General features: G+C 42.8%; 2 protein-coding genes and 1 pseudogene across 7 annotated transcripts; 2 read left to right on the top strand and 1 right to left on the bottom strand.

The window, feature by feature from the left end:
- Positions 1–46,959: 46,959 nt before the first annotated feature.
- Positions 46,960–115,869, top strand: RREB1 (ras responsive element binding protein 1). 5 transcript variants are annotated; one of them, XM_069958052.1, is made up of 15 exons: positions 46,960–47,729; positions 54,004–54,081; positions 57,007–57,070; positions 80,621–80,741; positions 85,459–85,572; positions 86,323–86,525; positions 89,200–89,289; positions 89,969–90,132; positions 94,767–94,911; positions 95,422–95,558; positions 99,417–99,606; positions 104,396–107,105; positions 109,754–109,918; positions 111,033–111,740; positions 112,617–115,869. In XM_069958052.1, exons 3-15 carry the CDS (start codon positions 57,059–57,061, stop codon positions 113,060–113,062), a joined length of 5,205 nt encoding a protein of 1,734 aa, XP_069814153.1. In that variant the 5' UTR covers positions 46,960–47,729; positions 54,004–54,081; positions 57,007–57,058; the 3' UTR covers positions 113,063–115,869. The 5 variants fall into 5 exon arrangements, with proteins under 5 accessions (XP_069814153.1, XP_069814152.1, XP_069814151.1 ...); XM_069958051.1 differs by having other exon boundaries at positions 54,001–54,081; XM_069958050.1 differs by lacking the exon at positions 54,004–54,081.
- Positions 115,870–123,947: 8,078 nt separating this feature from the next.
- On the top strand, positions 123,948–124,116 carry LOC138784984 (U2 spliceosomal RNA; annotated as a pseudogene).
- A 7,984-nt stretch (positions 124,117–132,100) lies between these two features.
- SSR1 (signal sequence receptor subunit 1) lies at positions 132,101–140,108 on the bottom strand. 2 transcript variants are annotated; one of them, XM_069958055.1, is made up of 8 exons: positions 139,876–140,106; positions 138,697–138,806; positions 137,516–137,609; positions 135,467–135,729; positions 134,943–135,019; positions 134,422–134,500; positions 134,101–134,194; positions 132,101–132,984 (listed from the first exon to the last, which is right to left on the bottom strand). In XM_069958055.1, the coding sequence occupies exons 1-8, from the start codon at positions 139,940–139,942 to the stop codon at positions 132,917–132,919; spliced, it is 852 nt and encodes a 283-aa protein (XP_069814156.1). In that variant the 5' UTR covers positions 139,943–140,106; the 3' UTR covers positions 132,101–132,916. The 2 variants fall into 2 exon arrangements, with proteins under 2 accessions (XP_069814156.1, XP_069814157.1); XM_069958056.1 differs by lacking the exon at positions 132,101–132,984 and adding an exon at positions 133,740–133,795 and having other exon boundaries at positions 139,876–140,108.
- Positions 140,109–144,179: the final 4,071 nt, after the last annotated feature.

The raw sequence follows: 144,179 nt of genomic DNA, 5'->3' as shown, positions 1-144,179 counted from the left end.
CTAATAACAACATTTTTTTACACATATACTAGAAGCCCCCCTGGGGGACTTCTGGTATATACACTTTGAGCTTTCATTGAGATCTTTGCTGTATAGTTATACAGCAAAGATCAATGAGATCGGCACTCATTTGCTTTTGGCTGCTGCAGCCGAAAACAAAGGAGTGCCGAGCCAGGGTCGGCGCCATCTTGGAACAGACCCTAGCCAGCAGCAGGTACAGAGATCGCTCCTCCGGGACAATGTCGGCACGCGCGGCATCCGGGATCGCGGCGGTTCAAAGCGGGGTCGCCGCGTGGCCCCGCTCTGAACACCTCCTGGGGACCTGGGGTCCTTAAGAGGTTAAAGTGTAACTGTCGTGAAATTTTTTTTTGCAGAAATCAATATTCCAGGCTATTTTAAGAAACTTTGTAATTGGGTTTATTAGCCGAAAAATGCATTTTTATCATGAAAAAGCAGTTTGAAGCTCTCCCCCCTGTCTTCATTATTCTCCTATGGAGAGAGCTAAATAAAAGACCAAAACAGGACAACAAAGAGTTAATCTACAAATACCTCACCCTTTATCTCCTCTGACAGTCAGCACTGACCTCTCTGAGCTCAGATTACAGCTGTCACCCAGCTCTGTGCCTGTAATCCTCTGTTATCTGCTTTCTGCTGCCGGCTAACTCTCTCCTTCCTCCTCCCCGCTCCCCTCTCCCTAGAACAGACTGGGTACATCTGATGCAACAAGTCACAATTTCCTGATTTTTTGCAGTGGATGGAAAAGAGGAGGGGGGGGGACCTGGGAAAAGGCTTTTTAAATGCAGATAATGGCATATTTGGATAATAAACCCAATTAGAAAGTTTCTTAAAATCGCCTGGACTATTGACGACAGTGACTCTTTAAATGTACCTGTCATGATGGCCAATTGCCTGATCATCAGTGAATTCCTCACTACCGGTGCAATTTCGAGTCCCCGTGGTTAGAAACACGTATGAGACCGTAATGCACATGACCTCCGTTCTGAGTCAATGGGGGTCACGTGCATCAAAGGTCTCATGCTTGTTCGTAGCCATAGAGACCCAAACTTCTGCCAGCAGTGTGGAATTCACCTACCCTACTGGAATAGATTGGCAGGTTAGATCCCAGTCATAAACACAGTGATCATGCCATTATGTAGAGTTTATGAGGTTTCACCAAAGACTACCTTCAGTCCATGCTGAGAGGACAATTCTACTTCTGTGCTTTTTCCTAATCCAAGCAGGGAGTTGGCCAGACATGATAGTTACAGCTGTCAAGCACACAAATTCAAGCAGCTTGGCTTTGTTTGATAGCATATGACCATCAATCTTTTAATGGAGTTCAGGTTTGGAGTTTGGGCTGGCCATGGCAGGGTCTTGATATGGTGGTCCTTCATCCACACCATAATTGACCTGGCTGTGTAATATGGGAAATTGCCTGCTGAAAAAACAGAGATGGGGAACCTTGCTAGAGCAGAACAAAGCAAGTTTTCTTCCAGGATTCAATTGGATTCATCAGAGAAGTTAACCTTACTCCAATTCTTTAGGGTATATTCACACGAACGGTCTCGCAGCGAGATTCTCGCTGCGAGACCGGCAGGTCCTGGCAGTTCCCACAAACTATATACTCGCTGCGGTCTGAACGACCGCAGCGAGTATGTAATTCTGCCGCCCTTAACCCCTTCTGCTCCCGGCCGGCTCCCCCGCTGTAAGCCTACATTACCTGTCCTCGCTGCACGGGTATAACCCAGTCCACCGAAGTGAAGGAGGACACTAAGACAGTGACAGCTGCTGCTGATCACTGTCTCCCTCCAGACACTGTGTGCCTTCCCGCCCCTGAGCTCACCTGCTGCCCCCTACACTGTGCCCCCTGATTGTACACCCCCCCCCCCGCACTGTGCGCCACCCCCTGCTCACCTGCAACCCCGCCACACAGTGCAGCTCCCAATGCCCCCCCTGCTCACTAGCTCTTGGGGGAATACCCCTTTAAGAGGTGAACGCTAGCCACTACTAGACACACACACGTTTTATGCCAAATTGGTTTTGTTCAACTCCAGTAATGCTGCACCTCCTTTCTGTGCCTCCTTATCTAGGGCCTATTTGCCTATCATGTTGTTTGGAATGTGTGGTCACTTCTTGATTTGCCAGTTCTGCCGGGCTTGTTCCCTCTACTCCCACCCACCCTTCTCCACTCACCACTCCTTTTTCTCTTCTCCTGATATCCATTAAGCACTGGATTGACAACACATGCATGTTCTCGTTTTTCTTCAGTATTTTCCTTTATTTGCATATATTTGCAATAGTTACAAGATGTTATGCCACATAATATGGATACATGCAATGTTTGCTATGCAATGTATTTGCACATTATCTTCTTATGGGTGCCTTCACACCTACCGGATCCGCAGCGGATCTCACTTCTGCGAATTCGCAGCGAGATCAGCTGCGGATCCAGTATCATTCACCCCTATGATAGCACATACTCTCAGCGGGATTGACATCCCCGCGCCTGCATCCCGCTGCCGAGAGCATACATTACCTGCTTGGCGGCGCAGCTACAGTGAGGCTCCCGGCTCGGATGCCACTGCAGTTCACTGATCGGCTGAGCGGGACCGGTGCCGGATGCAGGCGCAGGGATGGAGGATGCCGGGGACGGGGATGGAGGATGCCGGGGACGGGGATGATGGGACGGGGATGGAGGATGCCGGGAACGGGGATGGAGGATGCGGGGGACAGGGATGATGGGACGGGGATGGAGGATACGGGGGATGGGGCTGATGGGACGGGGATGGAGGATGCCGGGGACGGGGCTGCGGGCACCAGGGAGTTAAAGCACATACTCACAGCGAGTATGTGCTATCATAGGGGTGAATGATACTGGATCCTCAGCTGATCTCGCTGCGAATCCACAGAAGTGAGATCCGCTGCGGATCCGGTAGGTGTGAAAGCACCCTTATAGACAATCAGTCAAGTTAAAAAAAAAACATTGGAATGGAATGGTTGCCATACATGTAGAGATTAGGGATGGTCCGAACCCTCCGAGGTTCGGGTTCGGCATCAGATTCCTGCTGTCTGCCCGCTCCGTGGAGCGGGTGGATACAGCGGGAGGACCACCTGGAAAACTGGGATACAGCCTATGGGTATGGCTGTATCCCAGTTTTCCAGGCGGTCCTCTCGCTGGATCCGCCCGCTGCACAGAGCGGGCAGACAGCGCGAATCATTACTGAGAGTTCGGGTTCATACGAACCCGAACCGAACTCGGTTCGTACCATCCCTAGTAGAGATGCCAACATAGATATAAATGTATATTTTTCCAAAGGATAATACCACAGATCTGTGCTATGTTCCTTCATTCATGTTAGTCTGCAACATTTCCACTATCTCACAGAGCCTATTTCAAGTACCTATTCATGGCTTTCTAAAAGATTCCAGTAAATAAGGTTTTCTAGTAGTACACTGTTATCAGGTTTAAAGGGGTTAAAAAAAACTTTTATATGTTGCTTCCCTATTATAAGACAAACTTATTATCTTTAACCTTCCACGCTCTCCCAGTGTCCTCCTGTCGTGCCTTGGAGTCCTTAATTGATCGCAGCTGCTGCCACTTTCGCAGGCAAACCCATTTTGACAGTGACAGCCTGCTCGACCAATCACTAATTGAGACAAGACAGTGCCATGGCCAGTGATTGGCTGAGCGGCTATACTCAGGCTTGAAAACATACTCACTGCTATACTCAGGCTTCAAAACATATAATGTGGCATGAAAAGAATTGAAAGTAATCCCCCCATGTGTTTCAAGCATATTTATTGGCATTTGTACAGGTGTTTTTGTTGGTGTTATTTATTTTTTACATTTAATACTTGTGCTCTGGCATTAATTTCCCCAACACAGGCCAATAATATATTTCACATCACCAGGGCATATACTATGTTGAGACTGTCGCATGTGGATGAAGTCACATCTGCATGTAATGAACAATGGCCACAAAATGTTGCTGCGGTTGCTGCAAGGAGCCAAAAAAGAGCACCCAGGACAACCCCTCTGAGGTGAGTTAAAATCCAACTTGTCTGCGAGGGTGCACCGGGGGAGCACAGGCTGGTGGGCGTGGTGTCGGGAGCTGGGTGATTGATTTTTGCAGGTCTATGGCACTGTTCATTGTGCGGGAATAGAGTGCCATAGATTATAATGATACCAAGTATAGCAGCAAATTTACTACAAAACTCAGTGTGTTTTTAGTTTAGTTTTTTTATTTTATTTCATATTCTCCTTCCCTTTCCTTCTCCCTTACTCCCTGATCACACAGCAAACGGACCATGCACACTAACTGCTGCAGTCCCGAGCTCCAAATAGCAGCCGGGAACGCGGCAGTTCAGAGCGGGGGCGCCGCGCGGCTGCCCTCTAAACTCCCCTAGCGGCACCAGGACGTAACAGCCTAATATTGTGTAGGCCCCACTAATGCCATCAAAACAGCTCTGAAGCCTTGAAGCAAAGACACCACAAGGCTTCTAAAGGTGTCCTTTGGCATCTGGCAACAAAATATCAGCAGCAGATGCTTTACTTTGTGTAAGTTGTGATGTGGGCCCTTCTTGGGTTGAACATGTTTTTCTAGCACATAACATATGCCCAATCAGATTTAGATCTGGAGAATTTGGAGGCTAAGTTACTATCTTGAACTCTGTGCATGAAATGTTTATAAGAACATGTGGCAGGAGGAATTATCTTACTAAACAAGGTACCGCAATTAGGGAACACTGTTGGCATGAAGGGGTGTACTTGGTCTGCGACAATGTTTAGATAGGTGAGATGAGTCAATGTAATGCAAAAAAACACAAAACACCATCCAAAACAACTAATATGCATGGGCAGGTGCAAGCTGCCATAGTTGCAATGCAGATACGAACACAAGAAAAGATTACAGCACATCGCAAACACTGACATCTGCATAAATACCAAGAGCCAAGGTTTCTCGGCAGAACACTGCGAAGAGCATCACATTGTGGGCCAGACTGATCTTGCACTGCTCCCATACCAGCAAGAAAAGGGGGTTAAGTGACTCACCATAGATGTCTTCTTTCTTCACCAGACCTGGCACACTGTGCTTTGTGTTTGCTGGGCTCTGGTTTTTCAAATGTCTGCTCAGCCAATCATCAGATGAGATGGAACGCCATTACAGCCGCTGATTGGGTGAGCTGAAACTGCAAATATCTCTGCTCAGCCAGTCAGTGGGTGCAGTGGGGTTCAGCCACTGATTAACTGATTCAGTAAAGACCCGCTGGACACTAAGAGAGTAAGTATAAAGCGTCTCTGTACCCACAAGATCTGCCTTGGGGTCCGTTCTGCAGGTGATGCAGTTATTGTCCTAAAAAACAACTTTTGAACTTGCAGCCCGTGCTAAGCGGGAGTATCTGCGCCATAACTTTGCACCACCCCTCCGTCCCTCTTCCCCACCCTCTTCATCATTAGGAATGCCACTGGAACATTTTTTCCATGCTGAACATTGCACAGGTATTTAACGATCCAGCCCATGTTCAGTATTTACACAGCTGACGAATAAGAGACAATCTGCCTGGAGCATTCCTAATGATGAAAAGGGGGGGGGGAGGGACGGAGGGGTGGTGCAAAGTTAGGGCACAGATACTCCCGTTTGGCACGGGCTGCAAGTTTAAAAGTTGTTATTTAGGACAACAACTGCATTACCTGCCGAACGGACCGCAGAACAGATCTTGGATTAAAAGCAGCTATCCGAAGGTAAAAGTGGTTTGAGGGGGCAGATTGAGGGTACAGAGTCGCTTTAACTTCTCACCCCCCCCCAAACGGAGCTCAATCTTGCCCACAGGTGGTTAACTTAATACCCAGAGGCCAGGCTGTCAGTTCTTGCCCACCCCCTGGTGACCCAGCACACAGAAAACTAAGTGTGCTGGGTCTGGCACCCGCCCCAGCAAAGATGCTTTTTTTTTTGTGAGGTAAGAAAAAAAAAACACAAAAAGCTGTTTCTGGTACCCTTAGAAAATAAGAAAAGGATTATTGCCAATTATCAAAGTGACACAACAGTACCCAACCAAAACGCAACAGACCACATACATTAAAATACGGGACCACAATAGCAGATCTATTCAATCAATTAAAGATCACTTCCCATAAACGGCTAAAACACCAATGGGAAGTTAAGAGTTTATAACATTTGTTATCTAGGAATATCATACCAAAGAGTCTTACAATAACCAAAAATCCAGCTGAATGGAATCCTTTAAAAAAAAAGCTGGATAGTGGTATTATCTAATATAATCTAAACTATTAGCATAGTTGGCAACAGTCCCGGTTTTGCTGGGACTGTCCCGATTCTGAGGAGACAGCCCCGGCAAAACCATGTCCCAGGTATGAACTGGGAAGCTCACCCCCGCCAAGGTAAGCACCGCCCCCTTCCAGTGCGAGTGATGTCATTCATGCAGAGCAGGGAGAGGAGTCCCTGGGGGGGAATAGAGGAACCATAGTGGTGAGGCAAGTATAGCTTTTTTTTTTTTTTTTTTTTTAAATACAGTGAAGGGACAAGAGGATGCTGACAAGGGGGTACTGGTATGATGATTAAGGGACAGGAGGAGGATGAAGGGGTACTTCCCCTAATAATCATACCAGTACCCCCTTCAGCATCCTCTTGACCATTCATCTGTATTTAAAACAAGAAAAAGCTATACATACCTCACCAGTGCAGTTACTCTAGTCCCCCCCAGGGACTACCCCTCTCATCCTCCTGCCCCCCCATCATCATACTACTTCCTATGATGATGGGGGGGCAGGAGGATGAGAGGGGTAGTACTATGATGATGGAAGGGCAGGAGGATAAAGGGTGTAGCAGTATGATGATGAAAGGGCAGGAGGATAAAGGGGATAGTAGTATGATGATGGAAGAGCAAGGAGGATGAAGGGGGTAGTAATATGATGATGGAGGGCCTAGAGGATGAAGGGGGTAGTAGTATAAGCATATGGGGTGCAGCTGCATCATATGGGTACAAACTACCAACTATCTCTGAGTCTCAGCCTGCTCTGAGTGGGGTGTGTAATATGCTGAGGACCTGAAACTGGGGTGTGTTATATACTGGGGACCTAATACTGGGGTGTGTAATGCTCCTTTTGTGTTGTTCTGACTGTAAATTCTAACTGGAAAATTTTAAACCCACACCCATGATAGGCCACACCCTACCGAGACCACACTTACAATAAGCCACACCCCTTTTAACGCTAAAGAGTCCCTGGAAAAAATTTCAAATGTTGGCAACTATGTATTAGTCAACGTAGTTATTGAAAGGAGACAAGAAATGTTGCTTGACATAGATAAATAAACTAGATAAGATCAAAAGGCATCTAAAGGAATATAAAAATGAGACTGTTGTCAGCACCTATCAAATAGATCTCTGTAAAAAAATTAGATAGAAGTTTAACATGAATAAACCTAACCTCATCAATACAAATGACTGTAGGTTACCAGTCCACAATAGATTTGTACTGTACACATACTAACAGAAAATAAAATACCAACATCAAATACTTTACTACAGAACCAGCATATGATTTCCACCACACACACCCCTACATGTGAAAGAACATTAGAATACATCAACTGCACCAATCAAACCAATAATACACCAATATTACGTAGATGTACAAGAAGAAGGCATAGGGACTCAATCACGACCAAAGTAGACAAGAAGGAACTATTCTAACAGAAACCAACACACCAGACTTCATAAATAGTCTAAGTTCAACAGCTCTAACATCAGCCCAAACATCACTTATCAATAAAGGACTCAAATTTGCACCCAGTAGAGCATACAATAAATAAGAAGTTTATGTAAGTAGTGAGAAATTTATTAGAAAGTTATGTCTCAAAAGTTCTTTTTAAACAACCAGGAGAGAGAGAGAGAGAGAGAGAGAGAGAGAGCATCAAACTTAAACACAACACCTACCACATCTGATCCCTATATAAATACCGACTGCAAGAACAAATCCAGGTTTTATCCCAAAATTGAAGTAAGCTCTGACCTTAAGGATTTTCAAAAAGCAGTCACAAGCCATCTAAGATGACTAAATATCACCAAATCTATCATCCTATTTGAGTTATGAGGCGAAAAAAGCTAATAAAGAATTAGAAAACCAATGCTGATATTATCAAGTGACCTGCAGACAAGAGAAGAGCAATAGTGATACAAGATACTGTTAATAAGAATTTTGAATGACATAGACAACTATCAGACCAGGACACATATGTGAAACTACAGTGAGACTCAACACACCACTACCAAATAGAACTTAAGAAAAAGTGTGATAAAGCTCTTAAAGATAGGATTCTCAATAGTAATAACTACACCTTTATTTCTGATACACCTGTTATTCTACAGCCTACCCAAAGTTCACAAAAATCCCATACAACCGCCAGGACGCCTAATCATTTCAGGCATAGGCTCTATAACATCTAATTTCTCACAGTATACCAATAAACTCTTACAACCATATGTACAGACAACACCCTACTACCTAGGAGTCATCAGAGACTATACACAATAGAACTGTTTCCTTGGACCAATAGGAACATTAAAGTAACAATAGATGTCAGTTTATTATACATTATAATAGACCATTAATAAGAATACAAGCAGTCAAAAATCATTTTATTCAAGGCAACATAGAACCCAAACAGGTCCATCTGATCTTGAATTTTGATCAGATTCATCCTGAAATTATTTTGAGGGCGAGTACTACTTACAATGGACTGGCACCACCATGGGGACCAGATGCGTGCCCAGTTTTGCTAATTTGTTCATAGCTGCCTGGGAAAACACTGCTCTCACTGAGGCTGGACGTGTGTCTGATCCTCTGGTTAAGATACATAGATGACATCATATTGTTGTGGGATGTTACGTAGAATTAACTGGAAGCATGAATTTCAGAACTTAAAGTGTCGCTGTCATTATAATTTTCAAAATATAAATCAACAGTAGATGTGATGTAAAGAAAGTTTGCAATTTACATTCTTTTATTTCTTTTTTTTTTTTTTAGTTATCATGGAAAACACAACACTTCCTGTCTTCTGACTCTGCGTGCTCTCGGAGAAGGCAGTCATGTGATTGATGGACACATTGAGCCATGACACTGTACTGGCCTCTGGTAAGTTCAGCTTTGTTTTACAGCATGATAGCAAAAAAAAAAATAATGACTGTATATTGCTTTATATCACATCTACTGTTGATTTACATTTTGAAATTTATAACAGTGACACTTTAACAATAACCCGTGTAATATTAAACTAAGAAAACTTAGAAAATGTTAGAAACCTTGTACATTAGTTTTTTTAACCCACCAACTGGAAATTTAGAAGAAGAAAAAATAATGTATTTTCCGGCGTATAAGACAACTGGGTGTATAAGACGACCCCCAACTTTTCCAATTAAAATATAAAGTTTGGGATATACTCGCTGTATAAGACTACCCCCTCTTCCAACACACACCAAATAAAAATAATAAAACATCAGACAGCAGTGAGATCTGAGAGGAAGAGAAGGAGGTACAGTAATATGGTAGGATACAAGGGCGGGCCAGACGGGTGAAAGAGGTGTGTGTTTCTGGGCACAGCGCCACTCTACTGTATCTCTTTATCCATACCCCGGATGCCTGCAGCTTGCTCTGCCCTTCATATGGTCGCTGCATATGACAGGGATGCGGATGTTTTGTAGCTCCCCCCACCTTATGCGGTAACCGCAGATTTCCAGTCTGGTTCCAAAGTTTTTCAGCACCCACCCAGTAAGTCAACATCCGGCGTATAAGACGACCCCTGACCTTTGAAAGATTTTCCTGGATAAAAACGTAGTCTTATACGCAGGAAAATACTGTACTAGTGTAAAATACTATGCTATAGACCAGCGCTTCTCAAACTGTGAGGCGCAACTCACAGTCCGGTGAGGCTCGAGGTCTGGTGCACAGGACGACACTGATACAGCTGTAGCTGCTGCTATGTGCTGCAGTGCTCGGGCTGTAGCTGCTCTCCGAGGAACCCAGTCCCCGAGGAGGCGATGCCGGGTGTACTAGGGGGACATGGGGTGTGCTCTCCCAACAGGACCTGCTAGTGAACCTGTCACCAGCCCCGCTTCCAGATTTGCAGTGAAATCCACCGCAAATACAAAAGTTCGAGTCTCCATGGATACGCATCCATGGAGACGCGAACTTTTGGATTCGCGGTCGATGTCGCCGCTAATCCGGAAGTGCGGCAGGTACCAGGTGCACTGTTAGCTGCAGGCAGACACGTGTCTCCCCAAGACACCAGAGACCGAGACATGGCCACACCGGGACATGGCAGAGCTGCTGGAGGCCGGGGAGCACTGGAAGGTGCTGGGCAGGAGCGACTCCTGTATAGATGCACCTAAAGCATTGACTATGCTGGCAGCATGCCATACCAAGGGGGTGGGGGGGGAAGTGTTAATTGCTGGTGTTGGTGGGTCAGAGAGGTTTAATTGAAGGCATTGGGGGTGGAGGCGGTTAATAACAGGCAGAGGGGTAACGTTATTACTATTGGTGCATAGCAGAGGGCATTATTACTAAATGGGGGGCACAGCAGGGGACATTATTACCAAATGGGCGGATACAGCAGGGGACATTATTACTAAATGGGGGGGGCACAGCAGGGGGCAATATTACTATAAGCAAGAGTCTAACCCTGTCGTGATGCCAGGGTTCTGTTGGCGATTGAATATGCAGGTTATTCTGTAACTATTTGGCACTGGTGGGGGAATTAAGAATGTGTGAGGCTTTATTGTGGCATGTTAAGGGTGGGGCACTAATGTGTTACTATTGAGGAAATTAACTATTTGAGGGGCACTAGTAGGGTTATTAACTATTTGTGGGGCACTAGAGGAATTACTAACTATTTATGGGGCACTCTTACAGTGCCAGGAGCGCTGCATACACCGAAATGGGCAAAGGAGGAGAGAAGGAGCTGCCACAGAAAGAGGAGGTTAAGAATGGAATCATGCTGGTGTGTGTGTGTGTGTGTAAACTGCCAGGCGAGTAGAGGGGTTGGTTACAGAAAAACGGTTTTTGCAGGTGCCACATGTTGTGCACTACATGGCGATATTTGACATTGCATAGTAGTTTGTGTTTGTTGGTAAGGCCCAACCATCAATATGGAGCCCCAGGTGAGGCCTGAGAACAAAAAGTTTGAGAAGCACTGCTATAGACCATAAAAAGGTGGAAAAGAGTTATACACAAAAACTGGCATTTGACAAGAAGAGATAAGCTATTGGGGTCAGAATTACCAGACAAACCAACAATTATATACAGCAAAGCCCCAAATTTGGGCATACAAGTAGCCCCAACTATCAAGACAAAAATCCGTCCGGCCAACAAAACCTGGCTAGAAATTACAGATTTAGTACATTCCCTGGGTGTAAAATCAGAAACCCTCAAAGAAAAATTATGGCAGTTGAATCCACAGTGAATGACTCAAAGTAGAATATTAAAGAACTACTAAACTCAGAGTGGGTTATTTATGTCATACACTGCAGTTGTAACAAACAACCCCTCCATTTTAAAGAATTTCACCACTGTGATCCCTCTCAGTTCCGCCATTAAAAGCATTTCCAGGGATTGGAAAGGCGGTGACTACATGCCAAAAATGTTATTCTATACAGTGTGTGCACTGCTGTCCAATTTCCCATTGACTTCAACAAAGCTCATTATTACAGTATTTTGAAAATATGGCTGTATTTTTACCTCAGAATTACAGCTGTGATTTTTCCCTTAAAGTGATAATGTCACCCCCTTTCTGGATGAGGACTTCTCTGCACAGCTTTAAAGCCTAAATTCTGCAGTTTTCATACCTTACTTTATAATAGATTTCTTGGTGCTTGGTCCACTGAAAATTGCTTTTAATGGTTGGTAGATTGTGCCAGCTGGGTGGGGCTTCATGGCCACTGTGCCACTTGCCTCGCCCACACTGCCACAGTAGACCCTGCCCCTCCGTGATGTCATCCCTGTCTAGGCCTTGCCCCCTTGGCGGCCATTGGAATGGGCCAACCTAGAGGAGGTGGGGCATAGACCTCTAGGCTGGTCGTTCCAATGGCCGCCGAGGGGAGGGGCCTAAATGACAATGAAATCACAAAGGAGCAGGGTTATGTTGCCAATGTGGACGGAGCGGACTGGCGCAGCAGCTGGCATAATCCACCAATGATAAAAAGCATTTTTCACTGGACTAAGCTCCAAAAATTCTATTATAAAGTAAGGTATGAAAATGGCAGAATTTAGGCTTCAGAGAAAGGGGGGTGACAGTATCACTTTAATTTCCAGTGTGTGACCATAGCCTGAAGCAAAAGCCGACACTAGAGAGATTTGATTATCTGATTTAATTTAAAGCAACAATTATAGGTTTTAACCATTGACAGCCAAAGAAAATATAAGAACAAGGTCAGTAATTTAGTTGTAACCAATTAGTTAAGTCCCATGGAAGTCAAAATGCTAAGTACTGATTTTCTGTTACTGTCAGACCGTTAACTTTTATGGTCACATCTCTGGCCAGCTTACTCTAAAGCCTTAGAAGTCATATATCTTCTTTCAAAATGCAATGAGCCATTAACTCAACTTTTCAAGTAATCAGACTCCCCACTGGATCTATTTGTACTACACAAAGCGTGGGGAGTGAAGTAGACTCCAAGAGCTCTTTCACACACATATTGTGAAGACTATTTACAGACTCTCACATGCTCACAACTGGGAAGAAGACTCAGAAAGCTCTTCAAGTATTGAAACCCAGAGTGATGGCTGTCAGATGTCTGCTAGACTTCTTCACAGTAATACATTATGGGAAATAAATGGTATCACACAGCAAAACTCTCTTCAATAAAGAAAAAATGCATGTATGTTTATAGAAACTCCATGAAGTATCACTCCTCAGGCCAGTACATATTTATGGGAAGTTGTCCACTAGAGACACTCTTCTATTTCACTTCCTGCACAGACTTTACTATTACTACTAGAGTAATTATTACTACTAGATTTATAGGCAGCATGTATACGAATAATTGAAGGGCACCACATGCTTTTTCTAAATTCCTATATCTGAAGCTCATGTTATTGAAATTGCATGTTTTGGCAATTACAAAGACTAAACCCCCCAAACTATTCTCTGTTCAATCTTAATTTGAACAATATTCTTTGTGGTGGAAAACTTCTGAAAGGAGAGGTTCATTTTATAAGGTCTTACCTTCATCCATAAATGGGCACGTTAAGCTTCCCCACTTAATTAAGGGTAGTATAGGACCCATTCTAATGTAGGGGCCGATGCACATGACAGTCCATCCATTTGTTTAGACCACAAAAAATTGAACGTGATAATACGGCTCCTGTACTTCTATTATGTACATGGTTTCAAAGATGTAAGATAAAAAAAAGTTAATAATAACAATTATCATCAAAACTTTCATTTATTCATATTCCTTCCACATATTATTGTAACAAAATACACACAATCAGCTGCCCATGATGTGCCAAAGTGTCTGAAGTTACTGCAGGCCTTCTCTCCACTTACAAGCTAGACACAATTTGAGGTGACATTTTGCAGTGATGTAAACCATTAAGAGAGGTGAGGAAATGCGCTGAACGCGTTGTCTGTTTACTACTTAAAAATAATAAAAATGTGTTCTAAACTTATGGACAGAGGCGGAAATGGTTTTACCATTCAAAGTAGAGATCAAGGAGCTGCATCTGGGCGTAATCAAGAGCTGTTCAGAGTGGTTGGGATACTTTGTACATTATGACCCTGTGGTCCTCAAAGGAAAACTAACAGCAAGTTCATACATACAGACCTACTGGTATGTAGCTATAAGCTGATTTAGGCTATAATCTTTGCTGGCTGATCCATTCTGCCGTTCTACCATTACAGAATGCAAAGCTCCAAGTTTGGTGCACAGGGAGCGTTCCCTTCCACTCACCCACCAGCCTCTTCTGTGCTGCCTCCTTATGCATATTATGTATGTGTAATGTAGTGATGTATCATTTTCCCTGGCTGAAGATCCTACGCAGTGTCGGGCTGGGGTATCTGGGGCCCACCAGAGGTAACTATCCTGGCGGCCCACCAATGAAGAATTAGTGAGAAACGACATGTCAGTCAGTGTTTCTTCAGGTTCCAAAGCTGGGGGCCCACGGAGGATTCGCCAGTCCTCCAGTAGGCCAGTCTGACACTTATCCCACGTGTTGGTTGTTACTACGCAAGTGTGGGATCTTCGGCCAGGGAACAGTGACGTCACTATTTTATGCCACAAAAACAAAAGAAGTCCAGCAGCACCTTGGAGATTCTCCGATAATGGCCAGCAATAGAATAAAGGATGCACGCAGGTATGCTCACAATCCTAGGTATGAGCACAACGAACTCCAAAAGAAAAGGTTTCCCACAGCATCCAGGATGAAAATAGTGTGTTTATTCACACATCAGGGTACACAAAAACATGCAACCTTGGCCAGTGTTTCTTTCCCCAATCATGGACAGGTGGCATTTGGAATCAGGGCTCTCCAAACTTTGGCAAAGTTTGCAGATGACTGAAGCATTTTCCTGGGCAGTGACTTTAATCTATGCTTCGATACAGCTCTTGATTCATCCATTAGTAAGCCTCTGTTCCCTCCTCTGCCCTGCATAGACTTAAAAATTTGTAGTTTTAGGGGCCCTTTTACATGGCCTAATATGCGGCAGTACATCTACAAGGCACAAATAACTGCATAAACAATCACTGTAACGTCTGTGCAGCTAATAAATGCATTTTACCAGCCGCACAAAAGATCAAATGAGCCATTGGCTGATTGCTGTTCCTTTTGTATGCTCTTATTATCAGGCGAATGACCAGTCCTAGGAATGCTTAATAATGGTATAAAGAGTCCATTAGGGTATGCCTGCACACGCTGGAGTTTTATTTTGTTAACACAATCAAGGACAGTTGTACGCAATTATATGAAAAGATGCTTTAACGCAATGGAAATGCAAAGTGAATGCATGTGTGAACAGCCATTCATTGGTGAATTTTTTTTTTTAGTATGTTTTTTTATTGAGTGTCAAGATAAAAAAACGACAGCATAGAATGATGAAAAGGGTATGAAAAAGAGAGGAGGAATGGGAATAGGTGGGGGGGGGGGGGGGGTGGCAGAGGTTGCCAAAGAGTGGGTACATCAACCAGTTGCATAGTTACACAGTTATGAAACAGTAACTGTACAATGCGAGAGACATACGTCAGTCTCTGTATATTGTGAAAAATATAAGGAGTTGTAGTAAACACAGCAACTTAAAGGGGTTATCCAGCGCTACAAAAACATGGCCACTTTACCCCTTCTGTTGTCTCCAGTTTGGGTGGGGTTTTGAAACTCAGTTCCATTGAAGTAAATGGAGCTTAACTGCAAACTGCACCTGAACTAGAGACAACAGTAGGGGGAAAAGTGGCCATGTTTTTGTAGCACTGGATAACCCCTTTAACCTCTTAACGACGCATGACGGGTATACCCGTCATGCGGCCGATAAGAGTAAACAGAGAGGGCTCCCGGCGTGAGCCCTCTCTGCAGCGCGCGGTCCCCGGTTGCTAAGTGCGGCAGGGACCGCGTGTAATTAACTATTCAAATGCCGCTGTCAAAGCTGACAGCTGCATTTGAATAGCAGCTGTGCCCCCTCTCCCTGGTGTCCAGTGGGGGATCTCCCCCCCGCGATGCGATCGTGGAGGGGAGATCCGTTCTAATGAGCCGGCCGGGGCTCACGCTGATCCCGCCTCCGCAATCTATTCAGATGGTCTGCAGCAGACCATTATAATAGAGCACCGATCTGATGGATCATTGCTCTATTATATACACAGGATTAATCTCAATGGGAGATCAGTTCTGTGTATATAGAAGTCCCCCAGGGGGCTTTATATTACTGTAAGGGAAAGTAAAAAAAAAGTGTTTTTATTAATAAAAAATCCCCTCCACTAATAAAAGTCTAAATCACCCCCCTTTTCCCATTTTACAAATAAAAATAATAAATAAATAAATAAACATGTTTGCTATCGCCGCGTGCGTAATCGCCCGAACTATTAATTAATCACATTCCTGATCTCGCACGGTAAACGGTGTAAGCGAAAAAAAATCCCAAATTGCGCATTTTTGGTCGCATCAAATCCAGAAAAAATGTAACATAAAGCGATCAAAAAGTCGCATATGCACAATCAAGGTACCGATAGAAAGATCACATCATGGCGCAAAAAATGACACCTGACACAGCCCCATAGACCAAAGGATAAAAGCGCTATAAGCCTGGGAATAGAGCGATTTTAAGGAACGTATATTTGTTAACAAAGGTTTTAATTTTTTACAGGCCATCGAATACAATAAAAGTTATACATGTTACATATCGTTTTAATCGTAATGACTTGAGGAACATATATAACAACTAAGTTTTTCCATAGGACACACGGCGTAAAAATGAAGCCCCCCCCAAAGAAAAATAATTGCGTTTTTTTTCAATTTCACTGTGCATATAATTTTTTTCTGGTTTCGCAGCATATTTTATGGAAACATTCAGCCTGTCATTGCAAAGTACAATTATTGACGCAAAAAATAAGGGCTCATGTGGGTTTGTAGGTGTAAAATGCAAGTGCTATGGCCTTTTAAGCACATGGAGGAAAAAACGAAAACGCAAAAACGAAAGTTAGCACGGTCCTTAAAGGGTTAAGATAGTTTGATGTGGTTTTGTCTCTGCCACCTCTGTGAGGGCAAACATTAACCATTGTGAACTAGCAACTAAACAGAAACAACAACAACAAAAAAAAACTATCAAATGCAGGCAAAGCAGTGAGGGAACAGCAGCCAGGGTGTAAGCCACCCTCCAAAAGAGTGCTAACAAAAGAAGGGGATGATAAATAGGAGCAGTTGGGCACCAATCAGCTCATACAAATAGGGGGATTGGACAAAAGTGACTGTTCCAAGTACCAAGTGGTGTATTGGAACGTAGTCCATATTTCTGTTGTTTTGGTGCATTTCAAGAGGGTGCTTTACTCTGGTGTCAGAGAGTACAGCCATCATTCACACAGCCCTTAATAGCTACAGGCGCATAGAACACAACTTTGGGTCCCATGCTTTATTAGACCTTTGCCCCAAAGCTTCCATGAACATATTTTATATTGTCAGATCATGCTCCAGTCTTGGCATCTATACAACACACCATCAGCACCGTACCTTGTGCTTCTATCACAACCAACTTAATCACCCAGTCTGAATGTTGGAGGTTAAAGCTGCCATGGCAGAATCTGAATGCAAGGGGAAGTACCAAACTGTGTTTTCAGCTCACATGAGGGCGAGGAAAAAGGAGGGATCCAAAAGACTTAAAGGAGAAGTCTGGTCTCATCTCATTTTTAACAGGTGGCAGGGAGAGAGTAACAATGAAGTATAACTTGCCTCTACACGTGCCCACTATGCTCTGCGTCACTGGCCCCGGAACCCCCGCCAGAGGTAATTTCTCCCAAGTTGTGATGATGTCACAACTCGGGGGGAAATGCCTGTCCCGGCTGATGGGCAACCTGCTCAGCATATCAGTAACTGGATTCAGCTTTTCCCAGCACCCAGAGAGGTGCGGCACAGAGCCGCTGTGAGCAGCAGGCTGATGAGCACATTGCACAGATATTTTTTCTACATATCTCCAGTCTATAGACCTTGGCTTAAGTCCTATGGTAGTTGACAATATTTTTGTCTTGTGTCACAAATCCACGACCTAGGTTAGGATAAATGGGTCACTCTCTGCGACATTACAGATCTTCTATCTATCTGAGCAATTTTAAAGTTAGTTTGCAAAAGTCTGAAATTTTTAACATCACTCTTGCTGATGAGGAGGTGGCTGCACTGCAAAGTAGCTTTCCTTTCTGCTGGCAACGTATGTCCTTCAAATATTTTGGTGTTCATATTCCAGCTGACCTGAAATTTCTTTTTGAACTAAACTTTAAATACTTGCAATCCTCTCTGGAATCTGACCTACAAAAATGGAATGCTTTACTGCTATCCTGAGTTTGGAGAATTAAAGATGAACTAATTGCCCATAGCGTTATACCTCTTCCAGACTCTACCACTGGACCACCCAAGCTCCTTTTTCAAGTATTTTCACAGGACAGCAACTAGTTTATTTTTTAGGAGACTCCAAGGCCACATTCTATTACTCCTTAATAATTCACCCAAAATGGGTGGGTGGCACAGGTGTCCCAGATTTTACTCATTGTTATATGGCTTCAACTGCTATGCGTCTTCTTGACCTGTTCCAGTAGAGCACACTCTATACCCCTTCCTCCGCTGCAGGGTGTGTGTTGGCTCCCTCAAGGCTATGAAGTGCACTGTCTGGACTTGTCCCCTTTCATAATAGGACTTTTTCACACTTGGAGGGGTTTTGCCATGCACTTAAACTTGGTGACATATCCTGGACCCTTGACACCCCTGTTGGCCAGACCATACTTCACTTGCCCGACCCCCAGAGTAAAAACCCTATTACACGAAACGTTTATCGACTGTATGCAGCCGACATTGGCCGTCACAGCCAATAATCGTCTCGTGTAATAGAAGTCAACTATCAGCCGACATTAACAATGTCAGCTGAGCGTTGCTGTTGTTTGTCTTTCAACATGTTGAAAGACAAACAACTATGACAGCAGTGATTTGCTGCCGACGCTCCGTGGAATAGGAGCAGCGGTGGCAGATCACCGCTATCTTCTATAGGCTAACTATCACATGGGCAGCCACCATGCAGCTCCCCGCGGCCTCCCCTGCACTTACCGCTCGCTGTCAGTGCGTGTAATAGCAGGAAACGAGGAGCAAGCGAGCGTTGATAGCGATCATTTGCTCCTCTCCATCGCCCTGTGTAATAGTGATGTAGTTTGTGCCATAATGGTTACTTTCGATTGCAAAGTCTCCTGGGGTCTCTAGCACCAGTGGAAGACTTGACCTCCTCTTTTGAGAACCTATTTATGGCCTCAGAGGCTCCTGCACACACTATCTCCCTGGTTTATAGCATGTTGGTATTGGAGTGAGCAAACGGTTTGTAGGCATGGCATAGAGACATAGGTCAGGACATAGGTACAGAATGATGGAACAAGCCTTTTATCCTAACGTTCAAAGATTCTGTAGGCAGCAGAATTATAAAATGCTAACACAATGGTATAGAACTCCTAAATGCCTCCTTAAAATGTATCCCTCTATATCCAACATATGTTGCCATTGCTCAAGGCAGGTAGGTTCATTGTTACACACATGCCAACCCATAGCCCAACTGTGGGAGGATGTTCAGTCTTTTATATAACGCTGTTAGTGCCAGAGATAGCACTTCTATATCTTGGTCCTATACCTACAATTAAGGGACTTTTTGGCTTCTTTTTTATGACAACTTTCCAAATCATGCCCAGACTATGAAAACCCTCTACTTTCCCCTCTAGATCAAGGTGGGCAGATGCTTTCAACTATCTTATAAGTATGGAAGAACTTTGAGCAGGGGATTTCTACGTTGGTGCAGCACACTGATTGGCTGAGCGGGACAAGCACCCGGGAAGCAGGCTGGATCGCGGAGCAGGTAATGCATATGCTTCGGCCGCTCAGGGGTAAACGGGGCAGTCTCACGATGTCCATCCCGCTGCGAGTATGTGTGCCCATAGACTTTACAGGGCAGGGAACTGCAGCGTGATGTTATCCGTCACGTGTGGAGGCACCCTCAAAAGACGCTCCCTTGTTTTAGTGCAGAAATGCAAAGAAAGTTTGGCTGGCTGCATTTGCAGCACAATTTACCCCACCTGGTGCACGGCATTGTGGAGTTAACCACCAGGTATTAGGTAAAAGTAAGCCAACAATCTAAGAAACGGTCCAATAGTTAATTCATTCAAAGCTACATTATAAAACCAGCCTTTATGAACAACAGATCTTATTATACAATAGTATACAATCTGTTGATGGAAACACATCAACTGTATTCTTTCTGCATAAAGTCTAGTTTTATTATGGAGCTCTGAACTAATAAACTATTGAACCTGGATTGCTTGCTTACTTTTACATTACCCCTAATTATTAGGCTATAATCTTACAGTGATATTGTGCAGCTATCCGATGTTGTGCATGGCATGGTTTTGCCCACATGCGATGATTGTGACTTGGTACCAGCTCCTCTAGTCTTTCCCAGAACAAGAGAATCGGACAGACCCAACATGCCCAAACCTTCTTTCCCTGACATCATCTGTCAGGGGGGAACCAAGAGGCTTTCATACACTTGGACAGTAGGCCAAATGTGCTGGAGCTGGCAGGTTCAGCTGACTTCAGCTGACATGTACGCCCACTTTTTAGTCAGTGCAGGACCGGACAGAGGATTGCTGGATTGTTTGTGCAGCCATTCCCTTATATTATTGTCAGCAGCACATCTGTTTACTCAGTAAAATGAGCTGCTGACAAATGATTTATGGGGCTGTATGACTTCAGTGATCTACCAAACAAACTGCACATCACTGGCTCTTTTACATGGGTCAATATCTGGCACATTCAGTGTATAATCGCCCCTTGTAAGGGAATGTAAAGTAAATTTTTTAAAACTTTAAATTAAATCATTTAATTTAAAGTAAATTATTTTAATTTGTTTCTGTTTACTGATTGTATTTTTTTTATTTGTGGCGCTAAGGGGCGTAACTAGGATTCATGGGGCCCCATACAACACACACACATACACACACACACAAAGGCTTGCAGGACGCTGGCAGGTCTTGCTACTCTATTTCTCTTCTGATGTTCAGCCCACTCACTCTGCACTACAGTGAGCGTGCTTAACATCACAGTGGCGGGTCCATCTCCAGGCCCCTTTGGGAGGGGATGCCTTACTGCACGGAACCCATAGCAGACTCCTGGCCTGCCTTCATGGTAGCTACGCCATTGGTGGTACATTATTATGATGGCTGTCATCTTGCCTATGCTGTTTTTAACAGCATAATTTAGTAACATGCTTTATGGCAAGCCTCACACATAGACACAATGAACATTTCCAGACCCTATTCTTTGTATAGAATACATTTGTGAGTATGCTTCATGCACTCATTACACATGAGATGGGGTCTGAGTCATGTTTCACTGTAACCCTGTCTGTTTTGATGAGAAGGAAGCTGCTGGAAAATGATCATTACAGAACAGAAAATCTCAGCATAGTTTTAAGCCTATTGGTTAAAATAAAAACGGCAAAATTAAGATTATTATTTTTTAACATAGATGATAAAATAGAAAATAAACAATCCCCTAAACTCTTAAAAAATAGTTTAACATAAAAAACCTGATTTAGGGTATATTCACACAGGCGAGAATCTCGCTGCGAGCCCGGCAGGTCCTGTCAGTTCCCATACACTACATACTTGCTGCGGTCTAAACGACCGCAGCGAGTATGTAATTATACCGCGCTTAACCCCTTCTACTCCCGCCGGCTCCCCCGCTGTAAGCAGCATACATTACCTGTCCTTGCTGCATGGGTCCGGCGTCCTGCTCTCCTGTCCGGCCAATTAGTGTGTTGCCCAGCTGCAGCCACTGATTGGCCGGGCGGGAGAGCAGGACGCCGGACCCGTGCAGCAAGGAGAGGTAATGTATGCTGCTTACAGCGGGGGAGCCGGCGGGAGTAGAAGGGGTTAAGCGCGGTATAATTACATACTCGCTGCGGTCGTTTAGACCGCAGCAAGTATGTAGTGTATGGGAACTGACAGGACCTGCCGGGCTCGCAGCGAGAATTTCGCTGCGAGCCCGCCCGTGTGAATATACCCTTAAGCAATAGGTCATTTTTTGATGACACATTACCTTTGACATTCATAGGGAGGAAACTTACGCATAGCTAATTCTGTTAACAGTAAAATGGGTACAATAATATTCAGTCTTCAGTCTATGTTCACATGGTGTACAAACAACGGCCATTCACCAGTCATTCATGATCATTAATTTCGGGCATAGGTAGTGTTAATTATTGGCCGTTCATAGCAGAATGGCCGTTGTTTGTACAACGTGTGAACATAGTCTTATAAGTATAGTAGAAAGTTGTAGATCTTTTAATTTATAGAGTGTAAAGAAACACTCCCAGTAAAGTTAAAACGTTACTGTGATTTGCAGCAGCTTTTGTTATTAGATGTGAAAAGTTACTGATTACATCAGGTCTCATTCCTGAGACCCGCTGCAGTCCTGAGATACAGGGAAGTGCAAGGTAGCGCACATCTCCCTTCAGCTGTCAATCAAATATGACTCATTCACTTCATTACAGTCTATAAAGCAAATGAGTCGGCTGGGGAATGTAATGCACTGACGGACACTCTCGCTAACTGTATCTTGCAATCGCAGCAGGTCCTGGGAGTGACACCTGGTGCGATCAGTAACTTCTGATATGTCTAATGACATCAATGCTTTCAGTTTGCTACCCCACCTCTGTTTGTAATTCGCTCAGGATAAATAAAGGAGCACCTTTTTTATCCTTTGAACCTCAGTTCCATTTTCCTGTGAAACCATGTGACTGCCTAAGGGACTTTCTGAATACCACAGTGTCCACTATGGACCAGAAGTCACTTTCTCTCATTCCTACATGTTCAATGTCCCTCCCATAAATGTGTGAAGAAAGTGACTTTTGGTCCATGAAGCAGATGCTTTGGGATTCAGAGAGTCTCTTTTGGGGTCACATGGTCCCAAAGCACTCCTAATACCCTCAGTAATAGGATACTAGTAATCACTGCACAACATACTGCAATACAGACATCAGTTGATTGAAGAGAACTTAAGTGGTAAAAAATATTTTAAAAGACTAAACATTTTCCTAGTTATCATATAAACATGTACAAATAAGATGATGGTAACAGGGCCTTCCTCCCATTCAGCACACTGTCCTGTAAAAAAACACAAATAAACAATGGATCCTGACAGACCAATTTTAAACTGGTGCTAGAATGAGCATCCTGGCATGACTGTGCATCCCATACAAATGTATATAGATGGATCCCTTCATGTACTATTTTTGACAACATACTTAAACTACACAAGAACACCAGTTTATTCAAGGCTTTATTACTCCTGCTTCCTTCCCAGGAATCTCTGCTTACTTCCTGCTTCGGCTTCTGTCTGTCAGCAACCTGATTAACAAGTTCTCACTTCAGATGTGTTAGGCCTCATTCACACATTGTAGATCTGGTCAGTATTTTGCATCAGTATTTGTAAGCCAACTCTAGATCTGGATCCTAAATGCATCCACTGCTGATTTGGACTCTAAAATACTAATAAAAAATGTGACCCAAGATGACAACATATGATATGTCAATACATTTTAACAGGTTTTCAAATGCAGTACAGAGCTGCCACATGTGAGCACACACTTGTGCAGCTGTTCACTACAATAATTGGTCTGTTTAAATTGTTGTTTCAATGACTGCTTTTTGACCTGTAGATGGTCCCCTATTAAGGGACTCTTAGACAGACAGCACTGCAGATCACAGAAACCTCCCTTTAGTTGTTTATGTAGTGAAGGGGAGGTAGCTTGACCCTTTAAGACTAAGGGCCCTATTACACGGAACGATAACTGGCCGAATCGGCCCTATCTGACCGATTATCGCTCCATGTAATAAACACAACGATCAGCTGATGACAACGATCATCGGCTGATTGTTGATATAGGTTTAGACCTATAATTGTCAAGCGCGGACCGCACATCGCTACATATAATAGCAGTGTGCGGCTGACGATTTCCAAACTGTATACATTACCTATCCATTCTGCAGGGCTCCTCTTGCGCTCTGCTTCTCTCCATCAGCGGGGACCGGTCTTTAAACCCTTCCACTCCGAGTCATTACAACCCGGGGGAAAATGCCTTCCGACGGAGGTCCTGCTGCCAGTCCTGCCACTCATTGTGAGCACGGGGAGAGGTAATTTAGTACTTGTAATCAATTTCCCTCTGCCTGCTGACTGCTTTTTTAAAGCACTTCTGCTTTAATGACACAAACATTAACCCCTTAACGACATCGGGCGTAAATTTACGCCCTCGCAGCCTGGTACTTAACGCACCAGGGCGTAAATTTACGCCCGATGTCGTTAAGGGGTTAATGTTTGTGTCATTAAAGCATAATAATGTATAGCAGGCCATCTCTGCTCGTCGGCACGGGGGGTGATTAACCCCCCCGTGCCAACGATCACTGCTATCGGCTGATCAATACAGATCAGCCGATAGCAGCTGAATACAGCTTTCCGGGTCATCAGTGACCCGGTGACCCGGAAAGCTATGGCGATTGGTGCTGTCCCGGACAGCACCAATCGCCATTAGTGTCCCCAACAAAGATGGCGCCGGTGCCACCCCCACGATCGGCGTGATAGGCCAGCCAGTACCGGCCGGCCCATCACGGCGATCTAACAGTTAAAAAGTGTCCGGCCGAGTTCTGCACCCCTTAGCTAGGTAGCTGAGGGGTGCAGAACAGGTGTGTGTGGTGCAGGTGTACCATACTCACCAGATCCTGGCCTCCGGAACGAAGATTTGCGGTCCCGCGCGTCCTCTTCTCCTCGTCGCCGCCACTTCCGGGTTCGTTCGGTCTTCGTCGGGAATCTTCGGCTCTTCGGGCTTTTCCGTCGCCCCCATCTTCGGCCATCTCCGCCAGCTCCATTCTACTGCCCCCTAGCGGCTGATCAGTGTATATTATACACTGATCATTTGCTTTGGGGTAAAAAGTTTTTTGTTTTTTTTTTCCAAATTTTTTTTTTTCTTTTTATTCGCCCTAACGCCGCTGAGTGCTGATCAGCATCGCAAGTAAGTGCGTCGCTGATCAGCAACTCCTCCTTTTTGGCGTAGGGGCGTTTTTCCCCGTGACTCCATTCTATGCACGGGCGGATTCCATCGTCCATCCAAAGAATGAACACATTGGTCGGAGAGCGGAATCCGCCCGTGCATAGAATGAAGTCCATGACACGGACGGAGACGCACGCCTGCATCAGTCTGCCGGTGGGTGCCAGCTGCGGAATGCGTGAAGGGATATCTGTCGCGATTCCGCAGTGTGCACGTACCCTTAGAGTGTATGTAGGAAGGGACACCCGAATCCTGCATACCCCCCCCCCCCCCATCCTGATCTTCCCACTGCTGGATAAAGGTCACCACCTGTACGGGGATAACCTTTATACCAGCACCCCCCTCTTCTGGTCCCTCGCTGCCCGAACTACTGTAGCTTGCGGCACGATCCGAAAATATCAGAGGCAGTAATTAGAGCCCTAATATTTAGCAGCCATGGAGCGGACCCAGCGCTTCTGGATATGAAGGACCCCGTATCACACCAGGAAAACATTTTCCAGGTGACGTCCCGCACACTGGAAAACAGGAGACCCGAGAAGAAGTGCAGAGTATGGCGTAACAGGGGGATCAGGAAGGACACCATTTTCCAGTGTGACACCTGTCCTGATCCCCCCGGCCTCTGCATACTGGATTGCTTCAAGGCGCACCACACGTCATTGGAGTTCTACATTGTCTAAATTCTGTCCCTTATTCCTATTTCAGGGGTCAAGTTGATCCGGGGATTATTCTGATCGCCATTATGGAGTCGGGAAGGAATTTTTTTCTAGTGATGAGGCTACTGTTGTCTACCTCACAAGGGTTTTTTGCCTTCCTCTGGATCAACACAGGTTGAATTTGATGGACACCTGTCATTTTCAAGCTTATAAACTAATAATTGGCCTAATACCCCCAAATAAATTAGAATTGTCCCTTTTCCCCAACTAAATAGGTATGGCCACCATTCCCATTAGAGGATGCCATGATGCAATTACAAAGCCTCTGTGCGGCCAGGACAGTAGAAACCCCCCACAAGTGACCCCATTCTGGAAACTGCACCCCGTAAGGAATCTAACAAGGGGGGCAGCGGGTATATGGCCCCCTGGTGACAGCCACATTTGGGACGTGAAAATGAAAAAAATGGTATTTTTTATTTTCCTGGCACATGTTCGACAAATTTTCCCGTCACCAGTGGGGTCCATATGCTCATTGCACCCCTTGTTAGATTCCTTATGGGGTGTAGTTTCCATAATGGGGTCACTTGTGGGGGGTTTCTACTGTTCTGGCAGCAAAGGAGCTTTGTAATTGCGACATGGCCTCCATCCTCCATTCCAGCCTCTAAATGGCACTCTGTCCCTTTGGTGACTTGCCCTGTGCCCATATGGCACATTATGCCCACATGTGGGGTATTTTCGTACTCAGGGGAAATTACTCTACACGTTTTGTGATCATTTTCTTTTTAACTTCTTGTGGAAATGGGAAAAATCAAGGCTAGACCAACATTTAGAGTAAAAAATGCTTAATTTTTACACTAAATCATTGATCTTGTCTTGATTTTTTCATTTTCACAAGGGGTTAAAAGATGGAAAAAAAACATAAAATGTGTAGAGCAATTTCCCCTGAGTACGAAAATACCCCACATGTGGACATAAAGCGCCATGCGGGCGCAGGGTAAGCCTCCAAAGGGAAGGAGCACCATTTGGTTTTGGGAGGCTGGATTTGGAATGGAATGGATTTCGAGGGCCATGTTGCATTTAAAAGGCCCCTGTGTTGCCAAGACCGTTGAAACCCCCCACAAGTGACCCCATTATGGAAACCGCACCCCTCAGGGAATGTAACAAGGGGTGTAGTGAGCATATGGACCCCACTGGTGACGGGCACAAATGTGGAACAATGTGGCGAAAATGAAATATTAAATTTTTTACACTATAATGTTGGTTTAGCCTTAAATTTTTCATTTTCACAAGGGGTTAAAAGAGAAAAAAACACACAAAATGTGTAGAGCAATTTCCCCCGAGTCCGTAAATACTCCACATGTGGACATAAAGCGCCATGTGGGCGCAGGGCAAGCCTCCGAAGGGAAGGAGCGCCATTTGGATTTTGGAGGCTGGATTCGGCCAGAATGGATGATGAACGCCATGTCGCATTTACAGAGCCCTCGTGCTGCCAAAACACTGGAAACCCCCCACAAGTGACCCCATTCTGGAAACTGCACCCCTCAAGGAATCTAACAAGGGGTGCAGTGAGGATATGGACCCCTTGATGACGGGCACATTTGTGCCGTGAAAGTGAAAAAATTAAAAATTTCCCTTTCACGTCACATTGTTCCACATTTGTGCCCGTCACCAGTGGGGTCCATATGCTCACTGCACCCCTTGTTAGATTCCTTGAGGGGTGCAGTTTCCAGAATGGAGTCACTTGTGGGGGGTTTCAAATGTCTTGGCAGCACAAGGGCTCTGTAATAGATATGGCCCTTGAAATCCATTCCAGTAAAATCCAGCTTGCAAAGGCCAATTGGCGCTCCTTCCCTTTGGACGCTCGTCCTGCGCCCGCTTGGCACTTTATGTCCACATGTGGGGTATTTCTGTACTCGGGAGAAACTGCGCTACACGCTTTGTGTTTTTTTTTCTTTTTATCCCATTGAGAAAATGAAAAATTGAAGGCTAGAACAACGTTATAGTGTAAAAAATACATTTTTCTTTTTTCATGCCACATTGTTCTGAAAATCTGTGAAGCACCTGTGGGGTCCAGATGCTCACCGCACCCCTTGTTACATTCCTTGAGGGGTCTAGTTTTCTAAATGGTGTCCCTTTAGGGGTGCTTTTTAGGTTTTGGCACCCCAGAGCCTCTGCCAACCTGAAGTGGTACAGTCAGAAATGACTAAATATAACGGAGCCATTGAAATTCACTTTGTATCTGAGGCTTGTGGTTGTGTCAAACAGCGCAATAGGGCCACATATGGGGTATTTCTATAAACTGCAGAAACGGGGCAATCAATATTGGGGTGAATTTCTCTGGTAATAAGTTTATAAATATGAAAAATTTTGGATTACAATAAAATTTCTGCCCAGAAAATTAAAATTTTCAAATTTCTTACACACAGGTCCCTAAAAATATCTGATTTTGAAATTTTACTGAAAATGTGGAAATTTGCTGCTAATGTTTTAAGCTTTCTATTGTCTAAAAAAAATGAAAGATTGTTTAATAAATGCCGCCAACATAAAGTAGACATGTTGCTAATGCTATTTAATATATAATTTATGTGGTATAACCACTTTCTGTATACGCAAAAAAGTTTCAAAGTTGGAAAAATGCATTTTTTCACAATTTTTCACGTTATTTGGGTTTTTTTCATAAATATTCGTTATAAATATCGACTCCAATTTACCAGAAATGTAAAGTACAATATGTCACGAGAAAACAGTCTCAGAATCAGCCGGATAGGTAAAGCATCCCGAAGTTATTAATGACTAAAGTGACACAGGTCATTTTCATAAAATTTGTCTCTGTCATTAAGGCCATTTCAGGCTCTGTCCTTAAGGGGTTAATTTGACGTCCGCTGCAAACAGCTGTAGTTATTTGATGCACTGTGTGAATTAACGTCCATTGTTTCTATACACTTCAATGGAAATTGTTAGAGACTCAAAACAAGTCATTTTAAATTAAAATGGTGACTCTTATTTTACTAAATAAAGACAGTTTGTGAACATGGCCTTACATTTGGTTATGCAGTGTACAGCAGGATTCACTAGACCTTCATATACCCAAGAGGCCAAAAGTGTGTCATTTTTGGCCCTTATTTGGGACTTATGCTACAGGGTCTGCTGGATAAAATAGTGCAGATCTCAGCAGCAGCAAAAGGACATATATCTTGGACTTACCCAAAGATATATATCTAGGGACATTACTTAATGCAATGTTAGATAGGGGGAAAACTGCCAAACTGTGGGACAAATGCCCTGGACATATATTTACAAGGAAAAATAGTGGGGCAAATTTGAGACTGTTGGCTACCATGGTTTAAAAGACAGTTTTTAGCATAAAATAGTTTTTTCAAGGTAAAAATAAAAATATAAAAAAATTTTTTTTTATAAATTGCAGTTGCATAAGTATGGTGGATGTTCCTCAACACTGCCTGTCTGCCATACAACTGATGTTATTGCTCTAAGGCTGCATTCACACGTTCCGGCAAGTTGTCCGTGCTCACGGACAATTTTAAAGCTCATCGCTTTCTATTGGGCTATTCAGACGTATTTTACGGATCCGTAATCCGTTCTGCTTAAAAATAGGACATGTCATAACTCAGAACGGAAGCACGGAACGGATACCCCATGGAAATCAATAAGATCCGTGTTTTTCACGGATGTACACTTATGTGACATCCGTGTTCCTTCGTGAAAAACACGGATGTGATGTAATCAATGTAACTTAAAATGCTTTAAGGGTGCCTTCACACCTACTGTATCGCAGGAGAAAATCCGCTGCGGATCCGCAGCAGATCCGCAGCAGATTTAACTAAATGAATGAACACAGCACTCATAACGCAGCAGATTTGTAAGTGCAGATTTGATGCTGTGTTCATTCATTTAGTCAAATCTGCTGCGGATCTGCTGCGGATCCGCAGCGGATTTTCTCCTGCGATACGGTAGGTGTGAAGGCACCCTAAAACAGATCCGTGAAAAAAATGGACATGGATGCAAAACGGATGAAAAACGGACTGTTTTGCACGGATCACGGAGGTAGCTACCGGACCACAATCCCAGACCGTAAAAATTACTGAATGTGTGAATGCAGCCTTACACAGAATCCCTTATATCTCAGCATGAAACGAAATGAATATTCACTACAAGGTGTGGCTTATTAGGCAGACAAAAAGGTAAGGGTCCATTTACACAGAAAGATTTTCTGACAGGTTATCTGTAGAGATGAGCGAACCTCGACCATGCTCGAGTCGATCCGAACCCAAACTTTCGGCATTTGATTAGCGGTGGCTGCTGAAGTTGGATAAAGCCCTAAGGCCAGTGGCGTAGCTATAGGGGTCGCCGGGGTCGCCATGGCGACCGGGCCCCTACGCTAGGGGGGCCCGCACGGCCCCCCTTGCCACTTGTGACAGTGTCACTTTAAGCATCCCGAGAAGCTGCGGCCGCGCAGCTTCTCGGGATGCACAGATCGCTTTGATGTTCCGCCCGCACAGTGAGCACAGTGAGCAGGCGGAACATTAAAGCGATCAGAATACAGGAGAAGGACCTGTCAGCTTCCTCCTCCTGTATTCTCTCCCATAGGCTGCCGGCACTTCATACCAACAGCCTATGGGAGGCCGGGACGTGACCTTTCCGGCAGGCGTGAGGATGTGACGTCATCACGTCTGCCGGAAGTCCCGTCCCTGCGGCTCGCAAGATGGAGCCCGAAGAGGAGGAGGAGAGCTGCTGCCTGCAGCTACACAGCGCCGATTAGGTAAGTAGGATGTTTGTTTTTTTAGGGGCACCTCTGGGGGCATTATTAGTTCTTGGGGGCACCTCTGGGGGCATTATTATTGTATAGGGGGAACCTCTGGGGGCATTATTATTGTATGGGGGCACCTCTGGGGGCATTATTAGTTCTTGGGGGCACCTCTGGGGGAATTATTAGTATATGGGGGCACCTCTGGGGGCATTATTAGTTCTTGGGGGCCCCTCTGGGGGCATTATTATTGTATGGGGGCACCTCTGGGGGCATTATTAGTTCTTGGGGGCACCTCTGGGGGCACTATTAGCTCATGGGGGCACCTCTGGGAGCATCATTATTGTATGGGGGCACCTCTGGGGGCATTATTAGTATATTGGGGCACCTCTGGGGGCATTATTATTGTATGGGGGCACCTCTGGGGGCATTATTAGTTCATGGGGGCAACTCTGTGGGCGTTATTAGTTCATGGGGGCCACCTCTGGGGGCATTATTAGTTCATGGGGGCAACTCTGTGGGCGTTATTAGTTCATGGGGGCCACCTCTGGGGGCATTATTAGCTCATGGGGGCACCTCTGGGGGCATTATTAGTATATGGGGGCACCTCTGGGGGCATTATTAGTATATGGGGGCACCTCTGGGGGCATTATTAGTTGATGGGGGCAACTCTGGGGGCATTATTAGCTCATGGGGGCACCTCTGGGGGCATTATTAGTTGATGGGGGCAACTCTGGGGGCATTATTAGCTCATGGGGGCACCTCTGGGGGCATTATTAGTATATGGGGGCACCTCTGGGGGCATTATTAGTTCATGGGGGCACCTCTGGGGGCACTATTAGCTCATGGGGGCACCTCTGGGGGCATTATTAGTTGATGGGGGCAACTCTGGGGGCATTATTAGCTCATGGGGGCACCTCTGGGGGCATTATTAGTTAATGGGGGCACCTCTGGGGGCATTATTAGTTAATGGGGGCACCTCTGGGGGCATTATTAGTCCATGGGGGCACCTCTGGGGGCATTATTAGTCCATAGGGCACCTCTGGGGGCATTATTAGCTCATGAGGGCACCTCTGGGGGCATTATTAGCTCATGAGGGCACCTCTGGGGCCATTATTTGTTCATGGGGGCACCTCTGGGGGCATAATTAGCTCATGAGGGCACCTCTGGGGGCATTATTATTGTATGGGGGCACCTCTGGGGGCATTATTAGCTCATGGGGGCACAGCAGGGAATCCTACATACAGGGGGCATCCCACATTCCTACTCACTTTACTGCACATTACACCAAACAGCGCAGTTACTATGGGAGCCTACAGGAGGGAGGAAGGGAAGGAAGTTGCTAGAAATGTGCGGAGCCTAAATTGTTTGTCTCGCGGGTTCTAAGGGGATGAAACGTATCTGGAAGGAATCATCTTGGAGGACTGGGCCGGATGGAGAGGAAAAGGGAAAGTGACGCCTCAGATCAAAGAAGACATCACTGGTGAGTCACTGTATGACGGTTTTCTTATTTTGTAGAACATCATTTAGTAGGGGTGCCCCGCGGTGGAAAAGGTTCAGAAGCACTGCACTAATATGTCCCGCTGCGCCCGCTGGCACATGCTGTCATCTGATTGGGCCTCTTACCTAATCAGATGACAGCAAGTACCAGCGCCCCCTCCTCCAGACATCTGCCTTGGCGGCCCAAGCTGTGTCCTATGGCCGTATCTTTACCGCGTTGAGCTCCAGCTTGTGCTGCATCTACATTATCTGTACTCAGAGATATCACTGTGTTATCTGTGGTGTTACATAGGACTGCAGGGGACATCTACTACATGATCTGTACTCAGAGATATCACTGTGTTATCTGTGGTGTTACATAGGACTGCAGGTGACATCTACTACATTATCTGTACTCAGAGATATCACTGTGTTATCTGTGGTGTTACATAGGACTGCAGATGACTACTACATTATCTGTACTCAGAGGGATATCACTGTTATCTGTGGTGTTACATAGGACTGCAGGTGATATCAGGTGACTTCTCCAGGTTGCAGAAGTTCAAACTTCATCATGCCCTGCTGACAGTTTATAATGGGAGTTGTAGTTTTGCAGCATGTGGCTCTTCAGGTTGCAGCACTACAACCCCCATCGTTTCCAACTGGCAGTTCATGATGAGAGTTGTAGTTTTTCAGCTGTAGAGTCAAAGATTGGAATACAATGATTAGACAATGACACAGTACAGTCCATTAATTATAGGGGGCAGTAGTGCAGTACATGAGGTGGAGGCAGTGACAGGGCATTAGAACATGGTGGCACATTAGAGTAATTGGATATAACGTTAGATAGGACTTTGCCTGATCGGGGGGAGATGGGGGGCCCCAAGCTAAAATTTTGCACCAGGGCCCATCAGCCTTTAGCTACGCCCCTGCCTAAGGCTATGTGGAAAACATGGATATAGTCATTGGCTGTATCCATGTTTTCCAGACAACCTTAGAGCTTTATCCAAGTTCAGCAGCCGCAGCTAATCAAATACCGAACGTTCGGGTTCGGATGGACTCGAACCCGATTCGCTCATCTCTAGTTATCTGCCAAAGATTTGAAGCCAAAACCAGGAATGGATTTGAAAACAGGAGAAATCTCAGGCTTTCCATTAGCACCTGATCTCTGTTTATAGTCTGTTTATGGCTTTGGCTTCAAATCTTTGGCAGAAAATCTGTCAGATAATCTTTCTGTGTAAATGGACCCTAAAGCAGTGCACGAAAAAAAATCTCATGTAACTCTTTATAACTTTATAGGCAAAACAACGCAATGCATCAGCAAACTAAAGAGGATCATGACAGCCTGCATTATTAAGGCCCTATTCCACTGAACTTTTTCGAACGATTATCATTCATAAAATCATTCAAACGACCGCTCGTTAACGATATTCGTTCTGTGGAATACCTGTAAATGAGCGAACGACAACAGCGAAATCGTCTTTGAGTCGTTCACTATTTTTTTTCAACGTCGGAAAAAAAATCGTTGGTCTTTCAACAATAATTCGCTAATCTTTTCTTGAAATGTCTACCTACATTTCCCCAAGTTTTAAACGATCATGTAACGATGTAACGACCGCAAAAAAATCATTACACTACAGATATCGTTCACGTTCCCACACGTATTATGTGTTATCGTTCGCTTAAAAAAGCGTTAAGTGCTCGTTAACGAGCGGTCGTTGGAGCGAGTCTATGAACGATTATCGTTCCGTGAAATAGGGCTATTAGCACTATACCAACATAAGAGCAGGTTTACAGTAAACCTGCTGATAATGCAGTGAATAAAACACTACAGAAAGTAAAGCCTATGGGAATTCACCATAAACCACCACCCAATAAGGCCAGTTTGATGACAATTAGGCAATAATACAGATTTAGTTTTTTTTATATGGATTGTTATTGGGTTTTTTACCAGCTCTGGACGTGGGCAGTCTTATGCCTAGTCTTCTGGATGCCACCTTAGAGAATCCAAGCCTGCACAGTTATGGAAAACCTTAGAAAACAAGAATATTTTGTAGTGAAAATGTGTGATCATAAAATGTCTTGTGCGTGAAAGTTTTCATCATCATGCCTCACGTATAGTGCCATTGCGATCTCCGATCACTTTATTTGCTCAAACTCTTTGCCTGCCAAGTCTTGGATGGTATTATATGCTCCTGTGAGTTGATTTGCAGACAAGCATTGTAATGGATTGTACAGTCAAACAGTGGAACTGTGTTTGCAATGGTACACTAATAGGTCACGACCACACACCGTCTTCTCTTGCCTGTTTGACGGACGTTTTTTTTTTTGGACAATTATCATCTAGCACCCAGATAATGCCCATTATTTACAAACGAAATGATGGCCAGCCAAAAAAAGACGGTTGTGTGGTCATTGCCATAAGGTGGTTTTATGCTGCATTTAAACGAAACGATAATTCGCCCGATCGTACGATTAACGATGTCGGAGTAACTTTTTTTTTTCATAACGATCAGCGTTTAGACGGTACGATATATCTATATCATAAGAATCAAAGTCTGTCTGTCTGTCTGTCCTTCTGTCTGTCTGTCTGTCTGTCCTCTATAGACTTCCAAACGCCTGAACCGTTTGACCCCAAATTTGCCACACAGATACATTGGGTGCCCGGGAAGGTTATTGCGAAGGTCCCGACCCCGCCAGATGTACAGGAGGGGAGGGGGAGGGGAAAAAGAGGCGCCCCATAGAGATGAATGGGAAAATCTCCTCACTGCAAACACAGGTGATATAATTAGCTGCAGCAGACACAGCAGTTGGAGCCTTAGCAACCAATAGGATTACTGCTCTCATTTTCACAGGGAGCAATGGTTGCTAGGGAAGCTGCCTCACAACATCCACAGTAATAACTGGTAGACCCCCTACTCCATCTATACAGTACATGTATATACAGGACCCCCTACTCCATCTATACAGTACATGTATATACAGGGCCCCCTACTCCATCTATACAGTACATGTATATACAGGGCCCCCTACTCCATCTATACAGTACATGTATATACAGGGCCCCCTACTCCATCTATACAGTACATGTATATACAGGACCCCCTACTCCATCTATACAGTACATATATATACAGGGCCCCCTACTCCATCTATACAGTACATGTATATACAGGACCCCCTACTCCATCTATACAGTACATATATATACAGGACCCCCTACTCCATCTATACAGTACATGTATATACAGGACCCCCTACTCCATCTATACAGTACATGTATATACAGGGCCCCCTACTCCATCTATACAGTACATGTATATACAGGACCCCCTACTCCATCTATACAGTACATGTATATACAGGACCCCCTACTCCATCTATACAGGACATGTATATACAGGGCACAACAGGTATACCAAACTGTGACTGGGTAACACTGCTACACCAGACCTGACCAATACCGCCATACTGTGCTGGATAACACTGTCATACCAGACCTGACCAATACCGCCATACTGTGACTGGATAACACCTCCATACCAGACCTGACCAATACCGCCATACTGTGACTGGATAACACTGTCATACCAGACCTGACCAATACCGCCATACTGTGACTGGATAACACTGTCATATAAGACCTGACCAATACCGCCATACTGTGAATGGATAACACCGCCACACCAGACCTGACCAATACCGCTATACTGTGCTGGATAACACTGTCATACCAGACCTGACCAATACCGCCATACTGTGACTGGATAACACTGCCATACCAGACCTGACCAATACCGCCATACTGTGCTGGATAACACTGTCATACCACACCTGACCAATACCGCCATACTGTGACTGGATAACCCTGCCATACCAGACCTGACCAATACCGTCAAACTGTGACTGGGTAACACCACCACACCAGTCCTGACCAATACCACCATACTGTGACTGGATAACACCATCATATCAGACCTGACCAATACTGCCATACTGTGACTGGATAACACCGCTATACCAGACCTGACCAATACCACCATACCGTGACTGGATAACACCGCCACACCAGACCTGACCAATACCGCCATACTGTGACTGGATAACACCCCCATACCAGACATGACCAATACCGACACACTGTGACTGAATAACACTGCCATACGGGTAAATACAACCCTGCAGGTATACAGGACACTACAGGTATACAGGACCCCAAAACTATACACTACAAGTGCACGGGACCTCCACAAAACTATATACTACAGGTATACAGGACCCCAAACTTTACACTACAGGTATACAGGACCCCAAAACTATATACTACAGGTATACAGGACCTCCACCAACTATATACTTCAGGTATACAGGACCTCCACCAACTATATACTACAGGTATACAGGACCCCAAACTATACACTACAGGTATACAGGACCCCAAAACTATACACTACAGGTATACAGGACCTCCACCAACTCTATACTATAGTTATACAGGACCCTCAAACTATTTACTACAGGTATACAGGACCCCCGAACTATATACTACAGGTATACAAGACCTCCACCAATTATACACTACAGGTATCCAGGACCCTCAAACTATAAACTACAGGTATACAAGACCTCCACCAACTATACATTACAGGTATACAGCACCAACTATATACTACAGGTATACAGGACCCCCAAACTATACAGTACAGGTATACAGGACCTTCACCAACTGTACACTGCAGGTATACAGGACCTCCCTCAACTATACACTATAGGTATACAGCCCCCCCAACTATGCACTACAGATATGCGAGACCCCTAAAAACTATACATTGTGGGTATACAGAACCCATCCAACTATGCACTACAGGTATACACTAATTCCACTGATTAACTCAGATGAAACAATACCTTTAGCTTGGCCTCCTGGGCACCTTAGAACAAATCTAATTAACACACTGACACTTTATACCCGGGCAGCGCCGGGTACATTTTCTAGTCGTACATAAAATTCGTTTTGCGATCGTTTTGCGATCGATTTAAGCCTATCTCACACATTTGTTAAATCAGCGAACGACTGTTCACACGGAACGATCTGCGAATTTTTTGCGAACGACGATTTTAGAACATCAAAATGAACGATTTCTCGCTCGTCGTTTGATCGTTCGCAGCGTTTACATGTACGATTAACGTTCGAATTCGATCGTTATCGTGCGAATTCGCACGATAATCGTTCTGTGCAAACGCAGCATTATTTATGGTATTTCTCTAAAAAAATTCAGCATTTTCCTGTGTTTTTCAGGCTTTTTTTTTTTTTAAACTGCTGTGGCCAGATGTTATCTGAAAGTCAAAAGAGGAAAAATGCAACAAAAATGCATATGTTAAAACAGGCTATTTTGGAAAAATGTTACAAATGATCAAAAGATAAGGCATGCTAAAATTGTCACAGATGTCACAGATAGAACTATACGTACTAGATTATCAAAGCGTTTGACTTCAAAGCGTTGTTCACATCTACAGGTTACTGATGCACTGGCCTTTGCAGGGATCAATGTAAGCAAAAATGAAAGAAATAGCAGCAGCTATGTTATGACACTAATAGGAGGGGAAGATTACACTGCAGTATAACGTACCCTGCCATTTACACAGAGGTCAGCTGCTCTTATGGGTGGTGAAAGAAGAAGAAAAAAGTCTTGATTTACCTTTTAGGAACAGTGGGATCATCTTAAGCAGGCAGAAAGGCTTAGTTTTTTGCTTCTGGGCCCATGCTTTCTCAGGCTATATCCCTCTCTCCACATGCACAGTAGCACATGCTACTCCCTACCCCCACCCCTACCTTGTGCTCTCTCCTAGGTCTCAGTTAGGCTTCAGTCATAGACAACTTTTACATGCTGTTTTGGGGGAAAAAATCATTTGATTGGATGTGAAGAATTGGAAAAAAAAATAGGTTTTTACCTCCTATAGAAGTTTGTGGAAGGAAAAACTCCACTATTAAAAAAAACACGCCAAATGCTGATATTCTTCCAAAAAACAGAAAAAATGCCAAAATGCCATGAAAAATGGCAATCACAAAAATATCATGTGGATAGAGGTGGAAAAACACCAATAAAGTTTAAATGGCCTGATGTGGGGCATGCAAAGAAGCTGGTGAGCACCAATGAGCAAGACCAGAGCTCGTTTGCAGTGTCATTAGGAGGCACTATTAATTGTGGTCAGGCTGCATGAATGATGCAGAATCACATTTTTTTTTAATCCAAATTCACCCCGTAAATATTTTATTCATTTTATGGCAGATTTAAGGAAGCCATTACAAAATACGTCTGTTCCTGAAAAAAGCAATGCCTCACCTGGCCCTGTAGGTGAAAACATGAAAGAGTTATGGGTCTTAGAAGGAAAAAATGAAAACGCAAAAGTGACAATTGGCCCAGTCGTTAACCCCTTAAGGTCAAAGCCTATTTTCGTTTTTGCGCTTTTGCTTATTCCATTTTAAGTTTAAAAGTCCATAGTGCTTGCATTTTTTCACCTAGAGACGTATATGAGCGCTTATTTTTTGCAAAACCAATTGTACTTTGCAATGACCGGCATTATTTTTCCATAACATATGCTGCGAAACCGGAAAAAAATCATTTGCGCTGTCAAATTGAAAAAAAAAACGAATTTGTTTTGATTTCGGGGAGTTTTGCATTTACGCCGTCCGTCCTATGGTAAAACTGACTTGTTATGCATGTTCCTCAAGTCGTTACGATTACTATGATATATAACATGTATAATTTATATTGTATCTGATGGCCTGTAAAAAATTCAAACCATTGTTAACAAATATACGTTCCTTAAAATCGCTCCATTCCCAGGCTTATAGCGCTTTTATCCTTTGGTCTATGGGGCTGTGTGAGGTGTCAGTTTTTGCGCCATGATGTGTTCTTTCTATCGTTACCTTGATTGCGCATATACGACTTTTTGATCGTTTTTTATTACATTTTTTTCTGGATTTGATGCGACCAAAAATGCGCAATTTTGCACTTTGGAATTTTTTTGCGCTGACGCCGTTTACCGTGCGAGATCAGGAATGTGATTAATTAATAGTTCGGGCGATTACGCGCGCGGCGATACTAAATATGTTTATTTATTTATTAATTTATATTTATAAAATGGGAAAAGGGGGGTGATTTGGACTTTTATTAGGGGAGGGGATTTTTTTATTAATAAAAACACTTTTTTACTATTTTTTTTACATGGACTAGAAGCCCCCCTGGGGGGCTTGTATATACATAGCACTGATCTCTCATAGAGATCAATGCTGTGTATATACACAGCAAAGATCCATCAGATCGGTCATAGATTGCTATGGCCTGCTGCAGGCCATAGCAATCTATTGCCGAGCCGGGATCAGCGTCATTCCGACGCTGAGGCCCGGCACGGGCAGAAGAACGGATCTCCCCCCCCGCGATCGCATCGCGGGGGGGAGATCCGACCCACTAGACACCAGGGATAGTGTGCATAAAGCACTTCAATGCAGCTGTCAAGTTTGACAGCTGCATTGAAGTGCTTAATTAGCCGGCGCGGCAACGGGACCCGCGCCGGCTAACAGAGGCACTGCCCGGCTGCACGTGTCAGCCGGGATCAGCGCCGTTCAGAGACTACTGCAACATAACTAAAAGGAATAATTACTTTACTAATTTATAGAAAAATTACATGACAATACATTAAAAATGTAGGAGAAATCAGCCCCGATAATCATGGTGTACAGGGCATATGAGAGCAGCCAATTTATGTCTCCATGTAGTATTTAGACCCAATTTTAGCCCTCATATACTTCACATGGTCCCTCTATGCTCTCACATAGTAAAAAGGCCACCATCTATACTCTAAAATAGTGGAGTATTCCCCCCCCCTCCTCCCCTTGTTCCTCCATATAGAAGATAGACCCTCCCTGTGCACCCCCATATAGTAGTCAGGCCCCTCTGTACTTTCATGTAAAATTTAGTTTCTCTGTGCATCCATATGGTAGTTAGGCCTTCTGTGCCCCAATATAGTTATTATTTCCCTCTGTTTCCATGTATTAGCAGAAAGGGCTCTCTGTCTTGTGGACAGCATTAACTTGCAAACTCTTTAGTGTGCCCACTGCCTGTGTGGGCCCGGAAGCATCCGCCCCCTCTGCCCCCACCCAATTACACTACTGTTCTGGGAGTTATAAACCGCCTGGCTGCAGCTTACCCTTCCCCATAGACAATATATGACCACTTGGCCAAGAAACAACTGAAGTCAGATGAACAATCATTTCATTGACAGTTTTTTAAGGTGCTTAGGCACCTTCAGTCTGAGCTGACTGTGTATAAATAACGTGAATATGAATGTGTATAAATGAAATACAGTGCCTACTTACATACATACTATAAAGTATGATTCACAAACAATACCTTACCTTGGCCTAAGCAACAAAAGCACCATACAGGCTGAAGTAATGCCAATATACAGTGTCCAAATAGAATTGCATAATACATGAAGCTGTAACATTAATTAATTATTATTACGATTTTTGGTCCTTACAAGCCTCCAACGTCAGGCAATCTGTAATGCTCCCATCAACAGGGCTAGCAAATGCTGTCCGCATGACCGCACGGCAAGCACCTAAGGCCTATCTTCCCTTAGCCCTTATGGCACTATGGTTTCATATAGCATGATTTTATGGAGGGGACATTTTCCCACAAGCAATACTTTGCAAGATGACAAAGTACAACATATTTATTTCCGATTGCTTTTGTTACAATAATATATTTCATTTGCAGATAAATTGTTACCATGTGTTGGTGCCTATCTAGTGAGAAGCTTGCAAGGTGTTATTACATGTGCATTAGCGACCATGAGTAACGATTGCAACCTAGACTTGCAATTGTATTAATTAGCCAGACCAGGTACAGAAGGCATTTAGGGGTAAACTGGGACACAGGTACATGCTAGACATAATACAGACACTGGTACATACTACAGACACGGGTACACACTAGACAGATACTACAGACATGGGTACATACTACAGACACGGGTACATACTACAGACACGAGTACACACTACAGACACGGGTACACACTAGACATACTACAGACACGCGTACACACTAGATATACTACAGACACAGGGACATACTACGAACACGGGTACAGGCTAGACACATACTACAGACACGCGTACACACTAGATATACTACAGACACAGGGACATACTACGAACACGGGTACAGACTAGACACATACTACAGACACGGGTACACACTAGACATACTACAGACACGGGTACATACTACAGACACGGGTACATACTACAGACACGAGTACACACTAGACATACTACAGACACGGGTACACACTAGATATACTACAGACACAGGGACATACTACGAACACGGGTACAGACTAGACACATACTACAGACACGCGTACACACTAGATATACTACAGACACAGGGACATACTACGAACACGGGTACAGACTAGACACATACTACAGACACTGGTACACACTAGACATACTACAGACACGGGTACACACTAGATATACTACAGACACAGGGACATACAACGGACACGGGTACATACTAGACACATACTACAGACACGGGTACACACTAGATATACTACAGACTAGACACATACTACAGACACGGGTACACACTAGACATATACTACAGACACGGTTACACACTAGACATACTACAGACACAGGGACATACTACGGACACAGGTACAGACTAGACGCATACTACAGACACGGGTACACACTAGACACACTACAGACATGGGTACACACTAGACACATATTACAGACACAGGTACATACTACAGAGACGGGTAAACACTAGATATACTAGACACAGGGACATACTATGGACACGGGTACACACTAAACACATACTACAGACACGAGTACATACTACAGACACGAGTACACACTAGACATACTACAGACACGGGTACACACTAGATATACTACAGACTAGACACATACTACAGACACGGGTACACACTAGACATATACTACAGACACAGGTACACACTAGACATACTACAGACACGGGTACACACTAGATATACTACAGACACAGGGACATACTACGGACACAGGTATAGACTAGACACATACTACAGACACGGGTACACACTAGACACACTACAGACATTGGTACACACTAGACACATATTACAGACACAGGTACATACTACAGACACGGGTAAACACTAGATATACTAGACACAGGGACATACTATGGACACGGGTACACACTAAACACATACTACAGACACGAGTACATACTACAGACACAGGTACACACTAGACATACTACAGACACGGGTACACACTAGATATACTACAGACACAGGGACATACTACGGACACGGGTACATACTAGACATACTACAGACACGGGTACATACTACAGACAGGGGTACACACTAGACATACTACAGACACGGGTACACACTAGACATACTACAGACACAGGTACACACTAGATATACTACAGACACAGGGACATACTACGGACACGGGTACACGCTAGACATACTACGGACAAGGGTACACACTACAGACACAGGTACACACTAGACATACTACAGACACAAGTACATACCACGGACACAGGTGACCATAGCCTTATAGTGCATACAAATGAAAAAAACAGCAGCAGTTTGTAAATACATTATACACCACATGCTGATTGCTACACTGTACAGTAACTTATAATATCACATATTCAGCAGGTTTTTTTTTTGTTTGTTTCATCTGTTCTACAAATTATTCAGAATAAAAAATCATTACTTTTGGGTTGTGGAACCAATTTTCTGCGTTTTAAGCGATTTCTTATGGGAAGATTTGCTTTGGTTTAAGAGCGGATGTGGATTACAAGCACAGTCCCGAAACAAATTATACTCGTAATCCAAGGCATGCCCTCCCCTGAGATGCTATAAAAGAAAGATGTGCACCTTTGTTCTGTATAGTGGACCTGCTCCTGTTTTTTGCTAAAAATACTGACCATAATATGTCAACCCTAACTTCTTTAACAACTTTTTGTTTTCTTTTCTTAATGTAAAATCTGTAATGGAATAAAAGAAGCACCTCCTCACTGTGGTTTGTACTTTCTTTTTTCAAAGCATGGTATGACCAGGGTATAGCATCTATTTATGCCATTTTCCCTTTGTCCAGGGGCATAACTAAAAATGGCTGGGCCCCATAGCAAACTTTTGATTGGGCCCTCCTTCCTTCCTGACTGACTACTTAGCTGTCAAATCTAGTCATACTTGCAAGCGCTCATCAGGAATGCTTGCAGTTAAAAGGATATTTGCAGAACCTCGGATGCCCGCTTGGCCACCTAGTGCTTCAAATCATGACAGTTCAGGGGACTCAGCATATTTCAAGAGCAGGCAATGGGGCCCCCTGATGTGGTGGGCCCCATAGCAGCTGCTATGGCTGCTACAGTGGTAGTTACGCACCTGTCTTTGTCCTGTCTATAGCCGTAAATATTGCAGAGAAAAATACATGTACAAAATAGTTATGAAATAAACCAAAAATGGCAGTAAGGATGCATGTTTTATTTTAAAAAACCTGGTATTTCAAATTTCAAATGTGGAAAACATGGATACAGCCAATGACTATATCCATGTTTTCCAGACAACCTTGGAGCTTTATCCAACTTCAGCAGCCACCGCTAATCAAATACCGAGCGTTCGGGTTCGGATGGACTGAGCATGCTCGAGGTTCGCTCATCTCTAGTAAAAACAAATGTGAGCACTACACAACAGGTTTTTGAGCACAAATGTGAGCACTACACGACCACTTGACCACACGACCATGTGGTTTTTGAAAAAAAAAAAATGCCACTGACCCAATAGCACACAAATAAAAGTCAGGCAGATCTGGTTGCAGTGTTTTTCAGCAATTAAAAAAAAGCTATAAAAACTTTGCATTCTTCCTAAAAATGCTGTGGGTGACACCAGCCTAAGGCTGCTTTCACCTGAGCACAAGTAAAATGTATATGTGGCTGGGAATAAAAAAGGAGGACACCAATGTACCTTGTGATTGGCTAATGCCAAGAGTGGGTTGTCACCAGGAACCAGGCCAACATGGAAGCTGCAGGGGATCAGGGCCGAGGAGGTCTTTTTATTTTTACCCTACCCACATATACATTTTTTTCTTTTAGGAATGGAGTTATTCACATGGGCACATAAGGTATGTGCACATTTAAAAAATTCAACATGCAACTTTCATCTGCTTTGCCTATTGAAGTCTATGGGCCCCATTATGATTTCCTCTGCAGATCAGTATGCTATTGCAGCTGATGCCATAAGATCAGGCTGTGATGGAAATGTCCTACAATGGGCAAGTTTTGTGCACAAGCCCTATTAATTAGAATATGACATGACTCACCCAGCCTGGGCTGTATCTAGGGCAACCCAATCTTTCAGCATCAGCATGAAAATCATTGCAACAAGTTCCCCTTTAAAAAGCAGATGCATGCGAACCTGATCCGTATTTACAGTTCAACAGTATTTTCATATATTTTGCAGCTAATTTTATTTTCTGTCAAGAAGACAGACCACCAGGACTTACTGTACAGAAATACAGATAGTTTTGTGCCCAAACCAGAAGTGGATACAGCAGGAGAGAGAAGTCCAGCCTATATATTTCCCATTCCATTTGAATCCACTTCTGGCTTTGGCACAAACTGCAGTGGTAGTTTTCCAAAATACTGCTATGTGTGATACCAGCATAAGGCCTCATTCACACAATCCATGCTGCAATCCCCACTGTGGTGACCAGAGGAGGGTCGCAGCATGGATCCCCAACAGAAGGGCAGCCCCTCACTGGCTGGCAGCAGAGATGACCAGAGTGCAGAAGACAACTACTCGCCTACTCCCCCATGTCGGTTGGCTCACATGTTCACCGCCACCGTGTGAGTAGGTGAGTAGTTGTCTCCTGAGCTCTTGTCATCCCTGCTGCAAGGCGGCAAAGGGGGGGATCTGTGCCACAATCCGCACTAGGACATATTTTTCTTGGTACGGATAGCGTGAATGGCTGCATTTATTTGAATGCTTGCAATAATTGTCCGTGGTTGCGGATCCGTGACCACAGGCAATTTTACAGGATGTGTGAATGCAGCCTCCCGACTGCTGGCATACAAGCACTACATGGCTCTGTGCAATAGCTATATATTTATATCAGAGATGGAAGTGAGGCCAGGAAAGCCTTTTCCAAACTATACATCTGTATAATAAAAGAAACAATATGCAAGCCTGGTATCTATAGCTTTCTATGGGCCATAGGTGGGCTGAAAACAGACTTTCTGAATACTTTTGAACTCTAAATAAGTAGACTGTGTTGTCAGGATTCAGTAGCATAGCCTGCCACACAACAGTGTCCCACGGACTTCTTCCACCATCACAGCCTGGTAATTGCAGCATGATAAACGCTTTAAGGGTACAAACACACACGGCATATACGCTGCATATTTACTGCTGCGATACGCAGCAGATACGCACAGGGCTGTATTAACAGCTGCTGCTGCCCTAGGCACTAAACCTGAAGACGCCCCATCTACACGCACCTATTGGCGATACCAGACTTGACCAATACCACCATACCCCCCACCCCCCTGAAAAAGACACCAGATTTACTGGCAAGTCTGAACGGGAGGAGGGAAACTTCAAAAAATAAAAACCAAAAAATTTGTTTTTTCTGTCCCCCTGCAAGGTGCTGCCCTAGGCACCGGACCACGGGTGCCTAGTGGTAAATACGGCCCTGGATACGCAGCAGATTAGATCTAAATAACTGAACAGTATCAAATCTGCTGCGTATCTGCTGTGTGTGTTTGTACCCTTAGGGTACAAACACACACAGCAGATACGCAGCAGATACGCAGCAGATTTGATACTGTGTTCAGTTATTTAGATCTAATCTGCTGCGTATCTGCTGTGTGTGTTTGTACCCTTAGGGTACAAACCCACACACCGTATATGCAGCAAATACGCAACAAATACGCAGCAGATTTGATGGTTTAGATTTGATGCTGTGTTCAGTTATTTAGATTTAATCTGCTGCGTATTTGCTGCGTATCGCAGCAGTAAATACGCTGCATATACGGTGTGTGGGTTTATACCCTTAGGGTACAAACACACATGGCATATACGCTGTGTATTTACTGCTGCGATACGCAGCAGATACACAGCAGATTAGATCTAAATAACTGAACACAGCATCAAATCTGCTGCGTATCTGTTGCGTATCTGCTGCGTATACGCTGTGTGTGTTTGTACCCTTAGGGTATAAACACACACACCGTATACGCAGCTAAAACGCAGCAAATACGCAGCAGATGTGATGGTGAAGATTTGATGCTGTGTTCAGTTATTTAGATCAAATCTGCTGCGTATTTGCTGCGTATCGCAGTAGTAAATACTCTGCATATACGGTGTGTGGGTTTGTACCCTAAAAGCTGGAAAAAGTTCCACAGCGGTATAGGTTCTGAAGTGTCAGATCATAGGGACATCTTTATAAAGACATCCCTATGATATTTTGTGTTTTAACCTTATTGCTGGAGAGGAGTTTGTCCACCTGAATCCGCATCTGCAGTGTGTGAACATAACCTGAGGTGTGCTGGGATGGGGTAGGACCTCTCTGCCAGACAGGCTTACACTCATGGAGTATTAGGATGTGCTGCCATGTACACTAGGATATACCAAGGGAAATGGCTCAGGCACCTGGGGGCAATTTCTGCTCTTTCAGGTAAGCAGGTGTACTTCATTTCTTGGAAGGATCACTTTAAATCCATGGAGTGTGGAGAGAAGCTTGCGAGCTGGCACCATCAGCAGGGACTGGGAGAGGATGCAACAGGCAGCTGGCTGGAGGAGAGGCAGCAGCCGGGGCAGGCTCACTAACATGTCCCCGGGAGATGCAACACGTGATGGCTTCTCTATCACAGAGGGAGGGGGTGAGGGCTCATGGGGGGGGAGAAACAAGAGGACCTAACCTGCTCTACCTGCCTCCCCAGGTTCCTCCTCCTCCTCCACCATCCCTCATAGAGGTCAGCTGCTGCTCTATTAGCTGCTCTGGAGGAGCAAGTGTGGAGGAAGCAGAGATAACATGAGCCCTGTGAACTTTGCACATGCAGCCAGCTCTCCCCCTCCCGCAGTGCGGCCAGCTCTCCCCCTCCCGCAGTGCGGCCAGCTCTCCGCCCTCCGCACCTCACCTGTCCTAGCACCTCCAGGGGCAGCAGCTGAGTGACAGCCAGCCTGCCATCCCTCAGCCGGGCACACCGGGCACCCTCCTCCTCCGTGCTGGGACAATATGACCTTTGTAGTGGTGACATTTTACACAGAAGGAGCAGAGATCAATGACAGCTGTCCTCACACACTCACACACTAGCCAGCTAGCCCACTATTACCGGAAGCCTACCCAGCATCAGCCCACACTCCACAGGTAGTTGTAACAAGCGCACTGGTCCTGCTGTGTCACCTAGAAAGTGTGATCGGGATCTTATAAAGTGATAAGACAAACTTTTCGAAGTTGTGTGTCCCAATGTTAGAGGAGCTGATGTTGCTCTTTCCCCCCTCCCCTCCCCCATCTCCTCCTCTCTCCCCGCCCTCCTGACTCTCCTTCCCCTTCCTTGTTAAAGTCTTTCTACCAACCAGCTTTGAGCAGCAACAGCAGCAGCACCAAGAGCAGCATTTTGCCTGCAGGACCTGATGCTCATCCATATTAAAGTGGCTGAGCTCAGGAATCCAGCCAGATCATCTCCTCCTAGAGCAAAGTTTATTTTTAACTAGCAAGCCCCACCGGGTCGTGGATGGTGCGGCCTCCCACTCCACGCAGGACTCTGCAACTTTCTCAGCAGCACGGGACACCCACTTGGCTGCTCCTTCTCCTCCTAGCGTGAAGTGTCACTCGTGTGATGTCGTGTCTTTCGAGAGTTCCTTCTGGCATCCGGCGTGTGAGATGAAGACATCCCTGCTAAGGTGAGTTACACGAAGTTTTTTACCAGACTAGGAGGAAGTTTTTCTAGCTGGGAAGGTTAGAGATGGGGAAGTGTCTCTGCCCTCCGTGTCCTCCCTGTTGGCTGCATCCTCCATGGATCTGAGAGCACTTGCTGGCTGGGAGAGGAGGGGGCAGCCTGGGGGCCCTGTTGCTAGCCGGGAGAGGGGGTACTGGGGGCCACTGGGGGCCATATTACACAGCATCTGCTCGCTGTGCTGGGCATGGATCAGGGGAGGAATCACACGTAGCACTGCTCGTCATCATGAGACTACAGGAAGGAGCCTGGCATCAAAGTACAGATGGGGGATGTTGTCAGCCTGTTCCATATAGGAGAGCTCTGCTGCTAACTTTCTCACCTCCATACTCCTCCTCCTCCTCCTCTTCCCAGCAGCCATCATTATGACATAGATGCTGCCCTCATCGCTGCCTGGATCTGGGAAGGGAGTCACAGACAATGGACGCAAAACTTGTAAAAACTTAGTAACTGTGTTAGGGGGACTGCTGCATCATCACTGCTGGGGAGAGCTGGATGGCTGGGGAGAGCTGGATGGCTGGGGGGAGCTGGATGGCTGGGGGGAGCTGGTCTCTTAGGAGACTGCGACTGTAATGGTTGCTAAGAAGCAGGGTATTATGTCGTCTCCAGCAGCTGATGGGCTCTCTATACACCAGACACTGCGGGCTTAGAGGAGAGATAAAGTTTGGTAGAGTTTGGTGTATTTCCTCTTCCTCCTCCTCCTCCTCCTCCTCGCGTGCTGCCTGTAGACGTCCTTGAGCTGGTGTCCCAGACCCCTTGTGTACACATATACTGTGTATATATATATATATATATATATATATACTGATGCTCGTGTGTTGGATCAGCCCCATAAGGCATCCTTGATGAGTTAGGAGGAGGAGGAGGAGATAGGGAGCATTTCTCCTGTCTCAGCAGATCTGTCCTCCCCTGCTCCTTACTGGTTAGGAGATAGAAGGAGCCCAGATCCGGATGAGCAGTTCACATTCCATTACGAAATTCTACACGGCTTAGGAGCCAGCACAGCAGCACCAACATACATAGTCTGCACTAACTGAGGGGAGGGAAGCCTAGCTGATGGAGGGTACTCACTTTAACCCCTCACTGGCTGGCCTCACCCATGCCAGGCTCCTCATCCTCCATCTAGCATTATGGGGTCTTATCTATACTTTTGTTTGTAAATAGTTTTCTGGTTATTTATATATATTTATAGCAGTCTCCCTCCACAATGGGTTTTAGTAATACACTCACACCTGACTTTTATTGTTTTATAAAACATTTTTTTTTTTTTTTCAAACAATGACATAAATGCCTACAATGTCACACATAGTTTATAGCCACAAAAAAGTAGGCCGTTCTTATTGGAATAGTGTATGCCAGGACTAAAAAGTTAGGAGAAGTCGTTTGCTGTCAGTGAAGAGAAGCACATCCATCATGTCTCCAGGACAACTCACCTTTGTTTCATCTTAGGAGAGTTTGCTGGGAGCAGAGCCTCCTCCCCTGCTCTCTTTTCCTGCTGATGTTAAAGAGTTTCACTCCTCTCATCAGTCTGGATTACATTGTAGTTGTGCAACCTACTATCTTTGCTTGTGTGGGACAAGTCACAGTCAGATGGTCTGAGCTTTGCATGCAACCCTTCCTTTGCCGGATCACAAGGCACATTTGTTATGTGTTTAGAGTGTACCTGTAGTCTTTATTATATACATACAGAATAATAAGACGACCCTTGTCTTACTAATAAACCCCATACCATCACTTTCTGCATCTATTTACATGACACTACAGTTCAAGGCTGTCTAGACTGTGCTGAGTATATGTAAAGTAAGTGATGGCCTGTTTCATTGTCTTAGTTGGTGCCTGTTTGGCTCTGGAGTTCTTTTGAGTTTCTGTGCAGTTTTCCTGCAATGAATGAGTTACTGCTCAGTAGATTCTTTTTTTTTTCTGTTTGTTTTACATTAGTTGTAGGCATACTGGGCGTGTAGAGGATGCTTCCATTTTCTTAGATTAACCTGCACGTGTTATACTTTCTATATTGACCTTGCAGATACATTGTTAGACTTTTTCTAAAATAAGTCAGCTAGTAGACACAGTGATACTGTATTTGTGCATATAGCCCTATCCTGATCAGGTCTGTAAACTGCACCTATGATAGTGTTGATGTTTTATCAACGTTCAAGGAAATGAAGAGAAGCTTTACATTATGGAAAAGAAGGGTAACGTGGTTTTCGATGTTGGTATTCGTTATCCCTTTTAAAGGAAGGTGGTGCTCTGAAGGTCATAGGATAAGTGTTGCTAAGCAGCTAAACAGAAGGGAGCTAAAATTAACCATCGTATCTTTGGAAAAGGCAAGAAGCAATTTTTTTTTATAACAAAATTATTTAGTTGGTCAAAAATGATTTGACTTGAGTCCATTGGTAAAGTAGCTCTCTGGTTTTAACTGACCCCATCATGTCCTGTCAAATGGTAGGGATGGTGGAGTAAACACATGGAAGGCCCTGTAGTACCATTTTATATAGTATAGAGTACATTGGTCAGTTTAGTTTAGGATCTTATTTGTGTTGTTTCACAATAGCTGATAAAGTAAAATACTTTAAAGAACAGACTACAATTCATTTTGGTTGGTACTCTATCTTATCTTCATTTAGTGTGCAGTAGAATCTTATCTGCTGTCCCCTGTATGCAGCCATCTGAAGCTGAGGAGAGGCTGGATGTAATGTTCAATGGTATTGCTGATAGTTTTCCCCACAATTGCATTTTATCACCTATCTCTAACAGCAGTTAGAAACCTTTTCATAAATATATATATATTTCAATAAGATTTAGGGTCCTTTTACACGTACAGATAAACCGTTTATGCGCTGGTTTAGCGAACGACAATAGGCATTTAGACAAAAAAATAAATGGCTATAATGTCATTAATTTGATCTTTATTACGATTGTAAATATGATCACAATTGCTTTTGGATCCATATAACAATGACTTCAAGGTCAGATGAATTAATCAACAAATGAATTTTTATTTGTTGCTTAGTCGTTGCTGTGTTTACACCAGAAGATTATTGCTTAAATTCCTGCATAAGTATATGTATATGTATTTGCTTTGTAAATCAGGCTTATTGTTGCTTTAAGACAGGTACTCGGAGTAGGGAGGATGCTGTGATACTGAAGAAGGCCAGTGTTTTAGTTAGTATGCAAGGTTGATGAAACACATCATATAACCCAGTCATGTGATATGTTGGCTCATGTGGGAAATCTCTCATAGCAGAACATTATGTGTAAGCTTGGACCTCAGAACTGATGGATGTGAGATCCTTGTAGTGAAACCTAAACCAGCATTGCGGGAGTTAAGTAGTGAACACCATCACATATTCTTTGCTTGCAGATTGCTGAAAGAAAGACTTTGCCCACCAGGTTTATTACCTGGCAGACTAGAGAGAGACGAAAAAAGTCAAATGAATCATTGTTCTAACATGCTGTAAAGGGTGGGACATTTTCCTTATCCTGTTATCTGCAATCAGGTAAAGGATGTCATTTTCTCACTATAGGTTGGAGGTGTACAGTTTTCTGCTAGAAAGTTAACTTTAGCCACAGCTTAGATCACAGTAGATTATCTCTACCAGACACTTTTTTAGACTTTTTTCATTGTTCATTAGGATTCTTATACTGTTTCTATGGAAAATAAAAAATTCCAGTCATCTGTTGCAAAATGGAATATTTGAGGGCAGATTACTTAAGAATAGTATATGTGAGTCTCATACATATTTTTTATTCATGGTACACTAGATGACACTGTTAGAAACTGTTGTTAGGAATATGTGGGTTAACAACAGAATTACATGACAAGTGAGAATAATCATCCTAATTTACAGGAGAACTCACTTTTGTGATGAAGCAATACAAAGTTACTGGTGACTTCTGGGACACATGTTGTGTGTTTACTGACGCATTGCCATAAAGTTAGGATGAAGTGTAAGATGTCATGCACTGGTTAACAGTTCTTAAAGGTTACATGAAGGTGACCCCCTGTGTGCTTCCCTTACTGTAAATTATTCCATACTACTGACTGTATTCCATCCTCCCATAGATCATTCATAAAATAGAGATCTATTGTTATTTGATGGGTTCCTGAATTGTAGATGTGTGCACTAGAAGTAGCAAATATCTATTGGATATGTGTTTGTATAGATAGATAAATATATGGTGTCTTTTGTACTTGGCTGAACCTAATGAGATGGGGAGGATGTAAACGTTTGGCTTTCCAAGATTCAGGTTAATTGGTTATGGCTTTATAGAGGCTAATAATCTGATGTGGAAGGATAAGGCATGCAAGGGGGGCAGCAGCAGATGTGATGTAATTGGAGATTAACAGCTGACCGTTCGGGAGAGCTGGACCATTAGGACATTTTCCGTTACATTGTCTAGTGGTCCTGCTTCCTGCACCTTGTGCTTAGTAGACTATTGCTACTATACCTTACTATAGTACTATGGGTCCTGTAAGATGGGTTTATCAATAGTTAGGATCATGTATGATGGAGGCGGATTTTACTTGGTGAGCTTACAATCCATAAGAAAAAGTATTTTTATTGGCAGTTTAGAAACATTCCAGAGTAGCTTGTTTTCACTGGAGCCTGTTAGCAGTTCTGCTATTGAACAAAGGTAGATAGCAGTGAAAAGGTGCTTCAGACAAAAGCAGTGGGTTACGGGTGGAGACTGTTTGCTCAGTGTGTTTCAAACAAGAAAAGCTGTGAGAGCCTAAAAGCCTCCACCGATTTTCTACAACCAGGTATTTGAATGGCTTGACAAGGATTCACCTGCAGACTGCAGCCTTTCATGATGATGCTGCCGCCTATAGGGGAGGAGAAGCCCTATTCAACCCCCCACAGGCATTGTTGCTCTTGGGGCTATGAGATAAACTTGTTAAGTGACTAATTTAAGTCATTTTATGTTTTTAGTCGCTTTTGTTTGCACTTTTTGAAAGGCCATTGAATTCATTGATGATAGATGCTAAGTATATATTATAACATTGTATATACATACAATACAACATCACACCATAAGAGTGTGACTTTTTTTCCCCCATTTCTGACCAATGTTGCCTGCCTCTGAAGAAGACAATGCTTGGCTGTGTCAGTAACAGATGTCTACCCTGTCTCAAACCATTCTGCAAGATTAGCCTTAGACTAGGTACTGGGCAGCATCCTCTCCAAGCTTCTGTTAACCACATGGTAACGTTTAGGAACCTTTTGGTTTCCATAGCAAACAGAGCGCCTGGTGGATTTACCTGCTCCGCTTCTTGTCAGGGCTAATGATGCAATGAATTAGGGACCTCTTTTGTTAATTAAATTAACTTTACATCAGAGACGTTCCCAATACAGGTGCTGTGAGCAGGTTTGGGCTTTGAATCCAATGTATTTTAGAAAGAATTATAATGATACTTGGGATGGTAAGATATCAGAGGGCAACGAAAGGAAATAAGTGAATATAACATCCCAAAAAGGAGGACACCGGAGTTATTGAATGAGCGTTCATAGTGCTGCTAAGGCTTCTGTAGAACCACATGTGAGTCAGTATTTGGACCCACAGAAATTTGATCCAGGAAAGATTAGAAAAAAAGCATGCTTTTCCAGCAACAGCATCACATAGCATCACATTTGTGTGGGGAGGCTGGTATCGCAATGTAGCCCTATTCAGTTAAATGCAATACCAGACATAGCCCATGAATAAGAGTGGCGCTGTAACAAGGTAAAAAACTTCCAGACATTTCTCAGCTTAGACAACCCCTCTAATTCCAAAAGTCCACATGTAGTGATTGTTAGAACACTCTTATGATACAAGTCCATGTGTGGTGAAACTAGGCCTCCTACCTTACAGAATTCCAAACTGTAATGCATATTTGTAGGGCCTTAGTTTTCATAGATCTGTTTTTTTTATCTGGACAAGTACAGTGATAGATGGTGTGTTAGAATCCCCCTAATAAATGAAAGCTAGTTGATGTATGTGCATCCTCTACATGGCACCGAATCATCTGAGGCCTTCAGGAATGGTGGGCAAAACTCGCTTATTCAGTCAGGGGGGCTCACATACATGTGCAGACTTGTTCACTATAGTCACTGTCTTCCCTTCCTTGCAATGTTAGAGTGCTCCTTTTTGGTGATAATACTATAATACAGAAAATGCTGTTGAACTAACACTTAATCCCAGACAATCATCTCTGCTCCGACTCTGCATCTTTATTTTAGTAGGAGCGGAAGGACGGCTGTTGTCGGACACCTCTGACATCTTGAGATGCAATGCTCAATCCTCGTTTCCCATGACATCAGGTGAGGCAGAGTTTGGAGCCCCCATCCCAGATGCATTAGATTGACAGTGTTTAGGGTCTGCAGTCATAGTCCCCCACAATAAGCCCTTTTTATGGACTCCTGCAGTTGTAAATTAATAATTGTCAGAAGAAGGCCACAGCCAAATGCTTTACACACAATAAGTTCTTCTAATAAGTTCTTTCTAAGCAGAACTCAGTCATTGGTTACGATGAGAACTGTGCAAATGTTCTCCATTCTTGTCCAGTTGGTAAATGAATACAGTATATGGTTGCTATTGCTGATCCTTGTCTTTGTTGGTGCCATTATCTCTAGGCTGTGTAGTTGCTTAGTTAGACCTAGCCCTACGGCTCCAGACTTTTTTTTTTTCCCCTTAATGAAGAAGCCTTGATAGAATCTCCTGCTGATGGCTGACTAAAGATATTTACTTGAGCACAGTCTCTCCTGCTGCTAGCCTGTCCCTGACACCGCTTGTTTAGGGCTTGGCCTGCAATAAGAAACAAAAATCACCCTCTGCTTGTCTTTTATCTTGAGCCTTATCAGCTTAGCTGGCTATTAGCATGTCTCTCCTCAATGAGAGTCTGTAGTCTTGTCAGTCTCGTGGTCCAGCTTCTTGGTCCAGGTATCTGGAAATGTATATGCTACGCTCCTCGCCCACAGTGAAGGATATGCTGTTAACTCTTTGTTATTGTTGTGAAATATTTAACTAGAACCTGTGACCCTTTAAAGACCTTAACATTTTTCTTCAGGACAGTCACATCTTGCTTCTAAGCAAGATAATTTTTGTGCAGAGGATGTTGGCTAGTAACTAATGGCCTGGACCGCATGTCTGGCTTCCTGTTTGGGAACTCATTTCCCTCTAGGAGGACTTTTCCTTCAGTATGTTTGATAACTTGATACCACTGCCTATGTCTTTTGCATGTAGTTCTTTTACTTTTTACAACCAGTACATCTGTAGTTGTTGTTATGCTTATGATATATTTAGTTTCACAGTTGCAATCTATAAAATCTACATTTATACTCCTGTGTATGTTCAGCCATCAGTTACAGGAACATAAGAAGGTATCATCTTTCCTCAGTAGCATCTATTCCAATTGCCATTCTTGTGCTAACCTAGTCCTGATACTTAGGTGACGGTTGCTGTACCTTACTTTGACTCTTGGCAAGGAGGGGGTTAAAGTACTGCCAGTAAGAGGTGTGGGGGTGTTACTTTAGTTAGCTTTCACTCCTACTTGCAAAAGCCTCCCAGTGTAGCCCAGGCCCCTGTAGGAGCAAAGCAGATAAAATCCCTTCACAGGATGGTAACAAGATGCTGGAAAGGTAACATATACATCAGTGCCAGATTTCAAAACTGAATCCTGGCCAGAACACTCACTTTCTCATGTGCTGCTCCTGAAACTCAACCAGGTGGCAAATCTGTGTAATGCACCCTGGTTTTGTTATAGAGGTTACAAACAAGGATTCTGATGGGTGTTGGTTCATCATTTCATCATCTGATCCTGGGAAGGGAGGATGTGCTGTGTTCCAAGTAGTGTGTGAGAGTGTGATCTGCTTACAATTGTTGGTCAGCATGGAAAGTTTTCCTTTAGGATGGATTTGGGAAATACTTCTGATATATTTATGCTTTCTTAAACATTAGGAGTGGGGCAACTTTTATGTATAGTTGGGAAGACTCTAAAACTGCAGGATACATTTACTGAGTGATATGGGCATTGTAAAATGAATTTATACTGGGACTTTTGGCATAGTCAGATCTTGGGGAAAGTATCTTTTTAATTTTTGTAAGTTAAAACAGCACAGACTATACAGTTTCAGGCCTGATTCACAAAAAATTATTGGTATATACCCAGAGTATGGACATATTACAAAGCAAATGGCATTAGTATTTAGTAGTGCATGCTACATGTTTTATATGCCCATATATATAGCACGGTAGATTAATATGAGCTCTGTATTATGGTCTGCTAAAACAGTTGTTATATGGAAGCAAAATATGCCTGTGTGAAAGCAGTCTATGATCACACTATGTAAGTATCCAGTGTTCCATCCAGCAAAATAGTATGATGATGTATACCTGCACTACACCTAGTCTACTTGTGATTACACCGGTCCATTGCAGAACATATACTGTTAATTTGTTGCACTCCAAGGCACAGTCAATATACCTTCTAAAATGGATTGAACACAGTCACTGGTAGATTAGGTTCTGTCCACCGAACTTGATGGACCTGATACGGGTGACCTATATTCTTATGAAGTATGATCATAGGCTAAGTCTAGAAACATTCAGTTTTTGATGCATTTTGAGGTGCAGAATGATCATTTGCATGTGGAAGCCGGGAGACATAACTCTCAGCCAAACAATCATTGGCTGACAGTTATTGAAGGTGTAAATGGTATTTTTAGTCTTTCCTCTACATTTCCCATTCCTTTTGAATAAACTTCTGGCTTTGGCTTAAAACTGCATGTCTGATTCCAGCCTAATAGTTCTGCACTCCCGACATGTCTGTATTGGTAAATAATTGGATTCCTACTGATATAAAACATTTTAGAGCATGTTACTTAGAGAACTATGTCTTGTACAGTTTCTCTATAGTATGTGCTAGAAGTTTATGAATAAATTGACAATTGGGGGTGGGGCATGTTCCAGCACACTGTAGAGCTGCCAGTGTAAGACTGTATATGGCAAACTACTGTGTCATGTGTCACTGGCTACCTCCAGTTGTCAATTTATTACTAACTTCCAGGCAACAGAGAAACGGCACAATGGAGAGTAAAAATGAAAGATGCTGTCATTGTAATTTGTATTTACTGAATGAAATATAACAAGAGATGCAAGAGCTCCTCTCTAAACAAAATGATGCATGAGCAATTATGTTGTGGACACCTTATAGTTTGATGCTGCTAATAGATACTAATGAATTACAGAAACCTAAAGTGACCCCCTATTGGCCGTGGGACAGAGAGCTGGTGTTCACCGATGGAAAACCAGGTATTAAAGGGCTATATTTACTCCTATCCCCCTTCCTCTCTCTCTTTTTAATTCCATACATGAAAAACCAGTGATAAGTTAATGTTCCTGCGAGTTATCAGCATTTCAAAGAAGGCCACATAATAGATGCTGGTTTGATTAACATCTTTATTGTGGTGAGATGATGGGGCTAGTCTTCTCTGGTGATACTATTACTCCAAGTCAGTCCGTTCAGAGACTGATTAACAAGATGTAACAAGCACGTCACACTATGGGAACAATAGCCACTTTACAACATCTGACACTTTACCTGTTGTTTAGCTCCAACTATTAGAACTTAGAGAATGGACTCGAGATAAACTTGCACAAAGCTTATTGTAGAAGTTTATGGAAAAATAATCAGGTTAAATTACCGTGAGTGCATATAACACTATAGAGTATAGTCGTAGGTCTGAGATTTGCCTACATGCAATCTAAAATTGACAGCTGGTTCCCAGTATTTAGCAGCAAACTGACATATAACACATAATGTATGCTGATAGTGTCATGTTTTTGATGCGGACCAGCACAGCTAGAACTCATCAATGCGTATCTTTAATAAGTGGTTTTGATTGTTCTTCCATGTTATGTTCTGTATTCAGATAATTTTTTAATGATTATATTTATTTTATTTTTTTTATTTTTTTTTATATTTCACAACCTGTTTAATAAGAATGTGTACTCACTTTAGTATCTAACGTTTAAACTGTTGCATTTGTTTATCTGCATATTTAATGTCTGTTTACGTCTGCTAAATGAGTAGAGGGAAGGAAGCTCCTGTCAGACTCATCTACTGTTGTAGTGTTGGTCCAATCCCAACATGGTCTTGATCTTCCTTTTGATATCTATAGAGGCTGTTATGGTCCTACAATAAAATATTTAGTATTGTCTTAAACTGGGGCCTGGTCCAAGCTACAGTATCTCTAGCTGCAAGAAATTCAGCACTCACTTTTTTTTTTTTTGTGGCCAATCGTCGTGTTGCCTATTTAGTTACACTTATTGACACTACTCCTCAAGTAATTTGCCATTCCTGACATACACTTATTACTTTGCACAATGTTGACAATTAAAACACCTACTTTTGCACATTTTTCACCTTTGTGCAGTAGAATACCGTGACTTATTTGCAGGTCTTATGCAGTGTACATTATCCCTGAGTAGCATTTAAAGCACACCCCTATGCTTTTTAGGATGGGGCAGCCTGTATTAAATTGCAGGATGCTGCTAAAAGACTAGAGTTTGCATACATGGGTGTTATATTTGCCAGCACTGATCATATGCATGCTTCTTTTGTTATTTATTGTAAGCAGACCACTTGTTTTCACCTAAAACACAGCCCCCATTTTGTTTTGTTTTCCCATCAATAGTTTAGCTAGCGGCTTTACACCCTGTGGGAACAGTACAACGGAGCCGTGCTTCCCTTTTTAGTTCACATATTTCTATAGTAAGATGGCTCTGTCTAGCATTACTACATTTTAGTGTAGTTATTGTGTTACCATGGCAGTTCTAGCATCCCTATTGTATAATAGTGATATCCTTTTATGAGGCAGCAGCTATTTAGGTCCCCTCAAGCACTATGACCTGGCCAGGTCATTGGGTGCCCTCAAGCCTAGGTGCTGTGCTATCCACTATTGGCCCATTTTTGCTAACCGAGTGCAATTCTATCACATTTAAGTATCTCATTTCTTCTATACAAATGTTATGGGCATTTTTTTACACTTTTTTTGTATGTACCATTTGTAATTTTGGGTTTAACATAGTTTGTATCAGTATTTTACGCACCAGCGTATTCTAAAGGAGAGGTCTAGTGAATTTTTTTTATTAAAGTATTGAATTGCGCCCCCCCCCCCCCCAAATAAAGAAAAAAGTTAGCCAAATCACCAATATACACTTATTACAGGAAATGCATATAAAGTGCTTTTTCTCCCTGCACTTACTACTGCATCAAGGCTTCACTTCCTGGATAACATGTTGATGTCACGACCTGACTCCCAGAGCTGTGCGGGCTGTGGCTGCTGGAGAGGATGATGGCAGAGGGATGCTTAGAGCCCTATTCCACGGGCCGATCAATAATGTAAACTGGGCCCATTCCACTGCCCAATGATCATTTAACGAGGGTTGCAGGGACATCGTTACCTTGCAGCATACATTACCTAGCAGAGCTTCTCCTCCGCTCCGTCTTCATCCCAGTCCCGCTCGCAGCATCAACTCCAGAGCGGCCTGACTGAGCTGTCAGACCACTCAGCCAATCACTGGCTGCGGCGGTCCCAGCCTGTGATTGGCTGAGCGGTCTGACAGCTCAGTCAGGCGGCACCAAAGCTGCTGCTGCGCGTGGGACCGGGATGAAGACTGAGCGGAGGAGAAGCCCTGCTAGGTAATGTATGCTGCTTGAATCGTCGGTCACCCGACGTTCATCGTTATTCCACGCAGCGATGCACGGTGGGTGACCGATGATTTTAGGTTTGGGCCTAATTAAATGATCAGCCGATGACATGATCATCGGCTGATCGTTTTCCCTATTCCACCGAGAAATAATCGGCCGAATTGAGCCAATTATCGCTCCGTGGAATAGGCCCCTTAGTGTCCCTCCAGTGCCCTGTGTCCCTCAGTGCCCCCCTGCCATCATCCTCTCCAGCAGCCACAGCCCGCACAGCTCTGGGAGTCGGGTCGTGACATCACCATTTTATCCAGGAAGTGAAGCCTTGATGCAGTAGTAAGTGCAGGGAAAAAAACACTTTATAAGCATTTCCCGTAATAAGTGTATATTGGTGATTTGTATATATTTTGGGGGGTAATACAATACTTTAATAAAACTTTAAGACTTCTCCTTTAAATGGTCTATGTACAAGAAGCTAGGGCCTATAATGTAATGTGAAGAATGCAAGGGAGGGAAACTGTGGGCTAGAAGGCACCAACTATAATCTCCACAATGAGACTTGGTTGATCACATGATGTAGTAAAAGGCATAGGAGTTTTACATGGTAGATTTTAAGGTCTTGGCTCAGTAACCTCTGGAAGCTAGAACAAAGCTTACACAGGAGGACTAGGATGATCATGAGAGTACAGAATTTGCCAATTTCCTTTTGTATATTGCTAAGCTGGACAGAAACAATGTTACTTTTTATGTTCTTTTCATGCTGCTTTCTTCTTGATAGTATTTGACATTGGTACAGTAAAATTCCTTGACTGACACGCTGATTGTCATTCCTGAATATAATAGCGAAAATAGACAGATACTTATTTACATCCACATGGGGTGGGTTTGTTTTGGGATTATTTCCCCCTCACCTACCCATATACTCATGTAGAACTGCACCAGGATTGCCTGACAGCTGCATTTCAGCTTGCTGTGTAGAAACTCTTCTCCAAAGTGTAAACTACACTAACTTTCAGATTCTAAATTCTCTAATCCTAACATTACTGTCCCTTGTTAGCCCTTCAGAAATCTAGATATATGATGTGCCAATGACAATCCAGCCCTAAAATGGATGCAGTGTGCCACAGACCAGAAGGGTTTAGCTGGAGACAGGCTGAGCAAGTAGACAGGCATCGCTGGCTAGGGAAGTGAAACATGCAGGCCTCTCAGTCCAGGCAGATCTCACAAGATGGGGGAAGTTGCTTCAGTACTCATCACAGAGCTGGAGGGAGGGGGCCAAACAAGATGGACCATGGCAATATGATTTCTATTAAAATGTTTTGCTGCTAGGACACAGCGTGGGATTCTGCAGTTTCTAACAGGTTAACTGGACATGTGTTGCTTTTTGTCCAAAAAGTGTTGCAAATGGGCATGAAGAGAATCTTTATTTCACTACTTTGGCTTATTATAGTTTATATACTTTAACTTTTTCAACTTATTTTTAGTCTTTACTATTTTAGAACCAAATATTACTGTATCTGACTAGCCTCTGTTTTCTCATTTACACCAGAGCCTGTCTTGTTCACCCCACATGTTTTCAGTCCCTACCTGACTGGAAAATATTTTATTAACCACTGTTTCGGGACACTTCCAGCCCGTCTCATTGTTGGTGTACGGCCACTTCCATGGAAGCCCTAATACAAACTGTAGAAAGTCATGTATTTGCAGTGTAGTTATAATACAGACCCCAAAATGGGCACATATTATGGCTGCCTAACAGAAGCACTACTAATCATCCCAGAAAACGCATGTCGCATAAAGATGGGGCATGATGATTTTTATCATTTATCAAATACATACAGCTAACATATGGACAACCTGAAAAAAAACATCCCAAAAATACTGTGTGAGTTTGGTGTAATACTTTAATGGTTGTACAAAGATGCATTTTGATATCGTTTTTTGGGGGAGTCTTTAGTGCTGGCTCTGAATGTCTTGTTTAAAGCTGGAAAGGCTCATCAGGTAAAGTGTACCTGTCGTTTTGCTATAGACACATGTCAAAAGTTTTGTTCGGCCCACGGCCTATACTGATCGGGAGAACGAGCGGGGAAAAGACACGCCGCAGGGTGCCCACTCCTCACTCTGTGTTTCAAAAATAAATAAAAAGATACGCTCATAATGTAAGTCTATGGAGCACTTCTCTGTCTTTTACACAGAGCTGTAGCGTGGTCCTCTCCCTGCTCGTTTTGCAAATCAAAAAGGGTCTGAACACTCAGGCCTGGACCGATCAAAACTTTTCACATATCTCTATGACGTGCCAAAGTTTAGCAAAACGACAGTGACCCTTTAAACATTTTTGTGGAGATTATGGGGACCAAAGAAGCAAATATGTTAGATCATAGTCATAATTAATTGTCATCATAGTCATAATTTGCATCAGTGTCTGTAAGGGCCATATTACACATCCTGAGGACTTGATGTAAGCTAGCACCTATCTGATAGATTAGCCCTCACTTACTGAGCCTATATATGTCTCGATAATCTTGCACCAAGGGCTGCACAGTCATCATTAGCAATGTCCGTGCAGCCCTTTCCTAATAAATAATGTAAAATAATGTAATACTGTAAAATAATAAACTTATACATACCTCTCCACACTCCCTGATGTCCCAGTGATTGGCTGAGCGGCCCAAGCTAACAGGACGTCAGGAAGCATGGAGAGGTATGTAGGAGTTTATTATTCATCGACAGTCGTCCTTGCATCCCTATTACACGTAAAGATGCACAGTCGGCAGCTGATGATTTTAGGTAAGGACCAAAAGACACAATCAACCAATGACTGTTGTCATCGACTGATCGTTGTCTTTATTACACGAAGCGCCGATCTGCTGAATCTGCAAATTATCGCTCTGTGTAGTAGGGCCCCAAGCCAAAAACAAGTGGAACATACAGAGAAAGACATAATGCAAAGATTTGTACCATTTCAACGTTTTGGACGCATTCCTGGTTTTAGCTTACCAATATTGATGCCAAATACTACTGTGTGAGACTAGCCCATGGGTCTCCAAACTGCGGCCCTCCAGCTGTTGCGAAACCACAACTCTCATCATGCCTGGACAGCTAAAGCTTTGGATTTGGCTTTTGGCTGTCCAGGCATGATGGGAAATGTAGTTTTGCAACAGCTGGAGGGCCGCTGTTTGGAGACCCATGGACTAGCCTAATAGTAAAAATATACAGGCCACATGGATGGCTCCTCCCTCTCGTTGTAGACAGAACATCATGTTTTCATGTCAGAGCAGGCTTGGCTGGATCCTGTCTCTGTTTCTACCTCCATCCCCTGAGTGATGTCACCTGTCACCATCTCTGACCAGCTCCTCTAGCTTACATCCCCATCTCCTTGTCAAATACACAAGTGGCAGTAATATGGACATGAAAATTGAAATGTAATGCATATGTATAACTGGCATAACTCTTCAGTGCCTTTTTTTTTTTTTTTTTTGGGGGGGGGGGGTAGTCTTAGTTATTCCTGGTCTTAGTTTCTGGTTGAGCAGTTGCTCATTGCTGCAATTCTCAAAATGCATTGCTTTTCCTCATCACAGTCATCCCACAGCACTCCTACCAATTCCCCACCCCAAGCTGTTGCAGAACATCCTTTTTCACTGCAGACTATTGCATCAGTGAGGTTGCAGCACCTGCTGCCTTTATCCCTGTCTGCTTTGCTTCGTTCATTTACAATGCAGCATGCTGTAAACACACCTCACTTTCCCTAAATGTTGCAAGAAAGATAAATGTGTAAATGAAAGGAAGATGGTTCTGTAGGGGTTGGTCAGAGATGGTGACGTCATTCAAGGGGTCAGTGATAGAGCTCAGATCCAGCCAAGCCTCCTGTAAAATTTTGTAGATTTTTTTATTTTCTATTTACAACTTCTTTTTAGGGGTGAATCATACAAAAGCATCCTGAAGCCAGTACTATAAGTGGTAACACTATAATAAGTTATATATCTTCGGGTGATAATTTTATTTAAATACAATACTGGAATATCCCTTTTATCATTTGAAATCTGTGATGTAGAATTAATTGCAGTGTATTTTCTGTACGGGTTGCTATTCTGGAACTCAAAATTCTAAACTTTTATTATTTTTCTCCCCTCACAAAACGTCATACCAAAAACCTTTAGCAGTGTAGTTTGGCATATGTGAATTTGTTCCAGATAGTGGCCTCTGCATCTGAACATTACAAGGTATTACTGTTTTGCTATTAACAACCAGTATATAGCAACAGAAAAAGTATTCAGGAAAAAGAGATAATGTTATGTTACTTTTTCACTGTAGCAAGATGCAGTGGGAGAGACTTGTAAAATCTAGTGCAAAGGGAGAGTGGGGAAGTAACAGCAACAAACAGGCCTGGCTAGTTACAGCTTTCCTTTGCACCCTTTTCAGTGGCCCTCTTAGTGGCCCATACTGGTATATCTGCATGTTATGGTTTTCTTGAGAATCTTGTTCTGTGAGCATATCCTTCCACTTGCTGGTTACGAGCCCAGATACAAAGATGCATGTGATAAACGTTCATAGAATAGAATCCCTACGATGAAGCAAGTAGTACAATGTGGATAGCAATGATGGACTAGAAGATCTGTATATCTCTACCTCTTGTTGCTGACTAAACACTTCTGTCAGCTGGCAGTCGTGAGGCCTGAGGATTTGTGATAGTTGTTGGAAGGGTGTGGAGGAGATGGAGAGCAGGGGGAGGGGGGATAAATGCTCTGGGCACCAACTGTTGCTCCTTTCAAGCCTTGTGTCTGAGACACCTTCACATTATGCTGCTTTTCTTGCCTTTTGCTTCTTCTTTTAACCCTTTTTGTCATTTAGAGACATTATCTATACTTGGTGAACACTGATGTTTATGGTTCTGTTTTCTTGTGGTTGTTGCAAGCACAGAAAAAAGGAGATGTAGATGTCCATATCTGGTCCTAGGAGTAACGGCTTCACTTTCTATCTTGACTAGTTATCAGACAGGAGGACCAATGTAACATTACTGACATAGCCATAGCTTCGCACATGTGTAGGGAGACTTGGTGGCAGTTTCAGAGGAGCCCATTTGTATATAGTAGGTTTAACAATGTGAACTATTAAAAAGCAGCAGCGAGCTTCCATCTGAGCTGAGGATCCTGTTTTGTTGCACGGTTTCTGTGTTTCCCTGGCTAGGCCATGTTTGAGCATGTAACCACTGCTGAGATTCCTTCAAGTCACAATAGATCCTGCCACTCCCCAGGGCCAAGTAACTTTGTGGTGTTGTGTCGATGATTGCCTGCACTTTTTACTGGTTGAAGGCATATAGAGGGACGCTCCTTATTTTACTGCCTGCTAGAGCTGGTTATGAATATTTTACAGTACGTATGCAAAGTTGATGTGCAGCAGCATTATACTGGATAGACAATGCTGACAGCCATTGTATTCTCTATGGGTAAAAGATGTAGAGTATTGTTTGCATCCTTCTTTTATGATTAGATAAGCTAAGCCCACAAATGTATGTACAGGTATTACCCTATGTGTCCCTTCATGCATGTTATCACATTGGCTCTGAAAGTTCTTTGACTGTTTGGCCGTCCCTCGCTCAGCCTGTTTGGTCCTGGCTGAAAAGGTACCGTTGTTTGTTCATCAAACATTGGGTGCAGCTTGTTTCCAAGGTGACTGCGGTTCTATTGCTGCTGTTACACTCTGATAGTATAAACTACAAGTTACCTTTGTACACCTGAGAGCATCCTGCTGCTGGGGGAAGGTGCAGCTTGATGGGGAAAAAAAAAAAGTTATAACTTTTTTTTTTTTTTTTTCTCCTCTATTCTTGCCAGGGGGGAAACAAATGACGGAAAACCACTAGAACTTGTTAGACCTATTGAAAGTGTATTAATGTCTGCATATAAAGTTATGGCAAAATGTTGGTGTAGACTGATGGACATTGCTTCTGTGCCGAAATGGGTGTCTAAAAATACAGCTCCACAAATCAATTTTATGTCTATCTTTATGGTGAACAGGACTGGTCTAGTGCTCCATGAGAGGCCGCACCACAAGAGACGTCCAGGGTAATCTGCTGATAACATCTTTGTTTGGGGGAGGGAGAATATCTAACATGCGTTGCTAAAGTTGTCCCACCCAAAGGCATGTAAGAATCCTGTCACCATAAGAACGTTAGACACAGCATAAATCTAAATAAAACACAAGCAATACAGTATACAATTTATACCATACTAAAAGAATAGTATAATGGAGGTTGTACCTGATATACGCTTATATCGGTTTATGGAAAATGATGACTTTCACCTTTTAGTTCTAAATTCTGATGCAATACTCTGGTGTGGCTACCATAAGGAACACACAATAGCCAAATAAGTTTGATTTGTTTGAGCTGGTGCTGCATGACAGTGTAACAGAAATACTCTCATTGTTATGTACACATACATCTTCTAATGTTTTTGCACTTTTTACCTTTGTGCCTTGTTAAACTTTAAAAACTTAATAAAAAAAAGAATCTAAAAAAAAGTGTTGCAGTGCTTGGAGGACATGGATGCTTGTAGGGCTGAGCAGGCAAAGTTCTGCTATCAGGTTTAGTACAGTTCATGCGCAGGTTTCAGTAAACATTAACCATTATTATCAGAGCTTGCAGTGTGCTGAGTGGTTAGCAAAGAGAATGTACCCGAAGACTCAGATGAAGCAAATGAGTCCAAGGTCAAAAGGATGAGAGAGAGCTCTTTTATTCTATTTATTCTTACCAATTGTGTGCTTTGTTACATCCTATGCTTAATTTAGAGGAGGGGGTATTGGGGAGGCATGTCATGCTAAACATTAGGATGAGTATTTTGTGGCTCTGACACTTTCTCTTGTCTGTGTATAAAAAGAGAATTAAGTCCCCAGCTCTGAGTCTAAATTTCCATCACTTTGAGAACATTAGGCAAAATATATATTTTTGTTTGTTTTTATATTAAACTGTGTTTAGTCTTCTATCTGTTGTAGTTATATTACTTCTGCTGATTTTTCAGTTTTAAATAGGATTGTGCAGGTTTTACAAGATAGCCAAGATAAAACCCCCATGTAAACTGCAGACTTGTTTACAGGAGGGTTGTGGTACATTGTGACACTACAGGCAGTTTTCTCTCTTCACTGATGGATTTCACCTTCTGCTTAACAGAGCACCGCTGTCAGTCACTGAGAATGAGCAGGGCGGGGAAGCTGCTGGCAGGGTGGGGATTGGATAGTAGGAGCCACACACTGATGGGAGGAGGAGGAGGAGAGCGGCTGCATCAACAGTTGGCCAATGTTCTTGCCTTGTACTTTGGCCTGCATCCTCTGCCTGGAGATTTGTAGCAGAGAAGCCAGAGAGAGGAAGATTAGCAGGGAGATTTTGCAATAGCAGGTCTACAAAGATGTACACTTTCTGAGCATTGCTCAGTCTATTAAATATATTTGAAGATGGATAATGGATGCTTTATGTCCTGTTGTTTTTGTGTAGCAGCAGTACATGAACTGAATCATGACAGCTGTGAGCAGTGTAGCTGTGCGTGATAATAAATATATATATTATATATGTGATATTTTATATATATATATATATATACACACACACACACACACACACACACACACACACACACACACACACACACACACTTCTCTTGATACGTGGGAAAATATTTAACCCCAGTAACTAGCATATTAAGTAGAGGTCTATAGTTAGCAGGTGAAGTTAACTTTATCTTTGTTGTATGCATTGTTTGTGTCGCCAAAGGACTGTTCACATAGATCGTTTTATCATATTTATTAATAATGGTAACTATCCACATTTCATTACATCAGCTACTTATAATATACAGATGCATCACAAATCATAATTTTGGATATTTGGAGAAGATTTGTCTTTTAATAATTAAAACTAGTTTTTTTAATATATTTTTTTAATATTTTAATTTCTAATTTTTATTGATTTTAAAACAGTAACAAGGGTAGGAAAGTTGACAGTAATATTTTTCTTTGCTGTTTGCATGCTGTGTCACTCTATCCAGTAACTGTCTGACAGAATAAAGAGCTACCCTTACTATGATTAAAATTTAGATAAAATCAATAAAGGAAGCTCTTCTGTAATGAAATACCCTTGCCAAATTATTGCTACACCACTTTTTTTGATGGGATGAAAATATTACAGTGGTACAGTATACAGTGATGTAGGTGTTGGTGCGTGTTTGTATGTATGTGTGTTTTGATAGAGACTTTTGTAAGACCAACAAAACTGGGAAAGTAAGACCTCAAAACTGGTAACAAATAAAACCGGGTTGACAACTACAAAGTAAGGTCATCTAGTACAGCAAGATGATACTTTTGATTTGAGGTTTACTAGGATGGGGTTACATAAAAGAGAGTCCATGAGCATTGCTGCCTACAGATTCTGAGTTTCCATCACATCTTGGGAGTAGTCTCAAGTTTTTATTTAGTTATTTTCTGTAAAATTAAAATATATAAACACTCCAATTGTGTAAATGTTGCTTTTAGCATGGTAGGAGAGTAAACTGTCTGGTGATGAAGTGGTTAAATACCCACTTACATGTTCATATTGAACCAGGTATTTTCATGTGTCTTAGTTTGCGGACTATGGGAGTAGTTTAACAAAACTGTTACCTTTCTGCCAGTATTCTGCTCTATATCAAGAAGTTAATGCAATATGCATAAATGTCCTTGCCTAAAAATGACTCAGTGAGGCCAAAACTGTTCCTAACTAGTGCTGAGGATGAGTGTCTAGTCCTGGTGCAGTATCCTCCTCACCCTGCTGTGTGGGAGGGAGAGGAGACAGCAACCCTCCATTTCACTGTAGAATTAGAATTAGCGTTTTTTCGCTGCATGAATGGACCATTTGTTAGTGAGTGCACAACTGTTGGATGTAGCCTGCCCATCATCCCACACTGCTCCACAGTAACTGCATCCCTACTGTATTCTCTCATTCTTCGCTAGCTGGCCTCCTGAAATGTATCAATGATAATGCCATCCTACCCAGTTCGTGGTTTGCATTTTGCTCCTTTTTTATACCCATGTCTCTAAAAATTAGTTTGTTTATTCTTTTAATCTGGAATAATAAAACCCAAAGAACTGAATGTATTACAAACTTCAAACCACTTGTAGATTTAGGAAAGCCTGCACATTAGGGTCCCTCAGCCCAGCAGCAGCAGCATCCTGGGAGCTGTGTACATGTTTCACTAGGTGGTTGTGTTGCTAGGCACTCACATATCAGGTCTGCAGGCCATCTCCTTTCATTTGTGGCCTGCTTGCAAATACCTTAGCTGCGGAATGCTGGCTTTCCAGTGCTACCTTCTAGGGGTGGATGGCTTTTGGCTGCTTACATGTACTACAGAGATGTCATGGCACAGAGTGCCTTGCAGAGTCCTTGCAGAGTGTTAGACCCCTTCTATGCATGAGCTACAACAAAGATTACTATCAGAATATTTTAATCTTGTTGTGCTGACATTTTCGGCAGCTGTGTACACGCAAGTAAAATAAAACCAGTGGCATAAATGTAATGTGCAGCTTGTCCTGTCCCAGAGAGTGCATCTAGAGTTGGCTGTCTGGTTCTTGTACCTGTGCTGTCCTTGCGATTCTTAACCACTCATTGAGGACAGTAAAGGATTATTGCTCTTTATTCACATAAAGTACATGGTATCTAATGTAATAGGAAGTGATATGTGGTCAGCTTTTTTGGGTTATATTTAGCTCACAATAGATGTATATCTCCCATGGCTCCTCAAATTTTTATCTGAATCCCAGATAGGCAGTACTGTTTTCTACGTTAGGTGCTGGACGATATTTAGGAGGATCCCAAGAATAGACCTTATTACACCAAGCGATTATCGGGTGTATTTTGCTGATTATCAGCCACTACGGCAATTTATCGCTTGGTGTAATAGCTCCTGATAAAAGGCAATGATCGGCTGACATGTATGATGTCGCCTGATCATTGTCTTTCAACAAAAAAGAAAATAGAATGATAGCGATGGTCTGCTGGCCGTTGCTCAGTACAATAGGAGCAGCAGGAGATCGCCACTATCTCCTATGGACTCCCCGGAAGATCTAAAGATCGTCCAGGCGGTCCCTGCTCTTACCCGCTCACTGTCGGAGCGTATATTAGCACCGTCAGTAAGCGGGAACGAGGAGCAGGCAACGCTTACCTGACAGGTTGGTGCTCGCTTGCTCCTCCAGATCGGCCCGTGTACTAAGGCCTTTAATCTGGCTAAACACTTAAGATGGCTGTCTCCTGTTCCCTTCTCACTGGGGAGAGGAGAAAAAGCCGCTGCCAGACTCCCCCTGGATTCAGAGCATCCTCTGAAAAAAAAAAAAAAAAAAACAAGGATTAGGCAGTTGGCGATGCAGATGTCAGAAGGGCCCATACGCATTAGATGGCTGACCCCTTTTTTTCGAAACTAAGAGTAGGTTGACAGCATGATGTACCAGTACGTTGTACATGTATGTCAGCATCTTGTGAAAACGTCATACCAACAAATATGTGCGTGTACAGGCAGAGGTTCTATTTACTTTAATGGCTCGAATGTAGTCAGATATTGATCACATATGGGTCATTTTTGGACTGTATATGTGTTTGGGCTCTGACCCAAGATATGGTTAGCTGCACTATTGGTTCCAAGTCTAAATACATACAGGCTTAGAAAATGACTATTTTCTGGCCTTTTAATTCAGTAGTGCTCATGTCTGTATCTGCACGTACATATCAGCATCCCATTTTGAATGGATGTCCCCAAAAGTAAGACCACCTGCTCGCTACCACCCCTCCCGCCCCTGGGACTCAAACAAGCCCCTTGTGTCACACAGTGTGGTCCCTCGTCTCTGGCAGCAGGCATATTGCTCATCCATGGCCCTCACATTTCTTTATAGGTTCAACAATAAATGTGAATTCTTCTTTATGTACCCTTATGTAATGTGTGTGGCTTTACACTATATACTACCATGTCTGCTGGTGAACAACACCTAACGTTGTGGTTGGTCACTGTCTGAGACACATACAGTTTAACACCCCCCCCCCCCCCCCCCTCTCTTTTCTGGTGCTGTGTTTCATCCAGTTAAGAGGCGTCAGGAAGCATGGCCAGCATTATGCTATTGTTTCAGCTGCAGTAACAAGATGTACAGCAACGTAGATGTCCAACAGTTGCTATTTTTAAAGCAAGGGAAACTGAAGATTGCCAGGCAACTGGGCCTGCATCAGCCTGCAATTGTGGTTTTTGGTCACTCGTATTTGCATACAATCCTGCATACGTCAGCTTAATTGTAAGCTGATCACTTTTGTAGGCAGAAGTATACGCCGCTGTGTCGTATAGTCTGTGATGCTTTATGTAGAACATCTTTACTTTCCTGCTGTGTAGCATACAGGTGTGATAAGAGAACGAGGCCCATAGCAACATACAGGCCGCAGGACTGTAGTATAATCACCAGCAAGGTGCACAATGCAGTCTAACAGGTTTAACAAGATTTTCTGAATCTGTTTGCTGCTAAGTATCATCTGATTATTTTTCTTTTCTGTTTCTTTACAACCTCACCATAACTTGGTCTGCAATGAAAACCTTTAGGAGGTACAGTTTTTCTTTCTAAATGATGTTTTAGGTGGGGGTGGAGTAAAGGGCAATGATCTTCATAAGAAAGAGCAGCTGGCAAAGAAAGACTCTGCTGTTTAGGTCTTAAGACACAGAACTTGCACATGTCTATGCCCATCATTCTGTAGCAGAGAAGAGGCAGAGAGGCTGTATTCTTAACCCTTTCTTGCCAGGCACTTACACTAGGTATTTTGCTTCCCCTCCTCTGGCGGTGATTCAGGAAACCATCATCAGATTTACGATTATTTTATTTCTTTATTTCTAACTTTTTACATTTTTATCTTTTGTTTAAAAAGTAATTCTGAGTTATAGGAATTAGAACTCTTGTTACATTGAATGGTAGTGGACGGATGTTGCAGATTGATAATATGACTTTGTTATAGAATTATTTGCTGATCTTGAGCATTAATGCCGTTGAGGTAGAGCAACTCAGACAGTGTTCTGCGCTTCTGCCCCCTTATAACATTTCATAGTTTACATACGATCTGAACATGAAGGCTAATGTGTCATTTTGCTATTGCCGTAAACATGCCATATATAGTGCATCGGCTGCTGGCTAGAATGTGCTGCTGAGAGCTGACCTATCCTGTGACTGGAGCATTCCTTGGCTCCTTCACAGCCTGAGTAGGATGACCAGTTTATGTGTGACATACAGCCATCTCCATGCCGCCTAGCCACACCTGCCCAAGCACATGGGCTGCAAGGATCTGACTCCCGAGCCTTCCCATGATGTAAGGCGGCCAACATTGTATCTGAACGAGTTCTCCTACTCTACTGCCATTCTCTTATTACAAACCTCATGTGACTTCCAAATGTTGGAAAAGCACATGATGCTGGTACTGTGTCCTATTTTATGCTGCAGATGAATGATGCTTTGGGAAGTGTTTTTTTTTTTTTCTGTTTTTCAGGCTAGTTGTGTTCTATAGTAGATGCAGCATTTACAGATCTACAATTAGTAAAAATGATGTAAAAAAATTAATTCAATTATTGAAAGTAAAATGTGATGCTATAAGGAGGATTTAGGAAAAAAATCCTCTGGTCCGGTGATATTCTATATTTTATTTCTATTCTAGAAGCTAGGTACATAATTCCTCTAATCCGACATTTGATAATCCAGAAAATCTAGTAAAGCAGATCTATCAGACTGTGTGAGACAACTATTATCTGCACCAAAAACAACCAATCAGAGCTCAGCATTCATCTCTCCACTTGAAAGATGAGGTCTGATGGGTTGCTATAGGCAATCTCACATTGACCATTTGCCATTCAGGCCACATCTTTACACTGTGGTTGCCAAATGCAAACAAATAAAATCCCACGTATGGTGGCTAATAGCCGCACAGTTTTGCCAATAAAAATGGCTTTACAATAAAATCATGTGACCATTGGCTGTTGTGTAGTTTTGTCTGCATAAGGCAGCCATAGACTTTTATTATAATTAAGTAGAAAAAGTGCCTGGTTGTGAACCTAGAATTATAGGGATTGAGGAGTTTCATAGGCATCACTTCTATATTACTTTTGAAGTGCTCTAATAAGAATCTCTGCTCTTATTGTAAGACTCCAGCATCTTCTAGAACTAGTCCTGACATTGAAAGATCTGTGTCATGTATGATAAATGTGAATCTTTACTAATAGGATGGACACACAACATAGTGGAATGTGCCTGTAACTCTAGCAGATATTCCCAGGACTTCTATCACTCCTGGTCCAGCCAACTGAGGGGACTTAAGGATAGTCAGAAGGAGAGATGTAATAAGGGCTTTGAGAGACAGATGATGCGAGTGGACAGAGTGCTCCAGCTGTAAGTCATTACGTGCAGAATGGCGCTCTCAGGGAGACAAATGCTATCCTTGTCTTCAGCGCCTGTGCTGTGAAGAACACTGCAGTCATCTTTCACACTGTGCTTTCTTTGTACTATACACGTACTAAACGGAATATCTAACATTAGGGATTGGGTGGCATGGCCCAGTAGCAACATCAGCTTTGCAATGCAGGATACTTAACATGGCCTACACAATCCCCAAAACCCTAAAATGAAGAGTTATAAGATATCTTCATAAACAATGGGGGCAATCTTCTTCTCCTAAGATTTACATATAGAGATCTTGAGGTGAGACAGAAGATTTATCGCAGTGACACATGATTCGGTGCAGCTTTTTATGAGCGCTTTCTGACACAATTTGATTAGTAAATCTGCCCCTTTTGGACTTATTTTTTGTTGGATAAAAAAAAAAAAAAAAAAAAAAGTTTATTCTGTCTGGGGACAATTCTCTAACCTTAGGCTCCTTTGGCATCGGCCGTCTACACTATGTATCGGAAAAGGTCTCAGCATATACTGTAAAGGTATCCATAAACCCACTATTAGGGGTGAGTGTCGTTTTGGCCCACAATTGGATCTTCTCATCCAGCCAATGCATTTCTTTACATCTATTGACATTGGTCCCATCTTTTATGTTCGTCTCTGTGATTACAGAGAGAAAACTCCAGAATACAACTTTTAGTTGATCACTAAAGTAGAAATGTGTCTGTACACGACAGAGATGCCTCATCATGGGGGAATTGTCTACATTCCATGGTCCTTCTATTGATGATAAGCATCTGTGATGTTGAATTAACCCTGCTGTTTCTACAGTCTATGTAGTATCGATGAGTCCATTTTGTTTCTAATTATCATGTGATGGAGGCTGTAAAGGGGAACTCCGGAGGTAAAAATGTTTTTCAATTTAAATGGTATTAGAAAGTTACATAAATTTGTAAATTACTTCTATTCAAAAATCTCAAGTACTTATCAGCTGCGGTATGTCCTGCAGGACATGGTGTATTCTTTCCAGTGCTCTCTGCTGCCTCCTCTTTTCCTAACAGGAACTGTTCAAAGTAAGAGATTTTTTTTTTTTTTTTTTGAGGATTTGCTGCTGCTCTGGACAGTTCCTGTCATGGACAGAGGTGGCAGCAGAGAGCACCATGTCAGACTGGAAAGAATACATACTTCCTACAGGGTTTACAGCAGCTGATAAGTACTGGAACACTTAATTAATTTACAAATCTATATAACTTCCGAACACCAGTTGATTTTAAAATATTTTTTTCTCCTACTCTTTAATCATAAAAATAATATACTAAAAATCATATTTGTTCTAATACAATAATTAGGTCTGCGACCACACGGGGGACATCTATTAAGACCAGTGTATGCGTACACCAGTCTTAAATATGTACGCCATGAAAAAAATCTGCCCCTTTACTGTTTAACAACAGGGGGCATCTTTTAATGTGCCAAATAGACCTTTTGTAGGACTGCTGATTACTTTTTACAGGACAGCTGTATTCACTATATTGCATACAACTCAGTGTATTCCTCCAGATTTCAGCAGTAACTTGGATGTTAAAAATTAGTCAGTAATTCCTGATCCATTCACCCTGGGGGACAAGGTACTGGTATCTGCATGATCAGTGATGATCCCAGCGGGTGGACCCTCACCAATCTGATGCTGATTACCTATCCTGTATGGTGAGGATTAAATCCTGTGATAGCAATAAGAATGACCTGCCATGGCGGCACCATAAATGTCCGCACATTCTCCATTTTATAAAGTAATAAAGCATCCAGCCTTTTTTCTTGCCCTTTTTCTTCCTTTCCTTTCTCTCTCTCTTTCTTTCTCTCTCTCTTTCTCTCTCTCTCTCTCTCTCTCTCTCTCTCTCTCTTTCTTTCTCTCTCTCTCTTTCTTTCTCTCTTTCTTTCTCTCTCTTTCTTTCTCTCTTTCTTTCTCTCTCTTTCTTTCTCTCTCTCTTTCTTTCTTTCTTTCTTTCTCTTTCTTTCTCTCTCTCTTTCTTTCTTTCTCTCTTTCTTTCTCTCTTTCTCTCTCTCTCTCTTTCTTTCTTTCTTTCTCTTTCTTTCTTTCTCTCTTTCTTTCTCTCTTTCTCTCTCTCTCTCTCTTTCTTTCTTTCTTTCTTTCTCTCTCTTTCTTTCTCTCTCTCTTTCTCTCTTTCTTTCTCTCTCTTTCTTTCTCTCTCTTTCTTTCTCTCTCTCTCTCTTTCTTTCTCTCTCTCTCTCTTTCTTTCTCTCTTTCTTTCTCTCTTTCTTTCTCTCTTTCTTTCTTTCTTTCTCTCTTTTTTTTTTTTAAGTCCGAGCTGTTTACAGGGGATGGATCACATTGTCAGGGGAATCAGATCCAATGTCTGTTTCTAAACAGCTGCACTAACCTCTGTGCTTTACTTTTGTGTGTGCAAACAATCTGCTTTGCATTGGGGGAGGGGGGGATGCAGCCGCTTTATCAGTTGTAGGTGTTAAGTGGTCCAGTTTCAGGCACTGCTGTGCTGCCCAGGAAGCTGTTGTCTTGATGCTTCCTGATGATGCTCTAGGGTTTGTTTATGAGGATAGTGTTACACTTGGATCCATTGTTACTTCTATACAATGCACACTGCAGAAATGCCCTAACTCTTTTCTACTTGTATCTACTTCCCCCCTAAGTCCGTTCCCAGTGATAGAGATTTTCCGTTTATTAGGATTGGCAGTTCTGGCACGTTTTAGATGCCCTGGCTAGGGATCTGCTGTTCAGCCTTACTCCCAGACATGGCCCATGCAGAATGTCTAATACATTTTACATAAGTTCAGCCTCTATTCACGTTCTGGATTGCGTAGTTGTGTGTCCATAAGTTTTCTGACCTTAGAGAAAGCTCCAAGCATCAGGCGGCTGAAATGGCTTCTGGGAAGATCTTCCCTTGGGCACTGTTCCAAGCGCTAAGCAGTAATATTTAAACCAGCTGAACAGAGCTCTTCAGCCAAGAGTAGCAGCATGGTTCACAGCAGCAGGAAATTCATCTCCTAAACAGTGTATAGCCCCAGCAGCACCAAGGGAGGATTGTCCTGTCCCAGTCCTGCACACAGGACACTCGCATATAAAGACCCCACTCATCTCTGCCATACAATCTCCCTATATGCACTACATAGTCCTTTCATATACACTAATGTACAAAACCCCACAATCTGCCTGCAATAGTCTATTAGCAAATAACCCATCTTATTGTAGGACAGATCACTATGGTGCTACCTTTCCTGAGATTTACTCACATGGATACAATTTTCTTTCTACATTGGTTGACATTGATTGAATCTATCCTCCGGCATTCAGAAAAAGTTATCCTAAGTAGCAGCAGAATGTGGCATGGCAGCATTTTTATATAGCGCCATCTAGGTGAAGCATTTGTAGCATGTGCATGAAGACCATGCATCATACAGTGCATTAGATGAGAGCCATAGCAGCTTGTAACCTATAAGGAATAGAAGCTAGGCACTTTTATTTGTTTACATCAGGTTCTGTGCAATGTTTAACATATTAACTTTGTACATAGTATTTTCTTACTCATCTCTTTTTAAATTGTATTGGTGGAATTCATTCTCTTCCTTTTCATTTATTCATTTTGGTGATCTTTAAAATCATGGGAAATCATCTCAAATTTTCACTTGGCTGATGTGAACTTATTATGGCACATTGCCAGAATACTTGAATGCATTATAGAAGTCCGACCCGACTCCCAGAGCTGTGCAGGCTGTGGCTGCTGGAGAGGATGATGGGAGAGTAACACTGAGGGACACAGGGCACTGGAGGGACACTGAGCATCCCTCTGCCATCATCCTCTCCAGCAGCTACAGCCTGCACAGCTCTGGGAGTCGGGTCGTGACATCACCATTTTATCCAGGAAGTGACATCACCATTTTATCCAGGAAGTGAAGCCTTGATGCAGTAGTAAGTGCAGGGAAAAAAAGCACTTTATAAGCGTTTCCTGTAATAAGTGTATATTGGTGATTTGTATAACTTATGGGGGGCAATACAATACTTTAATAAAAATTTTCGCCTGACTTCTCCTTTACTCTGTAGATTGAGATTGTCTTAACAAGCGAAATACAGTTAAATGCCATGAGGGCCATGGATTTTTTTTCTTTTTGTTATTACTACTTTGTTACCAAGATATATTGTAATTCATCCATTTAACTACCTGCAGGTAGGTTTCGATCTAGCTTCGGATTGGCCCTTCTTACCGCTTTCATTGTTCTAGTTTGACGGAGCAGTTTTGAAGTTTACTTCTTTAAATTCTTATTAGTGTGAGTGTAATTATGTGGAACATTCTGTCAGATTATAGGCCAAAGAGATCTCTTTGTGAATGAATGGAGCCTTTGGATTGGCTAGTGTGCAGGGTGTTAATCTCCCCAGAGTGCACTGGTTTTCACACATTCCACAAGAAAACAGCACTGCTAAGTAAAGGAAAGCACTTCTATCAAGGAAACGAGTTGTAAGAAGACAGGCAAAGCACATGTACTTAGTAAAGTGTAGTTCTTCTCAATGAGGTGTGGCTAAGGAACGCTTCTACTGCCTTGTTCTATATTCATTGCTTTTTCCTTATCTTATGACGTGTATACCTCCACCACCTTCTCCCAGCAGTCATGTCTTTTCAAGGCTTGTCCTTTTACACAGTTTTAATTGACAGAACTGATGATTGATTTCATGGCTGAGAAGGGAGCTGAAATCCATACGCGGTGCCACTGAGGGTTTGTTTAATAGAAGGGATTTTAGCATTGGTGTTGTATAATAATCAATAGCGGGTATTACTGTCCCTTGTCACAAGTATGCACCTCCTGTACTAGGATGGGCTCGCTTATCTCTTCAGAGAAGGGTTGGGTTCTGGTTTACAAGGCTGCACAAGGAAAGCATCAGCGGAGGCAGAGCTCCTCGAGGTTTACACAGGCTATTGCTTCATCCACATATAATCATTAGCCCTTACCAAAGAGAATACAAGGCAAAGTACACTCGGCCCAGTGCAAAGTTATGTTCTCAGTTTTTATGTGCAATTGCATTTATAAGCATTTCCAATACATAGAATAAATTGCACATAACATTTCAGAGCACATACTGTTGTGCAGGAATGGCCAATAGTAACATAAAAAGACCCCAGATGAATGTACTTAATACGTATTGATGGACAGTGCTGGGTAATGTCCATCTAATATTAACCAGTATGGTACCAGTTTTTGTCCTAACTGTTGCACTGTAACAATAACCTAGTGATTCCAGGGTGTGTATTTTCACATGAACATTCAAGACCATGCAGGTTTTATCGCATGTTACATTTCGCCCTGGAGGTTCTCTATTAAGAGAGCATGACATCTTGCTTTACACATCTGGAGTACAGACTGCTGCTTAACATAGCATCCTCGAAGAGTTTCTCGAGAAACTGGTGTTTTGTTATCGGCCCTGCTGCATATGCAGGCTATACATAGTTATGGGGAGAAGTTCAAACCTGTAGGATGAAAGGATATGCTCCCCTTAAGGAGAGTCACTAACCCTTAAACCTGTAGGATGAAAGCCAAATAAATCCAGAATGGCCTACCTTGAAATTAGTTCTCTCATATGACCAATTTTTTTTAAATTTTTTCAGAAGTCTTCCGAAAATAAGTTGGTCATAGAATGGCCTCTTGTTTGGTCCTGACAATAAGTGTTCAGTTCCCCTACACTGTCTCCACAGGGGAAATGAACCATTACATGGTACCCACTGAAATTAAAGAAGTGTATGTAGAAAACATGAGTATGTGGTGTCCTCCAATTACTGGCGTGATTGATGCCTCATGCAAAAGGCCCAGTGATCAGCCAGCAAATGCCCGGTTGTTGGCTGATAGCATCAGTTATGCTGTCATAAGGATCATCGTTCATCCGCAGCACATCTCCTCTTTTTTTTTTTTTCTTCAGTCATCTATTCTGCCTTCCTCTTTATTTTGTGAACTTTGACTAGGAATGTGCTCCAGCATCCTCAGGCGCTCACATGACAAACCAGAAGTACTGCATTTATCTGTCTCCGTCACAACTCTAATGTTTAGAAAATCATTTATTTGTATATCCTTGTACTGTTGTGCATGAGTATCACTTTATCTTGCTGAAGATCTTACCAATTGTACACAACAACACATTTACCCGTGGGGAAGCAGGATCTTTCTGAAGTGAGGGTTATAGATCTCCATAAGACTTTTTGGGCCTTAAAGAGATATTTCCTTGTTAGTAAAAGATGGACACTTTCTTCCAGAAGCAGCAGCACTTGTGTCCTCAGTTTAGGAGTGGTTTTTCAGCTCAGCTCCATTGAAATGAATGGAGGTTAATTGTAATACTACACACAGCTACAACCACATGTATGGTGCTGTTTTTGTCGCAAAGTACCCATGCTTTTTTAAATCCTGGATAACCCCTTTAAGTAAATTAGTAGGGGGAGTAGATGTGAATCACATGGATTATTGATCAGAGAGGGAAAAAACTGGTATACCCTGATAAACCATAACATTAAAACCACTGACCGGTGTAGTGAATAACATTGATGTCACCTGTCAAGTCCTGGGATATGAGGCGGCAAGTAAACAGTCAGTTGATGTGTTGTAAGCAGGAAAATGGGCAAACAGAAGGATCTGACACCTTAACAAGTCGAGTCTTGATGACTAGGTCACAAAATCTCCAAAAAGCAGGTCTTGTGTGGCGTTGCCAGTATGTAGTGGACAACTAGTGAACCGCTAACAGTCATGGATGCCCTAGGCCCATTGATGTCAAAAGGGAATAAAGGCTACTCTGTTTGGTCCAGTCCCACAGAAGAGCTACAGTAGGGCAGATTGCTAAAATGTACAGCTGGCTATGATAGAAAGATATCCTACACACAATAGATCCCAGCTTGCTATGTGTGCGGCTACATAGCAGCTGACCCAATAAGATCTTATATGACTGCAGGCAGCCCTTGGGGTAGAAATTAAAAGGTTGTTCTGACGTAAGGTACTACAGACACATATAGCATTGCTTACCTGTCTGCCCCAATTCCAAAATTACCAGGTGATGGCCACAGTTAATGACATCTCTTAAAGGCAGGGCTTAGGCTAAGGGCCCTATTCCACAGGACGATTATTGTTCGGATAATCGTTAAATTGTTCGGAACGAAGTGATAATTGTTTAGTTGAATAGCAGTTAATGATTAAACAACGAACGAAAAATCGTTGATCGCTTAATGAGACCTGGACCTATTTTTATTGTTGCTCGTTTGCAAATCGCAAATGATAATCGTCCCGTGGAATAGGGCCCGTAGAGACCAGATGCAGCCAAGTCTCCTGAGACGGCAGCGAATGATGCATTGTCTTGGAAGAAAGGGAGATGCTTCTGAGACAACACCACATTGAAAATTAAAGGACTACTCATCTTCCTGTGAGGGATATTTTAAGTAAAAGCATTCTAAAGCTAGTACTAGTGGTGGTAACACTATAATAGGTTTTATATCTTTGGATGATGGTCTTACTTAAATACAATTTTCCAATACCGATAACCCCTTAACTACTAAAGAAGTTGAAGAAGAAAAAAAATTGGAAAGCAGGGTAGATGCCCAGGGCAACCAGTCAGATCTCAGACCATTAGCTGTTGGACATTACCCCAGAATGACAATAAAATGGCCGCCTTAGTGCAATATAGGTGTTTTACTTTATGTCCGAATACACAAAGTAACATTTCTCTTGTCTTGTCCTTGTAGACTGCAGTGTATTGGCGCCCAGCTGGAGGAGGAATTGAAGGGATGCTGCCAGCTAGTTTTTCAACTGGGCCCTGCCAGATCCAGCCTTTCCCGCAGCCAGGGAGCAGCCTGGTTGTTAAAGGTCAGTTTGAAAATACTTCCTGTAGAACTTCCTTAATCCGTTATGTCATCTTATCCTTTATATCTACTTCTATCATTTGACTACATCCTTCGGTCTTGTATTTTATATCTTGTCACCTGAAAAGAATTTCTCCTTTTTCTATGTAACTGGTTGGAGCACTTAATCATACTTGGGCTATGACACACTTTGTGACAGTCTCTGAAGTGGTTGTGGCCACATCTATTATAAGCAGTGTATTGTTAAGCGGTACATATTGTATTTTCATTCTGATCACACTTGTCATGTAATGAGAGGAACACTATAATAATTTATTATACACCTTTGTTGCAAAGATGAAAAAATTAGTTGTTTCTTACAATTTAATTTTTTATGACCAATTGGTGAGCTCCTCCAAGTGATTAGTACCTTCACTAGGCGATTTGTGGTCTGAAAATAACTGACTTTACAACCATTGTATTTTGTATTATAGAATACATATATGTGTGTGCCTTATGTGATCCTAGTATAGGAGGGTGTGAGCAATGGATGTAACCAGGTGACTGTCGCACAGTGGAAGCCTTATTCTTAAGTTCTAGACCTATTATCCTTTTACACGGCCCGGTATAGTCTTGTAACGACGCAAGTGAGCGCTGATCAGAGCTCGGAGCTGTTATGCAGTGTCCTAAGAAGGCACAATCAATCGCATGGCCACATGAACAATAACTGTATCCTCCATGTGGCCCCTCATTAAATGTATTGCTATTGGCTGCACATCCCGTTTACACAGGGAGATAGTAATAAATTTTACTGCTCGCACAAGCAATGCGATCAGCCAACAAGCAGGCGTTTTCCAGCCTCTCGGCTGATCACTAACACTTTTACAGGGGCCGATCATTGGTCAAAGGCTCCTTGCTTAATCGGCCCGTGTAAAAGAGCCTTTAATATTAAAGAGGATGTACCATCAGGTACATCTTTTTTAATCTGACCCAGGGATAGGTCGGCGCCGTCATGGGGAAGCCAGTGCCGCGGTCCGTTTTTTGAATCTGGCCCGGTTTCCGTGTACGAGTCCATTCTATGCACTGGTCCCAGGCCAGAGCTGAAGCACAGGAGACTGGCTGGCCCGCCCCCAGTGGGAGGGAATTCCCTACCCTCTATGACGTAGCTTCATAAGAATCAATAGTGCCGCGTCATACAGGGGCAGGGGATTCCTGTGCTTCAGCACCGGCTCGGGACCCGTGGATAAAACGGTGCCGTACACGGGAACCGAGCCGCGCTTCAAAAAACGGACCGCGGCACTGGCTTTCCCTGGGTCAGATTAAAGAGGATATACCTGATGGTACATCCTCTTTAAGGCCCTTTTACACAAGCCAATTATCAGGTAAATGAGCGCTCCTAGGGTGATTGAATCTTTTGTGTGGCCAGTAAAATTATATTTATTGGCAGCTTATCACCCCATATAAACAGGTGATAATGATGAATCTGAATGGTATATTGAATGATCCAGTGATCAGTTGATCATGTCTTCCCAGAGATCAGTGCTCACTTGCTGCATCCAGTATGCCTGTGTAAAATGGCATTTAGGCTGTGATCTCACAGTATTTTGGTCAGTATTTTTAGCCAAACCATGAGCAGAACAGACACACAGAAAACAAAAAACAAAAAAAAACCCTTTTTCTGTGTTTTGGAAATACTCTTCATTTTGATAAAAATGCTAAACAAAATTAGGCTCAAAATACGTCTCAAAACTGTACACACAAAGCCTTAGGCCAAGATTACGCTGCGTTTTAAGTAAGTGAAGCGGATGCAAGAAGAGATAAAAAAAGGACACTGCTGTCATACTGCAGAATCCAATACCCATTCACTTATATTATAAAAAGACTGATTGAAACCGAACTTTTTGTTTTGGCCTTCACAAAAAAAGTGCTTGGCCCATGTTTTTCTGTACGTTAAAACTAAACTTTCTAAAACAGTGAAACAGACAGAAAAACACACTGTGAACATAGCCTTAGGGTGCGCTCACACATCCAAGTTTTTATTTACAATTATTGAATAAAAGGCTATAGCACATCAGAAATGGGGGACAACTTAATCAATTCCTGCCTTTCTATTCAATAATTAAAAACCCGACTTACCATACTGCTTGGTTTACACAGGTTTCCTGCCATTTGTGGCTAGCAGTAGTCCATCTGCCAATATGTGTCATGAATAGGCACTTTTTGACCCATAAAGAAAAGATCAGATTGGCCCAGTTTTCGGTTACTGCTCATTTTTCAGTAACTGGATCTAATGAATAAAATCTATCAAAGATGAGAGTATACTGATAGATTAGTGTTAGCCGGAGCACATAGGATGAGGGTGCTCCCTCCATCAGTGTGATAGAAAGCTGGATGACAGAGATCCCGCCATCAGTGTGATAGAAAGCTGGATGACAGAGATCCCTCCATCAGTGTGATAGAAAGCTGGATGACAGAGATCCCGCCATCAGTGTGATAGAAAGCTGGATGACAGAGATCCCTCCATCAGTGTGATAGAAAGCTGGATGACAGAGATCCCGCCATCAGTGTGATAGAAAGCTGGATAACAGAGATCCCTCCATCAGTGTGATAGAAAGCTGGATGACAGAGATCCCGCCATCAGTGTGATAGAAAGCTGGATGACAGAGATCCCTCCATCAGTGTGATAGAAAGCTGGATGACAGAGATCCCTCCATCAGTGTGATAGAAAGCTGGATGACAGAGATCCCGCCATCAGTGTGATAGAAAGCTGGATGACAGAGATCCCGCCATCAGTGTGATAGAAAGCTGGATGACAGAGATCCCTCCATCAGTGTGATAGAAAGCTGGATGACGGAGATCCCGACATCACGGTGATAGAAAGCTGGATGACAGAGATCCCTCCATCAGTGTGATAGAAAGCTGGATGACAGAGATCCTGCCATCAGTGTGATAGAAAGCTGGATGACAGAGATCCCTCCATCAGTGTGATAGAAAGCTGGATAACAGAGATCCCTCCAGTGTGATAGAAAGCTGGATGACAGAGATCCCTCCATCAGTGTGATAGAAAGCTGGATAACAGAGATCCCTCCATCAGTGTGGTAGAAAGCTGGATGACAGAGATCCCTCCATCAGTGTGGTAGAAAGCTGGATGACAGAGATCCCGCCATCAGTGTGATAGAAAGCTGGATGACGGAGATCCCGCCATCAGGGTGATAGAAAGCTGGATGACAGAGATCCCTCCATCAGTGTGATAGATAGCTGGATGACGGAGATCCCGCCATCACGGTGATAGAAAGCTGGATGACAGAGATCCCTCCATCAGGGTGATCGAAAGCTGTGCTGTGTTGCAGCATCCTGTTACCTATCATGTAAGATGGCGTGGTTTCATTTTCCATCCGCTCAGCAGCACATGTTAGTTAACTGTCCACTAACTGATATGGACTGAACTATGATTTAAAGTAGAAAGGCACCTTTGTCAGCTGTTGGCAAAATGACTCAGAGGAGGAACACAAAAGGGCCGGTGTCATCACTGCCACTTAATTGGCACCTTATGCATGGAAAACCAGGATGTTTAATCCTTGCACTGCTTCACTGACTCGCTTTACTTACATGTCACAATTTGCCCAGAACCTTAACACATTGCTGTCTGGAGCAGGAGGCAGCATTGGCAGCAAAGGGTTTACTCTGGCTTATGTTCACATTCTTTGTGCTGCACTTCCTGGTTTCCCCCCCTTCCTGTCCTTTTTCTGCTCGGGACGCTTTTCCCATCTGTCCCAGTAGGCGAGCTCATAAGTTGTGCACATCAGTAGGAGATGTTTGTTACTCCATAGGGTATAGATATTATAGAGAGTGTGCTTTGGTTTCATCTACATGACTCAGAGTCGTGGCTTGGGGGTTAGTCAGGCGCTGCTTCCCTTCTCACTCCTCCCAACATGCGTGACCCTCCCTGCATCCTCCTGTTTCCTGATTTCTGTGTTGTAGAAGTAGCAGTAACTGATCGAGAAGTCTGTTCATGTGGAAAAAGCACGTACATATCATCACACTCAATACTTTCATATGTACCTCCCAATACCTGCCTATATACAAACACTCTGAACGCAAGGAACCATACACTGTATATACATTGTGTGTGCCCAAACTCATATCCCGGACCTTCAGCTACTAATTCTACAACATTATTAACCATTTCCCAGCACAATCCAGGCAAAAGTGATTCTATGGGGATATAAGCTTTTCCATTGTTGGTCTGATATCCTATAGCTTCCGCTAGCCCAGAGACTAGAGTGTGACACCACTGACTGCTTTGCATTGGACCAGGGTATTATAAGGTGTTGTGTAGGGCAAAAGATCTATAGCACCTTACAAGAGGGTGTAGTGTGAAGAAGGTCCAGCACATTATGTGGATGCAGTCAACAGTCACATTGTCTTCTCGATAAGGAAATACATTGAGCAAATGTCTTCCTGTCTTTACAGAATGGAAGAAATGTGCTGTATTAAAACTGCATTGTATATAACCTTAAACAGTATGTACACTATAGCTATGGGGCTAGGTCATCCATACTAGGTCACTTACATGGCATCCAGTGTGTCTGCGTTATCTGTATATTTAATTTGTTTGGGTTGTTTAATACTTTGAGTATTTTCCTTTGCTCCATGTGACTGACTGTATGTAAATCATTCAAATGATGTGTGCCGTCTCCAGCCGCCTCCTGTGATTCTGACATGCGTGCTTTCATTTCCAGTTCTAGAGCGAGTTGCTGCTGACCCAACCTACAGTGTTTCTGCCACCATTATGACAGATAAAAGTATTAGACAAGATGTTCAAACCACTACTGAGCACATGGCCAAGGATGGAGGTAAATCTTCAAGTTTCTGGGGTCCCTCCATGTAAATATATATATATATATATATATATATATATATATATATATATATATATAATATATTACACTACGTACATGTTGATCTTCCCAGTAACTTTTGGTAAAGCCTAGTTGATGGATAGCTAAATCATTCAAATAGTTCACAAAAAAATAGCTGCAAATATACAGTATATATACTCATATGTAGGTGCAGGAAGTCTTTGTGCAAATTCAATTACTTACTCTAAAAATGTTTATTTAGTTTACATTATGTATAATCTAGTGGAGAATTGCTTAAAGGGGTACTCCCAATTATTTTTTTTTTCCAAATCAACTGGTGTCAGAAGGTTATAGAGATTTGTAAATTACTTCTAATAAAAGCTGCTGTATGCCCTGCAGGAAGTGTTGTATTCTTTCCAGTTTGATACAGTACTCAATGATGACATCTCTGTCAGAGAGCCCCATTAAAAACCTCTCATGCTCTGGAAAGTTCTTGTCACAGAGTTTATTCACTGGAGGTACCCTTTAAGGAGCAGTTACCCAAAATATTGGTAATAGAGGAATTGGAAAGGGCAAGAGAATAGGTCATCCAGGAGAGCTTCCTACAGTAGGCATGAGCTGTCATCACCTGGCCATAGCCAGTGTCCTGCACTAATGTATAATCATCTTGGTTTCTCAGTAAAATGGATAACTAGCATTGAAACTATGCACCTGTAAACGTCTGCATGCTGGTCTGTTTTACAGCAAAGGAAACAACAAGCACAAAAGATCAGATGATACCAGGCAACCTTTATAATGGTTCAGAGGCAAGTGACTTGTCGTCTGTAAATGCAATGATGTCAGCCGTGATGAGCACAACAAATATTGCTGAAAATGGTGCAAACCTCCAGAACACTAAATCACCAGGAAAATGTCCACCTCAAAATCGGATTGGTAGGAGAAATCAGGTAAGAAATGGAGTGAAATTTAATGTCACCTATAGGGCTCATTCACATTTGCATTAAAGGGATGTTACCATTTTAACTAACATAGATATACTTGTAGGGCTCTTCAAGTTATAATTTTAGCAAATATATATATTCAGTTAGCAAACGTGCCTCATTCTCCTGATTATGCCTCTCTTTGCCTCCCATTGTTGATAGCTCGTTGTCTAGATTACCAACCACCACTCTGCTCTAAAAGCATTGATCTTGTGTTTGTGTGTGTGTGTGTGTGTGTGTGTGTAATATATAATATTCTACATTTATAGCCAGCAAAACCACTGATTTTAGAGCAAATTGATGGTCGATAACCTAGATTTTGAGCTGTCAACAGTGGGAGGGAAAGAGCAGCATATGAGGACAATGGGGCAAGTTTGCTAAATGAATGTATTTGCAAACATATTTAACCTTACAAGCCCTACAAGTATGACTATATTAGTGGAGATGGGAATACCCCTTTTTAAGCATTTCCATCTGCACCATAGAAGCAGAACAATGAAAACGGTGGTAGTGGTGTGAAATGACAGAAACATGTTACCCCATTCTGTTTTGTTCATAAAGTATAACATTTTGCATATTGTGCTATTTTATATAGGATTTTTGCCAGAATCCGTACATAAGACAGAGATGTAAACAGGGCCTGAGCATTGGGGATATGTGCAATTGTGGGGTCCCAAGGGTATTCTTCTGGGGGGGAAACTATTTCTGTGCATAAAGAAAAAATAACAGACAAGTCATACTTACTTACCCAGTTTACCATCAGCTCACATTCATGGACTTCCTCCATGGACTTCCAGTTCCTCACTGCTTCTGAGTTGGGAGTTAGAGCAGGACCTGCTAACTCAGCCAATCACTGGCCATGGCTGGTCAACCACTGTGGCCAGTGATTGGCTTAGCAGAAAGTTCCTGCTCTGACTCTTTGAGAAGAAATGATTAGCAGAGGACATAAGACCCTGAAACAGGAGCTGCAGGTGGGTTTAAAGGAGAAGTCCAGTGAATTTTTTTATTAAAAACAACTCTGGGAGTCGGGTCATGACATCACCATTTTATCCAGGAAGTGAAGCCTTGATGCAGTAGTAAGTGCAGGGATAAAAGCACTTTATAAGCATTTCCTGTAATAAATTGGTGATTTGTATAACTTTTGGGGAGCAATACAATACTTTAATAAAAAAAAATTTTTGCCAGACTTCTCCTTTAAAGGGAACCTGTCACCCCACGTGTTGGGGTGACAGGCTCCCGACCCCCCGCTACAGCCCCCTATACTCACCTGATCCCGCCGGGTCCCGCTTCTGGATCTGGTCGGGTCACTGAGATCTCAGCCGCTGCAGCCCGGCGCGTGCGCTGAGAGATGAGTCCCAACTCTCATAGAGAATGACTGGTGAGTCCAGCGCTCCGTCATTCTCTATGAGCGTTGGACTCATCTCTCAGCGCGCACGCCGGGCTGCAGCGGCTGAGATCTCCGTGACCCGACCGGATCCAGAATCCGATCAGGTGAGTATAGGGGGCTGTAGCGGGGGGTCGGGAGCCTGTCACCCCGGCACGGGGGGTGTTAGGTTCCCTTTAACTTGTTTATTTTTTTATAATGCCCAGCTATAAATAAATAAAAAAATATTTATTTAATCCCCCCATGGAATACCCCTTTAATACAGCAGAGGTGTTTTAGGTAACATGTAACATAAGTAACAATTGTAGGCATTTATACAATCAGTTGCCATCAGTTGTTATATTTCCCTAACTATATAGCGTCTACCAGGGACATAAAATGGACGTTAGAAGCACATGGACATCTAGAACTGCTCTCTGTGTCTAGACCCCCTAAAACAGCTTCCTGTACCCCTCTTAGTGTCAGACCTGATTATCTGTAGCCACACTTAAGTTTTTATGTCTTAGATGGAATATAGAAATGTTCAGGTACTTGATATTTTTCGCTGACTCTGTGGTTCTCCATTGATTTAGCTCCTCTTCCAGGTAGACTTTAGGATAGTGTGCCAGCGGCCTATTACACACATTATATTATATTTTTCCTTGTGGTGCCTTTCTCACTTCCCTTCCTATAAGAGAAGTTTGAGAGACTTTTTTTTTTCTTGTCTGCCTGATAATAATCTGGTAGAAACATTTGTAATAAGACTAGCATCCTCCATCCTATCTCCCTGTGCTGGTATTAGGAAAGTTTGGACCTCAGTTAATGATAAACTCTTAAGCAAACAGACATTCACCAGCAGCCTGGATTATGTGTCAGACTGCGCTTCAAGGTGAACCAGCAATCACTCTCTTGGTTGTTAATAGGCTGATGTAAAAACTCTTCCATAAAACATAAATACAGTAATACAAATGGATTCTGAAAGTAGAGGCAAATACTTTGACATTCAACCTAATGTATGGGTCCAACATATAGAGCAAAATCCTACAGACCAGTCTATATACTATATAAGTCTTCATATTCATAGGCATGTCCCATCAGTTCCTGCATCCACCAGAGGAGGGATGTGGGGTGGGAGGCAGGCGGGGGACCTGCAGTATTCATTCTTTACGTGTATATAGTGTATACGTGTATATAGTTATTCAGTGAGAATGATGAGACTCTCGTTGTTTGTAAAAAAGCAATGCCTAAATAAAGTGTTACCTTTCTCTTATTCAACAGGAATCAAAAGAGGAAAAGTCCTCATACACATGTCCCTTATGTGAAAAGGTCTGCAATTCACAGCACCAGCTCACCATGCACATCCGTCAGGTATGAGGACTTTGGATTATGCTTTGTGTAATGTTTCGTACTATTTGACAGAAAAATTTATATTTTCTGTATAAAATGCGTATTAATAAAATATATGATGTTGTAAACTAGAAAAATAGCTGGAATAGCAGGTTTTGTTGCGCCCCCCCCCCCCTTTTTTTTTTTTTCCTGGAGATATCATGAACCGTTATTCTAATGTTATTGACTTGGGTTATTAGGTACCTATTAGGGATGGTCTGAATCTGCCGAGGTTTGGGTTCGTATGAACCCGAACGCTCGGCATCAGATTCCCGCTGTCTGCCCGCTCCATGCAGCGGGTGGATACAGCGGGAGGACCGCCTGGAAAACTGGGATGCAGCCTATGGTTATGGCTGTATCCTAGTTTTCCAGGCGGTCCTCCCGTTGTATCCACCCTCTCCACGGAGAGGGCAGACAGCAAGAATCATTTCCGAGGGTTCGGGGTCATACGAACCCGAACCGAACCAGGTTCGGACCATCCCTAGTACCTATCTACAACAAATTGTGAGGCTTGAGTGCGGTGACTGGTCTCTGCACTTATGCTACTTGGGCATTATGTGCATCCCCTGCACATTGCACTAAAACTATTTTTCGTCATGTAATATGAAGTGATTATGATGTTGGCATGAAAATAAAGAATGTTGTTGTTTGCCCCTAACAGCACAATACCGACACCGGAGGAACAGACCATAGTTGCAGCATCTGTGGGAAATCCCTCAGCTCTGCAAGCTCTCTTGACCGCCACATGCTTGTCCACTCTGGAGAGAGGCCTTACAAATGCTCGATGTGCGGGCAGTCCTTCACTACCAATGGGAATATGCACAGGTGAGTAAGACATATAGTGATAGACTAACAAGGTGAGAACATATGAGCTGTGTATTTATTTCACCCCTTTAAATAGAGCCTGGGAAATTCTGGTGCTGTTTTGGTGTGTAATGCTCTGGGATGGCCAAGATAGCAAGTATCATTTGACTGCTGTGTAATTGGCTATGTAGCTGTACAAATGAGCAAGGAAGGTGTGCTAGCATTTCTTTTATGTAGGTGCCAAGATGAACACAATCCTTAGGTGAACACTGGTCTAGCTGCGCTGAAACAGAGGCAGAGAGCAGTAAAGGTGGAAAAGGAGAATTGTATCTCACCACTGAGCTTAGAATATGTGATCTTTACTTTTCCACCTCTTACCCAAACTCGTTATCCATTTACTATCAGGTATACACCATCCTCTGGGTAGTGTCAGCTCACATACGCTGGGACAGGTCAGGATTTATGGCTGCCTACTTCCTCTGTCCCCATCTAGATATGGCATCTTATCCTGGTACATTCGTACTGAATGTCAGCCCAGATGCCTCAGTACATTTTCGGTGTACTCTTTTGCCACGTGTTTGGAGTCATCTATTTTCCATTTGATGAATTCCATTACAAAAATGTCTCCTCCTATCCATCAATAAATGGGTGTGGGAAAGGTATTCCTGCTGTATATAGGGATTCTCCTCTCGTGATTTACCTTCTATGAAGTGAAGTTTGTACCATGCATTGGAGAGCAATCTCCTGTAGAAAACCTTTACTGCCCCATAACGCAGTACAGCCGAACACACTACAGTATAGGAACTTGGCCAAGATGTTATTGAATGTGTTGACAACCTTGTCCTCTGTTTCTAACCAATGGTTGACACAGACATCACATTCCTATTGGCAAAAACATGTGTGTGGCCTGCAGCCATGTCTTCCATATTTATGGCACTGCAGATACCAGCTAATTATTTGTAGGTACTATTCACATGGCAGTAAAAAGGGGAATTATGAAAAATATTTACATAAACAGTGGTATATGTAAACTCTTTTCAAGGTGTAATATTTTATATAAATCCCTATAATCAACATATCATCTCATCTGCAGCATGACTTTGTGTATATCCATAGAAAGGCAAGACCACTGTGGGAAATCCAAAGATTAAAGAGACCCTAAAATCCAATATTTAATTTATTTAATTTAATCCTAAGAAAGGAGATAGGATTGCCCCTGGAATGAATATGAATCAACGCACCGAGTGTGTAAGGCCAGCACTGCGTTTATTCTTCCCTGCCAAATGATGACCTTGTTACTGATCATCAACCCCACAGAGAATGAATGGAGCAGTGGCTACACATGCGTGGTCCCATTCATTCATTCTGGGGACAATCTTGTCCCTGCCCACAGTATCAGTGGTTGTTGCTGCAGGTCTGACTCCCATGGTTAGCTTGCTATACACTATCCTATGGATGAAGGATGACTTCTTCAAGTGGAACAAAACAGAAGCTTCTAGGTATATAGAAAAATAGGGTATGATTAGCTTTGGTATAAGGCAGCGTACCCAATAAGCAATGTTCACCAAAGGAATGAGATGCTGGCATTACAGGGTTACATGGGTATCCACTGTAGTGTTCATCAGTTGTGACTGTGGTTGAATGGACATGATTGATAGCCAGCATCAGAGGTGTTAACAAAGTAGAAAGTGAACCTGGGGCTTAGCTGGGATCAGCAGTAATGTTCTCATCATCCAGGTTGTCATGCATCTCTTCACAATGGTAAGGTACTGCCTGGGACTTCACCTCAGCTCACACAACAAACAGGAAAAAAGTGAGTGAAAACTTGTCTGACCTGTTCTACTGAACAGGCTGGGACTAGCAAACAGAGCAGTATCCTATTTCACTCCCCCACACTGTCTCTTCAACAGAAATCTTCTCTGTCCCCTATTGATGTGAGCATCCTCCCATGTGCATGTGGCTAGATAGCCCCCCCATATAGCATAGCAAATGTATGCCAACCCTCTGGTGCTGAGAAGGATCAGCAACAACCATAGCATATAGATCCTGGTGCTCCTTACTCAGTGACTCCCTGTGTGATGTATGTGGAGTAACCGGCCTGAATACACTTGGAGTGGAAGCTGACTGCATAACTAGTTCTCTCCTGGCTTTGTGTGTCAGTCTGCAGGTTGTGTGTTTTATTGCAGGTTAACCCCATTTGCTTTAATAAATCTGAGCTGTGATACCAGACACAAGCCACTAACAGGTGTGGGGCTGTTTTTGGAACAAACAGGCATGATGTTCTAATCCATACAACCTCTTTAAATGTGGTCAGAGCACCCAGTTGCAGACTGCACTGCCTGCGCCATTTTTAGGGACCCTCATTTGGAAGTGATAAGCGATTGCATGTTGAGCTAATCAGTGCAGGTTGTGTGGTCAGCATCATGTGGGTTAGTGCACGTTCTACATACTGCAACCAAGAAGATCTATAGAAGGATGAGTCCGCCCTGTTATTTGGCTGCCTCTCCTTGTAAACGGCACTGTACCATTTCTGCTGGCTGAGTGAAATCTTTTAGATGCCTGACACTAGGGCCTGTCTGAGGTGGATCACTCACAAGAGTTTTGCAATCCTGCGCTAGCCCAAGGGAGCTTCATGACTGAACTCGTACTTAGTCCATTTTGAGATTCCTAGAATCACATCAAACTTTCTTTTGCCACCATTCCTTCTCCTCGCTGAATGCAGAATATTCTACCATATGTAGAGGGCTTGCAACATGTAGTTGTGAAGATAGAAGTGAGCACAAAGTTTGTACTCGTGCTGTGAATGGAAAACTGTTAACATTTTACCCCTTTACCTTCTCCTTAAATCAAGGCCAGCAGTTGCTTGGAGAAAGCCATTACTTAGTACAAGCAGCTGTTCATTTGTCTGGCATCTACTGGGCACTCAGTGTTGTAATCATCCCAATTCCTTTCTGATCTCTGCTCCTCTGCTCCCCCTCCTCCTCAGAAGTTAGAAAAATAAATGACATATTGGAAAACAGGGTGCCCCTATATGTCCTCATGGGCAGGTCTTTTGAGTGTGCTTATTTTGTTCTTTACATTAGCCAGGTAAAAGGAATGTAATAATCTTTTTTTATTACATGGTATGCATCATCTAATGTTCAGGATGCCACTGACATTTTAGGGGAGGCTGACTCATTCCTTCTGAGCTGCAGATTTATGATGTCATCTCATTTGTCACTCACGTAGGTCAGATACGACTGCCCAGTCCTACCAAGTGCCACTGATTGATAGTCTGTGTGTGTGTGTGTGTGTGTGTATATATAGCTTCTAAGTCCAGAAAAGTGGTGGGAAAAAAAATCTATATATATCAATATTTTATTATTATTATTATTATTATTATTATTATTATTATTATTATTATTATTATTATTATTATTGTTGTTATTATTATTATTATTATTTTCACCACTTTTCTGGACTGAGAAGCTCAGGTACAAAGTCAGGTGCAGCCATGAATCGTCAGTCGCCCATTGGGTAATATGGCACATCCTGCCCTAATGGTTCCCCCTGGCAAGATATATGCTACTCTTAGTAAATCTGCCCTTTGTTATGCTTGCTCTCGCCTTATAAATTTAATCGGTGCAGAATATCACACTCAACACCTGCCAAGTGAAATTCTATGTTGTGCGGCTCGGAGTCTTGTGTCCAGTACTCTGACCAATCCATCATGGCTGCACTTTTACCCTAAGCATTTTGGCCTAGTTGCCTTCATCGTGATGAGGGTGTGATGTGTAGGACGCCTGGGATTTGGCGAGCACAGAGCTCAGCACCACAGCAATGCCAAATAAGGAGACTGACTTGGGAGATAACTGACTTGAAATGTCTGCTTTCTGTTCACCAGGCACACTGCCTGCAGACTTCCTTTTCTTTCTTCAATCTCTGGAAACTTGTCCCAGTTTTCTTTCTTGGGGATTAAATTAGTTTGTGATTTTAACTGTTTTGTCTCATCATTCATAGAAATGGTTTGATTGTAAGATGTATAACTAGCTGTCCCTTTTGGAGTTTCTTGTTTGTATACTAATCTAGAAACTTTAAGAAGTACTGAATATACTACTTATGATGTGGAAATAGTATCTTATAGGAAGTGTATGGATGGCTATAGCTAAGTTATACCACTAATGTTCAGTAAGTGAGGGGGGCAACTACTGTGTCCCCTGTGGATTGCTAGAATTTAGTGGCAACAACCCTAGGTCAACCTATTACGGTATATAATAGGTGGTCGTTCAAGAGTAAAAAAAAAAAAAGCTGAGATGCTGTGGTCACATTGGTCAGACATTGATGGCTTGCCCAAATGTCATGCGGCAATCCCTTTAATTCTACGTAGCTTTTCCTAATACATTAATGATAGTAAGGTACTTAATGTAGTTCTGTGTAGAAAATTTGACCTTGTGTGGTCAATTTGCTCTGATTTTGCTAATTTTAGTGGTGATGCTCACCATTAGCATGGCACCATTGCCACAAATATTGTAGCAGTCCCTCTTCACATACATTTTCTATTACAACAGCAACCACATACATCACATAACATTTAATCATCAGCCAATGAGATTAACAATTGCTTAATTTGTTACGATTCCATGAAGAGATTTCATTTCTTTTCTGTTATGCTTTAGGCACATGAAGATTCACGAGAAGGACCCAAATGCTGCAATAACTACAAGTCCTCCTTCCCCACAAAAACGAAGGAGGCTGACATCTAAGAGAAAACCTAGCCCTGAAGAGGAAACCGAGAAAGAAGAGGCTCCTCCAGCAAAAAAGGTAATGGAGTCGTCGTAAGCTTTGCTTTCCAGCTGGTGGTTTAGCTGCATCCTGCAGTAAGGTGTCCCACTTAAGGGGTCTTGTAAGAGAATTTGGGCCACAGATGAGTGACCTGTATAACTTTATTTTTACCTCTAAGTAGTTGTCCTTTACATTCGGCCATTCGTTATCCTATCAGTGTAGTGTTATAAGACCTGTATAAACTACTCCCCACCAGATCAAGAACACATTTATTGTGTAGTGATTGGTATTTATTGTTTATTTTAACTCCAATAGGAATCAGAATAATTACCCAACACAAAATATACAATTAAATTAGTTTTTCTAATAACTGACCTTTTTGACTGGGGGCACATAGAACCAACATTGATATCTGTATTCTGGGGAATAGGCTTTCTAAATACTGTGTGTTCCATGAAATGCTTGCAGTGTACTAGACTTGTAAATGATAGGCATTCACAATTTTATAGTAAGCCCTCTCTTTTCTTTCCCTTTTTTGCATTTCTAAAGGTGGTTGAAGAAATTCAGCAAGTTGAGCAAGTAAAAAAGACTGAAGATGTCCTTCCCTGCCCTTTGTGTTTCAAAGAATTTACTTGCAAGTCTAGTCTGGATACTCACATGGAGACTCATCCAGAAGCCTCTCTAAAGTAAGGAAGCTCTCATTGGCCCTAAAGTCCGCTATTCATGCTGTAACCAGTTGTTCTACTGTTCAGTTTAGAAAATGTTGCAACTTTGAGCAGAAAAATCCAAGTAGCAGGAAACAAAGGTAGCATGGAAAACATTTCATATATTGAAATTTATTATTGGGTGTCTCACTTATATTTTCCTAGACATGTTGCAAGTAATGGAAAATATAATATTCCTTATCTAAATTATGACTTTTCTCACCTTTGACACTAAAGTGTGCAGGGTTAAGAGGAAGGGGTTGAGACAACAGTAGCCTAACAACTATAAGAGGAAATGATGCAAATTGCCATCTGCTAAGAGCAGGCCTAAAGTTCCTTTTTGACTTAGTCCAAAATGCACCAAATTTGTTGCCCTTCTTAATACATTTGCCACATTTTACCTGAGTTTAAGCTTGAACACATATTCAACATGATCATCTTCTTCCTCTATGTATGCTGCTTTCTATGATGATTTATAATGCACCTTTAGAGCCAGTCTATTTGTGTCACAGTAAAGACTGTAATTGTAACATGATAATAGCATGCAGTGTAGGTCACTGATCCTAGATCCCGTTCCTGCCAGACACACAATATAAGATATGATGTGATGGTATAATGTCATATGATACAGTTTGCAATTTATACTGCAAAGTAGCAATTGACAACATACAATGATCCTCATACAGTCGTAGCTCTTCTTTCACAAAGCCATGAGTATGATTTTAGGATTTTGTTGTAAGTCTTGATTCAGGTTTTACTGTGTGCGCACTACGGTTCTGTGGCTTGTATTGGAGCCTTGTGTGATCCCTGTGTATGGGTCAGACCAAAACAGCTACACTGTGTCTGGAATGTGAGTGGCAACCTGCCCAATCTATAACCAGCAGCCTTAAAATAGGCAGCCCTAATGATATGGTTTCAGACCTTGGTGTAGAGGGAGGTGTGTGTGCATGCATGTTTGGATGACTGCTGCGTGCATGTGTAATTTTACACTGGAAAATGACAGAAGAGTCTTTCACATGAAGTTACTCTTACCCCCTAGCAGCTATTGTTTCCAGGCTACAGTTGGAAAGTAAATTTTTTGCATGTTTTACATAGATGCACATATTATAAATGATGGGCAAGTGAAACGTATTCTTTTACACCTACCAGTTTGCTTATTAGGTGGGGGAAGGTTGCTATTCTTACAGGATGCTGATGTAAAATGCAGCCAGGATATGAAGGCATGAGAAGGGCTGTTTAGAGCCATGTGTCCTGCCTTTCAGCCTCCATTGCAGAGGGAGAGAGCCAGCAGTGTCAGTTGTGAGTGTTGCTTCTAGCAGCTGAAGCCAGTGCAGCTGTTTGATGTCAGTTCACAGAGACAGGGGAGATGTCTCCCATTTCAGCTTGTGAGGGGGGAAAGAAATTGTAGGCTACACAAGTGAGACTGGAACTGAATAGTAAGTTGCCTAAGCATCAATTACCAAAGAATCATTCTCCATTGCTTTTCCAGCATCCCCTGAGATTCGTCTAGAGCGGAACATGTTAATAATGAAATAACACCCTGGTCCTCGGAGCATTAGCATTGGCGTAGTGAAGAGCTAAATAGGTGCTAAACCTCGGCGTCTAGGGACTGGATGTCTGTTCAGTAAAGCTCATTAGATCAGTAAATGACTGGGAAATCTCCCACTAGACAGGGCTGCATACTCATACCTGCTGTACAAGTCTACACTCCTGTGCCCACAACGTGTACCCAGACCTGTGCAAACCAATGATTTGTACAGGCACCGGCCTATACTGAGCAGTAATGTGCCCTGGTGAATGGCCAGGGCTTGTATGATAGGGACATCGCAAGGCTAGAAAGGCAAAATCCGGGCCGCCACTGTAAAGTATTATCTGCTCCAGATAAAAGCCTTCATGTACTCTCACTCCCTTCTCTCTCCCTCAATTTTATTAGAATACAAGGCAGTTGGATTGTACCGCATAGTGTAAGAAATACAATCGTAGGCCTCATATTTGGCTCCTGCTCAATCTGATAATATTGTTAAACAGTTTACTGTTTTTGCTGCTGCTTTTGGTGATGACATGTTGTAGATTTTGGCCTTTTACTTTTCAGAACAAAAGCTTATTCTGATCTATTTTACATTAACATTTGATGTAGATTTAGGGGTGAGGACAATTTCACATAAGCGTAGTATGGGCAGACTTCTGTGTCAGGGTTATGGACACAAGTACCGGCCGGACCGTGGGTCTAATGTAGATTCCTATAATGTTGTCAGTCATGGTCTTAAACCCATGGTCAGTCCCGAAAGGAGTGGTAATATGCCCAGTTAAACTGACTTGAATGAGTTGTAGTACCACAAATAACCTGAATACAGGTGTGGCACTGATCTTGAAAGAAAACAGCCCTGTTTTTTCTAATCCTGGAAAGCCCCTATAAGATCAGACTTGCAAACCCAAGGGTATTCTAAGCTTGTCGCATTCTACTGCCCAGTGTTCTCCATTTGTAGGAGTCTAGCTGTTACAGAACTACACCTCTCAGTCCACCGTGGCAGTCTGTGTCACTCAGGGCATAGGAGCTGTTTAGCAGTAGCTGGGGCACGCTGATATATATAAATACATACAAACATTTATTTTCTTTATTTCCTATAAAGACTAATATTGAAGTGTAAAAGATTACATGTATGAAATTGTATATTTATATGGAAGTTCTGGAAGCAAAACACAAAACCGCAATAAAATAGAAATGTGCATTTGAATATCAGAATTTATAGCTGAGATGTAAATGATATTCTGAATAAATGGCATGTTACATGATCTTGTACTGAGCTATCTTATTGAAGAATGGAGGCAACCCTGTGCCAGTCTAAGATGCTGAAGTCCTGGCTGCCTCTAGGACACAGAGTGGATTTGCAGTGACCTGCCTTGTCCTTGAAGAGCAGCTTAAAGGCAAAATGCATAAGGCTCGTAGGTAATGAGTGACTTCCAGCTAAGCATCTATGTTGTGGGGACAACGCTATAAATGTTTCTGGGTGATATCTTTTCATGCTGGCCTCCAGTTTGCCTTTCTGAGTTTTAAGACACGTCAACAGGTGTTGAGTGCTGGCCTGGGAGGTTTTTATTACAACCCTCTAGGTATGGCAGGGATTTGTTTTCCTTTTGTGGCACCCCAGTGAGAAGGGAAACGCCAACAATTCTGCTGCTCCTGGTCAAGGGGGATGGGACAAGTGATGACAGAGGAGAGTTAATGCTAAATTAGAAGTACCAAGCATGGTGATAAAGTCCTCTCTGTTTTCTCTGCCTCTATTGGCTCAGCTGGCTGGTGTATTTTAAATCCTATAGATACTAAGGGTGCCTTTACACAGAGAGATGTATCTGACAGATTTTAGAAGCCAAAGCCAGGAATGGATTTGAAAGGAGGAGAAATCTTTCATTTATGACCTGTTCTCTGTTTATAATATGTTCCTACTACAGGTGTACTTTCATGTTATCTGCTGCAGATATAGGAGGAGATTTATCAAACTGGTGTAAAGTGAAACTGGCTCAGTTGCCCCTAGCAACCAATCAGATTCCACCTTTCATTCCTAACAGATTCTTTGAAAAATGAAAGGTGGAATCTGATTGGTTGCTAGGGGCAACTAAGTCAATTCTACCTTACACCAGTTTAATAAATCCCACCCTTAGTTCCTCATCATGGAGCCTAGCATATTGAAGGAGAAGGAGTTATTTCTCATACCAGACATAGCCACAATAACCTTCAGAGCTCACATTGGGAACCAGACAAGTGCGATGGATGCCATCATGTGCAAATATGTGTGTGAATAATTTTAACATGACTAAGCGTCTTTTTTTTCATTCCCCAAGGTGTGACATTTGCTGCATTTCATTTCGCACCCACCGTGGTTTGCTAAGACACAATGCTGTAATCCACAAGCTGCTCCCCAGAGACCAGTCTGGAAAGCCATTCATCCAAAACAACCCTTCCATCCCTGCTGGATTTAATGACTTGGGCTTTACTGACTTTTCTTGCAAGAAGTTCCCTATCATTTCTCAGGTAAAAAATCTTTGCCTATCGGTAAAAGCATCTAGAACTATGTAATCATATTCTGTAACACAATAGAGTTTACTGTTTGTGTCTCAAAAATACCAAGGGAAGCACAGTATGGTAAAACAGTATAAAGACTTAGGTCCTCACCAACATGTTGGCTCTGAAGGTTCTCTGTGCTCTCGAAAAGAAATCTGCAGGACCTGCTGAGTTCAGCAGAACCAGCCAACATTTGGGGGCAAGGGGGGACACACACACCAATAATGCATAAAATAATCCTTTATTAATAATCCATGCAATAAGTAAACTGTACACAAAATTAATATACATATATGCCCTAAACTATAAAAATTGTATTAAATTGTATTTTTTCCAGTAATTGAAACACATTACAAAGTTATATAACTTTGTAATATGCTTCAATCACGTATCTGCCCCCCTTCCCTATATTTTCCCCCTCAACCCCCCACCAGGAAGTGAAGCAAACTCATTCTTACCTAATGACTGTTGACCCCAGGCTTTTCTGTGGCAGCCACTTCGTGACAATGAAATCATCAAGAGGGAGGCGGGTCTAAGCCCTGTTAGGCCAGCCTCTTTGTCAGATGACTCAGGTTGCTCAACTCTGATTGGCTGAGCAAGATGTAAGCCATCTAACAGTTTTACAGAGTCAGTTAGACATCACAGGAGACAAAATGCATCATGGGAAAGGCCAAACCAGGAAGCGAAGAAAAAAATGAAGACCAACTGGAGCTTCAGGGACCTGTGTTTTTTTTTTTTTTTTTTTTTTTATAAGCACCGGAGTACCCCTTTAACATATTTCCATATTAGATTGTCACATTTCTCATAGGTCAACAGATTAAGTGCAAAAAGGTCCAAAACAGAGATGAGCGAGCCTTGGGCACAATCAAGTTTGTCCAAACCCGAACACTGTGCATTTGATTACTAGTTGCTGAAGAAGTTGAATGGAGCCCCAATGGCAGCCATCATAATGAAAGACTGACATTAGTGTAAACTTAGCCTAAGGGCCCTATTCCGCAGTAACGATAATCGGCCAGATCGGCCCCATTTGGCCCGATTCGGCCGATTATCGTTCGGTGAAATAGAGAGAACGATCAGCCGATCGTGTCATCGGCTGATCGTTCATTTAGGGCCAGCCATAAAATCATTGTTCCCCCACCGCGCATCGCTACGGTTGAATAGCGGTGCACGGCGGGCGACCGACGATTTGAGAAGAAGCAGCAGCAGCATCATCATACATTACCTGGCTGCAGGGCTTCTTCTCTGCGCTGTCTTCATCCCCGGGTCCCGCGCGCTCTATCTTCTGAATGGCCGGTCAGCTGACGGAGCGCTCAGCCAATCACAGGCCGGGACCGCCGCGGCCTGTGATTGGCTGAGTGTGGCCTGTCAGCTGACCGGCCATTCAGAAGATAGAGTGCGGGACCCAGGGAGGAGACGGAGCGGAGGACAAGCCCTGCAGCCAGGTAATGTATGATGCTGCAAGGGTTGCAAGGACATCGGTAACAATGTCCTTGCAGCCCTCGCTCAACGATCATCAGGCCGTGGAATAGGCCCAGTAAACCTAGCAGATCTAGCAGATCGCCGCTCGTTTACATCGTTGATCGGGCCCTGCTCGGCCCGTGGAATAGGACCCTAAGGCTGTATCCATGTTTTCCAGGCATTCTTAGGGCTGCATTCAACTTCTTCAGCCGCTGGTAATTAAATGCAGAGCATTTGGTTTGGACGAACAAGAGCGCGCTCAATGTTCGCTCATCTCTAGTCGTATTACATCCCAGAAAAAAATTGAATAAAAAGGGATCAAAATCACATGTATGCCAAAGTGTTCCTGATTAAAAAAAACTACAGATCAGGGTGAAAAAAATGAGCACACAGCCCTGTCGACAGGAAAAATAAAAAGCTATGAATGTGGCAATGTTTAGCACATTTGTTTGTATAAAAATTAAAACATTTTTAAAGTAACAAAGTAAAAGCTACATGAATTGGGTATTGTTGTTATCCTACCTAAAGAATAGAGAACATGTCAGTTTTAATACTTCATTGTAAACGGTGTAATTTCTCCGATTTTTTTTGTCACCAATTATTTCCTATTCACCGCTAATTTTATGGAGAAATAGAGGGTGTCATTACAAATTAATATTGGTCACAAAGTAATATCCCTCATATGGATCTATGTATGGAAAAAATACGGCTTATCATGAAAATTGGCTGCATCATGAAGGGGTTAAGCAGTCTTATAACCTTTTCCACATGTTTCAATGAGATCTAAAATCTTTAACATTTTGAGGGTATAAAATAAATCTATCTAGTGAAATAGCAGACTGTAATTAGTTAAATCCGAAGCAGCTGTCGCTCCAGGCATTATAAAGTAGTTGATAAGTTATATCCAGATTTCTTTAGCCTAAATCAATTATATTCCCAAGTAATTATTACTAATTGCTAGAACATTATGACAAAACCTAAGCTCTTGTACGACGGGGTATGGCGGGGCAGTCTTTCAGGGCATCTTGCGCTAAGCTGCTATTTAAGAAAGAGGTACAAAAGGAAGATGGTCAGCTGTTTGTTTTGTGCAGTAGGCTGGATGTAGAGTATCACAGCGAGACATGCAATGCTCTTTGGGTTTCTATAGCAGTAAAGGGCTTATCATTCTAATCCCCAGTTCACAAGGCTTTAAATGGCATGTGGAGGAAAAAAAATGGTCTGCCCTTAGACCCAGATAGATGTTAACCCATCCACTTCCAGAACAAGACAAGGTTCACGCATACGAAGATACCATGACTTCTCAATGGATTACTTATGTCAGAGCATTTACCGCACACATGTAGTAATTATACTGCCACAGATATGCTTGCATTGGATTTTCACATTTTTTAATAGGTCTAGATCAGACTTGGGCATTGGATGGCCCTGCAGGCATATCCAGCCTGCTAACTAGCTCTAACCAGCCATCCAATTACACACTGGACACAGCCACGGGAAGTAATTCTGTCACACCCCCAGCACTGACGAGTTCCTTATAAAGAAGAAGCATATGAGATTGCCATGCACAGTTGGCTAGATTACATGCTCCCAAGCCTAGCTGGCCTTACTCACCAAGTCCCTCTGAGTATTTTGAGCCATCTCCCATCTTTCTAGCTGCTGCTGTTCTTGAATTACATGTTTTTCTAAAAGCTGGTCTATATTCAAGATGGCTCAGACCGGGAACCTACATTTCCCAGCATGCATTGCAGTCAGCTGCCAAGTATCCGCCTCATCTTGTAGTGTATGCCCATCACTGGATCAATCTGCTTCGGCTTTACACTGTATACAAAATATCTGTCCATCCATCTACATGGATAGATTAGAAAGAGAGAGAGATGAAACAATGGTGTCTTCTTTCCCCTATACTGCTCAGGAGGCTGTCACTGGTTTGTTATTTCCCCACCTCTTAGCCAGGTGTTTGCTGATTGGTGTGATGTCAGTGGTGTAGTTGGTTACAGATGAGATGTTACAGCTTGCCTGCCAACAGAAGAGACAGAGATCGTGTGACTTTGGTTTTAGAAGGAAGAAGGGCAGAGGAGTGGAGGTGGAGTGGACCAGGCAGTGAGGATTTTCAGCAGCTTTAGGGCGGATTCACACTACGGAATTCTCGCGGACATTCCGTCAGCTGTCCGCCCGCACGGGCATGCGCTTTTCCGCCGGCTCCATAGACACCATTCTATGGGCCGGCGTATTCCGCGATCCGCTAAAAGAAGTGACATGACACTTCTTTCAGCTTATAGCGGAGTACGCCGGCCCATAGAATGGTGTCTATGGGGCCGGCAGAAAGGCGCCCAGATGTGCGGGCGGACAGCTGACGGAATTCCGCGGACATTGTCTGCGAGAATTCCGTAGTGTGAACCCGCTCTTAGGGTGTGAGTCAGGATGTGATGCAGATGAATTGCCCAATTCATGCAACAATTAACCCATTACAAACAAGTTTAGATTATGGGTGGGGATTGAACAGGGTTAAATTCTAAGTGGAGAATCTCTGTTTCAGCTCTGTACTCTGTAAAAACAGTGTAATGGTCAGGTGACTTGGGCTTATCATGTGACCTTCTTACCTCACAAACTTCTCATCTTTTTAGCGCCTGGCTCTTTATCCTGTGTATTATGAGGAAACTGAGGTAATTCTGGCCAGTCCTGTATGTAATGTTATACAGCCATGTTATGTTATGGCAATACATGTGGCCCTCAGCATCATAGGGCCACACAGATTACAAAAAACACTTTCTACCAGGGGTTACTGGCGACATGATAGTGACTGTACATTAAATACAGTGTGTATATATATATATATATATATATATATATAAACCAACAGCAGTTATCATATTGCAGATATCTGTTTGCTGTCAGTGAATGGCAGTGTGTTTGAGATGAAAGTCTATGGAACTGACTTTACACTGATACATTGTAGCAAACTCCTATAAAGGTTTTTGGCTGTTTGGCGTGTACAGGTGAAGCATGCAGTCACAGCGTGTATACCTGTGGCACAAGCCACACAACCTGCAATGCAAACACCTCCCCTGGCCAAGTATATTGGTCTGGCCCTCGAAAACCATTTCAATTTGTTATTGGCCCCATGGGAAAATTAATTGCCCACCACTAGTCTAGATATTTGTGCATGTAGTCCAAAATGTATTGGCCAGTCTTGATTTTTGACAGATTAATTTAGTACATGTTATTGAACATTCTTATGCCATACTGACATGCATATTTACGTATCCTATGTTCCTTCTCTTTCCCCCTTTCCTGGGATTAGGTCTGGTGTGAAACCAATTTAAGAAGATGCATCAGTGAGTTGCACAGCTTCATATGTGAAATCTGCAACAAAGCGTTTCCGATGCCATCAGCTCTAAAACTGCACTTGGAAACCCATAAGGAGGATCAGGCTCGCAATCTGCACAAAACCGAAAAATCGTCTGGGGAGGATCAAGAACAGAAAGCTTTTATGGCAGCCTTGGGCCTGCAGTACACCAAAGACATCAAGCCTGTCTGTCAGGGAGATAATTCATCAGATTCTTTCCAGGCCATACACATAGAAGCTATGAAGAGCAACCTACCTCACGAGCTTGCTAGCAATACAGCGATGCTGAAGTTGTCTCCTTTAGAAGCACCCCCTGTTGGCGGTCCATTCTCAGTCTTACCCTCAGCGAAAGAAAACATGAAACTGTTTTCCTTGCAGCCTTTCCAAAAAGGCTTTACTGTACAACCAGACAATAGCATTGTGGTTAAACCTATTTCTGGAGAGTTGGCTGATATTCAGCAGATATTAAAGATGGCTACTTCAGCACCATCTCAGATTAGTCTTCCACCATTGTCTAAAATGTCTCCTGCCATTATTAAACATATGCCGCCACTAAAGCCAAAGCCACCAGTGACTCCTCGTACAGTTGTCGCTGCCTCTACTCCCCCACCTCTTCCTACCAATCAGCAGGCGTCCCCAGGCTGCATCAGCCCCAGCCTTCCTCCTCCACCTTTACGGATGATAAAGAACACTGTGGAATCTGCCACAAGCGCCATATATTTACAGTCCAGGTCTGGAGCCAACTGTAGCTCCTCTACTCCGAATTCCCAAGTACCAAACTCTGAATTATTGAAACCGCGAGATCTAAAGACACAGCTAGAACAGGACAGTATTATAGAAGCCTTCATGCCTTTAGACTTGGAGGCAAAGATCAAACAGGAAGTCGCTGAAGGGGATTTGAAATCAATTATTTCTGGATCAAACAGCAAAAAAACAACCCAAGCTAAAAAAGTGTTTTATCCTTGCCACTTCTGTGACCAGGTATTTACATTCTCTGGTGTATTGCGGGCCCACATACGCACTCATTTGGGAATATCACCTTACCAATGTAACATATGTGACTATATTGCGGCTGACAAAGCAGCATTAATACGGCACCTGCGAACACACAGTGGCGAAAGACCATACATTTGTAAAATATGCCAGTACCCTTTCACTGTTAAAGCTAACTGTGAGAGACACCTACGTAAGAAGCATCTAAAGGTCACCAGGAAGGATATAGAAAAGAACATTGACTATGTATCCACAAATACATCTGAAATGGTGGATGCTCTCTGTTCCCCAGACACAGTATGTAAATGCTGTGGGGAAGACTTGAAGAGTTATCGTGCTCTTCATATACACATGAGGAGCCACAGCAACTTTCAGAAAAAGAAACTTTTTGAATGCAAGGAGTGTGGCACTGCCTTTTCTGCCAAAAGGAACTGCATTCACCACATACTTAAGCAACACCAGCATGTGCAAGAAAAAGAAATTAATAATCACATCTTGTGTGGTTCCAGTAGCCCAGAGCTAAGTAGGGTAGGCACTCCACCATTGGAAGATAGCACTTACCTCGAACGTAAACCTACCACATCTTACTTGGAACCACAGAATGGCTTTCTTCATGGGAGTGTTTCTTTTCCTCTAAAACTTGAACCCGCTTCCAGTTTTCCTGTGGACCTTGATGAACCCTTAGACTTTTCTCAAAAGAACAAAAACCCATGTGTGTTTCCAGTGAAGGAGGAGCCTGTCTTCAACTCACTTGCTTCTTTTGATTCCACCATGGAACCCATTGATCTCTCTATACCTAAGCATGCTAAGCAGGACAAAGATAACCCACAGATGCAACCAAACACTCAAGAGCAAATATCTGGCCCTGTCAGTCAACTCTTTAGTTGTCAGCCATACCAACTTTCCCTAAGTGCCAATGAGCTCCTAGAAAAAGCAGCAGCTATCACACATTCCAAACCAGTGAAAAACCCTGTACACTTGACTGTTCCAATCATTTCCCCTGCCGTTCTTGGAAGCGCAACTATTCTTCGCCCTTTGAGGCCTAAACCACCTCCACTCTTGCCAAAGCCTCCTGTCAGTAAAGAGTTGCCACCCCTGGCCTCCATTGCACAGATTATTTCTTCAGTATCATCTGCTTCAGCTTTGCTAAAAACTGATATAACAACACCTAGCTCTCACGTTGCTGCCAACAATTTATCAACTGCTGAGAAATCTGGCGCTTCCAAATCAAATATGACAATCCCAAACAAGGAACCTATTCCTCCCAATGATGCATCCAATAATGTTGCAAACTTGACAAGCCTATCTGACCTCTCCAGTCCTGCTGCTTTGGTTATTGGAGCAAAGAAAAGGGGTAGAAAGAAAGGAACTAAAAATAAGCCTAAGGTAGCAATAGGTGTAGACCTTGAATCGAGTGGTGAATTTGCAAGTGTTGAGAAGATGTTGGCCACAACGGACACTAATAAGTTCAGTCCTTATCTGCAATCTACAGAACACCTTAAAGATCCTTTAGATAAAAATGGTACTAGTGAGGATGAGCGAGATAGCGGAGAAGATAAGAAAGCAAAAAGAAATTCCTACTCCAATTCCTTGCAGAAGATAACCTGTCCTTACTGTCCCCGTGTTTTTCCCTGGGCAAGCTCCTTACAGAGACACATGTTGACTCACACAGGTAAGAGCCTATTCTAGTATTTCCATTGTACTGATTGATATATGCAAACTTCTTATTGCTACTGCTACTATATACATTTTGAACATTCCTTTTTTTTGGGGGGGGGGGGGGTTAGAAGGATCTCCTGATAATTGGGTGATCACTTGGGTTCCTAGCAGCCGCAAAACCTATGGTCAGCTTTGGTTTACGCCAGAATGTACAAACAAGACTCAATTTCACTACTGTCACCATTAGGGAATAATGCATTACACAATGTATATTAAAATCAAGTCTTTGTAATGTATAAACCTGCTTGGTCCTTCACAGTCTACAAACACACTTTGTATCTGCTCTGCTCGATTAGATGAAAGTCCTGAATGAGGGAGACAATTTTAGAGTATATGATAATAAACTAACCCATTACAATATTAGCAGGCACTGGAATATAGAGTGGTTTTACACTAACCATAAACTACCCTGTTGAATAGATCCGCATGTCTTTTATGTTGATGTACAATTTAAAGTAGCTGAATACTGCTATAAGGAAGTGCCCTGTTCTGGACCCCATTTTTACAGAGAGCAGCAGCTACAAAGAGCATCTCTCACACTGGAACACCCAGTGTGTCTATGCATTGCACATACAGACTGCTGATTTTATTGGGCACTGTGTAATGCTTTCCTTGTGGTGACGCTGTAGGAAAATTGAACTCTTTACAGAGATTACAGATGATCATCAATGTGGGCGCTTGGAGCAGGGGACCATGTAATTGGCTAAATTTCTGAAGCCACTTCCAACAGAAACTGATTGTCCAGGGCAGAGAACCCCTTTAAAGTGTACCTGTCTTATTAAAAATCCTTTCACATGTTTTCAAGACATACAAAGTTAAAGAGCATCCAGTTTTGAAAAAATCTTCAAGGTTTATTTGAATTCCTAAATAGATATTTGGGTATCTAAATAAACTTAAAAGTTTTATTTATGACCAGAAACTGTTGTACTGAAGGTTTCTTCTAGTTGGCCACCTAGTGTGCATCAATCCTTCTACCGGGATATACATACATCTACCCTATGGTGCTGTTGGACCTTTGACTATTTGGTATGTCTTCGAGACATGTCAAATATTCTGATCAGTCAGGCCTGAGGCAGTCCCTTAGACTTACATTTAAAGTCTGAACACCCAGACCCTTACCAATCGTTTCGCAGACAGATGTTAAAAGATTTGAAGTGACAGCGTCAATTTAAAGAGAATCTGTCAGTAGCTTTGAGCCCTCAAAGTGTTTATAAGAGAACTAGGAGAGAAGCTAAACCTACCTAATTCTGGTCATGCAGGTTGTCTGACTGAAACAAAGTTCTTGTAGTGTCCCAAGCTCACTACTGCAAGTGTCCAGTACTCCACCTGTTGGGCCTCACCTCTTAGCTCTGAGTGACACCTCTAGTGATTTCCTCCCCGGACGCTAGAGCTGTCAGAGTTGAATTGTCTTAAACATAAAATAAATTATTTTTAAAGTGGCAACATTTAGGTACCTTGATGTAAGTACTGCTATAAGTTTATCACAATAATTTATATGCATATCACTTCAAAGGTGTCAGTGATCGACAGCTTAACCTGTGTTAGGACCCTAGTACATCACCCTATTCTTTGTAATAGCACAGTTATCAGCCAATGAACAAGCTAATGCTTCGTTTTAACCTGTCATAAAATTCTATTTCATTGAGTGATGTGTGTTGAAGGATGATAGAAGTAAAGGAACACACAAACATTCAAGGAATCGTTCGTGTGGCCCTGCCAACCCGTGTAATAGGCTCAAATGGGGAGCAATCCAGGAGATGGGCATTTATGTCTGGCAGGGGCTGGGCTGTGTAATACAACCCTTAGATTCAGATTGACCTGTTTCTTACGTTTTTAGAAAGTCCTACCTTAACAAAGCTTAATATGGGGGGTGTCCAAAGTGTTCCATAATGTTTGAACAGCCCTATGTACTACAGAGAATGTGTTGCCCCTCATTTGGTTTACTGTGCGTCCTGCAAGTGACTGCTCTTTTTTTGCTGCTTTCTAGGAAGGAATTTGCTGTACATTATAAACACAGAACTCCACTTTGCCTAATAAATGATATTTTCATTGCTCATAATCCGAGGTGCCATGTAGCTCAGAACCTTCTGTCCACAAGTAGAACTGTGCCACATAATAGCCTTGAATATTTGTTTTGCATATGTGTCATTAGGAGTCAGAAATCTGCTGACTATTGCACATTGTCATCTGATACCCAGTCCTCCCTGGTGGCTATTCATGTAATTAGGCCTGGGGTGGTCACATGATGGCCGGGGAGGAAGGATTGGTCCATGCAATCTCCTAATGCAGATTTAGCTGTTAATTAGCAGTAAAGCGAACAACTTGAGGCAGATTAAAGCAGAGTGGGTGCTCATAATGCAGCTTTTGTGTCCAGCCTAGAGAGCTGCTCTTGTTCTACAGGATATCTGTGCTCTCCCCTCACCCTCCTCTGTTGCTTCAACCCACATCACTCCTGACTCCAGTGCCCCGTGCTGCTGCCAGTTATTAGTACATACTGCACTATTTTCAATATATACATTCTTTCTATATAATGACCTACAATTTGGCATTTTTGTGTACAGTGTAGCAAGTGGGATAAATATTTTTTTTTTCCTGCTTCAGGTCAGAAGCCCTACCCGTGTGCACAGTGCGATGCCTTCTTTTCTACTAAATCAAACTGTGAGCGCCATCTTTTACGCAAACATGGAGTTGCCAACCTCTCCTTAAGAAGAAACGGTCTTATGGCCCAGTCTAAAGAAAGTGATGTTGGATCTCATGATAGCACAGGTAGCACATTTAGCTTATTCTTTATTCTAAATAAGTAGCTATGGGTCAGTGTCAGATATGTTGCAGGTGTACGTTAGTAGTAACTAGAATGTAAAAAGTGGCGGGCCTGATTTAGGCTTGTTTTTTCGAGCGTACAGTACACACACAGTGGGAAATTTTCCAACATATGCATGTTCTTGTCTTTAAAATTTCTTGGCCTTATATTTAAAAAGTGTAGCACTGGTGTGCCAAAACTAGGGAATTTTTTTCCCACCTGTATTGAAAGGCATAGTCGACTAAAGGCTCTTTTACATGGGTTGACTAAATGTTCATGGAAATGTTCTTTCCTGATAATTTACCCATGTAAAAAGGCCAGCAATCAGCTGTTAGATGAGGAAACGCTTGTTCGTTGGCTGACTGTACTATTTATGTAGGCCAAAAAAATCATTTGTAAACAGGCATGTGCACCCAACATTGAAGAAAGTGAACGATAAATGCTTGTTTGTGCAGCCCTGTTTGCATGATGATTAAACAATGTAAAGGCTTCTTAAATAGGGGAATATACATGGGGAATGCATATGAATGAAAAAAAAATGGGAGTCAGCAGCAAACTTGCATGTCTAATTAGGTATACAGTGGTATGTTTGTATGTATATATGTGTCATCTATCTATCTATACAGCTAGAGAGAGAGAATATGTTCAGAAGCGCTTTTCACATCATGTTCAACTAATGCTTGTTGGATGTTTGAACAGAGCTAGCTGCATTTCTATTGTATAGATGTATAAAAAAATGTATATAGACTTTTTTTTTTTTTTAGTGTCTATGCATATACAATTTAGCAGAACATGCTTTTTATGCAAGTCTTACATTTATTCACATTCAGAAATGCATTCAGAACTCTTTTTATGTTAGCAGTGACATCTTCAATCTGTCCACCCCTAGTTCAATGTCTGTAAAAAGCATGTTCTGCTGTTTTTTTAATGAGTTGTGGATACTGTATTAGTTTATTAGGTTTAAATAACAAGGATCCTTTGTGGGCAGTTGGGCAATTTGTTGCAAAAGGTATTTATTTAGCTTTATTGAGAGATGCTTGAAGACCAATATACTAAACTACTGTTGTTGTTTCTTCATAGACAGTCAGTCTGATGCAGACTTGTCGGCTGCAGAAGTTGATGTTTTAGACCTGACTTCTGGGGAAAGGGAAAAAGTGGAGCCAGCTCCACTGACCGTCAGCAAGCAGGCATTCAACGAAAAGGAAGCTGAGAATCTGACCCTTTACCATGAGAAGTCTAAGCAGGATGGAGAAGAGCAGTTGGAAGATGATGCTGTGAGCAACAAAAGCTTGGACCTTAATTTTGCCAGCAAGCTCATTGAGTTCAAGCTATCAGCAAGTGAGCAGGCTACCAACAACTCTTGTGATGTCTGTGGGAAAAACTTTAAGTTTCCCGCCACTCTGGGCAGACATAAGAGGGCACACTCGTGTGCAAGCAAGGGACAAGAGAAAAATGTTGAGCCTGAATGCAAAGACTTACCAACCCCTGCCTGCAATTCCACCCCTGTAACTGCTGATGAGCAAGAAAGCCAAGATGAGGAGCTCCCTGTTGACTTAAAAGTTTCAAAATCTACTGTGGTAGCCGAACCATCAGGACAGAAACAGACAGAGAGCGAAGAAATTTCTGAAGAGAAGATGGAAAAGCTATTGGATAAAAGTGATGATGACAAGGACAACAAGCCTGAGACAAAGGGGACAAAGGCAGACAAGAGAAAGAAGATCTGCACAGTCTGCAGTAAACGTTTCTGGTCCCTTCAGGATCTCACAAGACACATGAGATCTCACACAGGTAAGTCATCCAGAGTAATAGCCATGACTTAACCTGGGCAAAGATTCAGTGCTGTGCCCAGGCTTTATATCTAAGTTCTCTGTCCAAACAGTTGCCTCCTGTCTGCCCTACTGGGAACCATCTACATTAATAAAGTAAATGCTTTCTGTGTATACTAGGCCAGATTTATATTCACTGTTCAACAGCTAGATAGCATAAACTGAAACTAGATGTTTAAGGATGTGTTAGATTGGCTTACATTGTTACATGTTAGTGCAACTTTTGTGTGGGTTCACAGTACTGAATCCGTGCGGATAAGTTCTGGCAGATTCTGTCACTCGTACCCGCACACGGCGGCACGCATCTCTGCTCGTCCCATAGACACCATTCTATGGGTAGGTGAATTCCGCCGTCCACAGAAAGAAATGACATAGAATTGAGTCTATGGGACGGGCGGATATGCGCGCCGCCGTGAGCGGGTACGAGCAATGGAATCCACTGGAACTTATCCGTAGTGTGAACCCACCCTCAGAGTGACTATTGTGAGTCTTTAATTTGGCATAAAATGTAAGCCAATATCACAGTATATTTTGGTGCGTTATAAAGCAGTGTGTCAAATATTAAACCTTCATCACAAAGCCATGCACATAGTGTCTGAAACTCCAAATGGCCCAGTTTTATCAAGCTGCCTAGTTTTATAACTGGTAAAATAAAAGCAGAGCTGTGATTGGTCGCTGTGGGAGATACCAGAAATTGTGGATTCAGGAAGCTTGATAAATCCAGGCCAATGTGTTCTGAATGAAATTGCAAAATACTTTGTCATAAATGGCACCAAATTTGGCCCATCTTGGTAGAGTTGAGGTAAATGCTCATGATTTTTATTTATTTTTTTTCTAGGTGAGAGACCCTACAAATGTCAGACTTGTGAACGCACTTTTACTCTGAAGCACAGTCTTGTCCGTCACCAGCGAATACACCAGAAAATAAGAGATAAAACCCAAGAGAAGGAGAGCGACAAGGAAGAACGGCTGCTAAGGGGAGATGAAGAAAGTGATGCGGAGTCCATGCAGAGCAGCACACAGCACATATCTGAAAATGAATGTGATGCACCAACCTCTAACAGCCATGCTGCAACTAGGAGCAAGAAAAGCCAGTCCCCCATTAAGGATGCTGAGGAATCATCTCAAAACAATGGAGCTACATCTAAGGAAGGCAGTAAAGATCCAGGCAGCCGTAAGACCGGTGACCCCAAAACTGTAGAGGGTGGTAACAAAGATCCTGAAAAAGCTACTATGAATCTTCTAACCTCAGAGGGATCCCTGCCTGTTGGTGGGCCGAAATGAGCCAATAATAGGAGGTGCCCTTCCTGCTTTGCTAAGACAGAATCATGCTTACACTTGATCTTTTCAGATGAATTTCTACAGCAGATTATGGCAGGCCATACCATGTGCCATAACCTTTGTTAAATGACAAAAACTTTATATGGATGTTGAGTGCCTTACTACTTTATTATGTGTTTTGGTATTACACTTTTTCAATATTCAGTTTTGTACGTAAAAGAGGATATTCTTTTGATGGATAGTCAAAGAGGACATTTCCCATTGAAGCATTAAATATTTTTGTGTCTACATCAATCACTGTCTTTCCAGAGGTGGACTTTTCAGGTTGTGGAGAAAGCAATATGTTACTGCAGCCAATAACTGGAAGGAAGTCAATGGACACACCAGACCTCCTGATCTCTGCTAGTTTGCAATGTTTCTGAGCTTTGAATTTGCTGTGGACCTGTCATTTTACAAGTGCTGGATGAATTTGTTCACAAAAACATATGGCAATTGCCATAAGCCAGGAAAAGAGTAGCAGTTCTGAACTTTACAACCTGATCCTGCACATAACATATCTGTATGGTGTTATTGTTGAGTAGTTGTTCTACCTCGGATAAACACACACAGAGGATTCAACAGAAACATTACCACCAATGGAACTCTCTGCCCACCTATGTCTCCATTCTGTTTGCTTGAATTCAACAGCTTACTAGTTTCTGCATTTTGCAGAACCGTTTGGGCAATATTTGCCTTTCAAAAAATTTACCAAGTAACTTTTTTTTAGTCCTGGTAATAATAAATATGTATAAATATGAACTTTTGCTTTCTTTGAATGCTAGCCTTTGGCAGTTCTCTTGCATTGCACCATTCCAACCCTGTTCTCAGTGAAAACAGAGGCTTGTGCGCAATAAGGTAATGCAGACTTTCATGTGTCCTGCCAGCGAGGTTGGTGGAGGACAGAGATGGACTGTGAAATGAAGCAGAGTGCTGTCTTCCAGTATAAGATGCCTTACCTTTTTAAGTTTTGACCTTTGTTTTTTTGGGCAGGATTGTACTACTGGTGAAAAAAAAAAAGAAGCGAGAAGGAGGAGCTAGATTAGAATTTGTACAATGGCGCTTGAAGATGAACCTGTTTAAGAATGGTGTGTGAATGTAAATATATATAGTGTGCATGTTGGATATGTGTGTGTATATGTATATTTTGCATATATGTCTACACACAGATACAATTATGAATGGGCTGTTTGTTATATATATTTGTTAAGTACTCTACTGTAACTGTGCAATTTGCCCCCTCGGTTTTTGTGACCTCTAGGACTTTAAATGTAAAAACCTGTTCACAACATTTGTGTTATGAGAGGCCATATGCCTCCCTGTACACCGATCGTACACAAGTATCATTTACATTCTGTTTTGTCTATGGTGCAGGTATTCTGTATCATGGAGACTGGGATTACTCGGGGTTCTGTTCTGGCTACTAGCACATTGCGTAGTTGCATTTCCACAGAGCAGCATTCAACCTTGATCTTTAAACATTTCACAATATCCCTCTAAATTACTTATTTTTATGCATTTAGATTAGTCTATAATTCCTTATCCAGACACTGCAGCTATTGATTATGTGAGGAAGCTGTAGGAAGAAGCTTCTTATTGTAACTCCTAAGTTGTTCCGAACCTTAAACTCCAGAGTCTAAGCGGAGGTCAGATCTGAGAGGGATCATTCAGTGCTTCACTGTCACAGTATCTGTGCAATGCCTGACAATCAACTGAATGACCAATAGAACAGAGCAGCAGCTAAAGCAACGCCTTTCTAAAAAATAAAAAAAAAAATTTAAAAAAAATTGTTATATGGAAACTAATATATTTCTATATGGGATGAGCAGATATATAGACACACGACTAGTTCTGGAGAATGGTAAATCACAACCAATGATTCCTTCTTTATTTTTTACAAAGTGTTCTTATTAATCAGAATCCATTCAAGTACAAACCTGTATTTTAGTCGGTATATTTTAAGTTGTCTGTCTGCAGACCTTTATGATGTTACATGTTTTACTGTAAAGTGATGTATCAAACCTGATCAGCCCATGAGAACAGTGGGCCGTTTGTTAGCAATAATGAAAATGGAATGAAAGCTTTATTTAATGTATGTATACCCTGATAGATAAGTTCTTTATCATATTTTTGTTCTAAATACAAATATATCATAAATGAGTTTAATGAGTTGTTCCCAAACTATTGTGTCTTTTGGATATTAAACTGTGAAGTATATGCCATGATTGATCTCTGGGTGAATCGTAGATATTTAGTTTGCATGTTCAGCTAATTTTGTCCTTTTTTTTTTTCCTTTCTCTTTATTTCCTCTCAGGGCTTTGCAGATTGATTTCTATGAATTATTTTTATTTTTTGTCATTTCTATGTTTCAGATTAACTGCTCATGAAATCACTACAATAAGCACTTGACTGTGAATGCAATAAAAGCCCCATCAGATAGATAGAGCTGGGGCTACATAACAGTCACAATTCCAGTATCCCAATGATTTTCCTCCTATCCTCTGACTGTACGAACAACATTAACAACTAGATCCCATTGTAAAGGGGACGCTATAGTGAAAACATAAAATTTCATAATTTTTTTTTTTAAAGGGAACTTCAACTGCTGCTATGCAATGTAAAAGACTGGTCTATGCCACATGAACAGAGAATCTTTTTTGTTTTGGTACTTGTTTTCCTCTTTTTATTCAGCTGTACAGTACTTCCAAATTCAGAGTGAAATGCTGTTCTGTATGAAACAATCTAAGCAATAAAATGTTATATTTAAAATTAAAGTTATGGTAGGCTGCACTTTGTGAGTAGATTACCACAGCACCGGCACACAGACGCATCAAAGGAAGTCCCGGCTAGACGCATAAATGGCTACAATTGGTAACAGGGCAGTAACAATCTAATGTACAGCTACATTGCCTAAAGTTCTCTGATGTAATGTTATTGCAGAGTCAACTGCCTAGAGGTTTCCCAGAGTATCGGGGAATCTACACATTAGACAAAGATTTCATAAAGTCACTATGGAGTCTGTCAATGTATTGCCAACAAGGACTTCTACAGTAGATCACTCACTATGGAATCAAGTCTAATAGAAAATTACTAGATCCTCCATACAGTCAATTGTGCTTTTAAAATGAACCTCTAATGGCAAAGAATACATTGATCTTTATGGACAGCTGTGCAACCAGTAGATACAGTACATACATCAAAATGTAAGGGTGCACCTACATCACATTTCTGCCCTCCCGTTGGACTTTACATCAGCAGCAACTAATGGGAGGACGAAAGAAAGGCCATGAGCCCCTTGACTTTGATTGCCTCACTGGATTCTAACTGTGACATAGGGTGTGTTTTATACAGACAGATTTTTGAAGCCAAAGCCAGAAACAGACTATAAACAGAACAGGTCATAAAGGAAAGACTGAGATTTCTCCTCTTCTCAAATCCATTCCTGGCTTTGGCTTCAAAAATCTGTCAGATAAAAATGTGTGAACACACCATCAGTTTGGTCCATTTAGTCACAACTAGATTCATTAAGCCAATTAAAGTCTATTGGTGGTTTTACACGGAGCGATAATTCGCCCAATCGCACGATTAACGATTTTGAATTAACAATTTTTTTTTTATAACGATCGGCGTTTAGACGGAGCGATACATCGTACGGAATATTCGTTTTGCGATCGCTTAAGCCTATCTCACACATAGGGGAAATCGTTGAAAGACTGTTTACACTGAACGATCTGCGATTTCTCGCTCGTCGCTTGATCTTTCGCTGCATTTACAAGTACGATTATCGTTTGGATTCGATCGTTATCGTGCAAATTCGAACGATACATCATTCCGTGTAAAACCACCATATGGGTATGTAATGCTCTACATCAGCTTTCTCTTTTTGACAGCTGACTACTCAAAGAAAAGGCAGAAACGCTGTGTGAATATAGCCTAGGACTGGTTCATTTTTAAAGAAACCTTTCCCAATTTTACATTATTTAATGGTTTAAAAAGTCACTTCCTGCAATTTGTGCCACAGTTTTGTGAATCTGCACCAGCCTTCACTTCTATCTGCATCAGTGAGCCTTGGGCCAACCGGTTAACCGTTAAAGAGGTTATCAGGCAAAACTCACTTGTCCCCTATCCACACCTCCGTACCCTCAGACGATCTCTGTATTGCTCCCCAGCTCCTTTGTTATGAATACAGCCGCGAGTACAACATGTGACCCGCAGCTCTATTCATTCCTAAAGAGCCGAATGCTGTACATAACATATTCGTAACAAAGGTGTCAGGGCCAATACGGAGATCAGTGGAGGTGCAGAGGTCTGACCCCCAGCAATCTCTTTACTCGTCCCCATCCTGTGGATTGGGGACAAGTTAGGTTTGCCTCAACAACCTCTTTCAATATTAAAGTCCCGTGAAACTAACAAATGACAGGCAGGGGGTGTGGTAACATAATAAACAATGTATACTTGCCAGTCCCCATGCCCCCGTAATGCCACTCTCAGGTCTCACAGAAAGCCACCATTTGTCATTTTTGGCTGGGTTCCATGTATGTCATGGCCTTGATTCCTCCAGCTGCAATGTCATGGCTCAACGGATTGTCTGCTCAGCCATTCACTGTACTGTAGTGTGATAACTGTAGTGTCCTGCACGCCTCAATGATTGGCTGAATGGACAATCCATCAGTCGGTCCATGACATCGGCGGCTGTCAGATATCGGTCAGGAAGCGCCAAGGGACACATGAGCTGGTAAGTATACTTTGTTTATTATCTACCTGCATCCTGCTTCCTGCCTGGTATAGGACTTTTCCTTTAAACGATACATACCAAAAACACTCCACAAGATCTATAATTCTGGAAAGGATGTGACCAGGTTGTCTAACCATTATTAAGCCCTTGACAAAATAGTTTAGATTCTTAAGCCTCCTCATTTTCCCTGCTTCCTACATGTAACTTTCCATGGGCCTGTTAAAGTTATCTAATAAACCGCTGCTTTAATCAATGGCAGCCATTTATCACCTATGCTGTGGCTAATTCTTAAAGGGGAACTCCAGGTAGAGGTTAAAAAAAATGAAACTTCTGCAGAAGCATAACGCATTACTTACCTATCTATCCCAGTTTTGAAACTACTAAAAATCCATTTTGTGTGTGTGTGTGGGGGGGGGGGGGGGGGGGGTTTCTCTGTTTTGTGTTTCTGTTCTTCCTGGTTTGGCATTTCCCAGAATGCAATTTTTTTCCCTCATGTGATCATCACAGCCCCCACCCGTTACAATCAGTAAAATTAGTGCAGCAGCTGCTTCTGGCCGGTCAGAGATGGTGAATCAGTCAGGGGATTGGGGTTATCCAGCCAAGCTACCTGTGAGTTCATTGCCCTGCCCTCTGTCTGCATCATCAGCCTGATCTCAGCAAACACACAATGTGAGACAGAGGCATGGAACATTTGTCTCTGAGGGTGGGAGAGCAGAAGGAGCAGGAGGCAATGGGGGAGATTTATCAAACTGGTGTAAAGTAGAATTGGAATTGTCTCCGTTGCCCCTAGCAACCAATCAGATTCCACCTTTCATTTTCCAAAGAGTCTGCGAGGAATGAAAGGTGGAATCTGATTGGTTGCTAGGGGCAACTGAGCCAGTTGGGGGAGATTTCTATCAGCTACCAGTGTGGCAGAACTGTACAGATACAGTAATACATTGTATAGACACATCTATATAACTTTTAATGTACTTTTAATAGAAAACAAGTTTTTCTTAACCAGAGTTCCCCTTTAATTATGGTAAGGCTTCATTAAGATCAATTTAAATATTATTTAAATATTCTATTTGACAATTATTGTTGCCTCTACTATAATTTAGAGGGGTTTCCCTACAGAACTTGTGTTTATTTGTCTTGTAAGGGCATATGGATATTAAGAAGGGGGATTACTTATTTGAATGTTCTCTTTAAGGCAAGAAGCAAAGCTGACAAGATGGAGTCAACCTTTCTTTCTTGTCTTATATTTTGTAATTGCAATTAAAAACCTGAAGGTGTGAATACACCCTAAAAATCTATCCTGATAAGCCCTTAATTGTGTGCAGCTCTAGAGGTGTTATTTAGGGTCTATTTACACAGAAAGATTATCTGACAGATTATCTGTCAAAGATTTGAAGCCAAAGCCAGAAACAGACTATAAAGATCAGGTCATAAAGGAATGCCTGAGATTTCTCCTCTTTTCAAATCCATTCCTGGCTTTAGCTTCAAATCTTTGGCAGATAATCTGTCAGATAATTTTTCTGGACCCTTAGAGAAAATGTTCTTTTCGCTGCTGAAGAGGAAAGGCGGCCCTTTTACATGGGCCAAATATCATCAACCTGTGTTACTAGAAGCGCTCAGTCAACCGACAATTAGCCCGCCAGCCTGGTGGTAAAATTTGTCATCAGCTGCACATCTCTCTGTGTAACAGGTCATGTGCAGCCGATAACAATGAATATTGGCTGCATGAAAGGTGTAACAGGTGACGTGCAGCCGATAACAATGAATATTGGCTGCATGAAAGGTGTAACAGGTGACGTGCAGCCGATAACAATGAATATTGGCTGCATGAAAGGTGTAACAGGTGACGTGCAGCCGATAACAATAAATATTGGCTGCATGAAAGATTCAACAACTGTTTGCGTTGCCCGGCCACACGATTTATCCTCCCTTGTAAAGGCGCAGCAAGCGAGCGTCTCTCTGATCAGTGCTAGTTTACATCCATACACGCCAACATGTTGGGCTGTGTAAAAGGACCCAAATTTTGAGCAGCACTATTACTTTATCTCCTCAAATATGCATTTTCACAGCGTACTTGTGCTCATAGAAAAAAAACTAGTTCAGACAAAAAGTAGAGCAATTGTCCACAGCAACCAAATTCCTTCTTTTATTTCTCCAATGAAGGTTACAATTAGAAATCTGTGATCTCATTGGTTCCTATAGATTATACGTAATATATGTAATTTGGGATTATAGCCTTTCTCATGCTACGCTATTGTGATACTGACTTGGGGAACATAGATAACATGTCAGTTTTACTATAGAGCAAACAGTGTGAACATCACGGCTTTGGCTTCAAATCTTTGGCAGATAATCTCTCAGATAATCTTTCAGTGCAAATGGACCCTAATGCACTCACCTATCTCTTCTTTTAACACAACTAGGGGATAGGCTTGCAATTATCCAGACCTCCCACTCTCATGGTCCCCCCTTTACCACCCCATCGACTGCAGTAGCATACTTCTTGGATTTGGGTGAGTATCTCAGGAGCTCCTCTACATGTCCCAATACTAAGCTGTGTTCCTACCATTAGTAGAGTCTGCAGTTCCACAGTTTGTCCAGCAGGGGCTGCCCCTGTTTGCTGTCTGGTAGAAGATCTTTACACACAAGCTTGAACCTTTCCAGCAAAGTATAGCATGAGTGTTAAGGCCGCATTACATGGAATGATTTGCTATATAAGTGGGCGCCAATCTGCTAGATCAATGTTTGCTTAGCGCCTTTTACACTGCTTGATTATCGTGTGGCAAGGGCTACATGGAGATTGTAAGTGTGTAAAATAATAGAATTTAAACATACCAGTCAACGCTCTCTGGTAATAGCTTCAGCCTGCTCCCCGCAGCCATTGATTGGCTCAGTGACGTGGCTAGTGATTGGCTTAGCGGCCTTGTCACTGCAGAGACCGGCTCAGAAGGTGCAGTCATCCTAAAGGCGTGTATTGTATCTGCTTGATAAAATAAAGGTGTTCCAATGAAGTTCATGTTTTAACCATACTGGAGCTGTGGACTCTCTACATTTGATGTGGCAGCCCCTCTAAAACCTCTGCAGAGAACCCCAGAGAGAGAGATTTTAGAGGGCGGACTGTCCTCCTGTGGAGCCCTCAGTCCATTGCCAGTGACTGACAGTGTGAAAGGGCTGTGGTGCACCACAAGGCCCAGATATCCCACAGGTTGTGGCACACTTCCATAACCAGTGGACATAAGATAAGTGCACAATCTAGATATCCCAGATATCCCACAGGTCTGGATGTGTCTCTCATCCCCCTAACAGTTCAGAGCAGTAGCGTAATTTGGTGGGGGCAGAGGGGGCGGCCGCTCCCGGGCCCACACAGGCAGGGGGCCCACTGAAGATTTTGCCAGTTAATACTCTCTGCAAAAGCTATTGCAGACAGACTTAACAAATGTCTATTGGCTGTAGGTGGCCCCTTGCCAGCAACCAGGGCTCCTGGGCCCTGGGCCCTAACGGCTACCGAATGTTGTGTCTGACTATTTAGCTGTATGCCCTTGTATGTGAGGAGAACACACAGTTGAATGCAGCAGGGTGAATGACAAGGCGAAGAGAGCATCTGCTCTCCACCCTGCCAATCACTGTTGTGGCCACTAGAGGCCGTTCCCTCCCATGGAGCTGTGGAACATGCACTCAGAGAGCAGGGAGAGAGCTGAAATCAGAAGACTACAGTACAGGTAAGTATGGCTTTTTTCCCTTAGTTATAGAGGAGGAGACCTATGTGGGTGGGGCTAACTCCTGGGAAGGATGTTATCTATGGGGGTTGGGATATGGGATGTGCTGGCTAACTGAAAAGGGGGTTCCTTATCTGGAGGTACAGTCTACTTACAGTGGTAGTGGTGGGGGGTTGCCTGCACTAGGAGGATTACCAGGGAGATTACTGCCTACATGGAGGATACTACCTTTTTGTGTGTGTGTGGGGGGGGGGGAGGAGGATTGCCTGCACAGAGAGGTCTAAATACTAGATAGATGCACAGAGGCAGTACAACTTCTATATGAGGGCACAGAGGGCCCTAACTACTACTACATAGAAACAGAGGGAAATAGTTACTATATTGGGGCACAGAAGGCCTAACTACTATATGGATGCACAGAGAAGCTGAATTTCAATATGAAGGTACAGAGGGGCCTAACTACTATATGGGGGTGTACAGGGAAGGTCTATTGTACAGCATTTGTACTATACATTTACTCTATTGGTACTGCGGGTATCTCTTTTGGGTGTTGCCTATTTGGTCACTGACCATCAGCTATGGTGTAGTGCTTATGCTGCCCAATAGATATTAGACAGATAAATATGGGATAGAAGAATTAATGGATGGCTAATTAGAAAACAGAAACAGTGCCACAGCTTGCTCTATGTTGTTTGTGGTATTACAACTTGGTTCCATTCTCTTTTAGTGGAACTGAGCTGCACTACCACATCCAAGCTTTGGAGGAGAGTGGCGCCGTTTCTGGAAAAGGCAGCTATGTTTTTGCAATGCTGGATAACCACTTTAATTTTTACATGGTTATATATGTGAAATGTAGAAAGTCTTTTCCACTGTTCTCTGTCCCTGTTCACTATGAATAATGGAGTAGAAAATACCCTTTATTATTCGGAAATCATTGTCATCTGCTGAGGTTCCCTATGGGTAATATAATCGGTTGGGGGCCCACTGAGACTCACTGGCCCCCCCTAAGTTGAACCCCTAGCTACGCCCCTGGTTCAGAGGCATTCTCATACCTACTACAACCACCATAATCCCATCTCCCTCTCTACCATGTCTGCCTGCACAGAGAGGCCTAAATAATATATGAATGTATATATGGAGGCTCAGAGAGGGCCTATTTACTATATGGGAGCATAAGGGGGACCTACTTACTATATGGGAGCATAAGGGGGACCTACTTACTATATGGGAGCATAAGGGGGACCTACTTACTATATGGCAGCATAAGGGGGACCTACTTACTATATGGCAGCCCATGGGGACCTACTTACTATAAAGTGGACATGAGGGGAACTAATTACTATTTGCTGGAGCAAATAACCTAAAATGTTTCTCTGGCAGATCCTGATGGAAAATAAAAATAGTGAAACAAAAAGTCAACAACTCTGATCAGAGAAGACGTCACCTGTGAGTCACTGTTTCAAATAGAATCCTATATGATCATCTCTTGGTGAGTTTTCTGTCCATATCCCTTCCTGGATCATTCCCAGCTGATGTGCTGTGCTGGACATGTTACGTTTCAGGGTTCCTGGGTGGATATTGTCCCTTCTTCAGATTAAAAACAGATGTCTCTTATTTTTTACTTTAAGAAGCTCGGTCTACCTGTCTAATGTATTTATACACTGCTCCATGGGATCTGCCATCCTTTCTGGAGAGATGAGTATGATGAGAGGTTGTGGCACAGTTCCATAACCAGTGGACATAAGATGAGTGCACAATCTAATGCTTTTTGGTATTACAAGCCTTACAAGCTTGGAATAAGTTAGATGACCTGTCACCGCCTTCTGATGCACATCCTGATTGCTAGGAGCCCCTGCTACTCTATAGTCAGAAAATATTTTTATTGTCTTCCTTCATCTGATCATCCTGTTCCGTACATATCTGCACATCCGACAGACTGACTGGGTTGGTATGGTGTTAAAGAAACTGTCCCTCCTTCCATTTTCTCAAAGTTGTGAGGTATGCAGCAATCCCTACTATCCCACAATGTAGGCCACACTGCAGGCCTGCAGGCCAACAATTTCTCACTGTAGCTATTTATTGGTCCACTAGGACTTAGGACTCCACAGACCTAGAAACATAAGATTATCCGCAGAAAAAGGTTCTGATGCCCAGTTTCAAACTACAGAAAATTGGCAGCTGTGCATAAAGGCAATAAGGTGTGATAAGGGTAGCTGCATGAGCGCAGCCATCCTAATATGATAATGTAGGTATATCTCAAAGTAGCACTAATGTGTATCACAATACAGAACAAATAGTGCATGAATCACCTGGTTTCCAATATCTGACTACATCAAAATGGCAGTTGAAATAAAGCTGGTCAAAGCTAAGATTGCTGCACATGTGCAACCACGCAATCGAAGTGTTACGGTCCAAGATCAAGTGTAGTATCTGTTCTTATCAGTTTAATATCTGATACGTCCCCTATCTGGGGACCATGTATTAAATGGATTTTTTGAACAGGGAGATGGAAAAAGAGCTTGCTCTGTCCTCTCTGGGCATTGACCTGGTATTGCAGGTGCTGAAAATATTTATATACACATATCAGAGCCTGCAAAGGTAACAGCGCTATACACGAGCATGCACCATATTAACTTATACAGTGGTACTATTTTTATAGTTATTTTTGTCATTTGTGGATTCATTTATATATATATATATATATATATATATATATATATATATGATTTAATATATGCCACTGCACTGTTTTTTTGACAATTGACTTGTTATATCAAGTAAGAAGGACCTTATCCTTTAGTCTGTTTGCCCAAGCTTTATGTATATGTCTGTAGTCACTTGTTTGTTTGTTTTTTACTTTAATTGTGCATAATAAAAATAACATTTTATAATTGTTCCTAATAAATCTTGTTTTTTGGGCTCTATGTAGAAGTAATTGTTCATGTGTGGGAATAATAAGAATATTTTCTTTAAATTGATCAGTTTAAGCTACAGTTTTCCAAGTGAACACCAGGGGGAGCTCATATACCAGAAACGGATACATCCAGTGTGGAAGATTAGCTCTGTAGAGCAGGGCAAAGAGGGCAAACAGCAGTCAGAGACGATGACTGAGGGGTATGGCTTTAAATAGGGATTCTTCTGGTTTATTTCTTGCATAAATCAAAAGAAATCCAGTAGAATTCACATCCAAGCATGAATACAAAATAAACTCTGCTTGTCCAAGCACTGACTAAACGTAATATTGCCTTGCTATACTGGTGACTTCCTACCAGTCTCCCGACCAAAATACAAGCAACATCATGTGTTATCTAAGTATTTCTAAGTAGATAAGAAGCTATCAGAGTCTCTCCAACTCTTTACCTCATAGCCTCCATATGCAGACTGTGGGCCCAGAACCCAAGCTGACCTGGGAAGGGAAGGGAATGACAGACCCTACTACCTACAAATCTTGGCCTGTATGCAGACATTACTAAAAGTCCCTTAGCAAGTATCCTTTGCTAGGGGTTTCCAAAGATTCCTGGATTTCTCATATCCCTCCCAGCTTTTCCTGGATGAGTTATATACTTTCTGAAACCTAGTAGACGCATCTGACAGGTCTCTCTGAGGAAAGTAGCAATCTCTGACCAACATTCCGGTCACTGTCTCAGACCACATTTAAAGGGGTTGTCCAGCAAAAATCTTTTTCTTTCAAATCAACCTGTGTCAGAAAATTATACAGATTTGTAATTTACTTCTATTTAAAAATCTTAAGTCTTCTCATACTTTTAAACTGCTATATGTCCTGTAAGAAGTGTTGTTTTTTTTTCATTCAGACACAGTGCTCTCTGCTGCATGTCAGGAACTGCCCAGAGCAGTAGCAAATCCCAATGAAAGACTTCTCCTGCTCTGAACAGTTCCTGTCTCGGCCAGAGATGTCAGTAGAGAGCACTGTGTCTGAATGAAAATAAAACATTTCCAGCAGGACATACAGCAGCTTATAAGTATGGGAAGACTTCAGATTTTTAAATAGATGTAAATTACAAATTTACATAACTTTCTTACACCAGTTGATTTGAAAGAAAAAGATTTTCGCTAAATAACCCCTTTAAGGGCTTATACCCACGTTCTGTGTAACACGGACAGGGAAGACCTGTCACGGAGTCTTTCCCCGTGGGGCATGATATATCAATATCCTGCTGGGAGTGGGGAAAGTGTTTGAATATTCGCAGCACTGTAGTGGGAAGATTTAAATAAGTTCGGAACCCTGGCATCATAACAATACATAGATGCGGGGAGTTCCCAATGGCGGTAAATTACAGGACATAGGACTGCACCCATGTAGTGCAACCAATCCACACATAGCTGTACTGAGTAACTGGGCACCAATCAGTGACACATCAGACCAGCATATTTGTGGCTACAAGTCTAAACCAAGCAGAACCTAACTATAAGTCAGGAATGTATTTGAAAGGGGAGAAATCTCAGGCTTTCCTTTATGACCTGTTCTCTGTTTATAGTTTGTTCCTGGCTTTGGCTTCAAAAATCTGTCAGATAAATCTCTCTGTGTAAAGGCACCATAAGTCACTTGGTGGGGCCCAAATCACGCTATATACCTGGGGAAATGTAATAATGGTGGATACATAAATTACAACAGTAGCTCAAAATAATACACCAGTACCCCATGTTGAGTTCCTCTAAATTGAGAGACTGATTAATTCTATTAGTTTGAGCAATAATAGGGCTACACATGTGAATAATAAGATACCTATAAAACAAAGTGAGTTTATTTATGTGACCACAGCAGCACCACCCTTGCCCCTTGAGCCTGACTAGAAACAGGAACAGAGGTCAAAGGTTAAAAAGCCTTCCCCAAAGTCCACCTTAGCCCCCTCCCATGAGTCCTCCTCTCTGACCCTGGAGTTCTCACTTCTGGTGTGCACAGGTGCAGTGACATCAGCATAGGAGTCGGGTGGTACCCGGCCGTACGTGTAGTCACCAACCTCCAATTTTACATAATTTGTGACATCACCCTGAGGACATGCCACAAGTGAGCACATGCATTTTGTGTGCACAATTCTAATTGTCTTCTCTTAGGTCTGCAATAAAGAGTTTATTTCACTATAGCCTACTCCTACTGGGGTGTCATCTGTGCCATCATGGATCCTTTAAAGCGAACTGTACCAACTACAGTGCCGCAGAAATTCAGAGTGAATGCAGCCTAAGGCTGGGTTCACACTACGTATATTTCAGTCAGTATTGTGATCCTCATATTGCAACCAAAACCAGGAGTGGATTAAAAACACAGAAAGGATCTGTTCACACAATGTTGAAATTGAGTGGATGGACGCCATATAACAGTAAATAGCGACCATTATTTCAATACAACAGCCGTTGTTTTAAAATAAGAGCAAATATTTGCCATTAAATGGCGGCCATCCACTCAATTTCATCATTGTGTGAACAGAGCCTTTCTGTGTTTTTAATACACTCCTGGTTTTGGTTGCAATATGAGGACCACAATACTGACTGAAATATACGTAGTGTGAACCCAGCCCAATGGTGCGTTTATACAGACAGATTTTTGAAGCCAAAGCCAGGAATAGGTTAGAAAAGGAGAGAAATCTTTGTGTTTCCTTTATGACCTGTTCTTTGTCTATAGTCTGTTCCTGGTTTGGGCTTCAAAAATCTGTCAGATAAATCTGTCTGTGTAAACGCCCCATTAGTGTATTGTGGCCGTGGACAGGCTTATAGGATAATCATTAGGAATGCTACTGGCAGGATTTCTCCTTATAATCACTGCACATGTGTGCAAAATCCAAGCTCCCAGCAGCATATTGACATGATGTCGTGCTGGAGTCTCTACGTCAGGCGTAAGGGCAAAATTTATCATTTGCATTTTTTGCAGGTGAACGAGCCTTAATAAATATTGTTCAATTCGGTGCTTTTTTGTACCTTAGACCCTGGCGTAGTTTTTTTTAGCCATGTTTTTACCGGAGTACTGCTGTGCAATATTTTTTGCACAAGATACAAATTTTTTTTTAAAAACATTTCAAGATAAATGTGGCTAAAAAATGCAAATAACTTAAACCACACCCCCTCTGAGCAAAAACTTAAATTACTTACGGTAATTGTTTTTCTTTGAGCCCATGACAGCACCCCTGGAGAGCGTCCATCCCCCTTCTCATAAGACAGGAAACAGCCGCCAGGCAATCAATCAATCAATCAAGCTTTAAAAGGAGCCTCATCAACCCCTTACACCAGTTCGTTCCACAAGTATCCTGGATTCTAGAAGATATAAACACAACTCTGCTCTCCAGCAGAGAAAAATAGCTCCCCTCAGCGGAGAGTTCACTTCCCACCTAAGGCGGCAGAAGCAACTAGAAAAAAAGTTTTCTACATTCATTGAGAACTGAATGAATAATCTTATCTCACATGTTTAATGATAATACAAAAAAACCCTACTTAAACACACCCGGTGAAAATTTTTTTTTTTTTTTTTTTTTTTTATATAAAGGGTGGGTATTTAGAGGGGTGCTGTCATGGGCTCAAAGAAAAACAATTACCGTAAGTAATTTAAGTTTTCCCTTCTCGCCCTATGACAGCACCCCTGGAGACTAGACTAGGCTAAATTAGGGGGGGACTACTGCCTGCAGGACTTTTCTCCCGAAAGAGAGATCCTCAGTACCTGGCAACTGTAACCTATAATGCCTGAAAAATGTGTGAGGTGAGCTCCAAGTAGCTGCTCTGCAGATCTGAGGGATAGATGCTGCAGCCCTCTCGGCCCAGGAAGTGGAGACTGCTCTAGTTGTATGGGCACCAAATCCTGTAGGAGGAACCATTTTAGCAGAGGTATAGGTTAGGGAAATAGTATCCTTAATCCATCTGGCTACAGTTTTTGCGGAAGCTGACTGGCCCCTATTTTTGCCGGAAAAAAGGACTAGTAATTGTAGAGATTTTCTCCATTCCTTTGTTTTTTCTAAATACATGATAAGGCACCTTCTAACATCTAATGCATGAAATCTTCTTTCTCCATCGTTCTTAGGCTCGGGACAAAAAGATGGTAAAATCACCTCCTGAGAGCGATGAAAATCGGTTACCACCTTAGGTAAAAAAGCTGGGTCTGGTGACAGGACAACTCTATCTGGAAGAATGTTCATGTAGGGTTTATTAATGGATAAGGCTGATAGTTCCCCTACTCGTCTAGCCGTAGTAATTGCTAATAAAAAGGCCAATTTTAAGGTTAAGATCTTATCTGATAGTTCTTCTAATGGCTCAAAAGGTGATACTGACAGGGCTGTCAAAACGATGTTCAAGTCCCATGGTGGAGTTCTAGGTGTAATCGTGGGTCTAAGGGCCCTATTCCACCGGACGATTATCGTTTGTATAATCGTTAACGATTAACGATCTCAAACGACCACTATTTCGAAAGACCTGAAAACTTTCACTCATTTCCATGGAACGATAATCGTTACTTATGATCGTAATTGCGATCGTTTCTTCTTCGCTATTTATTCGCTATTGCGTTCGTATCTATTGCGAACGACCGAACGATGTCTTATTCAATGCGAACGATTTGCGAACGAGCAACGATAGGTCCAGGTCTTATAAAGCGATCAACGATTTCTCGTTCGGTCGTTAATCGTTAACTGCATTTCAACCGAACGATTATCGTTTAGATTCGAACGATTTAACGGTAATCTGAACGATAATCGTCCGGTGGAATAGGGCCCTAAGTCTGCCTGTAGCTTTAATAAACCGCCTAATCCATGGGTGGTCTGCAATTTTATGATCAAATAAAGCGCTAAGGGCAGATATTTGTACTTTTAATGTGCTAGGTTTTAACCCTAACTCAAGACCCTTCTGCAGAAACTCCAAGACTTTAGGAATGTCTGGGGGTATTAACACGTTTACCGGGACAGACATGAATTTACAAAAAGCTTTCCAAGTCCTCAGATATATTTGTGAAGTGACTTTCTTTCTGCTAGCTAATAAGGTATCAATGACTGAATCTGATAGACCTCTATCTAGCATCAGTCGCCTCTCAATAGCCAGGCCGTCAGATGAAGATTTTGCGATGATGGATGAAGAACCGGTCCCTGAGATAGAAGATCCGGAACCTCCGGAAGGACCCATGGCCTGGCTACTGAGAGTTTCCTGAGCCAAGAAAACCATACCCTCCTTGGCCAGAAGGGTGCCACTACTATGACTAGTGCTTTGTCCTGACGTATTTTCCTCAGCATCCTCGGAATCATCCGAATGGGAGGAAAAGCATAGAGCAGGCCCTTGCTCCAATCCTGAACAAAGGCATCCACTCCCGCCGGAAGATCCTTGGGGTTGAGGGAAAAATTTTTTTCCACTCTCCTGTTGTCCCTGGTAGAGAAAAGATCTATTAGAGGGACTCCCCACATGGTCGTGATCTGCTGAAATACTGCTGGACTGAGAACCCACTCCCCCTGGTTGAGTGATACTCTGCTCAGGAAGTCGGCCGTGATGTTGTCGGTCCCCTTGAGATGAAGGGCTGATATGGAAGCTACATGATTCTCTATCAGCCTGAAGATGAAATGGGATACTCTCATTAGCTGAGCTGACCTGGTTCCCCCTTGATGGTTCAGGTATGCCACTACTGTAGAATTGTCTGTTAGAATCCGGACATGTTTGTTCGTGATCATGTGTAGACAACGAGATAGAGTGTAAAGGACTGCCCTTAATTCCCTGAGATTCTGAGGGTCCTGACACTCTGAGCTGTTCCATTTCCCCTGTAGGAGTAGGGATTCTGCATGAGCCCCCCACCCCGTGGGGCTGGCGTCTGTCGTGATTTGAAATATATCTTTTTTTCTCCCAGGGAATGCCTTCCGTCAGGTTTTTCCGCGTCACCCACCACTGTAAGGACCTTAGTACTGGGGGAGATAGTGTAAAAGTCTTGTCTAGTGACTCTCTCTGTCTGTCCCAGGTGTCTAAAATCTGTGCCTGTAGAGTCCTGGAATGATACTGTGCCCAGGCTACTGCGGGAATGGCAGACGTCATGAGTCCCAGGACTGACATGGCCTGTCTTAGGGAACAGGAACCCCGGGTTAAAAGATCTTTTACCCTTTTAATGATCAGGTCCACCTTTTGGGGAGGAAGAAAAGAACGTTGAACCAAAGAATCTAGTCTTATCCCCAAAAAGGAGCAAATCTGGTTTGGGCGCAGGCAGGACTTTTCTAGATTTACTTCCAGACCTAGTTTCAAGAAGATGTTCTGGACTGCCAGGCAATGCTGGGAGACTACCCTTTCTGATGGCCCTACTATCAGAAAGTCGTCTAAGTATGGAATTATGACAATGTCCTGTTCTCTGACATGAGCCATGACCTCCGCTATCAGTTTTGTAAATACTCTGGGTGCCTGGCACAAACCGAAGGGGAGAGCCCTGTACTGATAATGGTGAATCCCCCCTCCCATGCAAATTGCCACTCTCAACAGATTCTGGTGGTCCGGGTAAATGGGGAGATGGTAATATGCATCTCGAAGGTCCAGAGTGCACATGTAGCAATTTTGTGAATGGTTCAGGATGGCCGACTGAATAGTCTCCATCCTGAATTTCTCGTAGCAGAGGTGCCGGTTCAGGTCCCTGGTGACTTTTGGGAAGGTGCAGAGGAGCTGCACCCTCCACCATCCTTCTTCTCAGAAGACAGGAAACAGAACTGGTGTAAGGGGTTGATGCGGCTCCTTTTAAAGCTTGATTGATTGATTGCCTGGCGGCTGTTTCCTGTCTCATGAGAAGGGGGATGGACGCTCTCCAGGGGTGCTGTCATAGGGCGAGGACTTAAACCACACCCCCTCTGAGCAAAAAAAAATAAAAAATTCAAATTATTGTGCAGCAGTCATACTGTAAAAAAGTAGTGCAAAAACCCCTAATGTTCAATATTCCTCAATAAGTGACAAATCACTTTGCAGCGGGGGAGCATGCGCTCTCCTATAGACAGACTATAGGACACTGACACAGATGGGATTCCGCCTGATTTGTGTGAACATACCCTAATTGTGACTGGCACTTCGACTCTCTGCCTGGAATAAATAATGTGTGGCAGCCGTACAAGGAAAAAGACAAACTTATTTTTAACTCTACTATCTTTGACTAGTGTAATTTTTGGGCCCAAGATTCAGTATCATTTTAGGAATCTAGGGGGAGATTTATCAAACGTGCTGTAAAGTGAAACTGGCTCAGTTGCCCCTAGCAACCAATCAGATTCCACTTTTCAAGAGTCTGAGGAATGGAAGGTGGAATCTGATTGGTTGCTAGGGGCAACTGAGACAATTTCACTTTACACCACGTTTGATAAATCTCCCCCATAGAGTTCTGTTTATGGAAAGATTGAGTTCTGTGTTCAAAAGAACTAGGCACAATGCTTTTATTATGGATGGTGCAAATAAAACACACACAATCCTTGTGTTGTGGACAATGCCCTGCACTAGGTAAAACACAGTATTAGTTTTATCCTTTCCTTAAACTCTTACTTTAAGCATGTGAGGAAAGTAAGCATGTGAGGAAAGTAAAATGCAGTCACTATTAAGGGTAACAAATAAACAGCTTTACAAAAATGGAGTTTTAGCTTTATTTAAGAATTTATTTCTTTGTACACTTGCAGGCAGACTGTTTCAAGTTACAAATTTCTCCACGTACAAAAAGTAAGCTTTGCTCTCTGAACAGTTCCGCCAACCTGCATGGACATCGTTTCTATTTAACCATTTTATATGCCAATCCTTTAAAAACCCCACTGTGTAATATTCCACACAATCTTTTCCCCAACCAAAACAGCCACACTGAAAACTTCAGTAGAAGTCTTTGCATTGTTACTTTTTGTAAGAGTTTCCACCTAGTTGCAGAATTGAAAACAGGCAAGAAAGCTCAATAGGCATTTTTCTCCAGCAAAGAAAATATGTTATCTAGGAGCAAACTGCACAGGTTAACTTCACCAGGTCTCAAAACAGGCACGTAGAAGAGCGGAGCTACAGGCAATAAGCACTCTAGCCTGCCTGGGCAGAGATCCAAAAGGGAAGGGGGGGGGGGGGGGGGGGGGGGGGGTGAACAAAAACAAAAAACATGGCCACAGCCACACTGCTCTCACGCTGAAGAATGGAGAAGTCATGCAACTTAAGACTTCAAAAATTTGTGGTACGTCAAGATCCCGGGTAATTCATCGCACTCGCATTTATGTGGGGCTATGATTTCTTAAAAAACAATTCCCTTGGGAAAAAAAAAATTGCAGTCAATGATTTTTTTTTTTTACAAAACTTCACATCCCACTCCAATTTTCCATAATGGATGTCACAGGTTTATCCATGCTGGACAGGAGGGGCCAGTATTAGTGGACAGAAGATTCTTTTATTTTTATTATATAGGACCATAAAGTCTGTTTATTCATCAGATCCCGCTGACCGTTTCTGGGCTCTTTTGCGTGGAGATCTTCTTGGAGAAGCTTTGTCTACAAGAAAAAAAAAAAAGGGACAACTTTTACCCACTTTGTAGATGGATATAGCCATCTGATAGCTAGGTGAAGTAAAACCATGCACACTCATGTAAATACTAACAAAAAACTAAAGGCACTACAAGCCACGTGCATCACACAAAAAGTCCTTGTGTACTCCAGTACTGCCCATTTATGACATTTTCAGACAAATTTAATGTTCATACAGCCCTACGTGAGTAACAATGTGCCACAAAGTCAGAGAGAACAGAGGCTTTACATTCGTAGGGCTACCTCTGCCCGCCAGCCATCGTCTGACAGCTTTCTTTATGAACAGTACAAGTGAAAAAGCTGGCAGTGCTGAATAAATTTGACTAGAGCATTCATATCACGCTGCCACTAGTTTCAGAGATTTAATGAATACTATGTGAATAAGTGTGTATGGTACAATAAAAGATCCTTTCAATGAAATGGAAATCTGCACTAAGGGTGAAAAAAAACAAAAAAAACAAAAAAAAACATTGTTTCAAAATCATTTTTGATCCTATCATCTTACCACCGTCCAGGAAATATTCAGGTGTGAAAGTAAAATTTACTGCAAGTCACAGGGAATTAATAATTTCCCCATCTAAATTAGTTGGTTTGGATTCTGGAAATTATCCTTTCATATGTCCAAAGAAAAATAAAAACCACACGAAGTACAGCCACAAAGTATCAGAGCCAAATCTCAAAGTCTACAGTAAGCACATAAACACTAATATGAAGCAATGCAGAAACAGAACTGTAGTTCACTCAGATTTTGAAGTAGTCTCACCTCGTCTACTTTGCACTGAGGTCGGAAGGAAGCAAAGAAAAACAAAGACAGCAAGAAATATTAGAGAAAATGCAGAGCAATAAGGTCAGATACTGCAGTAAAACAGGTAATTTCCTACTAAAACATTTGCGAAGACCCCCTGACTCATTATGAGGTTACAAACCAGTGCAATGTAAGTGGACACCAGTATCTACACAGCATTGCTGTAAAATTACTTCTCACCATCTCAGAACGGAAAATGTAACTACTAAGAAATAATAAAATGCTTAAGGTACACAACAGTGGGAAGTGAAAATATTCTATGGATGCAGAATACATACTGATCTGGCTCAGGGTCTCAGGAGGAATCCAGCTCATATCCACATCATTTTGGTTAGAGGTTCCCATCTCTACCTTTTGGGCAGGTCGCTTTCTCTGAAAATATAAAAAAAGCATAAGGATTTACATACAATGACATTACGGGGGTCATATAACTGTACAGACACTGCTACATAGTAATCTTGGAAGCTCAATTACAATAAGGAATGCAGATACATTGTTTCCTTCAACTGGAAAGAAATTGTCTGGGAATTTACAAACCCGTAAGTTATTTCAACTGAGCAGTGCAGTGTTGAACCTAAGAAGCAGACATCTGTTCTTACCTTTCTGGACTCCAATAACTGATGCAGACCAACAATCACAAGCAGCCCAAGACCACCAAGGAAAAGGTACATGAAGATTCTGCCAAGATAAGTGTGACACGGGAGTCAGTGGCAACAAAAAGCTATTCCTCAACACAACAAGGTAAAGGTAATACATAAACTATCAGCAACTGCCTCTCTCTCAGAAGGTTGGGGGTATTAAAACCGACACTAGGGAGGAGAGTAGAAGCATATCCAATCAGAAGACTCTTAGAGCTGTCAGTCATGGTGGAGGGAAGGGGCTAAGAATGCTCCTAATATATTGAGCTCTGTGCACAGAACAAGAGGACATATCCTAGACACTTCTCGAAGTGGCTGGCTCAAACTTTTTTGGCCATGCAAGCTGCAATAGCTTGAGACTTTAGGTAATTCTACTCCCTTCTCCAATGTCTGTATAGGGCCATCAATAAGGATTGCTAACAGATTCCCAAGTCTTATCAAGGAAATCCATAAAAAATAATAAAACGTTCATATACACTTACGTTTCTCCATCAAGTCCATCTTCCTTTTCGATGATAGTCACAGTCTGATTGAATACAGCATCCTGGAAAGCATTTCCCTAGATTAAAAAAAAAAAAAAACACTCAAATCAGCTTTAATAATGGACCTTGACATTGCTTTAAATTAAAGAGGGAAGATTAACCTTTGGATATCTGCTGACACAACACAGACATCTCTTTAAAGCCAGATAGTTGTAACATCTGTTCTAGTGTAATTTTTTAGTTTAATAAATGGTCTATCAGAATCTGCGAAAATATTTGCAGACATTTTAGTTTTATTATCCAAATATTCTAAGTTACTGGAATTGCATAAAGCAAGCAGCGACACTCTGGAGAACTTTGGAAATTAACAGGCGTTAGTGGCTGAAGGACACATATCATGGTTTCTTCTTGTGGACTACTGTAGTGCAATGTATCTTCTACTGTTTATAAGAGGCCATATATATTTTGCAATGTTCTAAAGAGAACTTTAATGCTCTATACACTTATAAATAATGAAATCTTACACTCGCATCCTTATAGTTCAAATTGATGACCAGCCCAAAAGGACGTCCTCCCATTGGTTCTGCAGGGATGAAAGAGTATTCAAAGGTGGCCTGCCTCTGAGGAGGAACAACTGTGTTCAAAGGAAGAGCTGTGAAGTTCTGGATATAGAACTGGTAGTCCTGAGGGTATCGGAAAGAGGCATCCAGTGACTCCACAACAAAGTCTTCAGTGCCCTTGTTTGTGAAGCCAACAAGGAACTTAACAATATCATTAGCTGGGAAATCTAAAAGTAATAAGATGTAAATATTGTTTTACAACACCATTTCAAGAACATTTATGAAGTATAGGGTATGCAGTAAATATCTTGAAGGGCAACTACAACTAGCTGTGGCAGCAGGATACACATTCAAACTTTCTGGCAACTCTTTAGCCCGTTGCTAAGGGTAAATTCACACTGGAGTCTCGCACAAGAAATCTGCAGCTAATCCGCAAAACACATATTCTTATTATTAATACGTGTATTGCGGATTAGCTGCGGATTTCTTATGCGAGACGCCTGTGTGAATTTACCCTAAAGCAACCAGTTTACTAAACTGCCAGGAGTCATGGACTTGCATTGCAATACACCGGCAATGTAAATCTATGGGACTTCCAATTCTGTATACCGCTCCCTTTAGTGGTAGGTTACGATATTACCGGAAAGTTTAAAGGTCTCATGCCACCACATCAAGGCGGCAGTTATCCTGGAAAGCAAACCTGTTTCAATTGACTTTAAGGTTAGCTTCACAAACCCTGTATGGCAGCAGATTTTATGATGCAGATTCGATCTAAATAACTGAACACAGCATCAAATGTGAATGCACCCTTAGGCTGGGTTCACACACAGTATTTTGGTTCTCATATTGCAACCAAAACCAGGAGTGGATTGAAAATACATTGAAGAAATTCAGCGGATGGGTGTCATTTTATGACAAATAATGGCTGTTGTTTCATAACAATGGCCGATGTTTTAAAATAACGCCAATTTGTCATTAAACGACAGCCATCCACTAAATTTCTTCAGTGTGTGAACATCGCCTGTTTTTAATCTACCCCTGGTTTTGGTTGCAATATGAGGACCAAAATACTAAGGAAAAATACTGTGTGTAGCCTTAAAGTCACTTTAATGTCATGTCATTTTAGAAATCAATATTAATAGTACAAGCGATTTTAAGAAACTCTGTAATAGGTTTTATTAAGCAAAAGAGTTTCCTTCTGTACTCAAACGGCAGTTTTACTAGCCCCCCCCCCCCCCCCCCCCCCCCCCCCCCCCCCCCCCCCCCCAACGTACACACTTCAAAAGCTGGATTTCTGTGTCCATAACATTACACATCTGACAATAATCCAGTGTGAATTTCCCTGACAGAACTCTGAGACTGACCCATATGGTGAGTTTACACAGGTTTAGCTGACAGGTTTCTGAAGCCAAAGCCAGGAATGGATTTGAGATAAGGAGAAAGTCTTTCCTTTAGAAACTGTTTTGCTTATAGTCTGTTCCTGGCTTTGGCTTCAAAAATCTATCAGATAAATCTGTGCCTAAAGAAAACATTAGGCTTCAATCATAGGTCAGTGATATATACAGTCTATAAGCTGGTTGTATATCTCAGACTGTAGTAGTGAGAAAAAGAAGCCAGCTTACCCCCTCCACCGAGCTTCCCAGCACGGGCTCACACTCAACAGGTGTCCACAGTAGATGCAACAGATAAACAAGTTCAGCTCCCGGCAAGGTGGGATCATGTGCGTTTATTTGACAAACCTCCGTCACCGTACACACAAGATGGCATGCCCCCAACAGAAAATCCTACGCGTTTCAGCTGCTGAGCTGCAGCCTTAATCATGGCCACTCCTGGTGGGAGGAAACCCCTGCCCCTCAATGACACTGCTCTATTAGAATCAATGGAGCCACATCATAGAGGGCATACGGGTTACCTTCCCCCACTGGGGGTGGGTCGGCCTGCCTCCAGTGCTTCAGCCCGGGCCTGATGGTACATTTACTTTAACTGATTTCAGTGCACTATAAAGTAAATTACCTTCGCCTTTAACAAACAAAATGGTGGTGTCGGCATTGGGAGAGGCTTTCGGTTCACCTGAACTCAAGTCTTCTTCTTCCTCCTTTTCTTCTGTCTGGCAAATAAATAGTTTTAAGTATTAAAAAAAAAAAAAAAAAAAAAAAAAGGTTGTTCTATTTGTACCAAATGTTCACAGGAAATCATTCAGTGCAGCAAGATATGTCACATTCACCAGCCTTTAAAGGAGCACTCTGGCGAGAAAATCAGTTAACCCTCCCAGCATAAGGCTGGTGAAGGTATACGGCTCGGCTCCCCTGCTTCCCAGTTTGTCCAATATGCCACAGTCCCTGCTGCAACCGTGTGACTAGCTGAGTCACATTTAGGGTAGCTTCACACTTACCGACTCAGCATTAATAACGATGCGAGTCGGCTAGGTCCTGGCACATCACTTTCACTACATACACACAGCGGTCTGAACGACCGCTGCGTGTATTTAATTCTGCCGGCCAATTAGCCCCTTCTGTTGCCGCCCGACTCCCTCTCTGTATACATTACCTGTCCTCGCTGCACGGGGTCCCGGCGTATTGCTCTCCCGCCCGGCCAATTAGTGTGTTTCCCTGCCGCAGCCACTGATTGGCCGGGTGGGAGAGCAGTATGCCGAGACCCTGTGCAGCGAGGACAGGTAAATTTATACAGAGCGGGAGCCGGGCGGCAGCTGAAGGAGTTAAGCGGCTGGCAGAAATACATACACGCAGCGGTCATTCAGCCCGCTGTGTGTATGTAGTGAAAGTGATCTGCCAGGACCTAGCCAACTCGCAGCGTTATTAACGCTGCGAGTCGGTACATGTGAAGCTTCCCTGGGGTTTGTGGGTGGACCAGAAGTATTTTCTAATGCAGGTCTATAAATACATGGAGAAAGTGCCTACCGCTTTCCAGGAGCGGAGCAGCTGGTAAACTATATTATCGCTGGCATGCTCCTTTAAGCAATGGGGGAACCCGCATTGTCTGGCCAAGCCCCAGATACAAACTATGGTCAAAGCGCAGCACAACATCTACCAGGCGCAACCATGAGAATAAAGAAAGCTGCAGCTGCAAGGCGTGTGTACAAGGGAAACCACCCAATACATAAAAAGCTCATTTTCTTTTTATTAAAAATGTAAAACAGAGCTGCAGGGGAACAGCTGCCGCTTCTGCACACTTACTAAGTCTGTTGATTCATCTTCTACTTCAGTCTCATCATCATCATCCTCCACTATAGAGTCTTCAATTGCTTCTTCGTCTTCTGTTGCATCTTGGGCAGCAACTAAAGGACCTGCCATAAAATAGTCACAGTGTTTGAGCTTCTGACCATCCATAGGTCACTTATATTTTACTAGGATATTGATATGGAAAAAGGCTAAAAGCAGAGAGATGCTTAGTGAGTGTCAGACATGGAGCCACCACCTGCTGCCAGCTAGCTGAAGGGCATCAGAAATAAACTTTGCAGCTTTGCCAGGACATGTGAGCAGGACAGATAATCTGAAGGTGCCTTACTGGAAGTGCAGAACGTCAGCTACACTTGCTAGGATTCTCCAGCAGCATATTCCACCATATAACGGCACATCTTATGTGAGGGACATTGGGGGTTACACATATCTGGGGTAAGTGCTTCCAAGCCTGTGGCTCTCCAGCTGTTGCAGAACTACAAGTACCACAATGTCCTGACATGGCTGTGGTTTTCCAACAGCTGCTAAACCACAGGTTGGTGGATGAGTGACCTTTGACCTTACCTGCTCAGCACTGCCGTCTCCCCCCACCTTACAGCCTGTGATGTACTAGGTGGTGGTACTTATGGGAGCTCCATACAGCAGCACCAGGTGGACCCCCCAGCTGTTAGGATTACACATACAGGCAGGTTCACACATAGCTGATTAGCTGCAGGTTTATTTTTTAAAATAGGTCCTTACACTAACCTCATTGTAAGCTGGTGTGCTGGGGGTCACAGCAGGAGAGTAGCCCACCATCACAGGAAAATACACTCCTAAACCAGTGCCTGGCCGACATGGACAAGCCCTTCAAGTGCGACTAGAGTCCGCTAAGCAGCTGTAGGATGTCCATATCCAGGAGCCGCTATAGTACACAGCACGTACATACAAGTGTATGGGAGGAGCGAGAGAATGAATGAGCGGCAGACGCAGTGACACGTCAGCCATAGGCCCGCACGGTACGGATGTACACAGACACGGCACTATACGTATGTACACATACACACGGCACTGTACACACACGGCACAGGACGGATGTACACACAGCTGCGGTCACACACGTACATCCCGGTACAGCTACACACACACCGGTCCCTGTCCCCAGCCCGGTCACGTCTGCACCAAGCGCGGCCTCACCTCTCCCCAGCAGTGTGACCGGGAAGGCCAGCAGCATCAGGAGCAGCAGGTTACGGAGCGGAGTCATGGCGCAGTCTGCTGTGTGGGTCGTAGCCGTCGAGTCCAGAGAGAAGCGGAGGAGGTGGAGGGTCTTCCTGACGCCGCCGCCTATAAGCACTATCAGGCCCCTTCACTCAATGGCGACGTGATACGTATCCTCCAGAGGTGGGAGGTCCTGGGCGTGGCCTGCTGGAGGGCGGGCAGTAGGGAGAGTGAGGTGACCCGCCCTTTCCGGCTCTAAGGGGAAGCGGACGTGGCTGTCCGGCGGGGAGGCAGCGTGTGGTAGAAGCGGGAGGCGTGGCTTGTACACGTGACCTGGCGCTCTGTTATTCCGTATTCGCCGTCCTGTGGCTATCCGGGCATGATGGGAATTGTAGTTTTGCAACAGTTTGGGAAACAGAAGGGTAGTTGCAGGCTTACTAGAAAGGTATAGTTACAGGCGCCCTGAAGGAGCGGTAATGGTGTGTAATGATGGTGCCCCCTGGAAGGTTGGGACTATTCCCCTCCTCTAACGCTAATAACTTTCCTTGCCACAGAAGCAGTGAAGTGCACATAGGCAGCAGGGTAGGATGAGGCGATTTTTGAGTCATAATTTGGGCTAGAATTGCGCAGGTGTGGTGGGAAGGGACAGTGGGTCACAAACCTGCAGGACCCAGTTACATGCTGCCAGGCGCAGTACTTACCGGTCGGGCAGTACATATGATTGGTCTCTACAACTCTGATTCCTGCAGACTCTCTTCTATTTTCTGCGGCGGCATCCTGACCAGAAGAGAAGGCCACAGAATTGTGCACCTCAGCCTCCAACCCTATTGATCTTGGGGAGACAAACTGCAACCAGCAGTGTGGCCGCAGCTTGCTCTCCAGTGTTGGTATTGGGACACGCTTTAGATTTATTGAAGTCAGATGTTTTCCTCAGATAAGTAAATCAGGCCCTAGCAATGCATTTGGTCTGCCTGTAGGCCGCTCTTACACAGTGCAGCACAGCAAGAGAACACATGCAGTTTTTTAGTTACACTGTACTGCTAACATAGCATCCTTATTATTTTCTATATATGAAGCCAGAGCACCTCCTTAAAGGGGCTGCATGGACATTGCCAACAATGTCTGTGCAGACCTGCCCCCATGATTACTGAGCCGTGGAAAAGGCTTGGTAAACGGGTGCTGATCAATGCTCACTTACCACATGGGTAAGAGTATGTTCACACTGAGCAGTAGGCAAGGAATTTCAAGCTGAATCCGCACTTAATTTTACACATATTCCGCTTGAAATTCCGCCTGTAAAATATGTACAGCACATTGTCACATTGTGTTCAATAGGATTTCCGCCCTGTTTTTCACACGCTGTGGATCCGCTTTCAGCCCAAAGAATTCACATGGTTGGTGGCGATTTTGCTAGAGAAATCCCATAGAAGTCACTGGAGCTTTGAACTTCTGCTTTCCGCATGAAATCCACACCTATTCCAACAGAGCTGAAGAAGAGGAAAGTTCAAACAGAAAACTCTCCTCTTCAATTCCTCAGTGTGAACATATCCTATTACCTACAGAGCAGATCTGCTGCTTTAGGAGGGGTTCCTTCACAAGACCCAACTGGCCTACACTTGACTGCCTGGCGTATGAGAGATGATCTCTAGAAGCTTCCATCCTCTGAACAGAAGCCATCTATACAATATTAGCCATTGTCCTAAAGCATCTGGCCCAACTGATCTGCAGCTGATTTTCTGCAGCAGATTTCATTTAAATAACTGAACACAGCATCAAATCTGCTGCAGATCCTGTAGGTGTGAACGCACCCTAAGGGCTAATGCACATATCCATGCATGGATGTATTCTTTCCAGTCTGAAACTGCTCACTGCTGCCAGCTCTGTCCATGTCAGGAACTGTCCAGAGCAGTAACATACGCCCATAGAAAACCTCGCCAGACTGGAAATAAAACACCACTTCCTCCAGAACATACAGCAGCTGATAAGTACTGGAAGATTTTAGATTTTTCAATAAAAGTAAATTACAAATCTCTGGCACTAGTTGTTTTGAAAGAATTTTTTTTGTCGACAACCTCTTTAATGATGATGTCAGGAGCTCTTGTACTGTTTGAAATTTTGCACTAGTACTGACACAGCCGCATGGCTGTGTCAGTACTCTAATGTAAACTTTCAAACAGTTTTGGAGCTCCCATTATCATAATTATGATGCTGTGTGGATGTGTGCATTAGCCCTTACAACTCATCTAACATTTGTATCATTCTTCGAGCCCTAGTACACCAAATCAGGCAGATATCTCCCTGTGTAATAAAGCCAGCGGTCAGCAGATGAGCAAGCATCCATATCTGTAGGCTGATCTTACCTCAATCCCTGCACCCATTTTCCATACCACATTTATTGAAAGGCACATGACTCACAGTAGATCTGGGGAATCTGAAGCTGTTGTGTTCGTATTCGGCCGCTATGGACGATAATCGTCCGGTGGAATAGAGTGCAACGATCAGCCGACATCGTTCATGTCGGCTGATCGTTGCAGTCGCTTGTTTTTCAACATGTTGAAAAACAAGCGACTGATATAGCAGCGATCTGCTGCTGTCGCTCCGTTGAATAGGAGCATCGGCAGCAGACGCTGCTATACCCTATGGGCTGCCCGGACGATCAGCGATCCCCCGGGCAGCCCTCCCGCTGCCCCCTCCCGCACTCACCCGCTGGCTGCAGCGAGCGGGGAACGAGGAGCAAACGAGCGCTGAGAGCGCTCGTTTGCTCCTCTAAACGACCTGTGGAATAGGGGCATTAGAAATGTACGCCAGCTCTAAGATTTTCCCCTCCATGCCTTGCCAGCCCCCCCAATCATCTGTCGAGCAGGACTTACATCAGCAAGTAGTCACATTTTTGTGCATACCAGCTGGGTGCAGGGTTGATGAATCCCTCCCAGTGTGTTAGAGGTATGTCCTGTCTTTATAGCCTGTATTCAGTAATTTATTCATTTTTTGTCTCATTGCTTATTAATTTAGGTCTGTCGCTTAGGGGTCAGGACTTCATTTAAACTTAGTACAATTTTCCTCACTATGCTGACTCAATAACTTCAGTTTTCCACTCTCCATCTGCCAGTAAAAACAGCGCACCAGGAGTTGTATGGCATGAGTTTTCCCAGCCAAACACTGTGGTGTCTATGTTGTTTACATGGCTCTGCACACCCTTAGGCTGGGTTCACACTATGTACATTTCAGGCAGTATTTGGTCCTCAAGTCAGGTCCTCATAGCAACCAAAACCAGGAGTGGATTGAAAACACAGAAAGGATCTGTTCACACAATGTTGAAATTGAGTGGATGGCCACCATATAACAGTAAATAACGGCCATTATTTCAATACCACAGCCGTTGTTTTAAAATAACAGCAAATATTTGCCATTAAATGATGGCCATCCACTCAATTACAACATTATGTGAACAGAGCCTTTCTGTGTTTTCAATCCACTCCTGGTTTTGGTTGCTATACAGCCTCACAAATACAGCCTCAAATATACATAGTGTGAACCCAGCCTTAGGGTATATGCACACTGAGCAATTCTCGAGGAATTAAAGCAGAAAGTTTTGAGGCAGAATTCAAGCAGAATTTAAGCCCCCCATTGACTTCTATAGGATTCCTCTAGCAGATCTACAGCAGATAATTCTGCTCGGAAATTCTGCAGTGTGAACAACAGAACAGAAAACCCATTGAACACAATGGGACTTTGCTCTGTACATATTTTACGGGAGGAATTTCAAGCTAAATTCCTCACCTTTTCCTCAGTGTGCACATAGCCTTACACCATACATTTAGTAGTGGCTGTGCATCTCGCTCCATTCACTACCTACATATTGTAGATAGCGCAATAAGCTTTGGAAGCTTTTGAAGATCTTAAAGTGTCACTGTCGTTTAAGAATTTTTTTTTCAGAAATGAATAGTACAGGCAATTTTAAGAAACTTTGTAATTGGGTTTATTAGCCGAAAAATGCATTTTTATCATGAAAAAGTAATTTGAAGCTCTCCCCCGTCTTCATGGTTCTCTATGGAGAGGGGAGGGGTGGAGGGAGATGAGGCACCAAAACAGGACAACAAAGAGTTATTTACAGCTTCATCATCGGCTCTCTCCTCTGACCGCTAAATACCTTCTTTCACACAGCTCCCGCTGTGTAATCCTTTGTTCTGTGCTGCCGACTACCTCCCTTCTCCCCTCTCCATAGATTACACAGGGCACATCTGATGTAAAAGAGTCGAGATTTCCTGATAATGAGCAGTGGA

This window comes from Dendropsophus ebraccatus, chromosome 2 (assembly GCF_027789765.1).
Source record: "Dendropsophus ebraccatus isolate aDenEbr1 chromosome 2, aDenEbr1.pat, whole genome shotgun sequence".
Lineage (NCBI taxonomy): Eukaryota > Metazoa > Chordata > Amphibia > Anura > Hylidae > Dendropsophus > Dendropsophus ebraccatus.
The sequence above is the reverse complement of the archived record's forward strand: the minus strand, read 5'-3'. Positions and strand labels throughout refer to the sequence as shown.

What these genes read in the sequence shown, in the direction of transcription:
- RREB1 (XM_069958050.1), top strand. An exon ending in TGGATCTCATGATAGCACAG is followed by an intron (nt 109,919 to 111,032) that starts GTAGCACATTTA and finishes GTTTCTTCATAG; the next exon opens with ACAGTCAGTCTGATGCAGAC. An exon ending in ACACATGAGATCTCACACAG is followed by an intron (nt 111,741 to 112,616) that starts GTAAGTCATCCA and finishes TTTTTTTTCTAG; the next exon opens with GTGAGAGACCCTACAAATGT.
- SSR1 (XM_069958055.1), bottom strand. Translation starts at nt 139,942, where the DNA reads ATGACTCCGCTCCGTAACCTGCTGCTCCTGATGCTGCTGGCCTTCCCG. An exon ending in AAGATGAATCAACAGACTTA is followed by an intron (nt 137,610 to 138,696) that starts GTAAGTGTGCAG and finishes TTTATTTGCCAG; the next exon opens with ACAGAAGAAAAGGAGGAAGA. An exon ending in TTTGTTTGTTAAAGGCGAAG is followed by an intron (nt 135,730 to 137,515) that starts GTAATTTACTTT and finishes TATTACTTTTAG; the next exon opens with ATTTCCCAGCTAATGATATT.